A 144179-nucleotide genomic window follows, 5' to 3' on the forward strand; every position below is an offset into this window, starting at 1 on the left:
TCACTCAACTCTTTGTATCATATGATACCTGAATCCTTAGACTCCCGACCAGTTCTGAAAAAAAAACTATGAAAATCTTTTCAATCGCGTCACAATAATCAGAAGATAATGTAAACAAAGAGAAACTGTCACTTGCTCTTATATGGCCATATGAAGAATCAACCGAGAATTTTTTTTATCTGAATGCTGTGTGAGCTCATAAAATAACTGTTGAACTGAAAAAGGATAGAATATCAATAGAAAATAAAAATTGAAGTGAGTATTAATACAAAATAGTGAGAGTATGGCATTTGAAAGAAGCGTGAAATAAATAATAAATGCTTCTACAATTGTTATTCTTTACAAGCAAACAAACTCGAACATTGAAAAAGTTTTTCGTACACACTTAATGTTTTTAAGGAAAAATTCATCACTTCAATCGAAATTACCGATTTATCCGCTATGCTTACGTAAATTGACGTATTCCGCTTTAGCTTTTTACCGAAATTCGACTGTCTGAAATACATATACCGAAAAACTGGTAATTTTGTTCCGAACAGTTTTTACTTTGAACTGATCGATCAGCAGTTAATCTGTTTCTAACGGATCGTTCGGTAAATATTAACGAATCCAATTGTCAACACGCCATATTGATTTTTAGTTTAATTTGATCAAATTGAGTAAAAAGGAGTCGATTTTAAACAAAATTCAATGTCTAGATGCTTCGTTATTCGTGTTATGCGATTATCTTCGAGTTAAATATGGACTGTAAGTATAAGTAGAGCACAATGATGATTATAGTGATTATAATTATGGTGCTTTTCCGCAGGCGCCCTTCTTCGTTCTTAAAAAAAATATGGAAGCACAGGCTCTAGTTTCTAAATATTCGGCTCTTGCATCAGCGACAGGCAATGCTCCTCAAACACTTTGGTTCCATGCAAATGCAAGCCACCCTGCAGATAAAATGTTTCATTTGTTCATAATAAATACAATATTTGCAATCGAAACACTAGCTACAACTGGGGAATGTTTCCGACGAAGTTTGGAATTCATATAAAAATAACATATATTTTCAATTAAATAGTGAAATGCATTCGAAGTTCAATTATTTTGTTTTTGGTTTTCTGAAATTTCAAACATTATAGTCAATTAAATTCAAAATTTATTTCATATTGTACTAAACTGTAGAAATTACTGAACTAATCGGTAGTTTTAGAATCTTCCCGTGCTGGCCAAACAGTACAATATTTACCGAGTCCTCATCACGAATTACTGATCAATATGGTTAAAAATGACAGCTCGAATAAACTTCAGCTTCACTGAACGTTCGTCAATAAATAAATTACTGAGCTGATTGCGGGACGCTCAGCTGTGTAAAAGTCGGTAAAAATATTGCTGAGTTCGGTAAAGGAAATAAAGTGTGTAAACAAATACAAATGCAAGCGGTGCTAAATTTTTTATTGTTTTCTCGTTGCCAGATTTACGATTTTTCTTTCCGCTGATCTCTAAAGCCGTGCGCTGAAATCAAGGGGCACCGAAGTTCAAAAAAAATAATCCTAGAGCCGGCCCTGTAAATTCATTATCTTAAAATCAGCGGTTGTGAAACTTCCTATCTTTCATTTTATCAACAATATTCAGACTCTTCTCGTCTCCACAACACGACACAGGACGTTAACGAGATATTCCTTTGTACACGCAGAGAAATAGAACACATTAGATTCTAATATATTAAGTCTTTAAATCAATTTCCAACAATTGTTTGAATTAAATAAAATTATTTTTGAATTAAAAAATTATGTAGACTTTGGAATTAAACCTAATCAAATATATAGAGTCTTAGCTTTAAATTCATGGGTGTTGATTAAAATTTGTCGTCCTTGAATCAAATGCCAGTGATTATTGATTCTAAAACATTTTCATTGAATCAAACATTGGGACAAGTCGATTTTGTGATATTTAACAGAACTTTTTCTAAGATTTCCTCGTTCGAGAAAGTAATAATTTTCGAAGCAGTTGACGAATTGAAACTATCTGTTTTATTGAAATCGTTATAATTGTACGATACCATAGTGAGTGCTTTGATAGGATAGGTAGGTTATGAATTATTTATGCACATTTGTATTCATTCCAGAGAACGGTTTCACAGCAGAGCTTTTGGAAAATTTTGAAAGGAAGGAAGTAGAGGAGTCAATACCACAACCGTACCTAGCTGAGCGTACAAAGTGCATTAAATATTAAATAAAAAAAATTTCAACAATTTGTCAAAAGTTATTTTCAAATAAAAATTTAATGAATTTAAAAAAAATCCACCATTGAATCTACACACATTCGCACGAAAGCCTGATTTTAGAAACAAAGCTAATTTGCTTTGAATCAAATAAAAATTGTATTTGATTCCAAGTGAAATGAAATTCAGGTGGAAGTGAAATATATTTGAATTCAAAGAACAATATATTTAAATTTAATGTTTTTTTTATTTATTTCTAATAATAATTTGCTTTGATGTAAATATCAAATATATTTGAATCAAAGGAAAATGGAAATAAGCGCTGATTCAAAATATAATATCTTTGAATTCAAAGTGTAATATAATAAAATTTAAAATCAATTTTTCTGCGTGTAGATAACTCGCTGCTAGAAATGTTCACTTAAGAAACTATATTCAATCGAAATCAGTAGACGTAACAAATTTTCACTAACATCGAATTCAACAAGGACATTTCGGATCGAAATTTAACGGTTCCAGTGAGTATTACTTGATATTTAAACTATTTGGTAACTTTTCTAAAAATCGCTACAAATTTATCGCCATTGTTCCTCGTTACCTTTTTGCCTTCTTCGCTACTGTCCAGTAGCTTATCGGATAGTACATCCTGCTGAACCTCAGCATCATTCAGTCGTTCGAATGCCGGATGGTGCGTGATATGAGCGCACATCCATTCGTGCAGATCTTTCACATCCGTTACCGTATAGATTAGACCTCCCTCTCGCAGTACATAGCTGTACTCACTGAGCAGAGCCTGGTTTATGATTCTCCATTTGTGCTTTGCCCTCTTGAAATGAGGGTCCGGGTAAAGGAAAAACATTTTCTCCAACTGTTCCTTTTGAAAGTAGTTGACCAAATATTTCATCGCATTCGTTCGAATGCAGGCAATGTTCTGATACTTTCCTTCGTGCAATTTTCGCAATGCCTGAATACGATCCATAACATAGTCCGAAACCTTGACTCTAATTTCCATTCCAACGGAAAACTTATCGGGATAAAGCTCTCCAAGAGTGACTAGAAAGCCGCCGTATCCGCATCCAATATCAGCGAATTCAACTCGACGATCGCCAATCGTTGGATACTGCTGACTCCAGTCATAGTCTTCCGGACGAACCGGGCTGCATAGGAACACATTAGCATATTCATTCACATTAAATATTCAGGAATAATATACTCACTAATCAAAACTATGATCGGCAATGGGATTCGAATGGGCTCTCTGTCGGTAGAAACGCTTTTGAGGTAACTTTACCGTAACACTACTGGAACCGTCGGTATCCATGTTGAAATCCTTTACAGTAAAAAATGAGCAGAATAACGTATATTTATTGGTATAACTCTTTCGAATGAAACAGTTTTTTGGAATCAACCGTAAAAATGTTTATACTTTTGTTTTTATCTGTCAAAACACGTGGTGGGTGCAGCGTTGCCAAATCCAATTTTCAAAAGTTAGTGCATTTGGACCGATTCCATTAGAGCAAAGTTGTTTTTTTTAATAGTGAGATTTAAGGGGCTATTTAAGATTCTACTTAGAATGTTAGGAGAAGAAATTTTCGTCACTGTCGGAGGATAAATCTGAATGAGTTATTTATTTTATTTAGAAAAATTAACTGCATAAACTGAATGTCAGTACAACGACAACGAAAAAAACTGCATTTGTGTTTTTCGACAATGGCTCATTACCTGGAATTGTAAATTACCCCTTAAAACCTAATGAGTACAGCCATTGTTGAAACAACTGAAGGAGTTTTGTCAGTTACCGTTGAGTGAAAATAAAAAAATAATATGTTAATTTTTTACATTGATGTAAATAGAACGATGTAAACGGTGAAGCCTATAATTTAGTGATAGCGAGGTAAGCCTCTTAAAATTTCCTCGATAATACGATAATATCTGCAAACCTGGCATCTCTGGGAGCTCATATGTTTTCCACACACTGGATGTTTGTTAAAGAAATTAAGGTTATTCATTACACGGAGAAAAAAAGTGAGCTTCATTCAATTGTCTGAGGGGCGCAATGCTCTCGACTTTTTCAAATCATGCTTTTCTGTGATAACATTTGAATATTGAAAAAAACAAAAAATTAGGAAAATGCGACATGTTAAAAAACAAACGAAAACTTAGGTAAATTTTTCAAATTCAAAATAACAGAAATCACAACTTTATCCAAAGTACAACGGAAACAGTTGAAATTTTAACTAAAAAATATTATAACAAACTAAGCTTCTTGAAAGTAAGAACCAGATTACTTTAAAGTTTCAAGCAAGAATACAATATATTTTTACAATTTTCAGTTATGTTTTAAATATCGGCCAGCAAACCAACTGTCAATACCTACTTTGAAGAGGAATTCCAGAGCATTCATTAATCGATAAACGAATTCAGCAATCAAAAAGTAAGTACGCTGGTGTTAAGATACACTCACAAAAATAATCGCATCATAGTTACATTCAATTGCTGCCAACAAGATCGAGGGAGTGGGTTTCCTTGGCTATCAACTGATAGATCCTGAAAAGTTTAGTTAAAACAAAATCACAATACTATGCTGTTTAGCCTTTGAGTGAATCATGATTTAAGTGAAGATTTTTTAATTAATTTCCGAACTACACGTTAAAGACTCACTGTTCTCCTATTTTCGGAATCGAATTTTTCCCACTGGAAATTGATCTAGATTATTTGACGTTTGATTAATTTACGTATATTCTATGTGATGGTTGTATCCATTTTAGGGGATGTTCGTAAAATATTCATTCATCAATTTGACGTTTGAAACTATTTAACGCTATTTTGCAAGTAACTCGAACGTGAATATTTAAAAGAGTGTACATTATCAATTAGTCACACACACAAAATTATCATTGCCGAGTTACAGCGAAATTTGGATGAAATTTTTATTCACCGAAAAATCAGTAATAGATCATCTTCTTTGCTAAATATTCCAGAATTCCACGCTTGACAGCTTTGGTATTGCTTATTACTTTATTAACTGCAAGCAACGTTTTACTGAATCAGTTACAGCAAATCATTTTGCTAAAACAAAATACGAAAATTTGGTGTAGTTCCTCTACAATTCCTTTCCGAACCGGCCGAAAAGTATTACTCCGGTAGGTTTCAAAATTACTCCTTCGCGGCATCGATAATCTTTTCGTGCGAACAGAGTTTTCTATTGATGAGTCCAAGAGAAACAAATCGGGTGAATACAGTGGATGGAAAAGCAATTGGAATCCTAAGTCGTTCATTTAGTCATGATTGCGATGCACCAGAAATAGCAAACAAAAATTTCAAAAAGGCTGCAAAACTCTGTGTGCCGGTGCATTGTATTGTAAAAACAATATGTATCCATGCGAGGCCGTTTCGCAACGATTTCGGTTTTCAATCTTTTCAATATTACACAAGAACACTTGTTTGTGACGATTTTCACTGAAATTCTCATAAACAAAGGCTATGTAATCACTGTGAAAACCGACTTTTGAACCGAAGATGAAGACAGTCGGTGTTGAACAGTCGTTCGCACCGCACGCGTATAGCTCTTGGCTCCTGGAATTTTTTTTTCTGGCTACCTAGAGTTTCATTGATTCAAGGCTTCAGTCTTTTTCAAGGCTACCTGAATCACTAACTAAGTGACTAAGTGATACAAAGAGTGATATTAGAGTGACTAAGTGATACAAAGAGTGATATTAGAGTGACTAAGAAATTAATCAGCCTTTTTTAAGGCTAGCTAGGAGTCTAATCGAAGACTATTTTAGCCTAGTTAATTTAATTTAAAATTTCATTCATTTCAAAAATGCCTGCGTCCAACCGGAAAGGCAACAAGCCTAAGGCTAAAAATAATTCAATACGGAATAAATCACAATCCGTTATTCAACATTTTTCTAATAACATTCACGATCTTATAGAATCTGAATGTAAAAATAAGACAACGGACGGATTTCCCTTCCGTTGATCCTATGCCGTCTAACAATATTTACGAGATTCTTCCTGAATCCGATTGTAGCGACATAGAAGAAAATTCTTCAAAAAATCCCAAAATGGACGCTTGTCGTTCTGGGAAGAAACAACAATCTATGCCACCAGTGACGGTGATGATTTCCGACTTCAAAGCATTCCGTACTAAGCTTTCTACTTTTCTCCCGGAAGTAAAAGTCTCATTTCAAATCGGACGAAGAGGAGAATGTCGAGTCTTGGTGGATGGATTGGAAGATTACGAACGTCTTATTCGATATTTGTCCGAGAAACTTCATAAATTTTATTCATATGATATAAAATCAGACAGACCCTTCAAGGCTGTCTTGAAAGGATTATCAAATGATCAAAGTATTGATGAAATTAAAAATGAACTAAAAGAATTGCTTGGTTTTGCCCCTTCCCAAGTAATACTTATGAAAAAAAGAGCGAATGGTACTTCTAAACCACGCTCTGGAATTTCCCATGAACTTTACCTAATACACTTCAATCGAAGTGATGTAAACAATTTGAAAACTTTAGAAAAAGTACGTTTCATTTCCCACATTAAAATTCATTGGGAACATTATAAACGGCATAATCGTATTGCAAACTTAACGCAATGTCGTCGTTGCCAAGGCTTCGGTCATGGAACCAAAAATTGTCATATGGATATACGGTGTTTGAATTGTGGTAAATCGCATTCGAAAGACGTTTGTCCAATGAATGAAACCACTGATAAATTTTCATGTTCAAATTGCAATGGAAATCATAAATCCAATTATTTGTAATGTCCTGTCAGGGAAAAAATTTTAAACGCTCGTTCGCTTCGACAACAAGTCAAATCAACGACCTTAAATTTACAGAATATACCTGAAAATTCTTCTAAGGCACCTGCCAATTCGTCTTCTAACGAAAACAATTTATTGACAGGTAGATCGACCTCGTCATCATCTTCTTCTAATGTCAGTTATGCTGGTATATTAGGTAGAAATCTATCTCCTATTTCTTCTAATGTAAATAATCAAAACACATCGCCTTGCAGTTCTTCTTCTAACGAAAACAATTTATTAATAGGTAGACCGGCCAAATCATCTTCTTCTAATGGCAGTCTACCTACAAATATTCCTTCAATGCCATTCGCTTCTTTAAATGAAGTCGATTTAGGCGATATAACTGAAAATAAAATGATCTACCTACAAGATCAACTTTTTCAAATGATCATCCAAATGAATTCGACTTCATCACTTTTTGAAGCATTTCAAATCGGATGGAAATTTGCAAATAATATTATAATGAATTTAAAATTTAACAGTGATGTTCAATAATTATTTGAATATTTTAAATTGGAATGCTCGATCTTTGAAATCGAGTGAAGATGAATTTTATAATTTTCTCAAAGTTCACAAAATTCATATTGCCATTGTGACAGAAACTTTTCTTAAACCAAATGTAAAATTGAAAAGTAATCCACATTATGTGGTTCATCGATTTGACAGGTTTACTGGAATGGGTGGTGGAGTTGCCATTTTTGTCCAACGGCAAATTAAACATCGAATTTTACCTTCTTTCAATACTAAAGTTATTGAAAGCTTGGGAATCGAAGTTGAAACCATTCATGGAATTTATTTCATCGCTGGAGCATATTTGCCATTCCAATGCACCGGCGAACAATTAAATTTCTTTAAAGGCGATTTGCAAAAACTTACAAGATATCGATCGAAATTTTTCGTAATAGGGGACTTAAATGCTAAGCATGTCCAGTGGAATTGTAGGCAAAATAACAGTAATGGTAAAATACTTCATAATCAACTCTCAGCTGGTTACTTCACAGTTCTTCATCCCAGTAATCCTACTTGTTTCTCTTCCGTGAAAAACCCGTCTACAATTGATCTGGTTCTAACAGATCAAAGTCACATTTGTAGTGAACCGATTACACATGCTGACTTTGACTCAGATCATCTTCCTGTAACATTCAGACTTTCCAACGAAGCTATAATTAATCCAATTAGTTCTATTTTCAACTATCATAGAGCTAATTGGTTGGATTACAGATCTCACATTGAAAATCATGTGGATCATGAAACTATTTTAGAAAATTCTGCGGACATCGACACAGCAATTGATAATTTGAATCATTATATTATCGAAGCTAGAAATCTTTCAGTTCCCAAAGCTCAAACTAAATTAAATTCTCCTATCATCGATGACAATCTTCAACTGCTCATTCGGTTGAAGAATGTTCGTCGACGACAATATCAACGTTCTCGTGATCCTGCTATGAAAAACATAGTTAAGGATTTACAAAAAGAAATTAAACATAGATTTACTCTTTTGCGAAATGAAAATTTCGCTAAAGAAGTTGAACAAATTAAACCATATTCTAAACCTTTCTGGAAACTTTCCAAGGTTCTTAAGAAACCTCAGAAACCAATTCCTGCTCTCAAGGAAGGAAATCAAATACTTCTTACAAATGGTGAAAAAGCTCAAAAACTAGCTCAGCAGTTCGAGAGTGTCCACAATTTTAATTTAAACGTTGTGAGTCCTATTGAAAATGAAGTCTCACTGAAATATGATCATATTTCAACCCAAGTGTTATCACACGATGACATTATTGAGACGAATTTTGATGAAATTAAATCAATTATTAGGAAACTCAAAAACATGAAGGCTCCTGGTAATGATGGAATTTTTAATATTCTTATTAAAAATCTTCCCGATGTTGCCTTGAGACTCCTGGTTAAAATTTTCAACAAGTGTTTTTCATTAGCTTACTTCCCAAAAAGATGGAAAAACGCTAAAGTAATTCCTATCCTAAAACCTGATAAAAACCCAGCAGAAACATCAAGTTATCGCCCAATTAGCTTACTTTCTTCTATCAGTAAACTTTTTGAAAAAATTATCTTGTTGAGAATGATGTCTCATATAAATGAGAATTCAATTTTTTTACCAGAGCAGTTTGGATTTCGTCATGAACATTCAACTACTCATCAACTTGTCAGAGTAACGAACATGATAAAAGCAAATAAATCTTCTGGGTTATCCACTGGAGTTGCTCTTCTAGACATAGAAAAAGCATTCGACAGTGTTTGGCACAAAGGTTTAATAGCAAAAATGGCTGATTTCCAGTTTCCTATTTATTTGATCAAAATTATTCAAAATTATATAACTGATCGTACTCTTCTGGTTAGCTATCAGAATTGTAAATCTGAATTGCTACCCGTACGAGCCGGTGTTCCGCAGGGTTCGAGTGTAGCTCCAATCTTGTATAATATTTTCACTTCTGATCTTCCAAATCTACCCGTTGGTTGTCAGAAATCGCTATTCTGTGACGACACAAGTCTGTTAGCCACGGGTAGAAATCTAAGAGTGATCTGCAGTCGCCTACAAAGAAGTTTAAATATTTTCAGTGATTATTTGTCAAAATGGAAAATTAAACCAAATGCAGCAAAAACGCAATTAATTATCTTTCCTCACAAGCCAAGAGCTTCGTTTCTTAAACCAAACAATAATCACATTCTCAAATTGAATGGCTTGGAATTGACATGGTCTGATCAAGCTAAATACTTAGGTTTAACGTATGACAAAAAACTCACTTTCAAGGGTCACATTGAAGGAATCCAGGCAAAGTGTAATAAATATATTAAATGTTTATATCCTCTTATAAACAGAAATTCTAAGCTCTGTCTAAAAAACAAATTGTTAATTTATAAACAAATTTTCAGACCAGCCATGCTTTATGCGGTACCAATTTGGTCAAGTTGTTGTTCCACCAGGAAGAAAACGCTTCAAAGGATTCAGAATAAAATTCTGAAAATGATTCTGAAGCGTCCTCCCTGGTTTAGTACAAATGAGTTACACAGACTCACAAATATAGAACCATTAGATGTAATGTCACATAATATTATAAGCAAATTCCGACAAAAATCGATGCAATCTTCAATTGAATCGATTCGCTCTCTGTATTAGTTAGTAAGTTAGTTCCTTTTCCCCATTACACAATACAAGTAGGTTTAGAATTTTCCCTACACAAAAATCTCAGAATTGCGGAAGCAAATGATGTCTTCATGGTAATAACCAAATCATATATATATATAACAGGGCTGAAAAGTCACCACTTGTGGCTGAACACCCAATTTAAATCTTAATAATTTAATTTTAACTCATATTCCAATAAATAGTTATTAAAAAAAAAAAAAAAAAAAAAAAACCGAAGATGAAGTGTCGACGAATTAAGCAAATGTTTCTCTCTCTTCCTCTCTGTGTGTGTGGCTCAAATAAAAGCTACTCTTGCCCCCGATTTTCGGTTCCAGAATTACAATAAAATGTGCGCAAAATTTCACAAAATATGAGCTTACTTTTCTCCAAAATAACGGGTCCAATTTTAACAAACTTAGGCTCAAATGAAACCCACTTTTGTCTGACTTACGGTTCCGGAATAACCGGATGACGAGTGAAAAAAAAACTGCAAGCTTTGCTTTTGTAGAAGAATATGTTAAGATAAGCTGACTTCTCGAGAATAGTACATAAATTTCTCTATTTCACAGATCTTGCAAGTTAACAATCACACAAACTCTCATCGGATACACCGGTCCCTGTAATCCGGTTCCGAAAGTACCGGAAATAGTAGTCAAAAACGGAACCGACTCGCTTTTCTCCGAGATGGTTTAGCCGATTTATTCAAACTTAAATTCAAATGAAAGATCTTACGGACCTGTATAAAGTTGATTTTGGTACAGACATGACTTCCGGTTACGGAATTTCAGAGTGATGACTGTTTAAAATTCCTTGGCGTCACAAAGAGCGGCAATGTAAAATAGAGAAAAATTCTTCTAAAATAATTATTTAGGGGTTTGGCTAAAAGCCGTTTTTTCTTGGACTGTTCCAATATATAAGCCATGGAAGTTGCTGGTCATACGAACCGACTTTGACTTCCCCGAAAAGCGTACCGAAAATGGGAATCAAAATTTCAATATTAGCAGTAATTTTGATCAAAACTGCAGGTTTTTAGAAATCGAGGAAAATGCACAAGCTTTATTAAACATCGAAGAATTCAAACATCAATCTCAAAGAACTTATTATGATAGTTTTTTCAACTGAAATTACTATCGGTTGTTTAAAAATCAACCAAGAAACGGTTCATCTTCAATTTTCAATGAACAGCCTTGCTTGACCATAGAACCGACGACACGACCAGACACTCCCGAAGAAAAATCGGAATAAAAAGTGTTCGTGAGCGATTTACCACGAGTTACCATAAATATAGCGACCCCTTGAAAATGACAAAAACTAACTATTCGAGCAACACTGTTAAGGTTGCTATGAACTAGTTACCAAGGAGCACCAGAATAAATAATCAAACAGTTTGAAATAGTTGTGGAATAATTCCACCGGCTTGAATTTTTGTGTCTTTTCCGGTTATTTAGTGAATTCCGGAGAGCAACTAAATATTGTCGCTGCAGCACTAATCTGCAATTTGCTGAACAGTCCTATACATCAACTGATAGAATCATGTTACTTTATACATATTTCGTTGTCTTGTTTATGAACCACGTTCTTCAACATAAATGAATACATTGTCTTGTCTCCACTATCGAAGCACATAACGATGGAATATTACTTTCTGTATGCGCTTAAAGTTGATAATGTATATTTGGGAATCAATGGGTTTGACACTGAACGTTACAAGGGAGTGAATTTTCGTACAATTATGAATGAATAATATATCGCATGACAGTCTACATACCATTGGGGCACAGTGAACTTCGCTGGAGCAACATATTCAGGCGAGAGAGACGTCGCTTCCGATTTTTATCTGCATGCACAATAATTTGAATAATCATCGATGAAAATTATGATAAAGCTGAGTGCAGGTGAGTGATTGAATTTTATTATTAAATTTAATTTTTCTATTTCCAGTTAACATTCTTTCGCCTACTTCGAAAATGCTTCTGGCCATGGACATGGCCTACAAATAGAGGAGTTTAACAAGTCATTATCCTCCAGTTCCACGGTTACCAAACCTGATCGAGCATGTAGAAGATATACGACTCTCGGGCTCAATGTGGAAGATTATTTTTGATATATAGCCAGAGTGAGAGAACGCGACATTTTGCACGGAGACTAAAGCGGTTTCAAGATGATTACTTCCACTGTTTCCACTGTAAATATATTTACATTTTCTAAATTATACAATGATCTTGTCATATTATACAAACGAAATTCAGAATAAATTGCAGTGAAAAACATTTTCGACTTCTCAAAAACGCTAGTGTTAATAAAAATTCAAGATATTCTTGAATTATTTTCAAAATATACATATTTTTATTTTATGCTTGAATAACTTTTGCTTTTAATTGTAGTGATAAAGACAAACGATGTAATGATAAAGCCAAATGAACTATTTTATGTTAAAACTTACCTTATGTATTTGATTTCTTGAAGAAATCAAAGTCCGTGTGAACTTTGTGTCATTGACAAATGTTTATTTTTGTTATCATAATATACTGACAGCTACACTGACAGTTCAAACAAACTGTCATCAGAGATGCCAGATATTTTCATAGAAAATCTGTATTTCCTAGTATAACAAATCTGTATTTATCTGTATTCACTAATTGTATGAAATTTCTACAATAAAATGATGATGAACGACGACGTTTTCGGCCTTTTATTAGCATTTGGATTTTTGTATCTTGTAAATTTAAACGATTTCTTCCATTTATATTTCGTTTTTTTTTTTATTCGGCCTTCTATGATTCGACCTTCTGAAGTGCTGCCGTTTGAATATGGTGACTTCATAAGTTGAGATGGAATTCCAACGTCCAATATGCAACGTCAAATCAGGTCATACAACTCTCAGTCTGACAATAAAGTTTCATGATTCATGTTTCATGAGTTCAAATTATAATATAAATGTATTTCAGTGTTCAATACTTGGCTCATCATCAAATATTTGCACAAAATATTTCCATTTTAATTTGTGATTTGTCCGTTGATTAATAAACTTTTACCTTGTCATTGCAACCAAATACTAATAAATAGCTCAGACGGAAAAGTTAGCTTTTTTCTTTCTTACTTTTTGTGAAATCTGTATAAATCTGTATTAAGTTTAGAGAATCTGTGTAAAATCTGTGCTATGTACTAAGTCTGTATATGTATGTGAAAATCTGTATAATACAGATAAATCTGTATAAATGGCATCTCTGACTGTCATAGAAACATAGAAAGAGATGCTAGATGATATTCGAGATTATTCAACGATATTGCTCATGTCGTTACACTCTTAAAATAACTCACTACAGATGAAGTTTACTATGGTTTGAAAAAAACATTCAAGTCGATCGTTTGATGTAAATTTTGTTCAAATGAGTTAATAGAAAACAGTGACAGTATGGATAATAATATAAATAAATGAACAAAAGTGTGCAATAGCCGAATAACTATAACCGGAAATTTTAAGCTTAGAATCTGCTGTGGGACTGAAACAACTGTTTCTATTAAATTTTATTGTGATTGGTTTTTGTGTGTACTGGAAACGGATATGAAAAAAAACGAAAAGGAGGCTAGAACGGCATTCTGTGAACTAAGCTTGTGACTAACGTGACGAAAAAATATTGGATCGCTGAAAAAAAAATTATATAAAAGCAAATGTTTAAAAATTTGCATAGTTTCTGAATATTCTGGACCGGGAATACGACATTAATTAATCATTTTCATTCTGATTTTGTCAGAAAAAGACATACGATTTTTTCAATATCATGTTATTTTTATTTTCGTTTGTATGTCCTTTAACTACGAGTAAACTTTTTTCAACGGAAAACGTTGTTTACGATAGTTGCATAAAATAATTTTTTATTTTCCTAATTCGCATTATTTTGAGTTCCAAGTTAGTTGGAATATACCCTTTCCAAACACAGTTGCGCGCTGTAAGTGTACCCATAGACAAATCTTTCAGTACCACCCGACAATACAACTTTCTAGCTGCGAATATGAAATGATTAGAGCCTTCCTCTCTGTGGCAGCGACGAAATTGTTCCAGTTCATTAAAGAAAAGATATAAATTAAATCAAAAATAAGCCAAAATGATTCAAAACTCTTTGAAATAATAAATTTAATACCTGCCACCGGGCCAACTACACTCAGTGGCTTCGTTTTAAGTGAGAATCTATTGTTTTTGTTTACATTCCTTATGTAGTTACCAAGGATACTGGTAACTGTTTTTCAAAATCAATAATTTACCAACTTGTGTTGCCAGTTCCAACATTTTTTCAAGCGATTTCGTTTTGACATTACCAGTTACTGAGGGGTAGTTAAATTTGCGATACAGTTTTGATAGTCGAGTGGCAGGTCGTGTCGTCGATAGAACGCTCTTTAGGGTACAAATGGTGGTAAAAAGGAAAATTTTGACATAATTCAGGGACTTGTTTCACCGAAAATTAAATATTTATATCACTATAGAAGCTTATTTGCAAAAGGTTTGGAAATGAAACTGTACCGTTCATCAGTAAATACATTAAAATTATTAGTACGAAGCGTCACAAGAACGTTCTTGGATTAAATCTTTATTTATGATTCTGCTATGTTCAGCAAAAACACCAGATGATTTTACGTTCTACTCAAGCGACGCCTACTCTGTTTTATATCGAATCGTGTAAGTACACGATTAAAACAGGTTGCATCAACAAACGGGTAAATTTTTCAGCACAAGACGAGACGAGACGATACAAGTCACATACTCTAATACAAAGCACCCACCGACCGACCCCTGTTTCTCAACTAATCTATTTCGTAGAGAAAAATAAAACCCGTCCGTATTTTTTATTCATATATTTAAACAATTTTCCACCAGTTTTCTTTTTGCTTTGACACATTCAATACTAGTTTTTTTTTGTTGTTGTATTTTTACGACTTTTCCATTTTGTTAAAAATTCTTACAAAAAGCTAGCGAGTGAAGAATAATCCGGATTTCCGTTCTGCTCTGGTAATGTGGTATATGGTTGCGTTTATCAGTGAATCAGTTTCCGGTGTTTGTCACTCGTATTGCGGAACATCGAGCTAGACCGAGCAGACGTTCGTACGAGTATGCGTGAGTTTTTTTTTGGAAAGTGTGTATTTGTTTGTGAGTGTGTGTGTGTGTGTAACTGTGCTGGTTTGTTCGGCCGGTCTAAACAATAACATTTGCTTTTTGCGCGCGTGAGTTCGAATAGGATTTTTTGTTTGTTTGTTCTGTAGATGTAGCAGTGTCTGTCTCTTTCATTTCTATCTATTATTTTTTCTTTTGTTCTTGTCAATATTCTACGTGGCCTAGTAATTGAGTTTCACTTTTTTCATCGAGTTTTGGTTGGTTGTTTTATTTGACCTGCCTGCTTGCGGGGCGCTGTTATGAAAAATCCTCGTAACGCGGGACAATGCAAATTTTGTTACATCCATTTCTTAATTTTGTCTTTTTTTTTAATTCTTGTTTAAGTGTTCCATCGTTAATTTCTAAGATACAGAGTGTAACAACATTTAATTATTTTTTTGTCTTAGTTTTTTTTTGCATGTTTTTTTTCTTCTTACCATTTGTGCACGATGGAAGGGGAAAAATTAAGGACATAGGTTCACCGCAAAGGCTGACCACAAAAAACACGAAGGACAAAGGGAGCTTCTTGCTAAAGAATGGCTTTATACATTCGCTTTTTGATTTATTTTTTCTTTCCTATTCAGAGCAACTAGCAGAATGTTCGCAAAAAATCTAGAGAAGGAAGAGGAAACGATTTTTGTTTTTAAACGGGGAGTTTGGCGTTTATTTGTATTTGTATTTATTAGATTTAAACCGACATTTTGGTTGCTTCAAGACACGAATTTACAACTTGTTTGGTTTATCTTTTCTTTTTATCGATAGTGCATGTCATTTGTTGTTGTATTTCTTTTCCTATAACTATTAATGGGCTCTTACTTTAACTTTGAGAGACAAATCAGTTCAAAGTTGGAATAGTATTTTATTCGCTTCCCATTATCGCTACTAGGACAAATGGCCTTTGACTTGTTTCAGTCACATTCGATCAAATGGCGATCGCTAGTTTTTTTTCTCTATTCGTCGTTTGCTCGTTCATTTCGTTGAGGTTCTTGGAAATTCTTGCAGGGATGGCAATGATAATAACACCTATCTCTAATGCTAGGGTGAACAGAGGGGTGTGCAGTTTATCTTTTTTTGTTGTTTTGTTTGCCGTTTATTCCAACCTAGTCTAGGATTTTTTTTAAATGATTGATGAGTAGTGCTTCATTCCTTCCCGGAAAGGAAACGGACTCACCTTTTCACGTTTACGCTGAGGTCTGTCGTGGAAAGTTACGTGTGTTCTAGTTTTTTTGTTTGTTTTTTAGTCAGATGGGTTACGTTACAATTGGGTTTACTGTTTGGATTATTATCCGCCTTTTTAACGGTTTTAGATATCTCGAGAACAAAATAATTTCCGGTGTGTGCGTATTAATTTTCAACTTCCTAGTCTTTGATTACGGCATCACGATACTCCTACTTTTGTTTATCAGTTTTTTTTCGATCTCCAACTTGTCAAAAAGCTACTAAAATACCAGTGGTTGCGTTCACTTCCACCGTTCACCGTAGAACGAACAGTGGGTTAGCTAATTTTTACGGCACATCTCACTACCTTCGTTTTGTAGATTTCTGTCTATTTTGTTTTTGTTTTTTTTTGTACAACATTTTAAATAGCATGTGCGGTTTGCTACTGTGGGATTCGTGCTTAGATATTATTTCTGTTTTTTTTTTCTAGCATCAGGATCTGGTAGCGGTAATACGGACGTAAGGACCTTCCAATCCAATTTTACGCATATTTTACGCGATTCATCTCAAACCATTCCACCGCAACCAAATCCGCTCCTCAATCTGTTACTACTAACGTTTTTTTTAAAACGTAGCTCAGTCCTCTCATTCTCTGATCAGTTCAAATTCCAACTCAATTTCTGTTCCGTTCCGTTCCATTTTCCTCCAGCCACATATTGGCGTCCGCGGCTTTTTTTTTCTACAGGTATCACATTGACTGATAGAACAACAAAATCTAGCCACGCTTTGTATCGTGATGCTGCGTCTCAATGCGACAATATTCGACTAATTGTTTTGTACACATCTACACATTTAACACAACTCTGCTTGCTGCTGCTGCTGCTGCTGTTTATTTAGATTACAACTTAATACGTGGTTTTATGAATTCATTCTGTTTGGTTTCATGTAATTGAATCGTTCGACGACCCTGCCTCGATGTCTTTATTCACTGGAGCTTTTTAGGTCATTCGCCAGCCAAGTCGGTCGGTTCCAATAACTAGTTAATTCTACAACTAGTCGTTTGCCGTGTTCATATGTTGGTCTTGTTCGTCGTTTAATTTAATTTTTTTTTTTGTTTGTTTAAACTATATTTCTATCTAAGAGCAACGGGGATTTTCTTCTTTCCTAATCCAACCAATTACTCGCTACCATTGCTTTCCACACAGAAGCAATCGGAATATAAATGCTAATTTGATAAAAGTATTTAAAATAAAATAAAATCCAACAAAATAAACAATACTTAAAAAGCGCATCTTTTACACACTGTCTCACTTTTAGCGTCTATTTATTTTTGTAATATTTTTTGTATGCTTTGTAAGTAAATGCTTGAAAAATAATATAACCGCTATCTAAGCCGGTACGCGATTCTGTTTATCTGTTTAGCGTAAAAGAGGAAGGAGATTCGTTCGTGGTTCGATTATCTTAAAAGTGAAATCATTGTCATTGTTTGATTTAATATAAAAGATTTTAGATGTGTTGCCGGTCGTCGACGTCGATGGTTCTGTGAATGGTTAGAGACTAATTGTTAGTTTTGGCTGATAGAAAACATTCTACCAAGATGGCACTTTTCGTTGGTTTTTTTTCTGGAGTCTGGAGTGGTTTGAATAGTCTTATGAAGTCTGAAAACGGTATGACGTCTACTACACGTTGACCAACTAGTTTCATGACATGCTCGGTTAACTGAGTTTATTTTATCCGAAAGAACCATCCTGCAACAAAAAAATACATATTTCTGGCAGCACTGACTCCTTTTCACAGATCGTTTGGCCTTTCTCTGTATATGCTGGTTACTAATATAGCAAATGACATTTCCTATTTATTGAGCCAAACCTTGCAGTTACCATGACTAACCCTAGCAACCGTAACAAGTTAGAAACAAGTTTACATTGGAAAAATAAACACCTATTTTTTGGTTTGTCAAACAGTACAGAAAGAATATAAAATTTCAGAACATAAAAAACTGTTGGCCGGAGACTGTGTGTGTTTGAATTCATTCCACTCATCTCGACGAGAATGGAAAGTGTCTGTTTGAGAGCACATTTCTTCTTTACTATGAGGTGCAGTTTCAAAACTTACCCTCTGAGAGAGTGATCAGTTTTTGACTGTGAATATCACTTGTTGTATCTAACGTATCAATCAAATTTTTGCTACATACCATCGGAAATATGATCAATTTATAATAACATTTGCAGTTGTATGACATCATCACAAATAATTCCAAATTAAAGTTTCCTGAAATGTTTGGTAACAACGAGTATCAAAGAAGACGCCTTTTTCGTATCTGGTTAGGTACAAAAGATTAACTCTTGAGACATTCTGTTCATTCTAACTTACGCAGTTGACTGAGCAGGAAGTAAAGCAAGTGCATCATTCCGGTTGGTTCAAGTCCAGAGCTCAGTTCAAGTTCAGAGCTTCAGTTCAGTGTTGTATTAATTGCCCGACGTTCGTAGACTCATGTCGTTTTCGCTTGAGAAAACTTAAACTGACCCAGGGTAGTTTCATCAAACAAACACTTTTCACGAAACTGTGTTGATTTCGCACTTAGCAATGGGGATTTGAGCAAACCTGATACAAAATTCAGGTTCGAAACTGACTCGATTTTCATTTCAACAACGTTGAAACGAGGTTCGAAACTAGCTTCAAACAAACAGTTTGACAGCAGTTAGTGTGAAAACTGGGTTAGGTTTGGCATCAAGCGAAAACGACATCAGTTTCCCTTCAAAGAAAATCGATTACGTCATCCAGCTGCTGGTCGTTTGCATTGGAGCAAAATACCATGGAAAGTGGACAACGATGGGGAGCATTATGCAAAATCAGCCAGTTATCAGTTTCAATGTTTCACTTCTGATTACTCTATTTTACTAAATTATCCCTTCATTCAACCTATCAATTTCCGTCTAGCTTCGAAGAAAAGTTTTATTTGGAATGTTTTCTTCTTCCATGTTATTGATTGTCTTTCAGGATTATAAACTGAATGATATAAATCAACTTTTGCCAACTCCGTTGATATTACAAAGTTAATAACATAGATAACATATATCGGTATATTGAATACATAGTAAAAAAACACTTGATATTAATATTTCAAACAGTAAATTAATATTTTTCTCGGTAGCCGGCTGCCCAGATCAACCAATATAATCAATTAATAATTTTAATAAATAATTGAAATAATAAAGTGGAAATAATAAAGGATCTAGACGCGCGTGAAATCTGTTGACCTTTATTTGGTGATTTAGAATGATTTTATAACAACTGTTTAGAATATGTCAATGCAATGAATCAACTATTTTATCTAAATCCTATTCACTCGCACAGAAACTGCGCAAATGGTTTCTTTTAAAATTAAGCATTCTAGATAACCGTGCATTACCGGCAGTACATCTGATCGGAAAACGGTTTTCATCGTCAACTCAACTGTAACCAATGTAAAGCAAGGCGCATTTAATGAAAAGATGAGCTTCGAACAAAGTGCCCCTCAATCTTCGCTGAACGAAAATGGTTCTTTTTTGACTCCGGCTATTATACCACGACATTTTGAAAGTTAAATTAGACAATATTTTATGTTGCATAAAATCAAATTTCTACGATCTTCGCCTCGTTAAGTTAGCCGATTACCCCTCCGGAGAGTTCACCTTGAATTTCACAAAGAAAGCACCTGTGTCCCTTGAACTTTCTGCTTTACTTCAACGACATCAATTTTTGTCTGATCTCAAAACGTATTATGAAATCTGCAACAGCGAGAACACTGTTTTTCGCCAACGAAAACTATAAAACTTCTCAGAATGGTGCGAAATCAATCGAATCATCAATCATCACGTTTTCGCGGAAGAAACTGCCTATCCTGGGAGTTCTTACTGCTGTCCAATGGATGGATTTCACAGCCGCTAGGGTTGGAACTGGATTCGTTTTGACTTGAAGTGAAAACGACATAAGAATCTTTTCAGGTCGGAGCTCGAACATACGGCAATTAGCTTGAATAAAATTTATTCGTGAAAAAAATGCACGAGAGAAACAGAAAGCCTTCCATCACGAATATTGATAGATGGGGACGAATTCGTATATATATTTTTTAAATACACCTAATTTAAAAAAAACTAAAACTTTCGTTTCCATTATTTCTCTATCATCAATGAACAATTATAAAAAATCTGTGGCGCTACTTACGAGCCACCCTATTGTCATCCTTACGAGAGAGAGAGAGAGAGTAAAACGATAGACACCGAGAGAAAAATAACGAATTAGTCAGTACAAGTTCGGCAACCACGATAATACAGGCGCTTCAGAATAAGAGAAAATAAAAGTACTTCTTTACTAAATCGTCACGAATCTATTTGAACCTATGATCACTGTCTCTTACAAATAATAGAGAGTTTTTCTAGGTAATACAAGTACTGCCAATGTATCTCAAAAAGTGCACTTCTTCAAAGATGACGTTCAAGAAAGAGTTACAGTCAATGCGGTTCGTTACATTGCGATGATTTCCGGCTTTTTATTGCCCAACATAAACGAGCCTAATCTGGTTGACGTGTGGTTTCGGCAAGACGGTGCCACATGCCACACAGCACGCGAAATGATGGGCCAATTAGCGAAATGAATTTGATGCGCAAATTTGACACTATACGACTATTTTCGTGAGTGTACGTCACACATATTACTGGTGAGATATCGGCCGATATGCTCAAAAAAGTTACTCAAAAATTGAACGTCTCGTACGGATCACCGAAAAAGTAGTCGTGGCCAATACTAGCATGAAATAATATTCAAAAAGTTGATGGCAAGGAATGACTCAAATCTGAATCTCCAATGAAGGGTTTACACTATTAACCAATTTTCAGTGTTTATTCATATGAAAACTAGAAACCAAACGCTTAAAAAATCGCCATTCATAAGCAATAGCCAAAATATGAAGACGAGGAGGAACCGTACACAGTGTATATGTACAAGTTCTTTAATAGAGGAGGATACTTGAGTAACAGTACAATGGGGATTCTTCCTCTGTTATGTTCAAGAGATGAAAAGAGTACCATTAAAATTGTTTTTTTCTTCAAATCCACCAAACTAAGAGCATGCCACGAAACCAAAGTCAAAGTCAATCCATCGGAGAACTGTCTTACCGTAATCCAAAAAAGCTAAAGTAAAAACCAATAGAGATTAAAATATAGCCACGTCGTCGGATCGGCTTGTAAAAAACATCGCTGCTTCCGTAAATAGAGTCTCGTTTCAAGTTGTCCCGTGTGTGTGTGTTTTTTTTTCTCTCTTTGTCCACCTTGCAATGATGCCGAGACAGTTCCTAATAATTCCTACAAATCCCTAGTTCTAAGAGTATGAGTTTCGTTTCGATTCTCTGTTATTTTTTAAAAGTACACAAAGTACGATAACTAAAGCCTACCAGAAAGTATTCCACTTTATCACCACATATTTGTTACAAGCTTCCGCTTTTTTTTATATCATAAATTGTTATTATAATAATAGCTTAACAAGTAACCTTACACACGATTCATTTTTACTTACTTGTTCCACTAATTAGAGCATTGTTGTTTATGTTTTTAGCCTTAAAATGTACACAGGTAAATATACAAATATGTTATCCATGCTTTGCTCAAATACACTGAAAAACCAGTTAAAAATATCTCTGAATCTATAATAGAATGTGTTGGTTGTTTTAGTTCTTCTTGTTTTTTTTCCTTCTTTTTTTAACTCGTTTCTTTGACTCGGGATTAAGTAGCAATAATATTTTTCTCTCTAAATCTTGCCGTCATCACGATACCCAAGCATTAAGACAAAAAAGATCAAACACAAAATAAAAACTGTCTCCAATCGAGGAGACCGCAGATGAATATCTAAAGCAATAAATATACATTTACACGGAGGCGCTCTACTTCATTTGGATCGAATTGTATGATTTTTTTTTGCTTTCTTACTTTCTTTCATCTTCCTCAAAAATGCTAGCAGGACGAGAACAATATTTAAAACATCTTCCTATTAATTTAGCGCACAAACACCTTTATCTGATATATCGAAGACGAAGCCATGTTTCGATTGCAAAGTAAACGTAAAAAAAACATTACAACAATTTGCTTTTCTTTTTTTTGCCTAAAACGCCTAGCTAAAAAAAAGAAGAAGGTACGAAAGTTATCTTTTCGGGTGGAAAATATTTCTCCCTTTCACGACGCATGCCACCACTACGGTTTTCGGTTTTTTTTTCGTATCGTTAGCTAAAAGCCAGAAGAAAAAGAAAAGCCCTCAAACCGCTGCCGGGAATCAAACTAAAATGCAATCAACAACTCACTCGCGCACGGTGGCGGCGGCTACTACCGGTGGTCGTTGCTGTGACTACTCATTGCATCAGACCATCACGAACGCTTCCTCGCCGCGGAACAGAAACGGATACTGGTCGATCATCGTCTGCACGATGTCCTCCAGGTAGGGACGCATCGTTTCGAACCGCATCATGTCGGTGAATTCGATCGGTAACAGCGTGGGCCACCAGCAGATGGCCAGATTCTTGCTGTCCATGCTGTTTAGTTTGGAGTTTTCCGAGACCCTGAAACGAATGCGAATCGTTGGTTGGTTGGTAGTGGATGATTAGTTGAGACCGAAGCCGGTAGCTTACCTTACAAAATGTTGAAATATAAAGCTAAGAATAGCAAAGTTACTCGTTGGTAGCCTCCCAAGAAGTGACCGCAGTGCAATCAGTCTACAGCTGCGGTCAGTTTTCACAACATCGATATTATGACTGCTGATGGCCTGCGGTGGCCGTGAACCGGCAATATCTTCCAGCTCTGCCATCATATCGCTGCTGAACAACGGTGGCAGCCGTTTGGAGAAGAAATCCTTCAGAGCTGTCGCCACAGCATTCACCGGAATGTCCAGCTTTTCGATGTCTACGTCGACTTCTGTTGTAGACAATAAGAAAATTAATTACAATTCAAGTGGACTTCAAGCGGGACTCTACCTTCATCGAACTTTTGGTACAGCAGATCAACGTGGGTTCTGTTACCGGGAACTCGATAAATTCCCTCCGAATCCAGACCTTCCAGTTCGATAAATTTAACGCACTTCTCCACGAACAGTGGAACCAGATTTTTATCCGACTGTTTAAAGCTGGCCAGCGATGGTTGCTGTGGAATCGGAGGTGCATTTTTGGCATTCTTTCCGCTCGTTAGTTTGCCCGAGCGCCCTGCCGTCTTCTTCGAACTGGTATCCGAATCCTTCGAATCCTTCGAACTGCTCTTACTACTATCGATTTCTTTGCCGAACCAATTTTTCTGTTTGGTGATCAGCTTTTCCCGGTCACCCATTTTGGGGAGTACGCCAAACTGTGGGTTACAAAAAAAAATATGATGAATTGCACTAAACAACGCAATAAAACTTACAATCGGTGAATTATTATCTCTCGGCGAGGAAACATCGATACTAGATTCGTCCTCTTGTTTGTCCATTCCGATGTTCTTTTCGTTCTTGAGTTTCTGATACATCATTGGCATTCCCAAAGCGGATCCCAGCTGACCTCCTCCGGTTAGGCCAACCATCATCGGTGAACCGCCTCCGGCATCTCCGGTTCCGCCCGATCCTAAACCGCCTCCGCCGCCGCCGCCACCGAACGGACCGAGGGGAATTTTCGGAGGTTGCACCGGAATGGCGATACGTTTCTTACGATGTCGCTTGTGGGTTTGAGGTTTACGGTTGATTTTGGAGTAACCGTCCGTCGAGCGCTTGCGTTCTAGCGAACTAGAATCACTCTCCGAATCCGAATACTCTGGAATGTTAAAGACTATGGGCGCACGGGATATGAGATTAGTATTTATGTTTCGTCGAGTAACCAATTTTTCTTCACTTACTTTGCTCCTTCTCCCTCCGCTGCCGTAGCTTATTCTTCCCAGCCAAATCGATGGCTTGCTGGTTGGCATCTGCTCCGACTATTACCCGCTGCCCGCCGGAAAAGGTGGTAAATAATTGACTCGCTACGTTGTTGACCGCATCACTGAATGCATCGTTAATCTGCTCATACCCAGCCTCATCCTCGTAATCTTCGCTATCATCCTCCGGTGCCGCCAGCGGAGCATTTTCCAACTGCTGCTGCAGTAGTTTCTTGGCTTTCTTCTTCTCCTTTTCCGTCATCGGCGGGGCCGCTTGACCACCACCGCCCATACCCAGCTGTGCCTGATCCGACTGGCCAAGATTCATCCGGGCAATCGCTTCGTTTACGATGGCGAAACTTTTCAGATTTAGCTTCCCCGGCTGTTTCAACGTTTGGCTGGGCCCTTTCGGACGAATTTTCTTCGCGAACGATGTCTGATTTGGCCTTCGACCGGTCGTAAAGGCATGGTGGGCATTCACCTGCTTCCACATGTCTTCGTTCTGTTTGTTGTCCTGCTTCGGAATGAGGAACCCATCGTCAAGCCAACCTGCGAATGAACATTTAATATTTTAAGGTTAGAAAGGGAATCGAGAAACCGAAAATGTTGTTAAACTGATGAACCGAATTAGTTGATGATTGAACTTGTACCGGTAAGTAATATGTAAGATTTTTTTTAAATAACCTGAGTCGTATGTGTTGATCGAGTCCTTGGATCCACTGACATCGGCTGTTTTTTTTGTTTTGTTTGTAAGATGAGGAGAGGTTTGTTTACCACAATGCATGAGAGAAAGAGAAAGAAAGCCCAACCGTGGTTAGTTATTTTGTAGTAAAATTATAATAATTGTTTCGATTTAATATCATTGGCCCAGGGTTAAACGAAAAAAAAACAATAATGCTTTGGTTAACGTTTCGAAGATTTCATGCAAATACAATGTACACATTTTCCTATGAGAATGGTACTAAATTACTGTCCTTTTATAGACATAATAAATTCCATCACAGGAAAAAAACTCTTTTAGGGAATAAAATCGAAGGTATAATTTAACGTTTTATTTATTTAACCATTAACACTACTCTCTCAATTGGCTGTAGTTCCGGTGTGTTCGGAGGATCGAAGTCCTTCGGAATGAAGTTGATCTCATTAGCCTTGTACTAGCCCAAAACTTCATTCGAGTAATGGCATGATGCTAAATCCACCCAGAAAAACGTAGGAATATTGAGTGAAAGTAGACGCTTTTGGAGGTTTTCCTTCATGTATACCTGCCCGGTGATCATCTCGATTGATACAAATGGAGTACTTCATTTTCCATATAAGTAAATTGCTTGCCTAATCATGATTTTTTTGACAAACATCTTCTGACTTCCAACGTCTTCTGGGTCCTCAGACTTATGATGAGCAGTGAAAAACGGGACTCTTGGAAGCCACCGGAAGTCACGTGCGTCTCGTCATCCATAGTAAGACAAGCCGGTTTTGTCAACATCCGGCTGTAGAGCTTCCGTGCACGTGATTTTCCAGACGAATTCTGCCATTCATTGCAACTTTAAATTTTGTACTTGTAAGTTTTGCTCAACTGCAATTTTTTTCGTCACATCTCTTACAGAATGGTTTGGTATACTCTTGAAAGCTTGAACTATCCGCTTGTGATCCGCTTCTCACTATACGGAAGTTTATTTTGGCTGCTTTTTCCTTCCGATCAACAGTTAAATGTTCGTTTTAATCCTGTTTTTACCACATTTTTTATAATGAGTGTATCGAAAATAAGCTATCCACAAATTTTTCTTTCAAATTATGATAAAAAACGATATTTTATTCAAACTGAAAATTGATCCTTTATTGTAGGAGTTTAAACTTGAACATAATGAAAACCGGATGAAATTTAAGTTATTCCTTCACGAATTTTCGAACTTTTCATCGAACGCTCTTCATCAAGTTCCGGACAAGTGCTGCATCGCGAGTCGGGATAGTTCATATATGCTTCTCATATACCAGTACCTTAAACACATTGATATACAAGTGTAATGTGTTATTCCTCGCTCAGAAAATATAATCTCCACCTACAGGTTCGACACTAACATCCGCCCGATTCTCTCGATCCCCGTCCCTGTCCACCATCTTCATTGGAATTAACAAGATCTTTTTTTTTTTTGTCACTAACTTTTTCGTTCCCCTTTCCCTGTTTTTTCACCATCTCGATGGCAACTAATTAGATCTCTGTCGTTTTCAAACATTTTGTTCCCACACCCCTTTTTTACCCCGTTTCCCACAATATTTACTTCTTTTTTTCGTTCTCTTCCGTAACATCACCATCACCGGAAGACCGCTCCAGTCAATGACCAGCATGCGGACCACCCGCCGGGCCTTCGTAGCCTGGGGGTGTTTCCCGCGGACCCTCACGGACCGAAGAATGCGGCCAACATAGAAAATTACCATCGCCATCTGGAATCATCTCATCCTAAATTCAATTCACCGGCCACTACCGATCGCCAGATACTATATTACATAATGATACTACTCTAGTTTTAAGTTAGACGATAATTAAGATTAGTAAATACCCTTGGCATCTTAGAGCTTAAGCAGTGTGCCTTAATATTATATTATATTATTGAATAAAAAAATAAAAAAGTGCTGCATCGCATTTTTTGGACGCTTGAGCCCAAATTTTTTTGAACTCCTTGATGTTCCCAGTTGCCTTACCAGCCTTCTTGAAGACCCTCTTCACGATTGCCCAGTAACGTTCGATTGGTCGAAGCCGAGGGCAATTTGGTGGATTGATATTTTTCTCAACGAAATTTATACCCTTTTCCGCAAGCCAGTTGAGAGTGGTTTTGGCATAGTGAGCCGGCGCTAAATCCGGCCAAAACAGTGGAGGTGTACTATGCTTCTTATATAAAGGCAGCAATCTCTTCTGGAGACACTCAGATCGATAGATTTTTGCCTTTATAGTTCCGGTAGTGTGAAAAATGGTTGACTCCAAACCACAGGAACATATTACTTGCCATACCAGTACCTTTCGACCGAATTTCTCCACTTAAATCGACCTGCCCGCATAGCTTACATCCTCCCCAACGACGACAGTAAAGTATGGTGGACCTGGAAGGGTTTTTGAGTCCTCCTTTACATAAGTCTCATCGTCCATCAAAACGCATGCATCCGAACACTGCAAAAGACGCGAATACAATTTCCGGGCTCTTGTTGCTGCTCGCTTCTTCTGTTCTACACTTTATTTCGAGATAATCTGCTTCTTGTTGGTCTTCAGGTGATTTCGCCTCTTGATACGCTGGATCATTCCGACACTAGTTTCTGCTTTTTTGGCCAAATCACGTATTGACATTGATTTGTTCTTCATGATTAGAGATACCACTTTCTGGTCCAGTTTCGGGTTGGAAAAACCGGGTTTTCTGCCTCTTCTTGGTAGCTCATCCAACGAATAGTGTTTTCTAAACTTATTAATGATGGTTTTACCACTGACATGATGAATTCCAAACCGCTTTGCCAATTTTCGCATAGTAATACCCTTCGCACTTAGGCATGTGTCCAGAACCTTAAGTTTCACTTCCTTTTTAATACGCGACATTTTGAAAACGCGGAATTTCAACCGCACAAACAAGTAAACATACGAAAGCTGAAAGCCAAACGCACAGCATGCTGTGATCTGTTCATAAAAAACCATCACAAATACATGCGTACAACACAAATGTATATGGATAGCTTATTTTCGATACACTCCTTATGTCTATTTCAACCAAAAGGTGTCTCTTGAATACTGAAAAATACTGATTTATTTCGAAACCATGGTAATGAAATAATAATTTTGAGTATCCAAAAGAACAACAACAGAAACATTTTCCGATTTGGCTTTGCAGAAATCTCGAACATTTTTTTTTCGAATAGCACTTATCATATTTTGGACCATCAGCTTGCTAATCTGAGCAAACATTTTGTTCCATCATTTCTTCAAACAGTTTTGTTTGTCACGAGAAGTACAGTTTTCGTCCGCAGCTGCAAATATCTGGCCAGACCATAAGCTTGTTTGTAAATTTATCAGCTGCACACAATCGATTGAACCATTTTCAACGACCTCGCGGTTTTTGAACATGACGTCGTCTGAATTTCGAGGTAGGTGTCTAAAATTAATTTAAAATTTCTTCAAAACAAAATGAAACGTGCAGAAATGATCTGCACTGTAAAAGAAAATATTTCTTCTATTACTCAGCTATCTGAACAATAGTTTAATTGAATTTTTTATATACTTGGAAAGGATGTACAATCACATCTAATCAACGATCTAGAAGTTTTATTTACATCGTGGTGAGTTCATCTCCAAACTGAGTCAAAAAAATCTTACGTAATCTACACTGAAAATCGAGTTTTTTGAGAAGATATCGCTCATTGTCGAGCTCTTCTATGAGTTACTCAAAATTAGGTCATTATCTACTCAAACTTTGACTTGATCGTAACAAATAGGTAATGAACATTGCCAAAATTGCCATGACAACATTTTGGGAAATCTTACATTTACCTAAACATTAAGGTGATGTTACCCAAAAAGACGGAGATGCACTTTAGTTGATTTTGGGTAAGTTTCGACGCAAAATTAGGTAGCGGACGGTAATAATGAATACCAGTAAATACTCGTTTCAATTATAGTCTTCGAGGATCAATGATTGCTAGAGTTACATGTGGCAAAGGTTTCTCGTTGTCTGGAATTTGTAAATGAGTACTGCTGAGAGTTTCACATATTTACACTGTTTGAAGTCTCTCTGCTGCCCGCTTGTTCCACGCTTCAATACTGTTCGACACTACGGGACTCTAAGACTTGAATCACTATTTGCCCTGGAATAACCCTCAAGCGAGTTTCCAAAACTAAATACAGTTGGTTTTTATGATTTCCTCAAATTTAAAAGGATACACTCTCCCTTGAAGCATTTTAGAATAATCTTTCAAATTTGGTCACGATCGAGAAAAAAAGTAGTAGTCGCATTTTTAACTGAAAGTTTCTGGAGCTGATAAAAAGTATTTTTCAAAATTTCTGATAGCCGGGGTCCAAGTTTGCTGCTTTCTTGATGATTTCAGTTGCTCAAATCATAATATTTTTTTTCATGTACCTTGTACCAGACATCAAGCGAAAAGTTTACTGATTGAAGATTTCATCGTAATGATTTCATTTTTTTTTTATTTAAAAGACATCTTTATTCAGGCCTATTTGCGTACAAGCTTTACGTGGCCGATTGAGCCGATTTTTTAAATAAAAAATTCTTTGTATTCGATCTCGTTGTCACCCTTTTTCTAGGGGGAGAGGAGCTTCCATTTCCCTCCTGCGAGGATTGAGGGGCACTTTGTTCGTGGCTCGTCTCGTCGTCCATTGACGCATCGGTGGCATTGTTGATTTCCGTCTTCTTTTTGTTTTCCTTGTTATTCGCAGTCTTGATCTCGTTGCTAGTTACTGTAGAAGCGCCTTGTTGTACATTGGTTGCAGTTGCTGTTTGGTTAGATGGTGAAGGTGATTTTGAAACAGGAGCACTGCACTCACTAGTTTCCGTTGTTGAGCGGTTGTCCTTGTTTTTGTTTGTTTTGTTTGTTTTCGCAGTTTCAGTGCAAGGTTTGCCGTAGTGTGCAGGTTGTTCACAAAACTGACATGTAACCAGTTGTTTCCCGTCTTGATTAAAAATGATGTAAGATGGAATTGCTTTACGTAGTTGCATACGTACCACTCGCACGCCATTCCGGATACCCGGAAAAAAATTCCGCCATACTTCCCTTTCGATGGAAAGAACTTCACCGTACTGCGACATAGTTTCCCGAACATACTCATCGCTGGACTGCGGGGGAAGGTCATGCACGCGTACTTGTATGGCATTGTCCACCATGTGCACAGGAATTTTGTATTTAATGTTGTCACACTCAACGCTGTGCACCTCGTTGTTAACCGAAGCGAATGTAATTGCATCGCCTTCACGTTTAAACATAATGTACACACAGTTAGACGCCTTGTTGAATTGAATCTCAGTTACATTATTAGCGTCTAGATGCATTCGTTCTTTAAGTAAGATTTCAATTTCATTTGCTGCTGGTCTAACTTTGCAACGCTTGAAATCTATACAAATTGAATTTGGCCTTGTTGGCCAAGTTTCAGGCTTTGTTAAATCGTATTTGACCATTTCGTACACTCTATTGTTCACTGCACTGTATTGTCTTTGTTTCTTTTGCTTCGACCGCAAACGATTTTCGACTGCGTTGGCTGAGATGCGAGCACGAACCAGAGATGCCAGATAAAAATTTCAAATGTCTGCAGACAGGGTCTGTAAAGCTAAAAAAAATCTGCAGTCAGCAAGTATGTCTTGCTGGCAGCAATTTCTCTATAAAGTATGACCCGCAAAACTGACTTGGCGAGCAAAAAAAAAAAAAAAGGTCCGTGGAAATTTCAAAAGTCTGTGAATACAGACGAAAGTCTGCGAGAACTTCAAAAGTCTGCAAAAGTCTGCGAGAATTTCAAAAGTCTGCAAAAGTCTGCGAGAATTTCAAAAGTCTGTAAAAGTCTGCACAACAAAAAATGTCTGCAGCACTATACCCCAAATCTGCAGATTTACAGACAAATCTGCAGACCTGGCATCTCTGGCACGAACTGAACCTATTGTTGTAGCAAAGAATTCCCAAGCATCACAAGGTGAAAATTGCAAAACCAAACTGACAGGTGAAAATTTCAAGGCCTTTCAAATTATGAGCCAACAAACGGGCATGTAATGATTTCATTGTTTCATAGTGAAACCGCAAGCCGTATCGGCCAGAAATCGAACCTGTTTCCAAGCATGTTAATCCGTTTAGTACGTAAACATCAAATGTTCCGATAACGTTATTGTATTATGTGACCAATAAACCGTATGCCAATGATTTTTTTGTTTGTTTGTTATTGAATAGAACATCAACCAAATACTTACAGTTAATCTCTTCCAAGCTACTTTGCGACTGGGAAACGGTATTGGCTTTCAACTGCCGTAGGATCGAAGACGGTGTAAGCAGATGATCGGGCGGGGCCGGTTCCGGTGGTGTTGTCGGCGGTGGATATATCTGGAAGCCCTGATTGCTTCCGCCCTTATCGAAATCACTACTGTCCTCGTAATAGTACATGTTGGAATACTGTTGCTGGTGCTGCTTAAGATTATCCAAATCATCCAGCGAGTTGATGGATCGGTTGTCGAACAGCATCTTCTGCTGGTGCGGATGCTGATGCTGACTGCGGTACGTCGTGGAGGAACCGTTAATCAGATAGCTTTCGTATCGTGGCGGCGGTTGCGGTGCTTGCTGGTGATGATGATGCATCGAATGTTCCATGGTTCCCTCGCCGGAATCGATCGTAAGCGGTTCTTCCATGTTGAAGGCTTGTTCGATTTCCGGTTTTTTGTCCCATACTTCCTTCAAAAAGGGAGCAAACGAAGCAAACTTAAACTGGTTGTCTTCATCGGAAGCGGTAGCGAAATGGGCTCGCAATTTGTCCGCTATGGCGTTGCCTTCCGTGATCAACATTTGCGATGTTTCGTTGTTGAAGAATGCATTGACACCGCCCTGCTCCGAGACGGACACGATTTGCATGGGCAAATTTGGAATGTTTAGCGAAAAGGCGCTCAGCGTGGAAAGGGACGCTTTCCGTTTGCTGCAGTACAGCAGAATGAATCCATGGATGAGATCATCCCGGAACGCATTCGCACCGTGGTAGGACGATAAAATCAACTCCACCCGACGCTTGGAGTCCCCCAGGAACATTTCGAAAATGATGTTTCTTTCGCCCGCATTGATGCACGACTGTTCGATCATCATCGAGCTTAGCAGGTTTTCAATCGAGAATGGATCTCCGCAGAAAATACACATAATAATTCGGAGATCCGGGATATCGACCATGTTCATACCGTATTTCAGTTCCTCAAATGGAATCGAATCGATGACACTGTTCAAAGTCGTATCCACGAATCGTGTCTCCTGCCCGGAAGCGTAGAACTCATTCTCGTCGATGAATACGCAATGCAACCGTTCCGCCAGCGATTGCCCATCGCTTTGCAGCTGCTGTAGAGTACTTTCGCTGTTTTTCTCGTCACTCATAAAGACAATGTGTAAATTATTTACACTATCTTTGAAGTCGATGTTGTCGATCAGCAGCCGATCCAGCACCTCGTAGATGTAGGTAAACGTTTGTCTGTTCGAATAGCAACAGATCAGTCCCTTGGATGCCAGATCGAACGAAAATGAATCGTTCTCTCGGTTGATGGTTTCGATGTTCAACCCGTAGACCTGACCATCTACGATGTACTCGCCGTTGTCGTTGCAATGCTGGTGCACCTTGTCAATGAAATCGTTTGCAATGTAGTCCAGCCCGATGACGATCAGATTCAGCTGCAGTTGGCCATCTTTTTGAGCGAAGCGAGGGTTCGGTAGGCTGGAGAAAAAAATGCAATGCAATTTAGATTCAGATAGGAAATAGATCAACTATACTCACTTTTGATTAGCCACCAGAATTCGTTCAATCAGAGCATCCATACAGTTCGGAAATGCCGGGCAATGCTCCCGGATGGGACAATGGACAAAGCCCAAATGTTGAAACAGCATCAATTTCCTGTCCTGATCCAATCGATCCAACAGCTTATACCGCAGGTCCTCCTGCAGTACGTCCGTAATCTCTTTCACATCGTTCTGCGTGATCGTCCCGGACGGTTCGATGTTCTTGAAGTGATAGAACAGATCGGCATGTTCCATCAGCAGCTCCTGGAAGTTATGCTTGGCCGTTTCGATCAATTCCCGCTGGTGGTTGTCGTAGATTTGCTGGCAATCATGCTCCGACAGGGCCTCGAAACATTCGCGTCCCATAAACAGAACACGCACTTCGGCGAGCTGCTTCCCCGGAGTCACGTAACCGGTTTCCTCCAGTAGCTTCTTGAATTGCTTTTTCCATCTGTTTGCGCAAACGAAGGAAGGAATAGGATTCGTTAGGTAGCTGTTCGTTAGGTTTGCATTGTTTCGAAAAAAAAAAAACGAAATTAAACTTATGATTGGAATTCAAAATCACCTCTTTGGCATCCTGTTTTTGTTTTATTGGGTAATAGTTTTTTTGCATGACAGTATTTTGTTTTAAGGTTTCACAACATAATGCAAGCCAAGACAGGGAGTAAATACAAGAGAAAGAGTTCAGTTAGATTCAGATGCAAAACACACGCACACACACAAATACGCACAAACGCATATGCACTATTGGTTTGTTAATTGTTTGTTTACTACACCCCAAAAAAAACCATTGCGTCCGAAAGCTCGAATGTTATGGTTTAACACTTCTAATACCAAGCCTGAAAAAATAGTTGAAACGGTAACTTTGAGCTATCATAGCTCAGTCGTTACTTGACCAATTTCAATAAATTTTACACCCTCGAATTTTGTGAACTTTGTATATTATTTCAAGTATATCATTATTGACGATCGCTTAGGAAAAACTAATGAAAATCTTATTTTTCCCGCTCCAAGTTTTTTTTCAAGCTCGAAATATGCCCTATCAGCATTCATGCGGCACCTGCTGCGCGAATAGGGCATTGAGAACTTCAACTTTACCGAGTCATAACATTGTTGTTAGTCAACCAATTTTCGAAATTTGTTTACCATTGGAAAGGTACTACTTCCAGAAATAGAATGCACTGAAAAAACTGAAAAATAGGGTTGTGTACCCGAAGTTATACTGAAAACTGTAAATAGATGACCTCAGAAAAGGTGAGACTTTTTACAATGATCGTAAATATCTCGAATTTCAAAGTGATGACCTATATATTTTAACACATCATTCGATTGCTAGTGATTCCAGATACAATTTTTGTTCAGCTATCATTCTTGCGCTATCAAAAGATAACCTTAAAAGGTCGATGAATTTAAAAATATATATGAATTTTTAATTTTTTTCAAATGTTTTGTATATAACTCAGAAATTGAAGCGATTACATGTACATTTTTCTGCTCCAAAATATTGGAATCATTACCAGAAACAATGTATTGATGATCAAAGATCTATTCTGTCTAATGTCTAGATAATTTAATTTAGATGCGATTAGTGCATAAAAACATATATATTGTCGCGATGAAAATGAAGTGAAAGTTATTTTTGTGAAAGTAAGTCGATTTCTATGCCGGTACCATTTTAGTTCCCTGGTAACGTAACGAAACATGAGAGAGAAATAAAATCGGCTCATCAAGGCTGCCAAACAAGCGGTAGCTTTCTTGGATTTTATGTGATGTAGTCAAACTTGTAATCGAAAATATCAAAATTTTCTTGGCATCCCGGCCACATCGAGAGTCATTTTGCACATTTGCGAGCATAGAGAGAAATGTAATACGCACAGCGAGCTACGTGGTTTATATATTTTTATTTTTATCATATATTTTTATTTTTACGGCTTTCCTAAACGACATCAGTTATAATCGATAGAATATTAAAATTTATATTTCACAAACATAGAATTATTTCGGAATGTACAGAATGCGAAAATTATTTGAATTTTCCATTTGTAAATTCCACTCGAAAATCTATCATATACTTGTTTTACAATTCAGAAAAAGTAGGATTACGAATTTAGCACAAAAAATCTCACGAAATTAAGTCTTCGTCTCGACTTTTGCCTTTTCAAAATTTACTCTCTGAGAGAGTGATAAGTTTATGATCATGAATATCTCTTGTTGTATCTAACTAATCAACATAATTTTTTGCTGTGAAGGATTTATATAATCTAACCACCAATTGAAGTATTTCAATAGTACACTATTGAAAAAACTATCTCATTTGATTCATGTCAACACCAGCCAATCAGAACGCGTTCTGAGGAAGAGAACAAAATATCTGCTGCTGTACAACAAATCGTTCGAGAAAAACAGTGCATAATATCGTAGTGAGTTCCACAATTTGGTCCTTCTGAAAGGCAGGAATGAATCCCGTACAACATCCGGATAGTTTCTTTCAATGAAATGTAAATCCGAAATGAAATAATCGAAATTAAAATTCTATATGCGGCTATTTTTATAGCTGTTAGGACCGCCCATAAGTGAAAAAGCTATAAACGAAATCACGCAGAAAGAAACCTCTTAACAAAAATTGGATCAGTTTGGATTCTATCGCCATTGCGAGCAGATGTATTATGTGTCGTTTGCAAAGCTAGTTTCGCTTTCGGCTAGAGCGATTACGTCACAGCTGCCAGTCGTTTGCATTGGTGAAAAAACAACGGTGGAGAGCATTATACAGAATCAGCCGTTCTAATGGCTCTAAAAGTTTTCTAAAAAACTATTAGGATTTGTTGTTCGCAAATCCTCAGTTTAGTGCAAATCTAGAACAGTTTGGTTAGAAATGTGCACTTTTCGCTGTGTAAAATTAACAGTAATCGAGATCAAGTGATGCATTCTTTGTTTTTGCGAAAAATGTTCCAGAGTTTAATGTCGTAAAGAATTACGCAATTTGACCCTTCTGAATGTTTGAAACGAATCCCTACAGCATATTGATAGTTTCTTTCAATAAATTATGCAAATCCGAAATGAAATAATGGACATTAAAATTCTGTATGCGGCTATTTTTATAGCCGTTAGGACCGCCCATTAGTGAAAAAGCTACAAATGAAATCACGTAAAAAGAAACCTCTTAACAAAAATTGGATCAGTTTGGATTCTATCGCCACTGCGAGCAGATGTTTTTTGTGTCGTTTGCAAAGCTAGTTTCGCTTCCGACAAGAGCGATTACGTAACAGCTGCCAGTTGTTTGCATTGGTGAAAAACAACGAAAAGTGGACAACGGTGGAGAGCATCACACAAAATCACAATTTTTCTAAAGAACTATTAGGATTTCTTGCTCGCAAATCGAAGGTAAATATCCTCAGTTTAGTGCAAACCTAGAACTGTTTGATTTGATTTGTGCACTTTTCGCTGTGTGAAATTCACAGTTATCGAGATCAAGTGAAGCCTTCTTTGTTTTTGTGAAATATGTGGAAAAGGGAATGCTTGCATAATTCATACAATTGATCAACTAATTGATATTCGGAAGTGTTGAGGAACATGTCAGTTGTTTTCGTATTCAATTTTTTTCGTTTGCCTCAAAATTAACAGATCGGCTGAAAAGTTCGTATCGTTTCTATGAGAGGGCGCCACTAGAATTAAATCCATACCATTTTCAGTTAGTACCAACCTTCAAAAGATACGTGTATAAATTTGACAGCTGTCTGATTATTAGTTTGTGAGATATTGCATTTTGAGTGAAGCTACTTTTGTTATTGTGAAAAAAATGGAAAAAAGGGAATTTCGTGTGTTGATGAAACACTACTTTTTGATGAAAAAAAGAGCCGCCGATACCAAAGAATGGCTTGATGAGTGTTATCCAGACTCTGCACCGGGCGAAGCAACAATTCGTACTGGTCATATGAGCACCGAAGACGATGAACGCAGTGGACGTCCAAAAGAGGCTGTTACCGATGAAAACGTGAAAAAAATCCACAAAATGATTTTCAATGACCGTAAAGTAAAGTTGATCGAGATAGCTGACACCCTGAAGATATCAAAGGAACGTGTTGGACATATTATTCACGAATATTTGGATATGAGAAAGCTTTGTGCAAAATGGGTGCCGCGTGAGCTCACAATCGATCAAAAACAACAACGAATTGATGATTCTGAGCAGTGTTTGGAGCTGTTATATCAAAATAAAACCGATTTTTTTCGTCGATATATAACAATGGACGAAACATGGCTCCATCACTTCACTCCGGAGTCCAATCGACAGTCAGCTGAGTGGACTGCACGCGATGAACCGAACCCAAAGCGTGGAAAGACTCAACAATCGGCCGGTAAGGTTATGGCGTCTGTATTATGGGATTCGCATGGTATTATTTTCATCGACTACCTTGAAAAGGGAAAAACCATCAACAGTGACTATTATATAGCGTTATTAGAGCGATTGAAGGACGAAATTTTAACAAAACGGCCTCATTTGTTTCATCAAGACAATGCACCGTGTCACAAGTCGATGAAAACCATGCTGAAATTGAACGAATTGGGCTTCGAATTGCTCCCTCATCCACCGTATTCTCCAGATTTGGCCCCCAGTGACTTTTTCCTGTTCTCAGACCTCAAGAGAATGCTCGCTGGTAAAAAATTTAGAAGCAATGAAGAGGTAATCGCTGAAACTGAGGCCTATTTTGAGGCAAAGGACAAATCGTACTACAAAAATGGTATCAAAAAGTTGGAAGATCGCTATAATCGCTGTATCGCCTCTGATGGCAATTATATTGAATAATAAAAACGAATTTTGGCAAAAAAATGTGTGTTTCTATTACACGATACGAACTTTTCAGCCGAACTGTTAGATACAGCAGTTTAAAAATAACCCATTTTTTAACTAGTTTTGCTCATAACTTCGGTTCAGAAAACGCTACCTGAATGCGACAGTCATCAAAAAAATTGGTTTTAACAATGTTCCAAAATACCTAATACGAAAAGGGAAACATAAAAATGCTACAGTGAAAAATCTGATTTTTTTAGGAACACCCTAAGTTGCTCTTTAAAAATAGCTGTAACACTAAAACCGTTGGAGATACCACAATGGTGTCTTCGGCAAAGCTGCTCGGTATAAGTTTATCTACAATTTTGCCGAAGGATGCAGTCTTCTATCTCAACACATCCGCAAAATAATTTTTGGATCACCTTTATAATAAGAGCCACCCTAATACCATGTACATCAAAATATGACTTATCTTTCACTGATCATTTGTTTTGAAGACATCATAGCTCTAAAGTTCACAGTTAAGCCACAAATGTGTGCAATGCAATATAACTGGCAAAATTTGAAATTTCCTATCTTCTACCGTTTTTTTTTGAGATTCTGCGGAAAACCTAAAACAAAATCAGAATTTTAGTAGTTACCAATTGCGTTTGGGTTGTGCATAAAAAATTTTTAAATCTTTTGTGCAATACAAAAATATAATTATTTTTAGAGTTCAGGGATATTTACCAGAATTTTTAAGATTGTCAGTGAAATCCAAGTTTCATTTTTTTGTAAATTTTGTTCATAATAAAATTTCAACTAAAATAATAAAAAAATATATGTCATAAAATTTGAATGTCTTGATTCTGACTTTCTCAATAATAAAAATTCTCTGTATTTGTACCAAATTTCTTGAGATTATTTGAACGGATATATAATTTTGTTCATCAATACATTGTTTCTGGTATTGATTCCAATATTTTGGAGTAAAAATATGTACATGTTATCACTTTAATTTTTGAGTTATATACAAATATGTGAAAAAAATTAAAAATTTATAAATTCGTCGATTTTTTCAGGTTTTCTTTTGATTGTGTAAGAATGGTAGTTGGGCAAAAAATTGTAGCTGGTATCGAATGATGTGTAAAAATATATAGGTCATCGCTTTGAAATTCGAGATATTTACGATCATTGTAAAAAGTCTCACCTTTTCTGAAGTCATCTATCTACAGTTTTCATTATAACTTTGGGTAGAGAACCCTATTTTTCGTTTTTTTTAGTGCATTTGATTTCTGGAAGTAGTACCATTCCAATGGAGAACAAATCTCAAAAGTCGGTTGACTAACAACAAATTTATGACTCGGTAAAGTTGAAGTTCTCATTATCCTATTCGCGATGCCGCATTAATGCAGATAGGGCATATTTCGAACTTGAAAAAAACTTGGAACGGGAAAAATCAGATTTTCATAAGTTTTTCCTAAACGATCGTCAATAATGATACACTTAAAATAATCTACAAACTTCACGAAATTCGAGGGTGTAAAATTTATTGAGATTCGTTGGAAAACAGCTGAGCTATGACAGCTCGAAGTTACCGTTCCAACTTTTTCTCAGGCTTGGTATTTGGAGTGTTATTGGACATTATCTACATTATCAACTACCGAAACTACTACGCAGCATTTTTTGAAAAGAATTCATTCGTTCGAAGCCAATTGCACACCAAGCAAAATCAAATCGAGAAAGGGGACTGAAGAGCAATCTCCAATCCTATTCTCGCACGAAAAAAAACCAACTGATCTAAAACCAAAAAAAAAAAACACCACTTACTCTAGCCGCTTCTGTTCCTGCTGCAGTGCGTTCATGTGGTTCTTGAAGACCGTTTCCGCCTCGGCCGTGTCCAGAATATCGAACGGTATTCGATTCTCGTCCTCCATGTCACTCATGTCGCTCAGTTCCGCCCAGCTACCGCCCCGTTCGACGGCATCGAAAAAGTACTGCTCGTACTCGACGTGATTCCGAAAGTAGTTCCGTATCGACTGCCAATCGTTGAACGTGTCCAGTTCCAGGTTAATACTGTTCATGTCCGGTAGAATTTCCTGCAGCACACAGGCGAACGAATCCATGTAGCTCTGCAGTTTCTTCGCTTGGTAATCTTCGCGTAGTTTTTTGATGTGCCGACGAAATATCCTCTGGCCGGCTTCCTGCCCGAACAGTTCGAGAAAATCGTTCCATTCCCGATGGCTGGCAAGCTTTTTCGACGAACTGGTCCAAATCGATCGGTGGTCGGTGATTTGCGTTCGTATCAGACGGGTTACGTACTCGGAGCTGGTATTCAACAGATCCGTGCGCTGTTTGGCTGCCTCCGAGTATGACACAATTTTAGAGCGTTGTTTCGCTTTGTCAATTATCTGAGCGAGAATAATGAACCCCAGATCGACGTTTATGCTCTCGTGGGCCGAAGATTCCACCAGCACAATCTGACCCTTGTATTCCTTTCGACTGCAAAATTTCTCCACCTCTCGGATGTACAACTCGTTGGCGTCATCGTTTTTGGTAGTCACCAGCACGACCGGTTTCTTGTTCTTCAGGATGTTGTTGATGATCTGATTGGTACATTCGATCTGCTTCTCCACCGTTCGGCTCGGCACGACACTGACGTCGAACACACACACGAATCCATCCACCAGAAATCGACCCTCCGGAAGGACAATCTCCTCGTACTCATGTTCGATTCCAAGCTGATTTTTGCAAATGTACTTCAGTTTCTCCTGGGAACTCAGTCGGATCGCCGAGCACCGTTTGCTGTACGGTTCCATTTTGCCCACCTTGAACGGCTGAAATGTGGCATCATCTACGAACTCGGTCTGTTCCACTATACTAAAGTTGTACTCCACTCCTTCTTCCGACGTTTTTCGAACCTCACCCCAGTACAGGAAATGATCGTTGTTGACGACTCGGCCGCTAAAGTCGGACTAAAAATTTTAAGTAGAAAATCAAAACATTAATTTTTTTGTTTTAATACGCAATTTCAAAGCAAAAAACCCTACCTGACTCAGCACCGAGATGTGATCGATCGCGTAGTCATCGGTCTTTGGCCGGACGAAGCGATTGCACAGGCAGGACTTTCCCACGCCCAGTTGGCCCTTGTCTTTTTCAACACCGGAAAGTCCGACGACGGCCACATTGATCTGTTTCATTATCCGTCGCTGAACGGCGAGAACGGATTTTTCAAGCGGATCTAATCCGGCTCAAATTTTTCAGTCCAACTAGATTATTCGGTCAACCGGCGAATCGGTCGGTCACTGGCACAGAGGGTTTTTGAAGTTGTTGCGATAGCTTCTGTTTTTCCTTCTCCTCAATCCACTATGCGATAATCCTGCGTAATGATAAAAGAAAGTGAAAAACCAAAACAAATTGCATCATTATTATCGAGCTCTATCGGAATCGGTATAATAATCTGTGTGAATGTGGGTGGGAACGAAATTGACTAGACTGGGGAGATGTTGTTAATCACAAAAAATAACCTATCATGATTATATTGATGAAATAATGATACTTCTTCACTCGTATACATAAATTATAATGTGAATCATCATAGCGCGGCTGATGCAATTATTTTGTCTCCGCTTTTATTATTCCGAACGCTACTGATGACGAAAGAGGCAATACAAGTTCATTGGATTAAATTGGGATTTTTCTTCCCATGTTTCGCCTTTAAATCATCAGTGCATGGCAGTTCGAATTGAACTGTCATTGTCACTTTGCAGTTCATCTTGAACCCAGAATTGTGTGGATCGAACTTTCCTGTTAGTAAATATTTAGAGACTTTGGTCACTATCTCTGTGCATGCGAATGTATTTATTTATGGCAAAAATGACACCTAAAATTCTCAGCGATTAGATTTAATTATTTGAAACAAACGGGTTTGATGAGTGTGATCGAACGAAAAATTCCCAGCATGAACTTAGCGAAGCACCTATCGCCGATGATAACGCAAAAAAAATAATAATTTGTTGCTAATTAGTTACAGTAGTTTTGAATTTGTTGCTTAATTTTTTTTTCGAATACTTCAGTTAAGTTCATATGAAATTAACGAAGCACTCAATCGCGCGTCAAACCCCCACAATTAGGTTAAAGCCGAGTCAAAATAAACGATATAAAAAAAACGAAGCACTCCTCCTAAATAACCTTAAAAAAAAACAAACCCAGTGGACAGTTTGTGGCTAATTAGTTGCTTAAAAGTTACGGTAATTTTTATTTCGCTGCTCAGTTGTTTTCGAGTACACTGAGGTCTTTTTATGCGCAAACCCAGTGAATAGTTTGTTGCTAATTAGTTGTTTATTAGTTACGGTAATTTTCAATTTGCTGCCCAATTTTTGTTCGAGTACTTCGCAAAGTTCATATGAAATAAACAAAGCACTTCATTCAGTAATAGCCGTTCAACCGAGAAGGTTGTGTATAGAAGCGTACAGTTTAATAACGCTGGTTAGTTTACACGCGTTAAATACGACAACGGTTGAACTACAGGTAGAGACCTGTTGGCAGCAGCCGTTAAAACGTAAAATCGTGCTGCATAAGAGAGCCCTAGTGCTGGGCCAAGCTGGTGAAGGAAACAACAAAGGGCGTTTCCCAAGCTCTACCCAGGCCACAATACACAGCCACAAGTGCTGAGCAAGAGAGTGCAAAGGCACATCTAAGAAGGAGAGTGCAAAGGCACATAGAAGCAGGAGAGTGCAAAGGCACACCGGTGCGAAGGCACTTCGGTGCAGAAGCATATCGGTGCGGAGCACAAGGAAGAAGGAGACAAGACAACTCGGTCTTTCCACTGCCATACAACACGCAGGTATACACCGGTGACCTGCGCTGGTTGCAGCTGGCGAAGACAAAAGTAAATCGGAAATCGAGTGGTGCTGGATGTCAGGTAGCAGTAGCATCACATCCAACAATCAGCATCCAACAAGAACATCTAGAGCAACGAGGATCTACACGGCAGTGCAACGGAGATAGACAACAATTTCAAGGTAGAAGTTTTTTCTTTTCCTTTTGATTTAGTACTGTGTAGTGTTGGTTTCATTTTTTACTTTAAAGTTTGATTAAAAATTTTAATGTGATGGATGAATCCATGGACGTAAATCCTAGCATGAATCCTATACCCCCACGAACGAAAAAATATCAGGAGAGCTCTTCTGGGCCTTGGATAGTCTTTTTTAGACGTATATCAAAGCCATTAAACATTTACCAAATTTCTAAAGGTTTGACATCACGATTCTCTTCAATCAAAGAGATCATAAAAGTAAATAACGATAAAATTCGTGTTGTGGTAAATAATTTGAAACACGCGAATGATATTGTCTCTTCGGAACATTTCATTAAAGAGTATAAAGTTTACATACCCTCCAAAGATGTCGAAATTGACGGTGTTGTTACCGAAGCGAGTCTTTCGGTAGATGATTTACTCAAGCATGGTGTTGGTCGTTTCAAGAACTCTATGCTTGAGGGTGTGAAAATACTGGAGTGCAAACAACTGTACTCAGTAGTTTATGAAGAGGGAAAAAAAGTTTATCGCCCATCAGACTCGTTTCGAGTGACATTTGCCGGATCTGCGTTGCCGTCCCATGTCTATGTCGATAAAATTCGCCTCCCTGTTCGGCTTTTTGTTCCAAATGTAATGAATTGTACGAACTGCAAAAAATTCGGACACACAGCTACTTACTGTAGCAATAAACCAAAATGTATTAAGTGTGAAGGACCTCATAAAGATAATGATTGCAACAAGGAAATTGAAAAATGTATTTATTGTGGGGAAAGTCCTCATGAGGATATTTCAGTATGCACTGCATTTAAAGTGCACAAAGACAAAATTAAGCTTTCTTTAAAAGCACGGTCTAAGCGCACATATGCAGAAATGCTTAAAACGGTCATTGATGTCCCCCCTTTGGAAACCGAAAACGGGTTTTCAAATCTAGAGGAAACAGAGGACTCTGACTCTGACGAAAATAGTGAAGGTAATTCGTTTATCACTACCCAAGGGTCAGTTAAGAGAAAGAAGTCTTCTTCCAAATTACCAAAAAAGACACCTAAAATTTCATCTTCAAAAAAAGATCCCCGTGTTAAACAAAAAAAGTCAAAACCAAAGACTGTGCCTCCTGGTTTGTCAAATTCACAAACCAATCCAGGATCTAGCACAGAAAAAGGTAATAATCCTGTGGGCTCCATTTCACAGCCACCAACAGGATTACTGAAATTTTCGGAAATTGTTGAATGGATTTTCTCAGCATTCAATATATCTGAACCCTTAAAGACCCTCATAATGGCATTCCTTCCAATAGCTAGAAATTTTTTTAAGCAGTTATCAGCTCAATGGCCAATTGTCTCAGGTTTTGTATCTTTTGATGGATAATTTATCACCCGCCGCAAATGATACAATCACTGTCCTGCAGTGGAATTGTCGAAGCATCATGCCAAAACTTGATTCATTTAAAATTTTATTGCATAGTCAAAAATGTGATGTATTTGCTTTATGCGAAACATGGCTTACTTCAAACATAGCTTTAAATTTTAATGATTTTAACATTATACGTCTCGATAGAGACTCTCCGTATGGTGGAGTGCTTTTGGGAATTAAGAAATGCTGTTCCTTTTATAGATTAAACATCCCTTCAACTTCTAGTATAGAAGTTGTTGCTTGCCAAATAAACATTAAAGGCAAAGATATTTGCATAGCTTCGGTTTATATTCCTCCAAAAGCACAAGTTGGACAGCGACAGCTTAATGAAATGGTTGAAGCCCTTCCAGCTCCACGATTGATTCTGGGGGATTTAAATTCGCACGGAATGATGTGGGGTTCCGTTTACAATGATAGCAGATCATCTTTAATACAAAACATTTGTGACAATTTTAGCATGACGGTATTAAATATGGGTAGCATGACACGGATCCCAAGACCTCCTGCACGCCCAAGTGCATTAGATCTATCTCTTTGCTCAACATCAATTCGACTAGATTGCACCTGGAAAATATTGCCTGATCTACACGGTAGCGATCATTTACCAATCATCATCTCAATTAGCTGTAACAAATGTATTGCTAATTCAGCTAGTATTCCATATGATTTGACAAAAAATATCGACTGGATTAAATACCAAAGTAGAATCTCTAGTATTTTGAATTCAATGGAAGAGCTCCCTCCACTTGAAGAATATGACTTCCTCGTTTGTTCGATTCTGGAGGCCGCAGAACAATCCCAAACTAAACGCTTTCCTGGGCCAACGACTAACAGAAGGCCTCCCAACCACTGGTGGGACAAAGAGTGCTCAGAGGCTAAACTCGCAAAACAAAATGCTTGCAAGACGTTTCTAAAACGGGGAGGAGGAACTCCTCAGAATTTTGAAAAACTTATGGTTTTAGAAACCAAGTACAAGAGCATACTTCGAGCCAAAAAATGTAGCTATTGGAGACATTTTGTCGAAGGTTTGTCAAGAGAAACCTCAATGAGCACTCTTTGGAATACGGCCAGACGAATGAGGAATCGTAACGTGGGCAATGAGAGTGATGAATACTCGAACCGATGGATATTTGACTTTGCTAGGAAAGTTTGCCCAGATTCTGTTCCTACGCAGAGCATTATACGGGAATCTCCTCCAAATAATGGTTTTATTAATAACCCATTTTCAATGATGGAATTTTCTATAGCACTCTTGTCTTGTAACAATAACGCCCCTGGGTTGGACAGAATTAAATTCAACTTGGTGAAGAATCTGCCCGACCTCGCAAAAAGACGTTTGTTGGAATTGTTCAACAAGTTTCTTGAGCAAAATATTGTTCCACCTGACTGGAGACAAGTGAAAGTTATCGCCATTCAAAAGCCGGGGAAACCAGCTTCCAATCACAACTCATATAGACCCATTGCGATGTTGTCCTGCATCAGAAAATTGTTCGAAAAAATTATTCTACGACGTCTCGACACTTGGGTGGAGACGAACGGTTTGTTGTCAGATACTCAGTTTGGCTTCCGTAGAAATAAAGGGACGAATGATTGCCTTGCATTACTTTCGTCTGACATCCAAATTGCCTTCGCTCAAAAGCAACAAATGGCATCTGTATTTTTAGACATTAAAGGAGCATTTGATTCAGTTTCCATTGATGTTCTTTCAGACAAGCTCCACCAACATGGACTTCCAGCGGTTATAAATAATTATTTGCACAACCTTTTGTCAGAGAAGTGCATGTATTTTTCACATGGCGATTTGGCAACATTCAGAATTAGCTACATGGGTCTCCCGCAAGGCTCATGCCTCAGTCCGCTCCTCTATAATTTTTACGTGAATGACATTGACAGCTGTCTAGTAACCCCATGTACACTAAGACAATTGGCAGATGATGGCGTGGTTTCAGTTACTGGGCCCAAAGCTATTGATCTGCATAAACCATTGCAAGATACCTTAGATAACTTGTCCGTTTGGGCTGTTCATCTTGGTATCGAATTCTCTGCGGAGAAAACAGAGTTAGTCGTCTTTTCAAGAAAGCATGATCCCGCGCAGCTTCAGCTCCATATGATGGGAAGAATGATCCAACAGGTTTTAACTTTTAAATACCTCGGGGTGTGGTTCGATTCCAAATGCACGTGGGGAGGACACATTAGGTATCTGATAACGAAATGCCAACAAAGAGTAAATTTTCTTCGAACAATAACAGGATCTTGGTGGGGTTCTCATCCGCAAGATCTAAAAAAATTGTATCAAACAACGATACTTTCAGTGATGGAATATGGATGCGTTTGTTTTCGTTCCGCTGCAAACTCTCATATTATCAAACTTGAGCGAATTCAGTACCGTTGTTTGCGAATTGCCTTAGGCTGCATGCATTCGACACATACAATGAGTCTTGAAGTTCTGGCGGGAGTTCTTCCATTAAAAGATCGATTTTGGGAGCTTTCATCACGCCTGCTAATAAGATGTGAGGTGCTGAATCCCATGGTAATTAATAATTTCGAACGACTAGTCGAGCTTCGATCTCAAACAAAATTCATGACAGTATATTTTAACCATATGTCACAGGAAATCAACCCTTCAAGATATATTCCTATCCGTGTCAGCCTCCTAAATGTCCCTGACTCAACTTTATTTTTCGATACATCCATGCAGCGCGAAGTGCGTGGAATCCCGGATCATCTAAGTTCGACGGAAATCCCAAAAATATTTTCAAGTAAGTTCAGGCATATTGACTCTGAGAAAATGTTTTACACGGACGGATCGCGAATTGAAGAAGCGACAGGGTTTGGTATGTTCAACAATAATGTTTCGGCCTCATTTAGGCTTCAAGAACCTGCATCTGTTTATATAGCAGAGCTAGCAGCAGTTCATTATAGTTTGAGTGTAATCGTCACATTATCTCCAAACCATTATTTCCTCTTCACAGATAGTCTGAGTGCAATTGAAGCCATTCGCTCAATCGCTGCTGGCAAAAATGAACCGTTTTTCCTGGGCAAAATAAAACAGTGCCTGAACGACTTATTGAACAATAATTATCTAATCACTATAGTCTGGGTCCCGGCTCATTGCTCCATTCCTGGCAATGAAAGAGCCGATATTTTAGCCAAACGTGGTGCTATTGAGGGTGAAATTTATGAGCGACCGATTGCTTTCAACGAATTCTATAGCCCGTCTCGCCAAAGAACACTTGCCAGCTGGCAAGCATCTTGGGATAGAGATGATCTGGGTCGGTGGATGCACTCAATTATTCCGAAAATATCGACAAAGGCATGGTTCAGGGGACTGGATGTGAGTAGGGATTTCATTCGTGTGATGTCCAGACTCATGTCCAATCACTACACGTTAGATGCACATCTCCTTCGAATTGGGCTCTCCGAGACTAATCATTGTGCTTGCGGAGAAGGTTATTGGGATATTGATCATGTCGTTTGGACATGCGTGGAGTATCGTGATGCCAGATCTCAACTAATAAATTCTTTGCGTACCCAAGGTAGACTATCCAATATCCCAGTTCGAGACATTCTTGCTTGTCGTGACCTTTCATACATGAAACTTATTTATCATTTCATAAAGAAAATTGGAGTTTCAATTTAATAAAGGCCCCTTTTAAGACTTAGTTCTGATCCCAGCTGCGTCCATGAGTTCAACCAATAGCTAAATTAGAATAAAAATTATGTAATGATATAAACAAACTCGAAACAGTTTATGAAATTATCAACAAAATGTCTGAAAATAACAGCTTATTTTATAATTTATAGAAGTTAATCGTTTGGTTCAAATAATATTTCCGAGTAGATTTCATAATTAATGACGAGTTACCTAAGATGATATTTAAGCTATAAGAGAATATGTTTTAATAAATTCAAAACGTTGTGACTATGTTAGAATTAAATTAGGATAAGAATATTATGTAAAAGTGATGCTACGGCGAAGAAAAACTTATGTAAACTGCCTTAAGAAATAAACGTATTTATGGAAAAACAAAAAAAACAAAGCACTTCTTTTGAATAAGCTTGAAAATAAATCGAAACCCGGTGGATATAACTTGAAGAGAGGTACTCAAAAAAGGCGGGTGGGTAATGTCACCGACATAACTGGATGACGTGAGTACGAGTAAAACTGGTATGTTTCAATGACACTTCCGAATATCGATAATCGTTCGTATTAGTCGAATGTGTGAATGTTGCAACTTTTACTGCTTCCCTTCCAGAGTTGCAACGGTTCACCTATACCAGTGATTCCCAAACTGGTCCCTACAATCCACCAGCTGGCACTAGTTTATTTTTAGTGGACAGTAAACTCAAAATGGTCAATAGGTCGCAAGTAGTGGGCTTCTTCATGTTAAACAAAGTTTGAAAAAGGATGGAAGTAAATAACATGCTTATATAGACATGTAGAATATTTATCAAGAAATTATTGGTAGATCATGTCCAGGATCAATCAGGAATCAGGATTGGATTGGATCAGGGACCCTTTTAGTTGCAAATACGACGTGAACAGTGAATCGATGAATTCTTGTGAAATTTATAAAAAAAAAATTACGACTACTTTGCGAGCGAGTAGCTTGGATTTTCGAGATACACGAGCAAAAATTTGGACTAATTGCTACTCTTGATTCGATACCACTTTACCAACCGAGAATCAAACATTGAAGGTGACATAGCGCACTCTAAGTACGTAAGCCAGCTTGCAATTGCAACGCGAACAATTTAATTAACACGAATACTTTTGAGCTTGCCATGCTACATGCAAAATAATGAAATACGAAACCGGATGACACAAATTATCAAAAAATAACTAGCCCTTTCTCTCTATTTTACATTTAAAATTAAAGTTAACTGCTCAAAAGCTAAATATTAAACCATCATTCAAAATTTTTAATTTTTCAACTTGGTAAGCAGTACAAAGAATAATATGTTCAAAATGGGCATTCGATCAAAAAAGTTCGGGAATGATAGAAAATAAAGACTTATATTCATGAATTTTGTTCTAGAACTCTGGAACTGAAATCATTTTCAGAATCCAATTTATGTACGATTCAGACGGTCCGCCTTCTTTCGTCTCCGTCACCGAAAGATCAGTTTCCGGCAAGATTAGTTCAATACTTTCTTCACTGGAACGTTCACACGTTCCGTCCGTCAACACGTTCCGTAATGCATGTAATTAATGTTGACGGTGACGGAGGTTGACTGTGACGGAGGTAGACGGATCGTCTGAATCGTACATTAAAGGCTCCGAATTTGGTTCTAGAACTTAAGGGTTGAGGCCAGTAGGTCGCGTAATACCACGTGGTTCGCTGTGCGTATCACATTTCTCTCCATGCTCTCTCGCGAATGTGCAAAATGACTCTCGCTGTGGCCGGGTGGCCAAGAAAGTTTTGATATTTTCGGTTACAAGTTTGACTACATCACATAAAATCCAAGAAAGCTGCCGCTTGTTTGGCAGCCTTTTTGAGCCGATTTTATTTTCGTTACGTTACCAGGGAACTAAAATGGCGCCGCCATAGAAATCGAGTTACCTTCACAAAAATAACTTTCACTTCATTTTCATCGCGACAACATATATGTTTTTATGCCATAATCGCATCTAAATTAAATTATCTAGACATTGTCAAGATAGATTTTTGATCCATGCTTTTGAAGGCGAGATATTCAATGAACAAGTTGAAAGTTTCCGTTTTCAGCTATGCAATTCTTCCTTCAGAAAAAAAAGACTTTCCCGACCGCTAAAGTCAATGAATCATTCTGAAATTTTCACAGAATAATCTAAACTAATTTTCTAAGAGATTGTCAGTTGGGTTTTTTGATATTCGTCACCGTTTCTGAGAAAATCAGATTTGAAGCGTGAAAATAGCCCTTTAAAACGCTCTACAACACACTGGCCTCAGCCCTTAATTCTGAACTTGAACTTCGAATTTAAATAACTGAACTGAATTCAGTTCCGAATTCTAGTCCCACAATCAAAATACCGAATTTAGTTCAAACATGCAACAGGTCTGAATGTTGAACTTGAATTCTGGAAATGAATTCTGAAACAGAATTTAAGAATTGAATTCTGAACTTGAATTCAGAAATTAAACTATAAAGCTTAATTCAGGAATTGAATTTTCGGAATTCAGATAAAATATTTAGTTCCCGAATCCATACCTCAAATTCATATCCTGAAATTTGTTCCAGAATTCTGAAATTGAAATTTTATGTCGGAGTTCTGGATTCCGAGTTCCTTAAATTACAGAAATAAATACAGTTCAAAAATCTAGTCGAGAAATCAGTTCCAAAAATTTAGTTACATATTCCAAAATTGGGATTCAGTTCCAGAGTTTCTGTTTTAAATTCGGGAACTGAATTCTGAAACTGACTACTTAGCCTGAAATTGAGTTCAGAATTAAGATTCAGAATCCAAAAACTCCGTTCTCGAATCCAGATCCAGTATTCAGATGCTAAAAGCGATTACTGATGATCTGTTGTTACTGCTGCTAGTTGAGAAGGTAACTGCTCAAAGGTGAATGAGAACGCGACCGTTCTTTGCATAAATATCTGTTTAATAATCTTACTTTTGTGTATTACTGTTACTTGTTTATTTGTCAACATCGGACCATTGGATGACCCCATCACCGAATCGAATTCAGCATTCGTTAGATGGAACAACTATTGAAGATCTTGAATGTGGAAACAAGATGATAATCGCTATAATGATCACAGTTTTCCAGCTTGTGAAATATTTAGTATGAGAGTGCGAAATATTTGGTATCGCCTTCTGCATTAGTAGCAGAATAAGAGGGTGAGAATTGGTTTATATGCAGTCACTCATTTGAAACGAAAAAAAATATTAAAAATCATTCAAATAGGTCAAGTATTTTGACTTGACGTCATATTGCTGAAGTGTATCTAAACCTTTTATTATGGTTGCCAGAATTGCCTTCCATTTATCCAGTACTTTAGTCACTTGTTTTGATCAATACCATCTGTAACATTCCTTACATTATTCATAGATTAGCATTTTTCATCTCATCCTTAAACAATTCGATTTATAAAGCAAAATACGTTTTATGAATAAGAGTAACTGTTTAGGTATAACAAATTTTTCTATTCTCATTATCAGTGTTTTATTTAGGAGCGTCCAGAGGAAATATATTCAGATGTGTACAATATCATGCCATGTCTCAAGAGTGTAATTGGCTGCTTCCGGAGACTAAATATCTGAATACGATTGGTAAGAAATAGAACATTGTTTGAATCTATTTGATGCAAACATTCCATTAAGACGGGGCTGGTTGATGAACTGGTGAACACGGAACCCGACCTGCTTTGTATACGAAATGGGTTACCAGATCCTTCAAAAACGAGTTATAAATAAAAACGTGGTGAGCGACATTTCAGTTCTCCATAATGGAAAACTACTAGACGAAAAAAAAACCTTCATTCTTCTACTTTCCAATGCCGTTGTTCGGTTCTCCCTCTTTTGTTCGCTTCCAGTGTAACGGGAGAACAAAATATGTCAAGTTCCTTTGCGCAACCCTGTACCACTTACTACTTAAAACTAGAATCTTTGTTCGATTACCAATTATTCAACTAAATGATTTCTTCTTCCAATAAATGAGCTTCTATTATTGCATCTTTCAACGATAGGAAGTTCTGTTCCAGAATTCCATTCCAGAGCTGAGATTTAAAATTTAGTAGTTCTGCAACTAAAATTAGAAGCTGAATTCTGCAATAAATGAGTTCTAGTTCAGCTCTATAATTTTGATTGTTGAGCCTGGATTCTGTAACTGAATTCTGAACTTGAGTTCTGGAGCTGAGCTCTGGAACTGAATCTAGTTTCTGTATTCTGAACTAGAAATCTAAACCAAGATTCTGGACCTGGATTCTGGAACTGAATTTCAAAGCTTAACCTTAGACTCAATTCTAGAGATGTGTTCTGAACCATGACTCTGAACCATGGTTCTGATAGAGAATTCTAGAGCTGAATTCGGAACTTGAATTTAGGACCCGGATTCTAGAACAGAATTTCGGACCTAGATTCATCAGTTGAATTCTGGCCATGCATTCTGTAGCTTGAATAGTAACCTGGATTTTTGACCTGAGTTTAGGACCCGGAATCAGGAACTTGATTTTTTTTGTTTCAATTATAGAGGTTTTAACATTAATGTCATTCGCCTCTTCGGGCCAGCAAAACTTTCTGGGTTGGGAATCGAACCCAGGTGGACTGTGTGAAAGTCATCGACTTACCCATCACGCTATAACCGTCCCAGATTCGGGAATATAATTCCGGAGCTGGATTCTAAAACTAAATTCTGAGCCTGGATTCTGTAACAGAATTCTGAACCTGGATGCTTAAATTAATTTCTGTATTGGAGTACGAGGTGTGGATTTAGCAATTAAATTTTGGAACTAAATTCTGAACTTGGATACTGTAGATAAATTCAAAAATTGAATTCAGGACCTGGATTCTCGTACTGAACTCCGGACCTGGATTCTAAAACCGGATTCTAGTCTAGGATTATGTAACTGAACTCTAAACTAGAGTTCAGTAACTGAATTTGGAACTGGAATTCTAATCCAGGATTATGGAACTGAATTCTTTAATTGTTCTAAACTCAATTCTAAACCGGAATTCTAGACATGGATTCTGCAACTGAGTTCTGAACCCGGATTCGGGAAATAAATTCCGTAGTTGGATTCTAAAATTAAATTATGAATTCTTAACCTGGCTTCAAGAACTGAATTCTAGAATGTTTTACACTCGATCCTCAACATCCTGGATTCTGGAAAGGAATTTGAAAATTGAATTCCTGATCTGAGTTCTAGAAATTAACTCAAAAATTGAATTCCGGACCTGAATTCTGAAATTGAACTTCGGATCTGGATTCTGCTCTTGGATTCTGCATCAGAGCTCTGAACCTGATTTCTGCAACTGAATTCGGAACTAGAATTCCAAGCATGGATTCCGGAAACGAGTTCTTGAGTATTTTAAACTCAATTCTAAACCACAACTCCAGACATGGATTCTGCAACTGAGCTCTGAACCTGGATTCAGGATATGAATGTCGGAGCTGAATTCTTAAATTGAATTATGGATTCTTAGCCTGGATTCAAGAATTGAATTCTGAATGAATTTTTAAACTCGATTCTTAATCATAATTTTAGACATGGACTCTGAAACTAAATTCAGAATCTGAATTCTGGAAATGAACTCAAAAATTAAATTTAAGTTCATTTCTAGAGTTCTGAAACTAAACCTCGGATCTGGATTTTGTATCAGAACTGTGAACCTGAATTCTGCAACAGAATTCGGAACTTGAATTCCAAGTATGGATTTCGGAAATTAATTCTTCAATTTTTCAAACTCAATTCTAAGCCAGAATTCCAGACATGGATTCTGGAACAGAATTCAGAACCTGGATACTAAAAATTTATTTCGGAGTCGGATTCTAAATTTTATCCTTGTCTTAGATTCTGTAGCTGAACTCTGCAACTGAATTCGGAACGTAAATTCCTAACCTGGATTTTGAAATTAAATTTTGGAACTGAATTCTGAACCTAGATTCGGAAAATGAATTGAAGAATTGAATTCGGGGTCTGAATTCTTATCATGGATTCTAAACTAAATTTTGAATCTGGATTCTGCATATAAATTCGGAACTTAAATTCTAAGCCTGGATTCAAGAACGGAATTCTAGAATATTTTTAAACTCGATTTTTAACCACAATTTTAAACATGGACTCTGAAACTAAATTCAAAATCTTAATCCTGAACTCCGAAACTAAACTTCGAATCTGGATTCTGTATCAGAATTCTGAACCTGAATTCTGCAACTGAATTCGGAACTTGATTTCCAAGCACGGTAACGAGTTCTTCAGTATTTAAAACTCAATTTTAAACCTCTTTTCTAGACATGGATTTTGGAAGTGAATTCAGAACCTGGATACTAAAAATTAATTCCGGAGTTGGATTCTAAAATTCGACTCTTGTCTTGCATTCTGTAGCTGAATTCTGCAACTGAATGCGGTATGTAAATTCCAAGCCTAAATTCTGGAATTGAATTTTGGAACTGAATTCCTGAAACCTCGATTCGGGAAATGAATTCAAGAATTGAATTCGGGTCTTGGATTTAGGACTTCGTTTCGAGAATAAAATTCCGGATCTGGATACGAACACTGAATTCTGATCCTGGATTCTGTAACTGAATTCTGAGACTGGATTCTGCATCTGAATTCGTAACTAGAATTTTTTAAACTCAATTTTTTACCAGAATCCTAGACATGGATTCTTGAACTGAATTCAAAATAAGCATTCTGGATATAAATTAAAAAATTTTATTCAGGACTTGGATTCGAGAACCGAACTCCGGTCCAGGAACTCTACTCTGAATTTGGATTCTGTAACTGGATTCGGAGCTTCCACTCTCAGTCTGCATTCTGGAACTGAATTTTTGAATTTTTTTGAACTCAATTTTTAACCAGAATCCTTGACATGGATTCTGGAAGTGAATGTAGAATTAGGATTTTGGAAATTAATGTGGAACCTGAATTTAGGACCCGGATTCTATAACTAAATTGCAGTCCTGCAGTATTGAACTGAGTTCTGATCCTGGAATCCGTAACTGAATTCGGAACCTAAATTTAAGACCTGGATCGAACTCCGGACGTGGATTCAAAAACGGATTTTTGGTCCTGAATTCTGAACCTGGATTCTAGAAATGAACTTGAATTCTAAGCCTGGATTCTGGAGCTAAATTCTGAGGCTTGATTCCACGAATGGAGGCGGATTCTAAAACTGAATTCTGATCCAGGAAGCGGGGATCGAAATTTAAATCCTAATTCGGGACCAAAATTTTGAGTCTGGATTCTGGAACTAAATTCTGAACCTCAAATCTAGAACCAAATTTTGTATCTGGATTCTGGAATTGAACCAGAATTCCGAAACTGAATGTTGGAAATTAGTTCTAGAACTGAAACCGAATTCTGGACCTGCAGGTTGAAACTGATTTCAGAACTTGAATTTCGGTGCTGAGTTCGATTAAACTGAATTCTGAACTAAGGTTCCGGAACTGAATCTGCAAGAAGCTTCACACTAACCGTCTATCGTTTTAAACAGAGAACCACTGCAGAAATTCTTGGTTGCAAATTAATCCTCCTAGATTCTACATAATTCGGTGCACTGTCAGGTTCGATCGTTTTCCAGCTACTAAAAAAAACAGTTCTTTTCTCTCAATTCCCATACAATTTGAAACCGGGAGATGTTGTCGACAAAATCAGTTCAATGTTCTCGAAAATAGGTTTGGTTATTGCTTTGTACAAGGATGGATTGCAAAGGTGTCGTAGTATACTACTTTCGAGTAGTCCTATTTCCGAAAAATACTACTTTCGACTCACAACGTATTCGCTTGAAGGAAGCATTGAAGAAAAACCCGTCAGAATATCAAACCAAAAGTCACGAGATGGTAATTTTCCATCACGACAACGGATGTCCACATGTTGTGGTTTCTATCGAAAACCATTTTGGATAGTCTAAATTTGGTGCCATCCGACTACCATCTCAACTCGACTACCGAGATCAAATGATGATAAAACTTTATTGGCGCGGAATTGTTAAATTGCCAGGAAGATGCAAAAAAAGGTAATTTCCAACGGATCCATTTTTCACGACAAAAGCCACAAATTCGAGTATGGTAAAAACCCACTGAAAAAAAAAACGACGAAAACCTTTCAGCTGCTCGCAGGTCACACTGCAAATAAATGGTTGCTGGTGTTGATGACGATGGTGGTTGGTGGCTGTTTCGCTTGACTTATTAAAAGCAATTTCACTTCTCAACAGGTAGCGAGTGCTCTGTGCTCTGTGGGAGAATCAACTCCCCATCCTCTGACATGGTGAAATATGATATGAACTCGTTTTAGGACTAGATTTTTCTACATGCTGTTGGAACTCTCACTTTTGCTGCCTTTCGTCGGGGTTGGTAGGTATAGAACTAACAATGACCCTGAAGGTGGCAAAGTTTATTCAAAGGGAGAAGTGGAGAAGTGGAGGTGCAAAGCACACACACACCCACATAGTGACAGTGCACAGAACATGTATGTAGGTAGTCCCAACAGTGGCCCGGCACAACAGCCAACAGTAGTTAGTGGACACGACGGGGTTGAAAGAAGAAGCTGAGCGTACGTTTAAAGAAAACGAGTAAAAAGGGCCCAATCTTTTTGAATGAGCCACACTGTTGCCTGATGGCATTTATGGGGATACACAAAGTGGGAGTGAAAATTAGTCTTTTGTGGGGAGTTAAAAATAGCTAAATGGGATCAAAAAAGGTCAGGTCCAAACAAAGGGGAAGCTAGCTTCGGTGGTCGTGAGCTAGCTTTCGTGCACTCGGAAAGACCGTTCCGAAAATGGGGCCCAGGCCGTAAGTTAGTTTCGGTTCTCGAGGTCAGAAAAGCAGGTTTGTCGGGATCAAATTGTTCGTAATTAAGAGAAACTTTCACGTTAAGGCCATTAAATTTGGAATCATGTGGGATTATTTACGGGTTGGGTAAGGCGAAAAAAAAACACCTGAAAGAATTTGGATGTTCAGTCAGTTGTTTCTCTGTGCATAATCATTCCATTCGGCAGACGGTTATCAATCTTTCCCGCGGCAACGGTGTGTACCACGGATCGAAATATCCTCCCCCAATGGAATCCCGGCATCGAATCGTGGCACCTATTGAATACTAATATTTTCATTATCCCCGCCCAACCAAACCAAAGCCAACAGTAGCGGGTCGGTCGTTCGGTCGCGGACGGTTCTTCCCGTCTACATTTTCAGCATTTCGATCCTAGACGCGACGGTGACGCGGTGACAGTGGTGTTAAATTGCCATAAAAGCAGTTCCACGGCAGATGGTACCATCCAATATCAGTGCCTGGGTTCGCATTCCTTTACACCGGGCGTGGAATCGGGATCAGGACGAAACTGCGAATTGGGTAGAAGAAGCGAGTGAAGCGAACAAAAAAAAAAGAACTTTAATTCATTCGTCGCTACCAGTGCCAGCCACTAAGATTAGCTGAGCGGACTCAACACGACTCGACTCGGACTGGACTGTGAAAAGCAAGGCAAACTACTGAAGGCAAACTTAGGACAAACGACTAATTAATTCTGTACTCAATTGGGCCACGGAACCGATGAATAGATATGTTTATTCTGTAGTCTGCGATTCTATCAATTTATGTTGGCAATTTGTTTGTTTCATTCGCTAAGCTTTGGAAGGATGTAACCACTTAAGAAGTTAACTTCTCTGGTGAAGATTAGATTTTTACTCTACATCACTGTCAACGAAAAACATGTCAAGAAGGACGGTAAATAATCGAAACAACGAGAGAATTAACCAAAAAAAAAAACAAAATTAAAAATTTACCATATGAGAACACGTTTCAGAAGGCAACCTGATTAGGAAGCGCGAAACACGTACATCATACTTTGCACGCACCGGTTCAAGTTCATACTATATCGCTGCCTGCTGCTAGCCTCATGTCACAAACCTCGCAATTTTGACTATTCCAAGCATTCTTTTCCTCACTCTTTTTTCTCTACTCATGGCGTTAAAGCAGGTTGAACTTTATCCAGATCCAACTTCCGGTTCCGGAATTACAGAGTCAAAGTAAAATCCTAGCATTACATTCCTTTTGTGGAATTTGGCCTTTCTGTTTCAACAGACTTCGCAGCCGATTCTTAGCTTACAGAATCATTGGATGGCTAGAACAACGATCTTACGGACACTAAGAATCCTTCCAGGCCGGGATTCAAACATACGACAACTAGCTTGTGATATGTATGAGTAATTGAAATATTATGTACACAATTTTCTCAGAAATGGATTTTGTACCAATCCGGAATCCGGTGCCGGAGTTGAAAGGTGGTGAATGAGGAAATTCTCAGTTTCAAGGGAGTGTTCTCATAAGAGGAAATGTAAATTGGAGCCAATTCTTTGAAACATGCCTTCAAATTTCTTTGCTTCCGCCGTTTTTTTTTTTCAAAATTAAAAGCTTTATTGCGAAAAAGTGCTTACAGATGTATTATTCAAAGAATTGTCCGTCGCTAGCGACAACTTTCTCCCATCTTTCCGGTAATTTTCGGATCCCGGCTCGAAAAAAGAAGTCCTCTTTTGACACTATCCATGAAGCAATCCATTTTTCCAACTCTTCGAAGGATTGAAAATGTGGAAATCAGAAGGGGCGACAGCTGGGGAATACGGCGAGTGGGGCAAGGCTTCCCATTTCAGCGTTTCCAGTTACTTTTTGACCACGTGAGGCCGAGCACTGTCGTGTTGGAGGATGACTTTGTCATGTCGCTCTTGATATTGTGGCCGCTTTTCTTTTAGCGCGCGACTCATTTGCGTTCGGTAGCGATCGCCTGTGATGGTTTCACCCGGTTTTAAGAGCTCGTAGTAAATCACACCGAGCTGATTCCACCAAATACAAATCATAACCATGGCGCTGTGGATATTCGGTTTTGCCTTCGACGAAGTAGCATACCCGGGCTTTCCCCATGATTTTCTGCGTTTAGAATTATCGTATCGAACCCACTTTTCATCACCGGTTACGATTCGATGTAAAAACCCCTTACGATATTGTCTTTGAAGCAGTTGCTCACATACAAATAGACGGCGCTCGATGTCCCTCGGTTTCAACTCGTACGGCACCCAGTTTCCTTCTTTCTGAATCATACCCAGGGCCTTGAGACGTTTTGAAATGGCTTGCTGATTCACTCCCAACGATTCGGCAAGCTCTTCTTGGGTTTGGCACGAATCTTCATCAAGCAATGCTTCTAGTTGTTCATCTTTGAAGGTTTTTTCTTTTCCATCACCATGTTTGTCTTCGACATCGAAAATTTTAAAACGTTGTAACCACTCCCGACATGTTCTTTTACTCAGAGCAGCATCACCGTAAGTTTCTGGGAGCATTTGATGCGCTTCAGCTGCAATTTTTTTTCGAATTGTAACAGAAAAGTAAAACTTCCCGCAAATGGCGAGAATTGGGCACATAAACAGACATTTTCGAGCGTGAACGAAACAAGAACGAAAACAAGAACAACTGTCACTGAAACGACGATGACAATTCGTTAGGCACTGTACACACTCACTTCAAAGGCATTATCATCTATGTATTTTAACCACCCTCAGCCGGTACAGCCACTTATTGGAAAACGGCGGAAGCAAAGTTGTACACCTGGTACAGCTCAAGGTAGTCGCTTAGGATCGTTTATGTTTTTACTCTATCTTAACGAACTTTGCAAGCCTAATAGCATCGTGAAAACTCTAGACACCGTTTAGTCTGACACCGTCTAGTCTAATCACCTACAACTGAAAATAACGAAATCTTATGCGGGCTTTCGAGGGAATGTTCGGACTTATGCTTTTCTCGTGCGAATTTTCAAAGTTTTGCGATTTATTATACAAATTTTCAAAGATTATGAGGTTTTTAGTGTGAATTTTTTAAGCTATACGATTTTCTCAATATTTTTTATGCCAGATGTCGTCGAAATTTTGTGTAATCTAGAAAAAGAATAAATTAAATAAAACGACTGGAGCTTAGATTTTCTTTGTATTGATGAGATTGGAGTTTAGAAATGAAATCGAAATCATATTTTTTTTAATGTCTAATGTCTTAGAAATGCGTAAAACCTGAAGATCCGGTATTGCCCTATTTTCTTTTGTTTATTTATTTTTTGAAAAAAATCGACTATGATTCATGAACAATTTTTAAACATTTTTTTTTAGATTACACCATATCTCGCCAATTTCCGCATTTCTTAGATGCCTAGTATCGTAAAAAAGGTGCAATATCTTTTCTGTCGTCTCGGGCCTTAACGAGTGACGTACGACTACAAGGCCGTAGAATTCGCAGGCTTCTAGGCAAACTGCCAAAGACGTGTCGACTTAGGAGAGCTCGGGCTAATGCCAAGGTCTCCACTATACTGGAAGCAGGTAAAACAGCAATAATAACTATTGGTTTTAGGTTTGAAGACTATACTGGAAAAATGCAAGTCTTTATTTTGTGTGCATGGGTTGAAACTGCTGACATTCTGGGTAAAACTAGTTTAGAGTGTAATGTTAACATGATTTTGCCATTTTGTCACAAGTGTCAAGGCCCTTACACTAGTTGAATCGCGAAACCGTGAGGGCGATTTAAGTGGAATATGAATTTGTCGATTAGCAACGTGGCCAAGAAAGTCAATTCTTCCATTTGGTGTGTTCTTCATGTCATCAAGGAAAGAAAAAGTACTTGGTGTGGCAAGCGATCTGTGAGTGCGTCAGATTCAACAAGCCATACATAACGAGCGGCACCATCAGAATATAGAGAAGAATGTCTCCAGATGCACATTCCTCCGGTTCCACAAAAGTGACACTCTGCTTTGGCCGGTTTGGTATCGTGGCATTAAGCGAACTCGGTGATGGAGTGGTACGTAACCAACGATGATATTTTTTGGGCCAAAAGAGGCAAATCCATCAAACTGTTAACAATTTTGTCCAGTAGAAAAATTCTGGGTGATTATGAAGAGCAAGCTTCGAAAAGAAAAAAAAACATAGGATTATTTTCAGAACAACCGAAACCGTGACTGCGACATTGATTGCTTGAACATTAATTTGAGAGGTGCACACAATTCTATAGTTCATGTTGTACACGTTTCGAACGGGGGGTGGTAGAGGTTATTTTGTTTTTTATTTTGCGATTTTATTATGTTTTGTGTCAAACAATAATAAAGTTTTATACCCATTAATAGAATCACATTTATCATGCACTTGAATTACCAGGTGTTTTTGAACAGATTCATCTACGGTGTTAACATTTAAGCTCGTCTAAGATAATTAAACGCTCACTAGTTCCAATCTCATGCCTCCTCATGTGTTTTGGCTTGACGTTCTATTGCTGGATGACATTCAAACCCTTCAATGTGGTTTTTAAAATTGATTTTAATTTATCCACACTTTTCGTCAACTTGTTATCATAAAAACCGTCTGTAACATTCTTCCCATACACGCATATCAGTCCCATATCCCATAAACTTCCAGAAATTGAAATACAAGCATCCTTGAAATCAATATTCATAGATTATCATATTTAAAAAAAATACGTATCAAACAAAAAAAAACGTTTGATGACTGAGAGGAACTGCTTCGGTATAAATAATATTTCTATTCTTATTGTAAGTGTTTTATGTAGGACCGTCTATAGGAATAATATTTATATGTTGTAATTGAACATTGACTAAATACGCGACGATTGATTGCCATTTGCAAGTGATCGAAAGTCTTTCTGTAATGTTTGAGTACATTTGATGCAAACTTTTCATTTAGGCGGGACTGATCGATGGAACGGTGACCTCGGAACACGAATTGCTTTGCATATGAAATGAGATAAGAATGCTATTGAGTCTTGGAGTAAAGTTATTGTCATGTATAAACAAAACACATGGCTTATATTTTTTCTAAATTTTTCATTTCTTTCCTAAGAGGTACAAAACCCGCAAATAACCTTTTTTTGTGTAAACCGCAGTGAGGCTTGAGTATGTCAAACATACCCGCAAATGTCTACAGAGTTTAAACACAATAGTAGGTATGGAATAAAATTTATCATGCTTCCAAACTACTAGGTGTTTGATTTTCTGACACATTGACCCAAGTGATTTAAATTTGTTCAAAAACAACACATTCCCAATTACAGCGCATTGTGGGTCCTGCTTATCGACCCAAATCGACTAGTTTAGGATGGATGTTGCGATTGAGTGCAATCCCCAAACTCGAATCAGTTCGAAATGGTAACCAATCACATGCATAAGACGGTTAACTTGAAACCATCTAACGACTAATTGTCTGTTTTAAGCTTGTTTATGTTTCGTCTTCAACTCATCAGTGCATCACACGGAACACCTCGCGATCGTGAAACAACCAAAATATTAGTTGTTTTTCTGAATTTAATTGGTTAAAATTTGGTACAACTAATCGATCGTTGAAGTCAACGACCATACCATGTTGAAAATCGATCGTTGTTTTTTTCTAAACTGTCATTTTTGTTTTTCGATCAACAGAAACGATGGTTGAAATAACAAAATTTTTGGTTGAAAAAAGATGCTGTCAGTTAGTCAAGACACACAGCTTTAAATTTCAATAAAGATTTTAGTTACAACAACCGACCTTGTTTTTGATTTAACAGTTATGTGAGTTGAAAAACAAATCGGTTTCAGTTGTTTTAGATATTACGATTTAAACTTAAGCAAAATTATTGATTTTGAATGAGAATAAAATGTTCCTTATTGATATACGTTCTGATTTTTAAATGAAAATTCGGTATGTTAAGATATATAAAAAAATATGTAATATTTAATATAAATAATATACTGTCTTTTAGTAGTGCTGGTGTTAACGAAACTTTCTAATTGTGACCACTATATTACTTACGAACAAAAAGTCGAACCGAATGCACTGATTTTTTATTTTTTGAGCCATTGCAACTTACAGTTTCAACAGATTATATGAATGAATATTAAACATTTTCAATTTAATCACTTTGTTCATACAATTTTTGTACATGACTTGAAGATAACATGATGCATCATGACATTAAACAGCATTAAAAACAACATATTTTATAACTACTTGAATATGTGCAAATCAAATAGCAAATTGGTTGAATCAACTAATTATTAGTTAAAACAACAACTGCAAAAATCAAAAATTGCGAGATCGTAATTTTTTGATTGGAGGGTTTTCCGTGCAGCAGATTATATTTAACTGCTGACGCAAACCCACGGATCAATATAATCTGATGAGCAGACGTAAAGTTAATGCTATTTGAAAACCACTTTTCTATTACACACGAAGTGTAACGTCTAAACTGACGTCTCGGACGAAACAAGTTTCGGCCTGCTGTGCGCCTAGCATAAATTCGGGAGTAAAACTTTTTCCTTTTCAAATTACCTGTTTCTGCATTATTTTCAGAGGCATCTCGTGACAAAATTTACTAGTTATGCACTGCTAATGTGGTATAATATCAGATGTAACAGTCCATTGTAAGTGGAAAGTGTTTTCCAATAAAATGAAATAATGATACACTTCCGGATGGGAGTTCTTATTAAACTTATTTCGTATCATCGATACAAAAGAAGAATTTAGCGCTCTGCACGTCGATAAAATCTTTCAATAACTTCATTAATAAAATCGCTTCGATGTTGCAACTGAGACAGCAATTTGTTTTCAACTGTCATAAGCATAAGCCACTGAAACCTCTCGTGGAGTTGTGCATACAAGTTCTCACAGAGTTGTGCATACAAGTTCTGACAAGATGCCAAATCAGGCCAGAATAGCAGGAGAGCGTCATGGCTGCGTAGGTCACGTTTGCTTCTTTAGGTATTCTTCGCGGTATACACTGAGGTCTTTTTTATGCGTTTTTTTAGGCGGCTTTTTTATACGGATTTCCGAAGTTACGCGGATTTTCGAAGATACAGCTGCATATTGCCTGCCAAACGAAATATTTTTTTGGGAAATTTGACCTTTTTCTTCGGAAGATGCCAAATCAGGCCAGACTTCCAGCACACAATACCTTGCCGATGCTTGAAAGTATGCACGAAAGTTGGAGACATTTTTATTTTTCTAGTTTCCCGGTGAACGACCGTAACTAGGTTAAAACCGGGTATAAATAAACGATATAATAATAATAATATTTTTCTAGTCACAGTACGTATCGAAAGATCTGGCCTATCCTGCAATATTTGCTTCACCTTCCCGTTTTTCTGGTGATTCCTGAGATCCGTTTTTGTTCCGCTCCCAGCCTTCTTGGCTGTTGTCAAACGTTTTTAGCTCTTGCTCTTCTTTCGACGCCATTTTCGATCTAGAAGCTTGTAGCATCATCAGTCTGTGAAATATTTCACACGTTGATGAAGTATTTCCTGAACTATACGTATTTAGGGGTGTCCAGATTTTGTGGCGAACAAACCTTAACCGTTATACAAGTCACTTTTGTAATGAAGCGCCAAATTGTAAGCTTTCATTTGGACTCGTAGTTAGAATATAGTCTAAAATCTAGAACAAATCACGTCTTAACAAAGTCTGTAGTAGCACATGACGAACATTGATTTAAGCCCTGTTTAAACCATTCCCTTCCATAAAACCAGCTGATGGTAGCGGATCATATTTTCACGCTTCTTCAACCAGAAACAACGCTTACTCACTCATATCACTAAGAGAAAAAAGAAAGAAAAGATAGACTGTAATCTATCCATGTGAAAACGTACGCATTTATTCCCTAATTCCCCTGCCTACGATCCATCTTCGCAGCATCAGTGACGTATTGATTCGAGTGCTCTCTCACTCTTTACCCGCTAAATGAACCGGTTCGTTCCACCGGTAATGTATGGTTTCGTAGGGAATCGATCCGATGATAATCGTATATCACCTGTCATATCAGCAACTACGAACTGGTCCGCGTAGTTAAAGTGAAAATAATACCTTCCGAAGGACTTGAATACTTCAATTCATCACCAGCAAAGTGGATCGCTATAATTTTGCAACCCAACGATTTGGATCTTAATCACAGGTCTGAATGGTGGCACAACAATGTTTAAAGTTACACATCCAGACGGGTATAGAAAAGTTTCCAGAAACAACAACAACAACAACAACAAGTCGAACTATCTTTGACTACTGCAGCTGCCGCAGATCTGCGGGGGGAAAGCAATCCAAAACATCCAAAATAAATAGCAATTTTCGTGAAAGTTTTACCCTTACACTGGGTGCCACTTCTAGCGGGGGCTTTATCTTTCGTCCACATAAAATATTTGCATCCTGACCGTGGTAGTTTGGTTACTGCTGCTGCTGCTTTATTTTGCTGCTCGTTAAAGTGCAAGGAATCGACAGAAGGTATCGCACTGATGTCACTAGGAGAGAAACAAAAAAAAAATAAAATAAAAAGTTCATAAAAGCCGGACGAAACATAGAAACAACACTTTTATTGAGCACAATTTGCGCTGCCCTGGAACGCTAACTTCTCAACCAACCGTTGGAAAAATCTTGCCGAAGTGCTATCCCCGGTTTTTTTATCGTCGAAAAAAAAATTCCCATCTGCTGCTGCTCGACTCCAGAACTGAAATCGGCAAATGGCAAATCGACTAGAAGGTAGTGGAAAGTGGCAGCGGAATTTTCATTGTCGGTTTCTGTGGTAGACGACTCTAGCTAGAGTAGCGATGGGGATGCGGCAAATTGCATTTATGGCACTGGATGTCGCTATTTACGCCCATTCTTTACTGCCATTCTGCATAGTTGTGCTACGTACTGTGCTGGATGTTCAGCCAGGTTCAGCCGGGGGTTCGACATACGCGCCCCGGCATAGTCGATATAAGGACAGGAGACATCCTCCTCCTAGACTAGGTAGACATCAACATCGCCGAAGAAACTGTGTGACAGGATCGGGATCGGAAAACGTCTCCATCATATTCTGTCATCGGTTACAGTGACTTATTTCCATATATAAATACACTCCATTGTGTGAGAAGAGAGGCAGCAGGCTGACAACCGCAGGAAAACGTTTTTGGAATACTTAACCGCGCGATTATTAGGCGGCTCATGTCATGTGTTGACACATGATCATATATTTTAATAAACTTATCTAGTTGAATTTCACACAAAGAAGCAACATCCATTTTGTTTTATTGTTGTTCAAAGTCCAGCGACGACGACCCGAGACGGTGAAGCTTTTCAACTTCCGTTTTCAATTCCTCTGAAACGAAACTTCTATCGAATGTCAGTTTCCGCACATATTGCAGCCAGCCAGTGTGGACGTCTTGTCTTTTGATAGCATCCTTTGTTCGATTCTTTTATATAGTCAAGTGGATTCAACAAAGGCGAATGCACAGAAAAGAGTCTCTCTTGCTATTATCACAATGGCAGACAAGAAGAAAAAATAAAATAAAACGGGTCGTTACATCATAAACTGCTTGAAATTTGATTGGGTTGCAGTTCTCAATTTAGATACGTCTATTGCCATAGAAAATACAATTTTATTTACTCCAAAACAAATTTCGTCAAAACGTATCGTGTCTCTGAGCTTCGAATGATGAGTTTATTTGATTTCATTTTAGAAATAAATTGCATTCGATGCGGAATCCTGTCAAAAATTATGATACGAATCGAAAAGATTGAACTAGTAGCGCTCGAAACAGACAATTAGTCATTATGTGGTTTCAAGTCGCCATACACCTTTTGGCTGGTCCTTTTTCGAACTGATTTGATGCCATTAGAATGAGTCCCAAACTGATACATTCCTTATTGACTCTGATGCAATACGAATCGCATCAGCCAAATCATCCTGAAAATGCAAATCTAGTAATTTAAATCTTTTTAATGTTAGTTTCAATTAAATTGATCACCTCCTGTTAAGCTTCTGTTTTCTGAGACAGTGCCTTTTCTTGTTGTCGGGTCGTCAAATGGTGAGATAACTAAGTCCTCACAAGTCCCTATCTCATGCCTCCCCGAGCGTCTATGATGACATTTGGTCAATAGAACGGCGTCGACTGGGTGCTATCGCCTTCTGCGTTAGTAGCAGAATGAGAGGGTGCGAAATGGCTTGTAGGTAGAAGCCCATCCCAAAGTGCAATGTTTATCATAGTATATTACAACATATAATTCTGTTGTTTATTACATCATGTATTATTATTATTTTTATTATTATTATTATTATTAGAAGAGCGTAACTTACACTGCGACATTAACTGTTATATTGTATAATAGCATATTGTTTCATATATTATCGTCTTACACTATTTTATGTGGTTATATACTATGTTGTATGGTATTATACTGCATTGCTTAATATCATATTATATTGTATTATATTATATTATATTATATTATATTATATTATATTATATTATATTGTATTATATTATATTATAGGGTTTATTATGAGTAGTACTACGTACCTATGCGCAAAATATAAATTTGTTTCCCTTATAAGTTATCATTTTTAAAGTAACATTTAACTAAATATCAAGGTCGTCACAAGATGAGCTTGGTCCTCACTGGTTCCTGTTTCATGCCTACACGTGTGTCTGTGGTGACAATTGGTCGATGGAATGCGTTGATGGCAGAATGAGAGGATGAGAAATGACATATAAATTCAAGTAATAGAATATCATAGCATATCGCAACATATCTTTTTATTCATTGTATTATTTAGTATATATTTCATTGTACTATATTATATTATTTTTCATTATTATTTTCATTGTAGTTATCACTATTGTTATTATTATTAATTCGTCATCGATAATAATAACATATATTATTTATAGATGTGGATATTAGTATTGTTATTAGAAGAGAAATATTCTACTTCCTGCAGTATTGCGAAGATAGAAGAGCATAAATAACACTCTACATCAACTGTTATTTTATATATTGTTTTATAATATATTATATTATATTGTATGACATTGTATTATATTATAGTATATTATGTTACATTATATTATTTTGTAATCTATCATCTATCATTTTATGTTATATTAATTTCATTACACTATTTTTCATTGTATTTATCAATATAAAACATTTATCACGTAAAGGGGAGGGAGCATCAGGGCATCGGACGAATTGATGACTGGACGAGGGATTGTGGATAGCCAGCCCAAGTCACTTGAAGGAAACTTGTTTCCTTCTGAAGGTTTGAAATGAGTCTGACGCGCCCTTCTCAAACAAACCATCAGGCGGGTTCAAGCATGTATAGCGATATGCTTCATCCATGCACTGGATATTATGGTTGGAAGAGCATCTTTTATTCCCGCGGAATACGAGTAAGTGACTCTACTTACGTATCCGCCCAACCCTTTTTGTTCGCTTTTCGGTAACAGCTATAGTAAAAAGGTGAATGGATGAGTCATATCGGGGCTACTGTAAGTCTACCCGCATCCACTGGCAAGTCCTTGAACTGATGGTGGCTTCACTTCACATCACATCACATCACACAGTGCCTTTTCTTGTTGTCGGATTTTATTCTGAATGTATTTCTTTTCCTCCTCATCATTCTGCTTCGTTTCTTTTCTTGTTCAACTTCGCTTCGTAGGTCTGTCGTGCAAATTCTGCTTTTTTCATGTTCTAACCTGTTTGAAATTATAACTCTGGGTTTTATAACACATGATTGCTCTAACTATATATCTGAGACTCAACATGGTTTCATGCCGAATCGTTCGACGTCGACAAATTTAGTATCCTATACTCCCTTTATCATACGTTCATAACAATCACGACTACAAGTAGATTCTATCTGCACCGATTTCTCCGTCGCGTTCGATAAGATTAATCATCACATAACAATCTCAAAGTTAAATAGACTAGCATTTAACGAATCATTTCTGAATTGGTTTCACTCATATCTTACTAGTTGCGAAATGATAGTGGAAATAGGAGACTGTACAACCTTACCATTCGCCGTTATCTCTGGAGTTCCTCAAGGAAGTCACCTTGGACCGTTTATATTTTTACTTTATCTCAACGATCTAAATTTTTCGATCAAGTGCATGAAACTATCGTTCGCCGATGACTTCAAATTATTTCATGTAATCAAATCCACAGCTGACGCAGAGTTCCTCAAGGAAGTCACCTTGGACCGTTTATATTTTTACTTTATCTCAACGATCTAAATTTTTCGATCAAGTGCATGAAACTGAAGAGCAGTTGAATAATTTGACTAACTGGTGTAATATCAACAGAATGGTTTTGAACGCCTCCAAATGCTTCGTCATTTCTTTTAGTCGCAAACAGTCTATAGTCAATTTCGACTAAAATATTGCTCAAATTGTTCTGGAACGTACATAGTCTGTAAAGCACCTTGGTTTTCTCCTGTACTCCAAGTTAAATTTCAAGGAACACATTGAGTTTACTATCTCCAAAGTCTCCAAGTTGCTAGGATTCATTTTCCACGTGACTATATCGAGGATATTATATTGTGCCTTAGTTCGCTCTACGCTCGAATATGCCTCGGTTGTCTGATCACCGTACTATCAAAACGATATCCAACGCATTGAAGCAATTCAACGAAAATTTGTTCGATTTGCTCTGCGTCGGCTTCCTTGGAGTCCGTCGCGATGTCAGCAAGGCTACTTTTGTGGCAGATCTTCTCCAATCAAGAATAGACTGCTCCGAGCTCTTACAGCTTTTACAAATCGATATCCATCGCAAATAACGAGCCTTTTGTCAGCATGGGCCGAACATTCAACCACTGTTCCAATTCATTCGACTTTAATCTATCACGGAACGTTGTCAAGAAATTATTCCTGGGGTTACAGTCTCATTAGTTTTAGTTTTAGTTAGTTTAGAAATGCTATGTTAAAGTGAAATGTATCATTTGGATGATTGTAATCTGTTGATGCAAAAGATGAGGAGGTTTTATGCCTGTTGGAGAGCAAGTTTGACAGAAACTAACTCCACCGGGGTTTTCCCTGCTCCAAATAAACAAATAATTCCAATATATCTTTGAGTGCGAAAATTTTCTATTCAATTTTCGCATTAGAATGAGAAAATGCAAACACATATATCGAAAAGTTTTTGTAATTTCTGGCAACAGCTCTGCTGAAATAGCAATCTGTAGAACTCGAGATCGGAGAGCATTCAATCGAAGTTTTGTCCACTGAACGCAAAAACATTTGCTAGAGTTGCCTCCTCGTAAACTTTGGTTTTATCAAGGTGAAATTTTTTGGGGTTTCATAAAACCCACAAGTCCACTGAACGCAAAAACATTTGCTAGAGTCTCCTTCTCGTAAATTTTTGTTTTATCAAGGTGAAATTTGTTGGGGTTTCATAAAACCCACAAGTTTCACAAATTTCCAAAGAACTTTTTTTTTGAACAAATGATTTACAAATGTGAAATAATGTTTTTGAAATTTGCGTGAAATCCGCGCCATCGCATCAAAATCTGAGCAGAAACCGCGCGAAAACCGCAAAATCCACGCGAACGTAACAACCCAGCATATTGCGAAATTAGTTCTACAATCAATATCTAACATGTTTTCTGGAATTTAGTTGAATTCCAGCTCCAGAACACAATTCCAGAATTCAGGTTCAGCATCTAGGGTTCTGTTCTAAATTCCAATTTATCATCGAACGACCATGTTGAGGTTATAGCCGCGTATAAATGAACGATATAAAAATTCCAATTCCAGAATCCAGGTCCAGAATTTGATCCCGCAATGCAGTGTTCGAATCCAGGTTCCGAATTCAATTCGGAAACTTAGGCTCAGAAATCTGTTCCAGAACTCAGGTTCAAATCCAGTTCCAGAACCAGCCAGGTCTAGCAATCAGGTGCAGAATCCAGATCCAGAACACTATTCCAAAATGCAGTCCCAAAATACAGTTCCTAAATCCAGTTCGAGAACTCAGTTTCAAAATCCAGGTTCAGAATTCAGGTTCAGAACTCAGTTCCTTAATTCATATTCAGAATCTATGTTCCGATCACAACTCTAAAATTTAGTTCCAAAGTTCAGATCTAGAACCTAGATTAAAAGTTTCGTTCCACAATTAAGTTTCAGAATTCAGTTCCAGTTCTAAAACTTAGTTCCAGTATTCAAGTCCAGAACTTAGATTCAGAATTCAGTTCCAGAATTCTGTTCCGAAATACAGTTCCTAAATCTAGATCTTGAATTTAGTTCCAAAATTTAACGGTAGAGTTCAGGTCCTGAATCCAGGTTAAGAATTCAGTTCCGAAAGATAGTATCACAATTCAGCTGTTTTTCGAAGGAGGGCGAATGTTAGTTTCGCAGCAAACGGAAAAAAACACCGATGAGTGTTTCGAATTAGGTTTCAATTAGAGCTGTGCGCCGCCGCGCCACGCCGCCGCCGCCGATAATTTCGACACGCCGCCAATTTAAGAAAAAGATGATCAGCATCACATTTTAATCCTGCCGCCGATAATATTACATCAGCCGAAAAAATGATTTTATCAATGTGGAAAATTGTTTACAGTTTTCATGGAAATTCATTGAAAATTACAGTACAGTTACTTTCCTCCTACTTATACTGAAAATCAGTACTACCGATGTCAACCGAAGCCAATGTCATTTGATTCAAAGCCTATTTTCTGTCTTTATTTAAAAGGTTTTGAGCTATTGGCACATTATTGGTCGCGACATCTGAAAATGAAAAATGGAACCAAGAAAAGGAGGGTTCTTCCGAAAAAAATAAATAATGTTAGGTTTTTTCCGATTAACATTTTTACCCGTTTTTATAAGAAATCGTTACAAATGTGAAGTAAATAAAATTTGAATTTGTTAATTTGATATTATTTTTGATATCTGAATGAATTTGAGCGCCAAATCGATTTTATGTTAATTACATACGTACGAAAAAGATATACTTATTTTTTGAGTTGATAAAACGATTTTTATACATGATAATTATCAACTATGTAAAAAGCGATTTGAAAAATAGTTCCGAATAAAACTTCATATTTCTTGCTCATAATAAAAAAACCCTTTGTTTATGAATGAAATATTTATTTAAACAATAGTCAACCATCTCCAAATATCGCACTTATATTCATCTCAATTTCTCCTCTAATTCGATGCATTCGAAAACATTTACCATCTCCATTCACTACGTTGGCTTTAATGGATCACATAAACATTAGGATCGTTGATTGTAGGTCGACAAAACAATAAAATAGAGAAATTGTCCTGTGTGAATCAATATTAAAATTTTTAATATGTTTATAATTGATTACGCCGAATCGCGCCGCCTCCGCCGCCGATGTTTTCAGGAAATAGCGTCACGCCGATTCGCCGCCGCCGCTGGTCAGAAAGACATTTCAGCCGCCGATGTTGACAATTTTGATCGGCGCACAGCTCTAGTTTCAAGTCCTATTTGGAAATTTTTGCATATTCTCAAAACTATTTTTGATAAGTCGATGAATTGTTGGTTTATCTTCAAAAGGTATGCAATTTGTCCGCTTTCCTGAATAAATCAATGTAAAAATATTTCCGTCCTAATTTGATTTGTGTACTTCTATGTATCCTGTGTGAATAATGAAGTCACGCCCTCGTGCATTTTCTTGTGAAATTAGCTGGTTTTCGAGTTTAAGACAAATCTGCGGGTAATTTTATCATCTTATTTAATTTTTCCAGTAGTGAAAAGCTCGGAAATCATCTAAAATTACCCTCATCATTCACTCAACCAGTTCTATAATGTAAGTACAGAGCTTGGTTCCAGAATTCAGGTTTAGAATATAGTTCTGAAATTCACTTCCAGGACTCAAATTCAAAATTCAGGTTCAAATTACAGGTCCAGACTTCTCAGCATTCAGTTCCAAAATTTAGTTCCAGAGTTCAGATCCAGAATCCAGGATTAGAACTCAATTCCAAAATACAGACTCAGAATTCCAGGTCCAAAATTCTGTTCTAAAATCCAGTTCCAGAATCTCATTTCAGTATTCAGGTGCAGAAATCTATTTCAAAATGCCATTTCATATACATTCTTGCTCTAAAATGCAGTTCCAGAATCCAGGCTCGGAATTCAGTTGTAAAATTTTTATCAACAAATCAGCTCTGTAACAATGAATGAACTAAACTGAGCCGAAGGTTGAAAAAGGCGGAAACATAACCATAACATAACCGAACTTACGATAAAACAATTTATCTTCTTTCTTTGGGATCGATTTATTGGTTCTAAAAAGTACCGAATTTTTTGATTTCCTCGACATTTAACATATTCCTTACGGGCAAAGAATCAATAGAATATTGATGTAAATAATTGCTTCGCGGTATCAAATAGACACTAGCAAACTGTGAATAGTGCCTACCAGTTTAATACTTATGTTGATTGCGTTGAAAGCCTTGTTTAAATGCTAAAGTCACTACACATTTCTACCAATAAAGGCGGAGTTAACGCGAATAAAAACACCGAATTTTTCTTGACTATTTATTCCTTATCCGATTTCCTTATTTCAATGGAATGTCAAAAAATGACGAAATCGTTAAAAATTTATTTGGTTAGAAAATAACCACTTTATGCTCAGAAGCACATATTTCTATAAATTTTCAGGCAACTAAATATTTTTCTTTTATTTAAAAGATATTTTTATTCAGGCCTTCTAGCGTATAAGCTTTACGTGGCCGATTGAACCGATTTTCTAATTACATTTTTGTATATTGGATCTCGTTGACATCCTTTTTCTAGTGAAAGAGGAGCTTCCATTTGCATCAAGCGAGGATTGAGGGGCACTTTGTTCCTGGTTCGTCTCATCATCCATTGCCACATTGGTGGTAGTGTTGTTGCCAAACGAATTATTGTAAGTGGTTTCCGTTTTTTTTTCTCGCTGTTGTTCGCAGTCTTGTGCTTATTGCTGGTTACCGCAGATACGTTTAGTTGGACATTGATTGCAGTTGGTAGTTGGTTTGAGGATGAAAGTGTTTTTGAAATAGGAGAAGCAGCTCAAATTGAACTGTCACTGTCATCTAGAAGTTCGTACCATTGGACCAAACAATTAAACTTCTTCAGTGCTTAGTAATGTTGATATCATTTCACTCGAATGCGTAGGACCAGTTAAATATTGCAGAATTTTATTCATTTGTTCATTCGACAAACCATTTGTTTTTTTTGCACGTGTTGCTTTTCATGTTCAAATACTTATAAGGCGTTTTTTAAGCTTATGAATAAATTTTTGAATATTAGAGATTTAAGATTCCAAAAGTTTAAAAAACGAAACTATTAATTACTCTGTACAAATAAATTTCCTAAACTTTTTTTCCAATTCCTAACGATGCATTGCGTTTAGGTGATAGAGCAAACTTTAGTTTGTCTCTGTGGATTAAAAATGTCCTGAAGAATTGACATTTTTAACTACGATCATTTGGCGGTAATGCTATTAATTTGAACTCTTCGAATTAAATATAAAATATTCTAGTACAATGGGTGCTGGATTTCCTTTTGACATTACCCATCCTCTTTTGCCTTAGTTTGAAGTTTAATAAATATTTCTTTAAGAATGATACCTTAATCAAACCTTTGAGAATCTGTCTCGTAAAACATTTCAATAATAAAAATTGCACATTACAGAACGAGCTGGTTTTTATAACATCAACGAATGCAACATGTCGGCACCGTTACCAAGCTCAAGCCTGACCGTGCATCGTAGAAGAGCTCGTGCTATTTCTTGGCTCCCCCAGGATTTTTGAAACATGGCTCCATCAGCATTTCTGCCGGGTATTAACATTAAGATGGAAGATCGATATGCATCCTTACGGCCAACAGCGCGCATTCCGCTCTACCCTGCAGCAGTAGCAGCAGGCTTCATCACTTATTTATGGACCACAATAACCGTCAAGGATAATGGCCTTTTAGTCTCCAACTTTGCCGAAAGCGCGCGCTCCCCAGTCCCGTCGTTACTACGACAGCAAAAAGGACGAGCAGCTTCTTTCAGTGCTTTCGGTGTTCGGCCAAAAATTCGTTCCCTTCTTGCACAGACTTCGGACCGGCGGGACCGGGATCCTTGATGACAGTGCCAACCAGACGCTGTCTCTCACTCACTCACTCACTCACACTCGCATGCATTGGCGAGGCTCCATTCCAATTTCGTTCCGGAGTTCGCTTTGCTGCGGGAGAACAAGAACAAGCGAAATCCCGAACGAATACCTATCTGATGATGATGATGATGATGCTGCTGCTGATTCGAGGAAAACCCATCCACTTCGAATCGATGGAGATATGTACTCAACCGAGCCATATACCGAGTTGTAATAGTTTTTATCTGATCGATTTTTTTTTCGTTTTGCTCATTCATTTTGAGTGCGGGAGCGCCGGCAAAGGTAGTCTCAGCTGATGGAAATTTTCTCTCGAGGGAGCTTCGAGCTTGTTTTTTTTTTGGTGGAGTCACCAGAAAAGGTGTGATTGAAATGGAAAAATAATGTGAGTGTGTATTTACCGGTTACTGCACTTCGGCAGCTTAACGCAACAACCTCCGGGCTACGGCGGTGTTTGTTCATTGGTTGTGCTGATAATTTTGATTGAAAAATGTCACCCCGAATCGTGATATGCGATCTTCACTCGGCAGTACATTAGATTCTATTAGCTTTATTTGCAGAACAAAAATTCATTCCGAGCTGTCTTTATGCTGCTATTTTGGAGTGAAATACGACGCCAACCAACATTTTTTGTCAAATAAAAATTATTAGAAAAAGATTGACAGTTATTTAAATTAGTACAACGGGAAAATAATTCATTAATAAATAAACTAAAACCTTACATTTTTTTTCGTCATCAATTTCTGAACCCTGTTCTCAAGAATTCGAAACAAAGCATAGGGAATTAGAAATGTGTCAGACAACGAAGACAAATTGAAGTTCTTTATTTGTCGATAATCTTCTCCGTAAATTGCTGATCTGGTAGACAATCTGCAGTTGAAGTCGAAATCAAAATTTACGTTCATTTTTTCTTATTTAGTTTTTATTGAAAATTCCAGATTGAGCAAAGAATCTACACTCATGGAGCAGAACTTTCTTGTCTCAAAACAACTAACGGTCGTATTCGTAGACAATAAATCAAAGTTAGTGTTTGATGATAAATTTGTTCGACACTAGCTGATCTAACAAAGAAGATTTTAATAACAATAAATTGTGATAATAATCAAATCAAACTACTAAGTTGGTTTCCGCAAATTCCTAAACTATGCAGGAAATATGCAATTGTAAAAGGTCGAAAAGCTTTGTTTTCCATACCAAGCAAAAAAAAACATTACGTGAACTGCTGAGTTTGCAACGTCACGTCCCATATAAACTGCCAGCCACTGATAATTCGAAGACGAAACGTAGAAAAATGAAAAAAAAAATAGTTTATGTTGATTAAAGAGTCTACAGAAACCGTTTTTTTTTTCGTAAATGACTGATCTGTAACAAAATATTCAGTGGATGTTGAAAAATTCGCTAATAAGTTACTAATTAGTTGATTAATTAAAATAATTTCGAATTTTGTAATATGAGCATTTAACGCAAAATCTCCTCACACATTTCAGACCATGTAATAGGAATATTCAAGACTAAATCTTTCTCACACCCCAGACCACACGTACTTGACAAAATCCCGTAAAAACACCATTCCACGAAAACCTAGAAACCTACATAAAACAAATACATTACCTACATGAAGGCAACTAAAATATCAACACTTGCACTTCACGCTGACCCAAAGAAAGGAACGACGTAGACATAAATTTCGACTGCAGAAACAAGGAAGCATCAAGTTTCAAATTGTTGTATCATCGCCGAACACACAAAATAAACATGACCTACTGTGTCACTTCCCTTTCTTGACACCCCTCATGTCCACAATTGAATACCAACCAGCATGACCTAGAATAACAGTAACTGAAGAACGCACACTAACTCAAACCGACAGTCACGAGAATAACTCAACATGCTATCGCCCGCTCCTCTCCGTATCACACCCGCTCACTCTCATAAAGAAGCTTATTTCCTCTCATACTCACAAAGTATACAATGGCCGACTCGATACAACTAGTCCCATTGGTTAAACCCGACTTACACTGCGCGTTCTAACTCCTCCCCCTAGATTCTCATCAATTGTAAAAATAGAGAAAACTAATTAGCTAGACTAGGCGAGGATAGGATATAAATTAAGGAACTAATAAAATGAAGAGGCATTCAGTCTTAATCACAATTCAATCCGTAATCTATTATTTGTAAAATTTGTTGCTCATTTTTTTAGTACTTCACTAAGTTCTTATGAAGCTAACGAATCACCCCTTCTTAATAAACTTGAAAACGAAATCAGTTTGTTTTCAAAGTTATTTAGAAGGTGTACTTGGTTCATTCCATATAAACTTTGCAAAATAAAATAAAAATTGAGCAACAAGTTTAAAACTACCGTAACTAATTAGCAACAAACTATTCACTAGATTTCGATTCGTTTTCAAGCTTATTTTGGAGGTGTACTTCGTTAATTTCTTAGAAACTTTGCGAAGTACTCAGAAAAATAAAAATAAAATGAACAACAAATTTAAAACTACCGTAACTAATTAGCAACTTATTAGCAACAAACTATCCACTAGGTTTCGATTTGTTTTCAAGCTTATATAGGAGGTGTACTTCGTTAAATTCAAATAAACTTTGCGAAGTACTCAGAAAAAAATAGCAACAAATTTAAAACTATCGTAACTAATTAACAACTTATTAGCCACATACTATCCATTGGTTTTCGATTTGTTTTCAAGCTTATTTGGAAGGCGTACAAATTCAAAATTACCGTAACTAATTAGTGACAAATTGCTAACCTATTTGCGTTATTATCGGCGAGAAGTCGAGGCATCTCACCTAAGTCCATGTTCATCCAAAAAACTTGTTCGAAAACTGATGGTCTAGCAGTTATCGTCGAAAAACTTCGATTTTCAAAGCTACTCTGTTTTTTCAACATATTTATTAATTTATTAATTTTTGTATTTAACGTTTCGTCTTCGACTTTTCAGTGCATTAGCAATTTATATTGAATTGCTAACGCCAGTTAACGGTTTAAAATAAAACCGCCGTTTATGTTCAAAAAAATAAAGTTAATGCTGTTGGCAGAGTACTTTTTGCACCAAGAGGTCATAACTCTATTGAGCTGACGCAAGAACGAAAGTTAGCTTTCTGGACGCTAACAAACGATAGTTCTATTGAGGATTTGGGTTTTTTGGTCCAAGTTTAGATGTTGCAACTGAACCTTGCCTGCACCACATTACTGTATATGGACCCGTAATATTCTGAGTTCAGGTACAGGTCCAATTTCAGTTTCTGGGATCATGATCTGGCACCTTTATATCCAGAATCTAGTTCAGTAATATGTTAGGTCAAAGTATGAGACCAGGACTAGGACCTAGCCGGTTTATATAGTAAGTAGTGAGTCCAGTTTCATGTACCTGAATTTAAGGTAAGAAACTTGATTCTGAAACTTGTTTCTGGTACTGAATTTTGAAACTTTTTCTGGACCAAAATTGTGATACTGAAATCTAAACTAGGACTCAGGATTTAATTTGAATTATTATACTGGATACTGGAGCTGAATTCGGGAAATGGAACTGAATCCTGGACGTGGATTTTGGATGTGAATTCTGGAACCGAGTTCTAGAGCTGGATTCTTGAACTGAATTCCGGCTCTGGGTTCTAAATCTGCATTTCCGTTCAGATTTCCGAATCCGAATCCAGGACCATAATTCAGTTTCATTTCTAGAATGCAGGACCTGGATTTATATCTGAAACTGAATTTTTATTAATTTTACTTGAAAAGGGGTACGGACCAATTTTTGTTGTCTTAATTCTAGAGATGTTTTTTGGATTAATTGGTTTCTAGTTAAAACATTTATTTTGCTTTATCGGCCAACGTTTTGAAGGTTTATCCCTCATCTTCAGAAACAGCGTTCGACGTTCGCCATTGGTTTCAATTCATACGGTACCCAGTTGCCTGAGTTCCTAAGTTGATTGTCAAGTTCTGTAAAGATACTTAACCGAATTCGCAATGGATTTTGAATGCAAAAATTCTTGGTTTTTCTGAAGATGAAGAAATATACTTCGAAACGTTGGCCGATAACACAGTAAAAATGTTTTGACAAGAAATTAATTGACATATATTGTCTTGTTTGAATTTAAAACAACACAACGTGGTCGAATCTCAGTTTTAATACCAGAATCTAGGACCAAACTCCAGACCCAGAATTATACACCTAATTTTGGAAATCAGGAATTAAGTCTTGATCAAATTTCTCGGTTTAATTCTGAATTTCAGTTCCAGAATTTCGACCTAGAAGTCAGTTTCAAAATTTAAAATTCCAGAATTGAGCTTCAGAATAAAATTCAAATTCAATAATTCAGTTTTAGTTCCAGTATTCTTGACATGAATTCTAGAATTTGATTCGAAAACTGACTTCCGGGAATTAATTCTGGAAATCGGATTTTTGGCACAGAATTCGGGAACTTAATTCTGGTCCTGGATTATGAAACTAAGTACTGGATTTGGATTTTGGAACTGGATCCTGAATCCAAATTCTTGAGCTGGAATTTTGGAACTAAATTCTGGTCCTTGATTTTTGGCTGAATCTAAATTATAGTGGTTATTTGAGAGATTAAACATGTCTTCCTGGCTTATGCTAATCGCACTAACAATTTTTATTTGTTTTCAGGTCTCGTCGACTCATCAGTGCATTAGCAGTTTATATTCAATTTGGAATAAAACAAATTTGCTTTGTTGCTTAGTTCAATCCAAATTGCATTTTTTAATTCATTTAATTCTGCATAATTATTCATTTTAAATTCAATCACAGTAACTTATTTAGGGCGCATGAAGCGACTACGAACTTTAGAGATTACTCCAGCCATTGGGGTCTGTGCAGATTTCTCCTCAACCGATTTAGCTGCTTTTGTCCAGGATTTTCGACAGTTTCCCACAGTTGTAGCTTGTTGTTTATATTGGCAGTGTTCTCTTCACGAGAGCTCAATACTACTGGATAGGTCGCAACTGCAGGCAGTTAGGTGGGTTTGCTTCATTCGATGCAAAACATCGACTCCAATCGTTTTATATCATTGGCGTAGTGACAAGATGCCAAATCAGCCCGGAATAGCGAGGGAACGTTAGTGCTGCGTAGGAATGGGATCAATCAATTCTTTAGACATTCTTCAGGATGTATTTCCTTGTTTACTGTTCCAGTAGTAATGAAGCTTTGGATTACTTGACCACAGTTGCATATTGCGTGACAAACCAAATTTTTTTTTACGAAACTTGGCTTGCTGAGTTTCGTTAGCAGATCAATATAAACTGCTAATGTACTGCTGAGTTCAAGACGAAATGTAAAAACAAACTAAAACAGTTCAAAAACGGGACTTTGGGTGTTCCAAAGTGTCTAGTAAAAGGGCATACTGAGTTTTAAAAGCGCTAACGAACGAAGCAAAAATCGTTACATTTCAACGATACTAACAGTAAAAATAAGCAAACACAATCATAAACATTCCAAAGTCATCTGGCAGATCAACTTCGAACAACAATATTCATGTGTTAGGAACTTCGGAGAAAGCTTGATCGCATACAGATTTTGTTTCTCGGTTTTACATTTAAACAAAACCTCAAATTTGCAACATGTAACTGAATTTTAATCGCTTTCAAGCTTTCCAAGCGCTTGAATGCACCGCCAATCATCATGACAGCAGAATCTTTATCATTCGCCTCCAACAGCCCCGGACCGACCGATCGACCCACGCGTGCTTCAGCATTATTAATTGTACGACCTCAAGCCTGCTCCCGCCCTCGTCGGGCCGAGCCGCCCCCCTTGGTGCAGGTTAGAAGACCTCGAGTAGATAACGGTGTGAATGCAGTGGACGACAAAAGCGAGAGAACCGAGCAACAAAAACGACACAAGGTCATCGCAAAATTATATGCAACTTTATGAACCGTGCAATAATTATTCAATTCGCATCGTCTTATATACGTTTTTGTGTCATTTTTCTCTTTTTCTTTTCTTTCTTTTTTTTCTGGAGCAGAGCCAGACTAGACTAGAAAACACAACATTCCAGAGCTTCTACCGATGATGCGATGCACCCGCACTTATGAAATCACCACCCACGCAATCCACCACCACCGTTGGCTGCCGTTGTTACAACTGTGTAGAGAGCAGCGTTCTAGAATGGTTGCGATGTGAACTCCTGCGTGCAACGACTGTTGATCGCTGGACCGTTGGATGGGAAGATGGGAAGGAAGGTTCGAGTGATTGCCTCATTATTCTTCATTCACCTTCCCTCCCCACTCGCAACAAGTATGCCCAAGTATTTGAACGCGAGGAACCACCACGTGACTTCACGTGTATGTGCTTGGAATCCAATCGTGTCCCAATTGTAATTTCGAATCTAGCTAACGTCGCGACAGGTGCTTATTAACATTACGGCATCGGGGCTTTGTGTGGTACCGCACCACCACCAGCAGACCAGATCGGATCGCATCGGACGGTGTCACTAAAACCAGCGGATAAATATTGGTTTTATCTTTCCACTAGGTTCGGTTTTTGTACTGTGAAGCACACGTTGTTTTTGAATTTGATGGGCTAATTAGAAAATTTGCCACCAGAGCAAATTCCTTGCTAACTTTAATATTTTTTTCCTGTTTCATTACGTTGCGTTTTGACGATGGTTTGAACCGATTGCACACTGATCTTATTATAATTTTACTGCTGATTAACTAAGAAGAGTGGTTTGAAAAATAGTATTCAGGATATGAAAACATTCAATTTTCATCCCCATCTTCACCGTTCACAGAAAAAATGGAATAAAAGAAAATGGTAAAAATCCACTTACTTAACGGAAGGACGATGACTCGTCACATACTTCAAATGTATCACAGAGTTCACATCGTAACGAAAGAAATGAGAGTGAGGAATACTCGAACCGATGAATATTTGATTTTGCGAGGAAAGTTTATCCAGATTCTGTTCCTACGCATAGCATTATTAGGGAGTCTTCTCCAAATAATGGTTCCATTGATAGCCTCTTTTCAATGATGGAATTTTCCATAGCACTCATGTCTTGTAACAATAACGCTCCTGGGTTGAACAGCATGAAATTCAACTTGGTGAAGAATCTGCCCGACCTAGCAAAAAGACGTTTGTTGGAATTGTTCAACAAGTTCCTTGAGCAAAATATTGTTCCACCTGACTGGAGGCAAGTGAAAGTTATCACCATTCAAAGCCGGGGAAACCAACTTCCAATCACAACTCATATAGAACCATTGAAATGTTGTTCTGCGCCAGAAATTGTTCGAAAAAATTCTGACGTTTCGTTTGTCGTCAGATACTCAGTTTGGCTTCCGTAGAAATAAAGGGACGAATGATTGCATTGCATTACTTTCGTCTGGCATCCAAATTGCCTTCGCTCAAAAACAACAAATGGCATCTGTATTTTTAGACATTAAAGGAGCATTTGATTCAGTTTCCATTGATGTTCTTTCAGACAAGCTCCATCAACGTGGACTTCCACCGGTTATAAATAATTAATTGCCCAACCTTTTGTCCGAGAAGTGCATGTATTTTTCACTTTACGATTTGGCAACATTCCGAATTAGTTATATGGGTCTACCGCAAGGCTCATGCCTCAGTCCGCTCCTCTATAATTTTTACGTGAATGAAATTGACAGCTGTCTAGTAATCCCATGTACACTAAAACAATTGGCAGATGATGGCGTAGTTTCAGTTACTGAACATAAAGCTGTTGATCTGCAAAAACCATTGCAAGATACCTTAGATAACTTGTCCATTTGGGCTGTTCATCTGGGTATCGAATTCTCTGCGGAGAAAACAGAGCTGGTCGTCTTTTCAAGAAAGCATAATCCCGCGCAGCTTCATCTTCATATGATGGGAATAATTATCGCGCAAGTTTTGACATTCAAATACCTCGGGGTGTGGTTTGATTCCAAATGCACGTGGGAAGGACACATTAGGTATCTGATAACGAAATGCCAACAATGAGTATTTACTCTTTCTTCGAACAATAACAGGATCTTGGTGGGGTGCTCATCCGGAAGATCTAATAAAATTGTATCAGACAACGATACTTCCAGTGATAAAACATGGATGCGTTTGAAAGTGTGATTGATTCGAACGTAAACGGTAGTACGAATTTGGCATACTTCCGAACGTATCTTCTTTCGATTTCCGCATTAAAATGGGGGAACGCAATCAAGTATATCCACAAGTTTTTGTAATTCCTAGTAACAACTCTGCTGAAATACCACTCGAGATCGGAGAGTGTATAATATAAATTTTGTCCAAGGAAGAAAACATTTGCCAGAACCGCCTTCTCGAAAATGTTGGTTTTATCAAGGTGAAAAATAGGCCAGCTCGACCAATTGCTGAAACGTTCGCCCATCCTCAATCTTTTGGGATTTCATAAAACTCACAAGCTTCAAAAATTTGCAGAGAACTTTTTTTTCGAACAAAGGATTCACAATTGTGAAATGATGTTACTTAAAATTCGCGCGAAATCCGCGCCATCGCATCAAAATCTGAGCGACCGTAACAACCCTGGAAATATAGATATCAATATTTAGGTATGTTTCAAGAATCCGTTAAAAATTTCAAGTCGAAAATTATATGTCCGGATGAGTCTCACATTTTTTGTCGGGTTAAGGGACGGGTTTCGCAAAATCATTTATTTTCTTCTCAGTATTTTTTGTAGTAAAACATTTAAAGAATATTTTGTGAAATTTTCAAGCCTATCGGAACAAAACTAAGCAAGTAATGGACCTTGAACATATCTCTTTAATGCGCGTTTCAAAGTTGCATCCGAAAAAACCTAAAATTCAACCCTAAACACTATAGAAACTACGTGAACGAACAGAAGAAAGAATCAGGATTACCGACTTCAATGGGACTCGACGACATTAAAACATCTACCACGATTGAAATTTGCGATTTCTTTCGCAAACATTTTAGTAGTGTTTTCGCTGAAGAACATCTTACTGATCAAGGAATATCTCTTGCGGCGAATAATGTCCCTCTCCGTTCTCCAACTGGATGTCATTCTATTATCTCAACTGCTACTGTGAGCTCAACATTTGCCAAGTTAAAACGTTCATCTAGTGCTGGATCCGATGGAATCCCATCTGTGGTAATAAAAAACTGCTCTGGCAGCCTATTAGCTCCACTATCCATTATATTCAACTGCTCCTTACTTCCATAACTTTTCCTGAAATTTGGAAGAAATCATCCGTGTTTCCGAAGATTCCAAAAAAAGGAAACGAGTGTGCAGTATCCAACTACCGCGGAATAGCAGCTTTGTGCGCCGTATCTAAGCTGTTTGAAAGTATAGCTCTGGATAACACATAATTGCTCTAATGTCGATCGACGTCTACAAATTTAGTATCCTATACTTCCTTTATCATACGTTCATTACAATCACGACTACAAGTAGATTCTATCTACACCGATTTCTCCGTCGCGTTCGACAAGATTAATCATCACATAACAATCTCAAAGTTAAATAGACTAGAACTTAACGGGTCATTTCTGAATTTGCTTTACTCATATCTTACTGGTCGCGAAATGATAGTGAAAATAGGAGACTGCACAACCCTACCGTTCGCTGTTACCTCTGGAGTTCCTCAAGGAAGTCACCTTGGACCGTTTATATTTTTACTTTATCTCAACGATCTAAATTTTACGATCAAGTGCATGAAACTATCGTTCGCCGATGACTTCAAATTATTTTCATGTCATCAAATCCACAGCTAACGCAGAGTTCCTACAAGAGCAGTTGAATAATTTGACTAATTGGTGCAATATCAACAGAATAGTTTTGAACGCCTCCAAATGCTCCGTCATCTCTTTTAGTCGCAAACAGTCCGTAGTCAGTTTCGACTATAATATTTCACAAATTGTTTTGGAACTGGACTCCTGAACTCTAACTGGAAATTGTTTTGGAACTGGACTCCTGGACTTTAAGTTAAATTTAAAGGAGCACATATCTCCAAAGCCTTTAAGATGCTAGGAATCCTTTTTTCGCATTGGTAAAGAATTCTATTATGTACATTTCTTGAAAGCATCTATCGTGCCTTAGTTCGCTCTACGCTCGAATACGCCTCGGTTGTCTGGTCACCGTACTACCAAAACGATATCCAATGCATTGAAGTAATCCAACGAAAATTTGTTCGATTTGCTCTGCGTCGGCTTCTTTGGAGAAACTATTCTTTTCTTAGCATCCCCTATGCTAGAACTAATTATCGGTATAACGAGCCTTTTGCCAGCATGTGCCGAATATTCAACAACTGCTCCAATTCATTCGACTTTAATCTATCATGAAACGTTGTCAAAAAATTATTCCTGGGTTACTATCTAATTAGTTTTAGTTTTAGTTAGTTTAGAAATACTATGTTTAAGTGAAATGTATCATTTGGATGATTGTAATCTGTTGATACAAAAGATGAGGAGGTTTTATGCCTGTTGGAGAGCAAGTTTGACAGAAACTAACTCCACCGGGGGTTTCCCTGCTCCAAATAAACAAATAAACAAAAAATAATTATGATCTAATTGTGCTCTCTATCCACCGGCTGACAGAGAATCGACATCATAAAAGATAATGAACGGACTAAGCACAGCAGCACCTTTCATTTGGAAAACATCCACGTTATGAATTTTGTTTACGTTTCATCTTAGACTCATCAGTGCATAGCTGTTCAAAAAATGCTTCAGGTGTACAACTTTGCTTCCGCCGTTTTCCGATAGGTGGCTGTACCGGCTGAGGCTGGTCAAAATACATAGATGATAATGCCTTCAAAGTGAGTGTGTACAGTGCCTAACGAATTGTCATCGCCGTTTCAGTGACAGTTGTTCTTGTTTTCGTATTATTCACGCTCGAAAATGTCTATTTATGTGCCCAATTCTCGCCATTTGCGGGAAGTTTTACTTTTCTGTTACAATTCGAAAAAAATGCAGCTGAAGCGCATCGAATGCTCTCAGAAACTTAGGGTGATGCTTCTCTGAGTAAAAGAACGTGTCGGTGTGATTTCAACGTTTTAAAAATGGAGATTTCGATGTCGAAGACAAACATGGTGATGGAAGAGAAAAACCTTCAAAGATGATCAACTAGAAGCATTGCTTGATGAAGATTCGTGCCAAACCCATCACAGTAGATCGCTACCGAACGCAACTGATGCGCCTTAGTCGCGCGCTAGAGTAAAGCGGCCACAATATCAAGAGCGACATGACAAAGTCATCCTTCAACACGTCAATGCTCGGCCTCACGTCGCAAAAGTGGTCAAAAAGTGCCTGGAAACGCTAAAATGGGAAGTCTTGTCCCACCCGCCGTATTCCCCAGATATCGCCCCTTCTGACCTCTACCTATTCCGTTCGATGGCACACGGCCATCGAGGTTGGAGTAAAGTCGTTTTGTAGTTTGTTTAAAAAAGGAAAAAAACGAGTTTCGTGTTTTGATAAAACATTGTTTTTTAATGGGTAAAAACACCGTGCAAGCGAAACAATGGATTGAAAAATGTTATCCGGACTCTTGTCCATCAAAAGGAACGATTTGTCGGTGGTTCGCCGAGTTTAAAGTGGTCCTACCGACACAAATGACGCGGAACGCTCGGGTAGACCTGTGGAAGCCGTTACACCGGAAAATGTGAGTGAAGTGACAAAAATTATAATGGAAGATCGTAAAGTTTAAGCTCCGTGAGATTGCTGAGATGACGCAGATATCATATGGAAGTGTATTTACTATTCTTCATGAAAAATTGAGCATGTAAAAGGTTTTTTTCCAAGTGGGTGCCGCGATTGCTTTCGATGGAACAAAATGCACCCTGCCACAAGTCGATGAAAACAATGGCGAAATTGAACGAATTGGATTTTGATCTACTTCCCTACCCCCCATACTCGCCAGATTTAGCCCCCAGTGGCTACTGGCTCTTTGCTGATCTTTAAAAAATGCTCCAGGGAAAAAGATTTGGCTCAAATGAGGAGGTCATCGCTGAAACTGAAGCTTATTTTGAAGCGAAAGATAATTTTTTTCATAAAATTGGAAAAACGTGATACGGTGCGAGAAGGGCAAGTGTTAAACCAGCCCAAGACATCGATTGAAGTCGAAAAATTTGGTAAGAAAGCTATGGTCTGGTAAGCAATTTGTAGCTGCGGTAAGATTTCGAAACCCTTCGACACCTGAAGCAGTGGTGCGAAATATACATCAAGGAATGTTTACAAAAACAACTTGTACCCATGATTCGAAGCCACAAGCATCCTGTTGTCTTCTGGCCAGATCTTGCTTCTTGTCACTACTTGAAATCAACGGTAGAATGGTATACTACCAAAAATGTCACTTTCGTCCCAAAAGACATGAATCCACCAAATTGCCCACAACATCGACCAATTGAGGAATTTTGGGCATTAACAAAGGCACATATTAGGAAACATGTCTCGGCAGCCGAAACCATTCAACAGTTCGAAAAAGATTGGAAAAAAGTGTCAAAACTTGTCGCCAAGAAGTCTGTACGGAATTTAATGAGGAACATTCGCAAGAAGGTGCGCCAGCTAGTCTACAATGGCTAAGTAGCAAATGTTGAGAATAATATTCTGTTGTTGTAGTCTAATATTATCAAGCAAAGTCAAAGCAAAGTCCTGGCATTACATTCCTTTTGTGGAATTTGGCCTTTCTGTTTCAACAGACTGCGCAGCCGATTCTTAGTGTACAGAATCATTGCATGGCTAGTACTATGGATCCCACTGACACTAAGAATCCTTCCAGGTCGGGGCTCGAACATACGACAGCAGAAACCGCGCTGAATTCGCGAAATCCGATAAAACCGCGAAATCCGCGCGACCGTAACAACCCTGTAATTCATATTGGACATCCTCATATTTAAAAACATAACGCCTGAATTTATGTTGCGAAGACCATCGTTGTAGAAGCGACACGCCTTACGTTATACCTATCATTGTAAGGTGCGTTACGCTTAAATTTCAGCGAAATAGATCCGAGAACTTTTAACCATGGTGTATTATCATAACATGAAAATGCACTCTTTTCCCCAAATGATGACTCGTTTTGCTCATTTATAGAATCGGAATTTTGCCTGTGCAGAAATACTGTATTTTAAAAATGATTATCATAAAAACTGAACAAAATAATTAAATCATTTTTGTGAAATTCATAAGACTATGAATATCAAAAGCAAGAGTCTTGAAGATGTTTATTATTTACATTTAAAATCCTTATGTCCAAAAGGTAATAATCGTTCTTATGACTTACGAAGATCATTTTATCTGAGTGTATGACAAATCATCGATGATCCATGGAGTAATTTTATTTTTATTATCTATTCTCTACATCAACAGTCGGAATAATCGCGTAGAGTTGTGCTTTCTAGTATTTTTTAACAGACTCACACACTCAAGGAAACTCTATTTGCCAAATTTGATTAACCGAGCGAAATGGTTCGGTAATATCATTATCTTTTCAGCATGAGAAAAGGTAAAATTGAGTATCGATACTTTTCCGTCAGCCCTAAAAAAATACAACAAAATGCAACACTACCATTAATCATGCCGTTCGAACCTTCAAGAGTTTAATGAGATTTACACTCTCTAAAAAAAGGCAATTTTCAGATTGCCAAGTTACAGATTTTTTTTTTCGTTCTTTCTTCATTTCATTCCACAGTGCCATATCAATTTCGCACACCGCAATCGTTTCGTTCAAAACCCCCGAATGGCAGTTCGAAACGATTATTCTCGGGGACCGTGTGAAATAAGGGATGGGACAGTACAATAATAATAAAAGGAGGATGGATAAAAGGGAGAAAACTTACCCTTTTGGAAAATGTTGCCCCGTGCGCGCGTTACTATGAATGTGTGTGTGTGTTTATGTTTGTTGATGTGCGCTCAAGCCAACGACTGCTGTGTGCGGTGATGTCTCTGCTTGTGTAGTTTTTGATAAAAGCTGCTGCTGCTGCCTTCACTGTTGTACAAATACGGTTGACTGGCTTTCGGTGGCTGCCAGCAGGCTCTCGCTATTTTGCTTCTCCCACCACCCACACACCGTTTCGTTGCTTGCGCCTTCCTGTTGCGCCTTACTGCCTCCGATGACGTTGTTGTTTTTGGTGTTGCTGCTGCTGCTTCCTGTGCCGGCGAATTTACTGCTATCCTGGCCGTCCCTGTGTGCCAACAGGAGAAAGTTGGCCACAGCGCAAAAACGCGCACCCCTCTCACTGACGGTGGACCATACACCATGCAGCGCAGTGCGCTACTGATGTATAGAGGGTTTTTTTTTTCTTTTCTGTTGTTGTTCTGGGGTGTCGTCTTTGAAAAGGATTTTCTTCGGTTTTTCCACTAATGCAACCAACAACAATAACGACAACAACACTTTGACTTGGTACACTTCTTTTTTCCTGCTGCTACTGCTTCTCTTTCTTTCTTCGGCTTCTGCTGTCGGTCGCTTGCAAAAAGCTTTCAATCACTGCACATGCACGCCTCCGCGCGGCGGGGGTGCGTTCACTCACTTGGATGAACTTTTGCTTCTGCTCTTTTCACAATATTATTTTGCCATTTTTCATCGTCGTCGCGTCGCGCCGTGTCGTCCGTTTTACAAATTTACTGTTTATTCTTCCCCCTTTTTCAACTTAGGACCATAGCGCAGCAGCAGCACTTGTTTTCCGCCGGTCGATTTTGCATACTGGATACTTGGACGTTTGCTTAGCTCTACCTACCAACCTTACCGTTCGGCGGAAAATTCTACACTCTCCCGCCCGGGGACGACGACTGGTTGAGGTGCAGCAGGTTGAGAGAATGAATCTAAGGAAAAACACAGGGGAAACAAAGTTGACATCAATCAATTAATTGGATTTCCAGCTGCTTTTGCTCTGCGAACCCTCCCCCGCGCCCCTCCCCCACTCCTCAGAGGTCGGCGGTGATTGTGTGTGCAATTTGAGTGCTACCCGGCAGAACTTGGACTTCTGTTTGCGAGGAGGACGAGGTCATCGTCCGTTGTTCAGTGCCCCCATTTTCACTTATGCTGTCGGCACAGAATAAGCACCATCAACATCGGACTGATAATGGAACGAGGCTCTATCGATGGCTGCGGGCTTCGTTGCGCGTAATAGGAAACGACGCACTGGTTTTTTTGTTTGTTTTTTTTTTTCGGTTTTTTGTCATTATCCAATTTTTTTGCCAAACACCACACTCATTTTTAGTTATGTGGTATCAATCATTGGTTTCAGCAGACGCACCCAGCAATGTGGGGTTCGGGGTCAGTGAGAATCGAGCCGTTTCGGTAGGGGGTTCGATTCAAATTAAATCCGTAATGCTCATGGCAACGGTTCATATGCAACGAGAACCGAATAAGGGGGAGGGGACCGAAACGTGATGTCATCTACAAGTAATCAAATGTAGAAATCTACTGATCAGAGGGTTGTTTTCAGATTGACCTTTGAAAAACAACATACTCTTGCTGGAAGCGAAAGCCACCATCAAGCTTGCAATTGCCCTTCATTGCAAAGATCAAGACTTTTGCTTTAGGTCCCCGGTCTTATTCAGTCAGGTTGAACCTGGAAGAATTCAATTGATCGGAAAAGCAACGCTCTGATTGGCCATTCAACACAAAGGAAACAAAAACAGGCGAAGGTATTCAACTCAATGAATAAGCAACAACTCGCCCTCGGGTTTTTGCTCCTTCTAGTCCTTGGCCGCTTCGAGTCTACGAGTCTTTCACCTGCAGCAGCAAACAACGAGGTGTGACATATTTTTTCTTTGCCCGCCTTCCAGAAGGGTGTTCGAGTGCTACTTATGCACTTAACCACAAGCTTCCATACATCGTGCCGACTAATTACGAACCAGTTGGGTACGTTGAACACGGTCAGACAATTTTGCACTGTGGTGGGTCTGCACGGAAACTACAAAACGAAAATCATCCACCACCGATAGACCAATACTCCAAACAGTGAACGACAGGACGACAACAGGCAAAGAAAACCCCTCAACAATATTTTCGAGAAGAACAACAGCAACAGAAAAGAAGCAGACAATGATGTGGCTTGTGAACCAACTGACCCTCAACAATTATTAATGTCGGTAATGAGAACATTTTTCCGGGTAGATGTAGATTTCACTATCATAGCTTATCTTGATGTTTTTTGCAGTCGTAGCGATACGCCATACTTTCTTGATATTTCATGGATGTAATCTAGAAATGGTACAGAGTTTCGCAAAAGAACCTGACACATTTTGTTATCCGGTCACACTGGAACCCAACCAGGGCACAGCGGTTCAGAAGCGCAATTTCACGCTCCTAATCGATAACTGATAGGAACGTGGTTTTTGAGGTACAGTATCTTCAGCAAAGTTGCTTAGAATGATAGACCCCATCTTTTGTAAATTTTATTTGTGTGATTAATCCCCCTAAAAGTGAGATAAACATATTATTTTAGTTCATGGCCAACATAGGGGCTAAGTTACTTCGACAAAGCTGTGCAGAAAGTTGTTTCAAACAAATCTGCTGAAAGTACTATTCCCATAACTTGAGTGTAACTCATGATATAATGTATTTTCTAAGAAGGGTGTCCTAAAACCAGTTTTCGTAAGAAAACACATATATTTTGAATTTGTATGAGTTTTGCATGTTGTACAAAGTTTTTCATCATTAAAAACTACACTACTTTCTCAAACATACTATGCTGCTATCATTTCAGTTTAATGGAATAGAGCCATTTTTCATGCTTTTTTTACAAAATTTCAACTTGTCTATCATCAAAATGCGCAGAAGATGCAGATGTGACTACTTACATATAAAACTACTTCAACAGAGCTTTCATACCGTGGTTGAATTAGTCGTCTGCGATCGTCTGCAGGCGAGATATGTTCTTTTCAAATATCCTTGTCCTTGACATTTGCATTGATAAGGTTCACTTCATGTTAGATCAGCTTTCAGTGTATGTTCATTACTATGGTACTTGCCACAAAATCAATCACAATCGACTTATTGAAAGAACATTTCAACGACAACATTATTTTGAGAAATGGACCGGTGAATTGGCCTCCGCTTTCGTGAGATATGACGCCACTCGATTATTTTTAGAGGCTTCAGAAACCAACATTCAACGTGTCATTGTTGAAATACGCCCTCAAATGCTTGAAAAAGTGATCAAAAATAAGAGCTCCAGAATGACCTTTGTGAAAAATAGTCGTAGCGGCCATAATCCCGAAATCATATTTAAATGTTAAATTCCAAGAAATTAACTACCAAATAGGAAAAAAAATCGGCCATTTCATAATTTGGCATGTTTTATTTAAATTTCAAATCAACAAGCTCTTAAAAAAACCCTTCAAATAAAAGCGCGGTAAGCGTACTATGTCGCAACAGTGTAATTGGCTGCTTCCGAAGACTGAATATTTGGATACGATTGGTAAGACAGGAAATTGTATGCAAACTGTAGTATTGGTAAGATCGGAAAATGTTAACTGTCAATACAAAACTGAAAAACATAATCTAAATACGCGTCGATTTATTTGCCAATTGCATGGGATCGAGTCTTTCCGTAATGTTTGCATCCATTTGAAGCAAACATTGCATTGAGGAGGGGCTGCTCGGTGGACTAGTGATCTCGGAACACGATATGCTCTGTATACGAAATGGGTCATCGGAATTCGATTGAGTTAACACCTCCCTGAGTCCTGGACTAAAGTTATTTGCATGTAGAACCAAACACATAGAAATGCAAAGAGTTAAAATCACACATATATTTTTTAGGATTGTTTCAAATTAAATGAATTTCGCTCTACGGAAAATAATCAGAAATGAAAGAAAATTTGCGAAATGTTAAAAAAACATGTTTTAATTCATAATTTGTTTTAAAGTGGTGTAATGATACCTTTCTCATATTAAACATATTTTTATGAATATTTCTTCGGATTCTTCAAAAAACTTTACCTTGATTATTGTTAAATTTATTTTTCGTGCACTTGTTAGTTTTGTTATACTAGTTACTTTTGTAGTTTTTATTATATTTGTAAGTTTTTTGATTTTTTATATTTTTGTTGTTGCTATTTGAGCATTCTTTTCTATTTTTACTAGATTGTATTTGTACTTATTTGTTTGATACTATCGGTATTTTCTATTTATGCATTTTTGACTACCTTTGCTGTTTTTGATACTCTAGTTATTTTTGTTATTGTAGGTATTTTTGAAATTGTTGGTGTTTTTGCCGTTTTCGCGGTTTTATTTTATTTATTTTTTTCTATTTCTGCTATTTGTGCATTTTTTCTACTTTTAATAGATTTTTATACTTGTGAAATTAGTGCTATTATTGGTAATTTTGCTATTTCTATTATTTTGACTGTTTTTGCCACTTTTGTTATTGTGGGTATTTTTGAAATTGTTGTTATATTTGCTGCTTTCGCTGTTTTATTATTTTTCGTATATTTGCTGTTTTCGCTATTTTTATTTCATTTATTTTCGCTATTTATGTTTTTTTCTATATTATATTTATACTCGTGGTATTTTTGTATTTAAGCAGTTTTTGATATTGATGGTATATTTGCTGTGTTCGATATTTTTATATCATTTACTTTTGTTATTTCTGCTATTTACGCATTTTTTTCATTTAAAATTTTGGCTAGTTTATAGTACTTTTTTCTTGCCATTTTTGCTAATTTTGCTATTTTTACTATCTTTGACATGTTTGCTATTATCTTTAAATTATATTTGTAGTTATGATGCTTGTGGTATTCTTGATTTTATTGGTATTTTTGCTATTTCTGCTGTTTACACTACTTATGTTATTTTTTGTTTTTTTTTCTGTTTTTTTGTCATTGCTAATTTTGTTATCATTGTTATTTCTGCTATTAATGGTAATTTTGTTGTTTTTGCTATTTCTTTTTGCTATTAGTGCATTTTTTATTTTTGCTAGATTATATTTGTACTTGTGGTATTTTTTATATTACTGGTAATTTTGCTTTTTCTACTTTTTTGACTGTTTTTGCTACATTTGTTGTTTCTGTTTATTTTTTGTTTTTTTTTGAAAATATTTTGGTTATTTTTGCTATTATTTTTATTGCAAGTTTTGGAATTTTTTATATTTTAGTTGTTTTTGTTATTTTAGGTATTTTTGATATTGATATATTTTCTGTTTTCGCTATTTTTTCATTTATTTTTATTTCCTGTATTTCTGCATTTTTTTCCCATTTTTGCTAGTTCGTAATATCTGTGGTATTTTTTGTCATTTTGGCTAATTTTGCTATTTTTACTATTTTGTATGTTTGCTATTTTCTCTAGATTATATTTGTATTTATGGTGCTTGAGGTATTTTCAAATTTATTGGTATTTTTTCAGAAATTTTGATTATTTTTGCTGTCTAAAATGCCGAAGGAATTTCTTGTGGTTGGCAATTTAATTCGTAAGGCACAAGTCAGTTGTCATATGTTCGAGCCCCGATCTGGAAGGATTCTCAGTGTCAGTGGGATCGTAGTACTAGCCTTGCAATGATTCTGTACGCTATGAATCGGCTGCGAAATCTGTTGAAACAGGAAGGTCAAATTCCACAAAAGAAATGTAATGCCAAGTACTTAAAAACTAAGACATTTTTTTTCAATTGTTACATTGCCTTATTAGGGTCAGCTTTTTAGGATATTATCTTCGAATGAGATAGAAAATAGTCTGTGATTCAACTATATTCAACTAAGAAAGAGTCCGTTTTGACAGTGTCTGCTAAGCGATTAATGTTGAACCGTTAGATGATGTTAGCAGTTCAACATAAACTGCTAACCTCTGATAAGTCGAAGACGAAACGGAAAATAGAATCCGTTTCAAGTTTGCTATATTCTTGACGCGAATACGTCTTATTCTAAAATTTAAATCAAGTGGGAAAGTGATGAAATTTTGATCGCGATAATCTCGAGTTTTTCCCAAAATACAATTATTCTTCCTCCGTGCCATCAGAAATAAGATCAGCAATTTATGTTGGAATTTTCTTTTTTCGTATCAAGTAGGAAAACTCATACCCGCTTGCTTGCCTTTCTCGCACACGGATGATGGTTTTGAACTTGTTCGACATGGAAGAAGTCAACGATACGGTTCTTTTAAGAACCTAAAATCAGATCCCAAAGATCTATTGTCGGTATTTCCTTCCATTTGAATGCTAGTGTCAGTAATACTGTTGATCCGAGCTCCGATCCGGAATTTAGAAAGATTTTAGATCCGAGCTCCGATCCGGAATTTTAGATCCGAGCTCCGATCCGGAATTTTGGAAGCGTCTTGTAACGCATCAGAAGAATTTTCTTACCAGGTAAAGCAGGAAACCTAAATAAATAAAAGATAAAGCACCGATCGAGTAGGCCAGACATTCTGGCGCAGATAACGTTTTGAGCGTAGGGAAAGGACCGATCGAATAGGCCAGCCATTCCGGCGCAGATAACGTTTTGAGCATAGGTTATATCAGCAAGAGGTGCAATAAAAGTTGGATTCATTCCTTCTCATTTTATCATACGCGATTAGTAGAATTTGTTATTAGATATGTAAGCTGAAAACTTGTATAAAAACCCAAGAAAATTGAATAAAGTCAAGCATTCCTTGGAAGAGTGTTCTCGTAGTCACTACTTCGAAAATCCCTTCTTGGCAATCTGACGATAGTTCTTCAGTTTTGAAGATTTCTAACGTTCGTTGCAATAATCAATTGATTTGCGCACGGAGTTCAGGAATTATTCATCCTCGTTGATCCTCTCGCTCAGATAGTTCTAGAACGTGTTTTTTCCAAGCTTCCGTTCTATACTCACTCCTTAGTGGAGTTTGTACGAAGGCAGCGGGTTTAACCGTTCAAAGAAGTTTCTACCGTGACTTGACAGACTTCCAATTTGCTTCAAGTTAAAAGTGTCCCATCTTAACTCAGTAGGGTCGTTTCCTTCGCACGACCGAGTTCAAGATTGGATACAAAATTTACACGTCTTTTGAACCAGAACTCAATTCCTGGATCCAATTTAAAAATTTACTTCCAAAATTCAGTTTCAGAATTTATTTCTAGAATTCACAACCTGAATGCTGAAGAGAAATATACCAGCGATTCAATTGAACAGAGCTACCATTGTAATGTCCATACAGTTCCTTGTTCAGCACGAGGGTCATGAAGTGTCATGTCATCGAATTATAAAGAGGATTAAGTTCGAACAGATCTCTCGCAATTAGAAAAAGAATTTGCTCCGACGAATAGGAAATATCGATTGTGATGCTCATGCGCTCAGTCAAAAACGCATTCCTGCTTACGTGGTCTCCAGTCGGGACTCGAATTTTGTAAGTAGATCGTTTTTTTCATGCTTTTTCGGGTACAAGCTTTACGTGGCCGATTGGCTGAAATATTTTTGTTACATAGAAGATTTTTTGCTATTGGATCTCGTTGTCATCCTTTTTCTAGGGGAAGAGGAGGTTTCAGTGCCATGTAGCGAGGATCAAGGGTCATTTCTAAGACGATCGTTGGTAACCTACGAAAAACAACTGGGCACTTGTCAATATTTCCGATTTTCTCAAATTATTTGATTATTTTTTTAATAGAATATTAGTTTCAAACTAATCGATTGAATTTTATTCAATTATCTGGGTCATTAATCGATTAATAAATTGAAATGGAGCAACAGTCCAATTGAAAGTCCTAGTGAAAATTTTCATATTTCCCAATATTAAAGCATATCTTGGGTTTCTGTGTTGTTCTTCTACCTCCAATCATTGCCCAGAACAAATATTATTCGTTCTACACATCAATGTTTGCTCAATTTACGAGTTATGGAATGAATTCATAATCGAATACCGCAATCAGAAAAGTTAAATACAACGAAAGTCCATTTAAATTTGGAATTCATTATGTTAAATTAATATTAATTAACCCTCATTCAAGCATCGAACTGAATGCAAAACGAAAAACGGTAAAGTCTGGTTACTACATTCCGATGTGGAGCTTTCGTTCCAATAGTTTTGAAGCCGAATCAGCGGTGAACGATACAATTGTTCCCTACAGGACGATAAACTTATGGGCAAAATCGTGATACAAAATCTAGGCTACTGTTTTCTGTTAAATTGGGTTTTTATAATTCGATTTATGCACTGTTGTAAAATGATTCCGTCATTATTTTTAATAACCAATGTTATTCAATTTTTTTTTTGCTTTTAAATTGAGGTTAGGGACGCGCAATCCATATCAAATAAACCAGGCTACGATGCCCACTTGAACAACTTAAAAAATGACAGGATCCGATGCCATCACCGAAATTCTAGTTTTCTGGTAATGTAAGCAGAAAAAATTCATTGCTGCAATCAATTTAGTAACAAAAAACACTAGTATTTTCTATACAAATTGATCAGAAATTTTGCCACTTGAACAGAATTTTTTTTCATTCGAATGATAAGCAGATTTTCAATTCCTTTAAGTTAAAACCGGCAAAGGGTTTTCTAGAGAGTCCACCATAATTCGACATAAAAATTTCCAAAGCAAGTATGGTTAAACGTCGCAATTTTGTTATCTCACTAAAATATTAAAAAATAAAATCCCATTCCTATTAAAAATTATTGTCCAATCAATCAAACGAGCATTACTCTGAAAACGGCTAATTCTACCGTTCTCCCGCAAACCGGACGGCTGATTCGAAGCGGAAAAAAACTGTTGGAAAATCAATAAACAAGACCCTGCTACTGCTGCTGCGGCTTCGCGAAACACACCACCAAGCCCAACAACCATGGCATGGCAGGCATCGTTTTTTCCACTGACAATTTCATGGGAAAGACCGGGATTACGCCTCGGTTGGAGTTGGTGTTGGTCCGCTGTTGGTTGCGGCCTTGAAACACTACCTATTTGCTTACACAAGAAGGACTCGGAATCCGAATCCGAATTCGGTAGCCCCAGTGTAAGTCAAGGACCATTCCGAATGACAAGAATTTTCAGCTTATTCAGTTTTTGATCTATGACGATAGGATTTATGTCTGGATTGCACTTGTGCCGAAATCAGAAACTACCGAAGGCTCACACAAATTGGTTTTCCAGAATGGTCAGCTCTAGGGCGCAGGCTACTGCTGAAACTGAAACGTTGTTTGTCGGGAACGGAGTGCAGGGCGGGTGTTGTCTCTTCCCCGTTCCCAAAACCACAGGAAATTTTTAGCACTTCAATTGCAGATCCGCCCTCGTAGCAGCCGTAGTTAGAAAACACTTCTCCACCTGATCCCAGTAATGAAGAGGATTACAGACAAGCACTGCACACACAAATTTTCCGCAATCTGAAACACTTTGTACTCTTCTGACAGACGGACTGGAGAATATCATGTTTTTCACGTTTTAAGCAAAATGGAACCTTGGCACGGAATTAACATCGCACAGACGAACCCTGCCAACTAAATCACCGCAATTTAGCAGATGCTGATTTTAGACCGATACTAGCTAACACACCTCACTTTTTTCTGCACGAATCGACGGGTTTTCTGCACTATTTTCCAGCTTGTTGTTTGCAAAGACTCCGATTGCGAACAAAATTTTTCACTATCTCTTGTTCACTTCACTCTGGCTAACACGAGAACACCATCGCATTGCACTGACACAGCAAGGCAACGGCGCGACACAAACACAAGCGTAGAGCGCTGCACTCTCATCTCTTGCTGATTACATTTGGGTAAAGTCAAACACACAGTAAAACAACAAGATGATTGAAATGTTGGTATAGATAACATTGTGAATGTTTTAATTTTTAGTTTCCGAAAATAAAAACTTTGACGTGGCGGCTTGGATTGTTATTGTTAGGTCTTAATCTCATATTGGTAATAAGTGTAAAGTTCAATACGTCGTCTTTCTATTTTACCAAAATTCCGAAACATATCTGAAGATGCGATTGAAATCCGATTGAATTTCATAATTTTAGTCACTATAGTCGATATAACCGCCATTCTTAATAAATTTACGTTTATCGCATATTTTGCTATCTAATCTCTTCTGTTTTGCTTTCATATACAGAAGGTTTAATCGACGACACGACCAGGCACTTCGAAGAAAAATTGGCAATGAAATTGTCCGTTAACGATTCACCACCAGTTACCGCAAATATAGCGACCCCTTGATAATGATAAGAATAATCTTCTTGAGCAACACTGTTTATGTTGCTACGAACTAGTTACCAAGGAGGTCCAGAGTAAATAAACAAACAATTTAAAAACGCAAGATATGCGAAAGGTGCACATTTTGTACAGATTTTGTTCAATGTAGCAGAAAATATGGATCTGTTAGTGCGTCAAGCATGGAACCAGTTACTTCTACTATGAAATCCAAAGAAGGTATCAAATCTATCCGTTTTACGCAATTGAATTACTAACCAGTCAGCATGTCGAAGTGTCGAATGACATTTCAGAAATTATCTACATTATGTACAGATATGGCTTCGATTATAGGGCTATTCGCAACGAGATGATGACCTAAGCAGTTCAATTTCAACTGCTCTGCGTTGACAAGTCTAACACGAAACGTAAAAAAATATTTGAAATCGCCCGAATATTGCGTAGAAGCAGAGTGACGACATTTCATCCGTAATGTTAACTGCAATTTAAAATATTTAATCCGAAATATAGTCTGTTTCGTTAGCTTCACACTATATTTGACAGGACGTTTTCTCGTTTGGAACATAGCTGTCATTTCACATAAACAGCTGTCGTCACTCTGGTTTTAGGTAATTAACGAAGATAATTTGTTCATTGGTTCCAACATGGGACCATAAACTAATGAAGTTAATAATTTAAACATTTCCAAAAAGTGGATCAAATGTGGAACTTTGTCTGAAGAAAAATATATGTTTAGCTCGATTACAGCCGATTTGATAAAACGACAAGTCCTCCTTTGATCGTAATGGAAAACATGTGTAATATTTTCATTCAACGACCCCACTGACACGACCTGCCACTCGACTATTAAAACTGTATCGCAAATTTAACTACCCCTCAGTAACTGGTAATGTCAAAACGAAATCGCTTGAAAAAATGTTGGAACTGGCAACACAAGTTGGTAAATTATTGATTTTGAAAAACAGTTACCAGTAGCCTTGGTAACTACATAAGAAATGTAAACAAAAACAAGAGTTTGTAGTTGGCCCGCTGGCAGGTATTAAATTTATTATTTCAGAGAGTTTTGAGTCATTTTAGCTTATTTTTTTTTATTTTCATCTTTTCTTAATGAACTGGAACAATTTCGTCGCTGCCAAAGAGAGGAAGGCTTTCATCATTTCATATTCATAGCTAGAAAGTTGTATTGTCGGGTGGTAGTGAATGATTTGCCTATGGCAGTCACGTACCCAGAGGGGGGGCCCGAGGGGCCCTGGCCCCTCCCGAAATCAAAACCATATAAGAATTTAGAATGTCTCAGAAATGTGTTACAGAAATAACAAGACAGTAAACGTAATGAAATGTAATACAATATCAGTTCCAGTGGAAAAGTTTAAAGTGTATGTTAAAAACAGCCGTAAAAGGCACACCGAGAATTAGGTACATAAGGAATCTTCAGTAACATTATTTTTTAATCTTTGGGCCCCTCCCGAAATGAAATCCTCGGTACGGGCCTGGCCTATGGGTACATTTACAGCGCGCAACTGTGTTTGGAACTCAAAATAATGCGAATTAGGAACATAAAAAAATTGTTTTATGCAACTATCGTAAACAATGTTTTTAATTGAAAAAAGTTTACTCGTAGAAAAAGGACATACAAACGAATAACATGATATTGAAAGAATCGGTTGTCTTTTTCTGACAAAATCAAAATGAAAATAATTATTTAAAAGCAAAAGTTATTAAAGCATGAAATAAAAATACATATATTTTGAAAATAATTCAAGAATATCTTAATTTTTTTTTACCACTAGCGTTTTTGAGAAGTCGAAAGTGTTTCTCACTGCAATTTATTGTTAATTTCGTTTGGTATTCCGTGGACATGTCTTACGATCGTTTTTCAGAAATGAAGTGAACAATCAACTAAATTATGTATATCCAAACTATTTATCTACCATCTGGTTTAAATTTACATATTACTGTTCATAGGAAACGAATAGAAAGATACTGGATCTCCTTAGCGACTGAAACACCCAGCAACGCAACAACGTCTTCCCATTATCGAAAATGTTTTCCTGACCTATCAAAACTAATCATTGCATGCACTGTAATTCTCTATGACTAACAAAATACATATTTAAAAATGAAAGAAAAATAACATGGTAACTATCACATAGCAACTAGTTAACAAACTAGTAGATTACGCTACAAAAAGAATTATGAATATTCGGACTTCTGTGTATAATATCACAAGATCATTGTATAATTTAGAAAATGTAAATATATTTTCTACATAGATACGGTAATTACGGTATACGATCAAAACCTACGTAGTAATTATTAATTGTATATAATAACAAAAACAGTAAACCGCTTTAGTTTCCGTGCAAAATGTCGCATTTCCTCACTCTGGCTGGTTTGGTAACCGTGGAACTGCAGGATAATGACTTATTAAACTGCTCTATTTGTTTGCCCATGTCCAGAAGCATTTTCGAAGTCGGCGAAAGAATGTTAACTGCAAATAGAAAATTTTTATTTAATAATAAAATTTAAGCACTCACCTGTACTCAGCTTCATCATAATTTGCATCGATAATGATTAAAATTATTTAGTTGCTCTCTGGAATTCACTTAATAACCGGAAAAGACACAAAAATAAAATCGGTGGAATTATTCCACAACAATTTTAAACTGTTTGTTTATTTATTCTGGTGCTCCTTGGTAACTAGTTCATAGCAACCTAAACAGTGTTGCTCGAAAAGTTAGTTTTTGTCATTTTCAAGGGGTCGCTATATTTATGGTAACTGGTGGTAAATTGCTCACGAACACTTTTTATTCCGATTTTTCTTCGGAGTGTCTGGTCGTGTCGTCGATTCTTCTGTAAAACACTCACAAAACAATACTACAAATGGTTTGAGTGGCCAATGTAAATCAATTTATATACACTGTTGTATTGCGATAGTAATGTTAAAATCAATGATGAAGCAACGTATTCTAATATTATAACTTAACTTAACAACCTTTTCGGTTATATTTTAAAAAGCGGGTCAGACCCTGAAGAAAATATTCAAAAAGATTCCCTGCACTCTTGCTTGCACATGACACATTCAGTTGTGTAAAGGTAGGTAGGAATATAGCTGGATTCGGAAAATCAAATCAAGTGCTTGGCAATTATCTATGCAAAAAATATTTTCTGATAATGCATGGTATGTCCATTATATTCGATTTCGTCAGTAAGTTTTACTCTAAGCTTGGCATATACGAAAAGAAGTGATTTATGGAATTATAAAAGTGAATGAAAAATTAGGGAGTTATATTGCGAATTTTCTACTTTATACTTTTTTATATAACGAATTTTATTACACTACTGCGAGAAAATTATTTGCATTTGACACTTCCCTCAGGACACTCAGCATACGAAAACCAGTGACGCCTCATTTGCAGATTTATCTCTCAATTTAGATTTCTAATTAACGCTGCAAATATTTATCGACCCGTTTATTTATTGTACTTATATTACTGTGGAAATATTGCTACATTTATTCGAAACGCACATCAAAACGATAGAATGTATAGCGACCCTCAGAGCAAATTCAGCAGCTAGAAGTTCTATATGGAAGATCTATAATAGAGCAGAAACTAGAACAAACGTATCCCCAGCAAGCTGTTCTAGTTTTATTTATTCGACCAGTTCTTCTGTCAAATTTAAAACTGGTCTACGATGCCGTTCTATTTTCTGTATATTTGAAACACGAATAAAACACTGCTGAGGCTGCCAATTTTTCTTGTTATAAAATTCAGATTTAAATTTTGTAACTGACATAAATTATGCATCTAGAACTAGAACACTACTGAACATGCCCTTACACGTGACAATATTATTGTCATTCCAAAGTATTGTTAATATCCTCAATCCAATTGGCCTGATAACTTGAGTCCGAGTTTTTCGAAAAATTCAAGCGTTTGGCGCTTTAAATATTGCTAATGAATATTAAAATATAGAGAGAAGAGATTATTGCATATATTTAAGTTTCTCTCTGGAGAGAACCTATTGTTGGATTGATGAGCAGTTTTGATTTTTTTGACAATATTTTCGTCAATCCAATGAAGTTTCCATTACACGATCAAAAGTATTATCAATACTCCTTGTATTGACAATAATATTGTCTCGTGTAAGGGCCGCTTATCGTTACCTCTAGATTATGTATGAATTCCTAATGAACGTCACATTGTTCTCCACACTTGAAAAATCATAGTAGAAGTTGAAGAAAAAGTTTTTACTCTAAAGTGGTAAAGTTGATCTTAATATATTGTGCGAAAACTAACGTTTATTTAGAATGGAGCATTAAACTTGGTTTTCAAATGCCTGGAAATAACAGATGAAGTATCCAAAATAAATGGTACTCGATCGCTATACATTTTAGTACTCGAGAAATCAACACTACACTGGTTTCTGTTTTAAAAAATCTTGATCCGAATAAGCCTAACCTTACCCAATTTCACACATTTCTGAAGATTTTCCATGTTTAATCGTAGTTTACACTAAAAAAAATTGTAGTAATCACTTTGAAATCGATTTTCTTCTACTCCGAGTGTACTTTTATTGCTGATATCTATTTGTACTGTTAAATAAACGATTAAAATGTTGCAAATAACTACTGCCGATATGCATTTTTTCAAAAGAATCCTCCTTTTCTTGCTTTCATTTTTCATTGGCTGGTGTCACTACCGGTAATTCAGTTTCGCGGCAATGTGCCAATTGAATAGTAGTTGTAGTTCGATTCAATAGCGAAACACATCACATCCAAAGGAAAAACACACTTAAGCTAAGTTACTAACTAATCTTACATCTTAGTGAATTTCCACATGAAATCTTAAAACAAACCGCTTTGGTTATGTATTGAAATGAAAAACATTATGAATTGAAGTGTTATTCACACCTGAATCAATCGTGCAAATTTTTATCAGTGTAGCTTTTAGACAGCGTGTAGAATTTTTCAGAAAATGTTTGAATCTGGAAACCCTGCTCCGTTCGCGATTGTCCGATCAGCTCACGTAACGGTACTATTCTTTTGTGTGAGTATCTCTGCTTAGTGCTTCGATCGTCCGATCAACTAACGGTACTTTTCGTTTGTGTGAGTATCACAAGTGTATTTCGCCGCCACGCAATCTTTAAGGACTATTCACACATATCCGGTCCGGTTCAGTGCCGGCACGACACCGTGCTCGGATACTGATATTATTTCATTCGTTTTCTATGCGCGCATTCACACCTATCCGGCACCGTGCCGTTTCAGTGCAGCTCGCCGTCAGTGTAGCGTCCGTCCGACAAACTAAAATTCGTCGTCACCGAAATTTTTCATTTTCACTGAAGTCGGTATGTCATTGTATTGGCTGTGCCGGAACGGAAACAGCAAGGAAACGGAACGGAAGGGTTCCGATAAAAAAAGAACACTGACGGCTCACTGAAGGCACTTTCACTGAACCGTCACGGAACTGAAATGTGTGAATAGTCCTTTATTCAGTTTAGTTCCGGTCGAACAACATCCGTTCAATTAGTTTTTCGTTATAATATGAAGGGGAAAAAGCTTGCTTTTACCCCCAAATTTATGCTAGGTGCACATAACCATTTTAAATTAAGTTTACGTTTCGTCTTCGACTCATCAGTGCGTCAGCAGATTATGCTGACGCAAACCCCCGGATCAACATAATCCGCTGAGCAGACGTAAAGTTAATGCTATTTGCAAGACACTTTTTTATTACACAAGCAGTGTAACGTCTAAACTGACGTCTCGAACGAAACAAGTTTCGGCTTACTGGCCGTACAGATTGTGATAATATGAAGGGGAAAAAGCTTGCTTTTACCCCCAAATTTATGCTAGGTGCACATAACCATTTTAAATTAAGTTTACGTTTCGTCTTCGACTCATCAGTGCGTCAGCAGATTATGCTGACGCAAACCCCCGGATCAACATAATCCGCTGAGCAGACGTAAAGCTAATGCTATTTGCAAGACACTTTTTTATTACACAAGCAGTGTAACGTCTAAACTGACGTCTCGAACGAAACAAGTTTCGGCTTACTGGCCGTACAGATTGTGATAATATGAAGGGGAAAAAGTCTTGCAAATAGCATTAACTTTACGTCTGCTCAGCGGATTATGTTGATCCGGGGGTTTGCGTCAGCATAATCTGCTGACGCACTGATGAGTCGAAGACGAAACGTAAACTTAATTTAAAATGGTTATGTGCGCCTAGCATAAATTTGGGGGTAAAAGCAAGCTTTTTTCCCTTCATATTATCACAATCTGTGCGGCCAGTAAGCCGAAACTTGTTTCGTTCGAGACGTCAGTTTAGACGTTACACTGCTTGTGTAATAAAAAAGTGTCTTGCAAATAGCATTAACTTTACGTCTGCTCAGCGGATTATGTTGATCCGGGGGTTTGCGTCAGCATAATCTGCTGACGCACTGATGAGTCGAAGACGAAACGTAAACTTAATTTAGTTTTTCGTGTTATTTGGTGCGTCGTCTAGTATCCGTTGTTGAACGAAAAATCAATTTGTTATAGTGAAGAATTTAAAAAGAATCGTGTAAGACGATGACGAATAATTTTGAAAATACGGTTCCGCGTCTCGTCGGGGTTCGTGACGATCCCGGTTTGACTTGCGTAATTTCTCCGATTTTCCGCGTGGAATTGCTGGCGAAAAAAACGTGGCTTGCACGGTGTTGGCCATAGAAAGGAATGTGCGTTTTTTTTGTCGATTTAGTGTGAAAATTTGTAGTGAATTACAGCTGATGGAGGTGTAAATATCTGATGAAAAAAATGTTTTTTTTCGTTGTGTGAAAATTTGAAAAATCTCTTGGTGAAGCCGTAAGGTTTGTGATCGAAGCAACTATAGTTGCATTCATATGTGAAAGTCAGGGTGTAATTCATGAGGTTGTTAAAGGAAGCGATGAAGTGTAAGCAATTTCATGCGAAATGAAAAATTTTTAATATGAGGTGATCAGTATTTGCTAATTGGAAGCAGCAGTAAAACTACGCAACGGAATATGGCAGGTTAGATACTTTATAAACAAACGATTTCCTACCACAGTTAAATCTAATTAAATATACAAACTATATCATCCAGTTCATAGTTATACCACAAACGAATTTCCAGACATGACAGTCACGATTTGTTTTTGGCGCACATCTACGGTCCTCCGTGAAACTGGCACCAATGGTGATAAATTGGTTGCACTGCTGAGCTCCCATCATACATTCATAATGCTAATGTCAAACCGTGAGAACCCTTTCGATTCGGTAGCTCATTTGTATATATTGAGATTTTATGGCACACTTTGGTTGAAATGATAACAATGCAATTAATCTCGCGCTCCACCAACCGGTGAGTGCGGTCATTTCAGAAGGTACCGAGAACGAACCACATTTTTCAAAAATATTTATAAGCACATACATGTCTTTATTATTTATCTGGTTATACTCCTATCGCATAAGTTCCAATGGCCCGTAAATCAGCTAATTCCACTGCTGAAATGTTGTGCAAAGAGAGAGTGCAACATTACTGAATTATTAGTCCAAAGAAAGGTGATAAAAACCTTAAAAAAACTAACCCCAATGCCTGTACTGAAAGTTAAATCTTTACAAACAGTTCCTCCATTATATGAAAAGTACTTACTTATGGCGTTTTCGTTTTTAATTTGCACTACACCGGTGCAGTGCTACACTGAGGCATGAATAAACGAACAAAAATGACGAAAACATAAACAGTAACCATTGACTACAATAAACGATTCCATTGCGCAGGGCTACACCAAACTTTTGATGAGTGCTACACCAGTGGTATCGGTGCAGAAAAAGTGTAGCACTGGTGTAGTGCAATTGGTAAAAACGAACGGTTTCAGTGCAGCTTTCGCTACACCAGTGTAGTGCAATTTAAAAACGAAAACGACATTAATATTAAGCAGTTTTGTGGCAGCGTATATGCGGTCGTGCTCGGATATCCATTCCTCTGCAATCCGGAATGATATTTTCTGTTTCCTTCCCATCTTGTCGCTTGCTGCATCTGTCATTTTTTCATTCTTTGTTTCGCTATCAGAGATGCCAGTTTTACAGATATTCTGTGAAGAGTGCTTATAAATTTAGGTCTGCTGATTTTTGTTGATTTTCAGGAATTTAGAGGATATTCCATAGTTTTTGAAGACATCTCTTTGGTTTCACAATATTTGGAATTTTCTTTAGACTCTTGATTAGAGTTAGGGAAATTTATGAAGCTTATGCCTTTAATTGAGCGATTTCGAGTGCACTGAATTTCCGAGGTCCGACTGTAGTTGTTTGGAAATTGCATTTGGCATCTCTGTAACAGAATCTACCCTTTATTTCGGTAGTAACATGTGATTAGGGCATATCGCACGATAGACCCCTGCGAATGTTACAAAATATAATGCTCATTGCTCGGTTCTACAACCACCATTTACACAATAATCGATATAATCTCGTAGATAGAAGCCCAATCTACGAAATTGTGCGCAATATACTTGAATTTCATGTTTAAAACTTGAGTAATGAGCATTATTTTTCGTAACTTTCAAAAGGGCATATCGCACGATATGCCCTAATCACATGTTAGTACCGATTTATTGTTTTTTATTTCACATCGAAACCCTCGCTTTGTTTACTTTAACTAATTTCTTACTGTTTCATTAAATATTTTATATCGCATCCGTATGTTTAGCAATTTTTCGTGCAGTAAATAATAAACTAATTAACTAGTTCCTGAATATGTCATTGGTGTTGTTAATATAAATTCAAATTCCGTTCATCATTGATCGTACGACATTTGGGGGTTGGTTTTTAGAAGTAACCTAATATTACGAATGGTCACTCGTCCATTGGAAGATGAGCAGAATATTGCTATTTATTATAATATTTTCAAGTTTTAAATAGTCTTACTTTTTAGGCTCCCTGATCTCGTATGTGGGTTTGCTTCGGTATCGTGAAACGTCCCTGTAAGTGATTTCGTAACATTTGTAATATGTACTACAGTAGTATTGCTATGAGCATACAAAATGGTTTTTCAAAATTAAATGATTATTACTATATAAATAAATTTTGAGATCCGATTGTTTGTCTCCTGTCAGGAGATATATTTGTCGTATTTGTCTTTGTTCAACGTAAACAAATGTGCTAATGCGCTCTGAGCACAGAAAAAGGCTAATCCTTGAATGACCACTACCTAAATCAAACAATAAGTCGAAACCGGTTTACGATTGGCACGTAAGTAAATACAATTCGCTTCGGTGCTCTTGATACAATGTTGCAACTCACGCTGAGTTGGAGCTTTGCGTCTACTTAACGGTTTACGTTGCTCTGCTAAGTCATATAGTTGTTCAATGTGAATAAATTTATGTTCAAATGAGTCTTATAGAATCATTGATTGCTTCAGAATTTCATCCGTAATCGACTTTCGGTTCAGGAGACAAAGAAAGATGGGAGTTTAAAATTACTCATTTACAATGAGTTTTAAATATTCAACACCTCTTCTTAATCCACCTGGTGGTGTGATAATGCTCTTTTCTTGCCATTTACATATTCTCAATGAAATATTAATACAATTATATCGTCTGAACAAAAAGTATTCGCCATGAGCTTTGCGGACTTATCAAAAATTCTGATAGTAAATTTCATACACGATCAAGATTTTTGAAAATGGTTACGGAATCTCCGGGAAAATTTAGCGTATTGAAAAACACTGTGATTATGACGGCTACCTCACCTATACGATTACGTCTTCCGAACTGGAGATGTTTGTCATAAATCTTCCGAACTGGATAAATTACATGATAACAGCTTTCAAACGAATCTAAGATTGTTGAAATCCAATCAGTGATCCCCGAGAAAATTGAGTGAAGAGAGAAGTCTGAGACATTTTCCGATCTCGTCGAGCTGAATCGAATAGTATAGAAGACTAGAGGGACTTCAATGAAAAGTCAATTTCTGAAGAGTTCTGCTAATTCAGTAGAAAAAAAAGTAGCATCAATTTTTCATATTGAAGATAGTGATCCGCTAGGTACATCTTCAAATTTCTATGAATTCGGTGATCGCAAAAATTCATCAAATTTCAACCATCAAAATTAACAAAATTATTAAACAATATGAAATTGCCAATCACCTTCAAATGGCTTTCATTCCAAGAATTAAGAAAATTCAAGCCAAACTATTTTAATAGTGGAAATTTTTTCCAAATTCTAATGTTTCGGATATATGTGAAATTCCTATTGAACTGTAGACTTTATAATTTTAAATACTCCGAAACTAAATTCCTTGTATTTTCAGCGATTAGCAATGTTTATAGTTGTGGGAGATAAAATTGTTTTAGATTTTAATATCTCCAAAAATGCTCTTAAACTTTTAAAATACGTGAAATTTATAAAATCGTCAAAATTTGGACATTTTCGAAAAATTGAAGCTCTTGGAACCTATTCAAACCGGTTAAGCTTAAAAAATCAAGAAAAAAAATTGAAACTTCAAAGTTTTCTGAAATGATTTGAATCTCAAGAATAGACAAATTTCCACAAATCTCAAATTTCATTCATGTTTCTCAAAAATTTCTGAATTTCGTTTCATTTATTTATTTACCTTTATGGGTATGAGAGACAAAAACGAAATTCAGAAATTTTTCCCACTAGGCCAAAGGAATGGGAAAAATTTCTGAGTTTCGTTTAGTTTCTCTAATGCTAATGTTAACGCTAATTTCTGAATTCTTGTTGTCCATAAATTTATGAAAACTCTGGAATTACAATTTTTGGCTTTCTCCACAAAAAGGATATAAAATTACTTATAAAACAATCGTTCGATTACAACAATCTTGGGCTCGTTTGAAAACTTCTTTCGATTCGTTTTTTTCCCATAAATACGTTTATTTCATGGGCAATATAGATAAGTTTTTCTTCGCCGTAGCATCCACAATACATAGTACTTTAAACCTAATACATTTAAAATATCACATTAGTATGTCGGTATTAATTAGTTATAAACACTATTTTTATCATGCGATTTGCTATTATAAATTACATTAAAAATTAACATTATTTTTTTGCATGATCTCATAACTATTTTGTTTGAGGGAATAATAGTTGAATAAACGAAGAAAGCATTGAGATACACTTTTGTGTATCATACGTATCAAATTTGAAATTGTTGGATCTACCTAAAATTATTTTGAAATTAGCTCAATGAAAATTATCGGGAAAAGAAAGGCATTTTTCACAACACTTGGTGGACGGAAGTGCGGTTTTACATTTTTCGTATAAAAAGGTTATACAATAACTGTGAAAGATGATTCTCGAACCGAGGCCCGGAAGGCCGAGTGTCATGCCATATACCGTTCGAAGCAGTTCGTCGAGATCGGAAAATGTCTGTGTTTATGTATCAATTCCGCATTCACTTTTCTCCGAGATGGCATAGCCGGTTTTAATAAATTTAGATTTAAATGAAAAGTTTTGTGGTTTCATACAAAAATGTTGAATTTTTTTCAGATCCGACTTACGGTTCCGGAATTATAGGGTGATTGGTGCAAAAAACAAATAAAAATATGTGCGCAAGCTTTTCTCGGAGATGTCACGAGAACCGATTTTCACCGACTGAGACTCAAGTAAAACGATTTTAGGTCAAATATGTTACCATTAAATTTCATCTGGATCCGACTTCCGGCACCAAAATTATAGAGTGATGTGTTTCTAAAATTAAATTTTATTTTACTGGCCAAAATAACGTTTTTCAAGAGCCAATGTAAAGTATTTTGAAGAACCCCATAGTAATATTTAATAAATATTATGGTAATTTGGACAGAAGATTTTTCTATTCTATTGAGATAATGTTATTTAAGGGCTGAAGCTAGTGTGTAAGTTATTTTTGTGGAGGTAAGTCGATTCTATGTCGGCGTCATTTTAGTTCCCTGGTACCGTAACGAAACATGAAAGAGAAATAAAATCGGCTCAAAAAGGTTGCCAAACAAGTGGCAGCTTTCTTGGATTTTATGTGATGTAGTCAAACTTGTAACCGAAAACATTAAAACTTTCTTGGCTACCCGGCCACATCGAGCGTAATTTTACACATTTGCGAGAGAGCATGGAGAGAAATAGAATACGCACGTGGTTTTACGCGACCTAGTGGCCTCAGCCCTTAATCCTTTGACTCAATTCAGATAGTACCCCGCGAGATTATTATTTCGAGGCCGATCAAAAAAATTACATGAATTTAAACCGACGAACTTATATTTTCTAGATTTAGGCTTTTTCGAGAAGTGGCTCAAATGAACAAGTAGAGTTTTAAAAGAATCATAACTTTTGAACCATTGATCCTATCTCGGAAAATTTGAATTTGGTTATCGAAAACGCTGTTTTACGGGTTTCATAGTTTGTGGATAGGGCTATGTTTTTTATAATTTCTTCTAAAAGCTAAAACTTTTTCACATAACATACAAAAAATTTAAGATTTAGAAATTAAAAATCATATATATCAAGTCGAATTTTGTTCGGATAACGCTAGACGCTAATTTTTTGATATGTTGTGCAGAAAGGTCTAAATTAAAATCTATATATATAAAAATGCAGAGATCATTCTTTGTAATCGCATCACGTAAGAACGGATGGACGGATTGAGATGCTTCTTTTTTTGTTTGATCAGTTTTTACCCCCACCGGGTTCGTACATCAAAAAAATTAGGAAAACTTACCGGAAAAGTGGGAAAAACCAATAAAGTTATTTTGTATGGACAATGGAATTTTCCACTGAAAAAGTCGCCAATGATTGCTAGATGATCGATAGGTGTTTGGCGCATAACGAGTTGCATAAGTGATTGGCCGTCGAAGAAAGGAATACTAGATCGTTGAAAGAATCTTTTGGCGCGCAACGAGTAGTTTTGTGTAAATTCATGTGGTTCGTCATTTCGAGCCACGTGCTTAATTGGGTATCAACATTATTGATTGCCAAATGATTCAATGATGGAACGCATATGAGTGTTCTAGCTATACCGTAAACATGATCAAAAGTTCTGATACTGTTTACCAGAAGATGCATTGTGTGCAATGTAATCAGTTATAGTTGTTTATTGTTGGCCATCGTAGGCGTGAGTTGCACAAATCACCTTATAAATAGAACGATTTTTGTATGAATTAATGATAAGATGCTGCTGTTTAAATAATGAGATCAATCATAGAGGTTTGCTTTGAATTTAGCATGCTGAAGTTCGTTCGCGTCGGGTAAATTCTGGTGGATTGAAAACCATTAGTTGTGAGATTTTATGCATTGACTTGAACGATAAGCTGCATACTGGTACAATCACTCCTCATCTTCACTCCTCTATAACAGAAGAACTGCACATTATTTTCATACAAAACTTTCTGATATAGATTCTCAGTGCCGAACTCCACCATTCATTAATTGTAGGTGGGGTACTAAACAAAATTATGTGGTGTTGACTAATGAGATGACTATTGATAAAACTATTAAACAAATGCAGTGTTCATGTAAAAGTTAATGGATACAATATTTAAAAGAGAGGTAACTTGAACTTTCGAATGTCCAAGAATTACTCATTTTATCATTCGATTTTTTAACAATATCAAACTAACCATAGTACTCAAGGAGGAGTAAGGATTTGAAGATAAAGTGCGGAAAATTCGACGTAACAAGGTTCATTTAAGTAAGAAGAAGATTTCTCGCATCTAAACTTTTACCGTCTACCAGAGGAGTCGAACTTAGCGATGCGAAACATCCGAGTCTCTGACATGTTAAAAATTTACTAAATAGTTACTGACTGACCAGAAGTCATACATTAAAAGTAAAAATAAAGTTTTATCGCTAAATTGTTAATGGAAATTTTTTCCTGTGATTCTCACGCTACGAACATTCATCAAACACGATTAAATAATATCACCAGACTAGCGAGAAGTGACGAAAAACAAGGCAGCTTTTGTAAATTTGTTATAATCAATTTAAAGTAGTCATCTCAGTTTTTTTTGCTTCACTTTTTATTCCATATGTCGAAACCATAGTCTGAGAGAGATCAACAATCGCTATTCGATGCACTGACTCAAAAAATGATTCGCGGTGCATTCGCTTTATTTTTGCGTAACAAAAGCTTTTAACATATTGACAATTTTTTTTATTAATTCATTGCAGCCAAGTAATCAGTAAAATAATGAAAAGATACATTAACAGCATAACGTTTGACAATTCTACTGTCCGAAAACATAAATTAAAAAAAAAACGGGCGAGACGAAGTTCGATGGGTCAGCTAGTAATCGATAAAAACATGAAGCACCTATATAAAAAAAAACATAACAACCATCTGTAAAACAATCAGCGGTTACGAATTTTAATAACGATCGAATATTTTTCGATAGAGAACAATTGTTTAAAATATTACAAATTTCCGAGACATCGCGTATAGTTTTTTTCATGAAACTGCTGTATACTTAGTTGTGGATACTTTTGATGTTTTTTCTCGATTGACGAGTATCTACAGAATTGCCTTTGTGACAATCTGGCATCACTCCTAAGAGCACACAATTTACTTCCCGTCGCCCGTTGGGTACTGATATATGAGATTTTTGTTGAGTTCGCTTGTTGAGGCTGATGTTTCAAACCAATGATTTATGGTCATTTGATGGGAAAAAAATGACTCCCAATTTTATGCTAGGTTATGCACATACCCGTTTTGATGTTCATAAAAAGTTAACGAAGCGCCCCTTTCCTAAAAAAACTTGAAAACAAATCGAGACCCAATGAATAATTTGTTTCTAGTTAGTTGTTAATTAGTTGTTGCTTTTCTCATATAGAAAGATTATGCAATCACTGTGAAAACCGACTTTTGAACCTAGGCCCGGAGAATGTCATAAACCATTCGACTCAGTTCGTCGAGTACGCAAAATGTCTGTGTGTATGTGTGTGTAACGTTTTTTTGCACTAACTTTTCTCGGAGATGACTGGACCGATTTTCACAAACTTAGATTCAAATGAAAGGTATTGTGGTCCCATACGTAATTCCTGAATTTCATCCGGATCCGACTTCCGGATCCGGAAATATAGTGTTTGAATGATCCGGAAAGTGTGTTAAAAATTTTATATCATCACTGAAAAGGGCGAAAAACCGTTTCTAAAGTTTTCTAAATCGACCTCAAATCTTCTTCGGAGGGTCAAGTGTCATATACCATTCGACTCAGTTCATCGAGCTGAGCAATCTCTCTCTCTCTCTCTCTCTCTCTCTCTCTCTCTCTCTCTCTCTCTGTGTGTGTGTGTGTGTGTGTGGCAAATAATCTCACTAGGTTTTCTCGGAGATGGCTGAACCGATTTTGAAAACTTTGATTCAAATGACAGGTCTCGTGGTCCCATACGGAATTCCTGAATTTCACCCGCATCCGGCTTCCGGTTCCGGAGTTATAGGGTAAAGTGAGTTCAATATTGTACACCGTCACTTAAATCGGCGAAACAAAAAACGCAAAAAATTTACACAAATCGATAGTCATTATCAGTAGGCAACTAAACAAACCGATTCCGGCTATCCTGGTTCCCGGTATCCGGTTCCGGAAATACCGGAAATAGTGGTCATGTACATATATACCAAAATGGATCTCACTCACTTTTCTCAGCGATGGTTTGACCGATTTCCACAAACTTAGATTCAAATGAAAGGTCTTCCGGTCCCATACGGAATTCCTGAATTTCATCCGGATCTGACTTCCGGTTTCGGAGTTATAGGGTAAAGTGTGTTCGATATTGTACACCGTCACTTAAAATATTTTCGGATGCAACAAACATTTAAATCGTAATTTAGAGTGCGTACTAGTAGAGTTTGTGTGTCATATTAGTTAGTGGCTGTACGAACCGACTTTGATTATACCGGTTCTCGGCTTCCGGTGCCGGAAGTGCATATAATAGTGAACCCATTTCGTTTTCTTAAGGATGACTTACGCAATCAAAGCACTGTTTTATTCTGTATGTTATGCACAAACAATCACTCGGTTTCTTTCAAAAATCGAAGAGAAAATTTTTGAATAGAATACCACAATATTATATGTACATGAGAAAGGCATCATTACACCACTAGGTGGATTAAAAACAGGTTTTTTTACGAGTGTTTCGCTAAGTTCGTTTGAAGACAACAAATTTCATTCAAAATAGGCTCAACAATCTTGGACTCGTTTGAAAGTTACTATTGGGCCATTGATCAAGTTTGAAGAATGGCTGTGACTTCTGGTTCCGGAGATATAATGGTATAAGTGACGTAACCGACAAAGCGCGGTTTTTCTCCTCTCCAATTGTCTCGCGATGGCCGAACCGATTTCAACAAGCTTAGGCTCGTTTGGAAAATATTATTAATTCATTAAACACGTTTGGAGTTCGAATGGCTGTCACTTACGGTTTCGGCGATATAATGGCATAAGTGACGCAAACGTCAAACTCATAAAATCTGGCATAGATTAATCAATATCAATAATTTTCGGCTTGTACGAGACTAAAATTGGGCTGAGGATCGATTTCAAAGATCATATGGCTGACATTTCAAGTTTCAAAGATATAATCGTAATCGACATTTTTTTCTATCCGTATAGTTGTTTTAGACAGTGACCTATGATCACGTTCAAATGTTTTATTGTTGATACGCTTGGTCTAAGAAATGTGGGCGAATGTGTGACATAAACGGTGAAGCATACTTTTGTAAACTACAAGAATCAATCTGAATAATTTGTTGCTAGTTAGTTGTTAATAAGTTTCAGTGGTTTTGAATTTGTTACTCAATTATTTCTGACGTGAATACGTGTTACTTTGATATGGGGCGCCTTTCCAAAATTCTCCCTATTGGAGAATGAGTTGAATTTTATCGTGAATATCTCGAGTTGTACTAAACGCAACAACAAAATTCTTTCTCCATACCATTAGAATTGCGATCAGCAGTTTGTGAATTAATTTTTAATATAAAAAAATAATTTTCTCAAAACAATTTTTGAATTTTCGTATAGTTATTCATTGTTTCTGCTCGGGCACTCCAGTGAAGGGGAAATGGGAAAATTCGAGCAGTTAAGGGGTACTGCCATGGACATGCGCATTGTCCGGCTGGTGTGGCATCTGAAATGCTACGGTGTCAAGAGTTCTGTGACGCAGTACTCTTGCCACATGATTGGATGTCAGTGCCACCTGGAACAAGGCCAAAGCAAATGCAAGGTAGATTGAAATGCTACCGAATATGACGAAATGAAACCGTCACGTTAAAACTGAAATTACAGTTTATGCAATGTATATAAAGAGATGTTTGCGGTCTTTCAACCTGATCGAAAATTGTAAACTACAACATTTTTTTATGTTCATTCTGAAGACGTTAGATAATTAGCTCTTATTATTTAGCTTTCATTTGTTATTTTAAAATACATTAATTCTTCACGAAACGTAGATTTTAATCATTAGTTTTGTACTTATTTTCAACTCTTCAATTTCCATCATTGGAACTGTCGAACTGTTGTTCGGTGTTCGAAGTAACTTGCCTTGTCAGTTCAAATTTGCTCCTAGACCACCGGGCTATGATTGCAATGAGCAACGACAGGAAAATCCTAATCCCGTCACGTTGTAAGTGCCAGTATAATTAGCTGCCGGCATTATTTGATTCGCAAAAGAAATGGTTCGAGTCAGTGGTGGACCGCCGAGCTTCGGGAAGTTTTCCATCCTCTCCGAGAAAGAACAATCACAAAACGACCATAATGTTACTAATCATATCGACATGTTTCGCTGAAATTATCTGCTCGTCAACTCGTTGCCATTAAACCGAACTTTCCGAAGGCGGAAGACCAACCCAACCATACCCAACCATACCCAACCAATATGACGATGACGATGATGATGTGTCGACGTTAATCTGTAGGATTTCCAGCAACTGGCGGCGCCGCACACATGCAGTCGGGGTGGATTGTGGCGGAAGAGGTGGTGCCGGTGGTGGTGAGTTTCATGAGATAACGCCCGAACCTATTAGTGATCCGTGCCATTCGACGACATGTGACTTTCCCTTCGGTATATACGAACGTACGTATGAACGTGCAATTGAATTCTGAACACGTTCCTAATTTGGTGGCCCAGGAAGCTGGGAAAACTGTGCGCTCATCTACGCAGACAGATGCCACCACTAATGGGCGTTAGAAGGTGTCATTCTGGGTCCGCTTGCCTGCCGCCTGCCGGCTGTCGGGAAAAAGGCAAAACGAATGTGAGCTAATGTTATTTTACTCGAGCGTTTCTCCGGCAGCTATGTGTTATGTGGGAATTCCGGATAATTATGAATTTATGTCACTAATTTCTCAACAGTTTATGTTACTTAGCTCGGTTCGCTGGGAGGAGGTGTGTTGGTAAATCGTAAAAGAATCCGTCATTCAATGGGATGGTTCAAGTTATCAAGTTTTTCCATGGTTTATCTTCGCTGTTTGGGGTTGTGAGTAGCGTAATCTTCTACAAACTAATTTCATACTGGAAGTACAAATTAATTCGGTCCGTTTTTTAGGGCCAAAAAAATGCATTTATTTAAAGATAAAAATAACTTTAAAATTAATCTTAAAGTATTATCCATCGCTAGTTACTACTTTTTCTCACTTCTCTGTCAATTTCCGAATTCGAAAAAAATGTCTCATCTTTTGAGGTGACCCAAGTTTCGAAGCAAATTTTCGATTTACAACCAGTAATCAGAGGGAGCAATGTCAGAAGAATTCGGCGGGTGTGGCAAAATGTCCCACTTGAGCTATTCCGAATAATTTTTCACGACTTTTGCGACATGAGGCCGATCGTTGTCCCGCAGGAGAATAACTTTATTATATCTTTGCTTGTAATCCGGCCGTTTTTCTCGTAATGCACGGCACAAACGCATCAGTTACTGCTTGTTGAGTCACTTCCAGTGATTCTGCAAAATCTTCTTGCGTTTGATCGCAGATCTTCATCGACAAATGCCTCCAACTGTTTGTCTTCGAATTTTTCCGATTGTTCAGAGCGAGGCCTGTCTTCAGAGCTGAAATTTCCATTCTTGAAACGTCGAAACCATTCCCTGTAAAACTTTTAAACATTGCAACTTTGAGATATTGAAACTTTAAACTACTGACACTTTTAAGCTTGAAACTTTGCAATTTTGAAACCATAAAATTTTGGAAATTTCAAAAATTTTAGCACTTTGGGGCTTTGGAACTTGTTACTTGGAAAATTCGAAAATGGAGGAGCTTGTCAACATTTAAACATTGCAACTATGAAATTTTAAAGTATTGAAAATTTGATGAAACTATGAAAATTTGAAACATTGCCAATTTGGAACTTTGAAAGATTATAAGCTTGAAACTTTAAAATATTGATAATTTGCCAATCTGATTGATGCTTTGGAGCTTCAGAATTTGGAACTTATTAATTTTCAAACATTGCAATTTGAAACTTTGAAGTATTTAATATTTGAAACTTGAAAATTTGGAAACTTTGCAACATTCAAATTGTTTTATTTTTTTACTTTGAGACTTTGAAAATGAAAATTTGAATCTTGGAATTTTCAACTTTGAAACAATAAAACTTTGAGCCATGGAAAAATTTAAACATTGCAACATTAACATATTGAAACATCGAAACATTGAATCATTGAAGCTTGAAACATGGAAATGATGAAGTATCGGAACATTGAAATATCGCATCCTAAAAAACACTGAAACGTCGAAACATTGAAACATTTAAGTAATATTGAAACACCGAATCATTAAAAACATAGAAAATTTAAAACGTCGAAACATTTGAACTTCGAAACATTGAATCATTAAAGATCGCAACATTGAAACATCGAATCATTAAAAACATTGAAATGTCGAATCATTGAAACATCGAAACTTTGAAACATCGAAACATTGAATCATCGAAACATTGAAACACCGAAATATTAGATCATAAAAACATTGAACAATTGTAACATTGAAACATCGAAATATTGAATCACTAAAAACATTGAAACATCGAACCATTGAATCGTTAAAACTTTGAAGGATTGAAACATGGAAATGAAGAATCAACGAACTAAAAACATCGAAATATTGAATCATTAGAAACAGAGAAAAAGCGAATCATTAAAAACATTGAAACGTCGAATCATTGAATATCGAAACTTTGAAACATCGAAACATTAAATCATCGAAGCATCGAAACATTGAAACATCGAATCATTAAAAACATGGAAACGTCGAAACATGGAAACATTGAATCATTAAAAACATTGAAACATAGAATCGCCAAAACATCGAAACATCGAAACATTGAATCGTAGAAACATTGAAATATCGAACCATTAAAAACATTGAAGCATTGAATCATTGGAATATGGAAACATGGTATCATTGAAATATCGAACCATTAAAAACGTTGAAACATCGAAATATTGAATCATGAAACATAAAAACATCAGATCATCAAAAACATTTAAACGTCGAAACATTTAAAACATTGAAACATCGAATTGTTAAAAACGTTGAAACATCGAAAAATTTAATCATTGAAACATTTAAATATTGAAACATGGAAATGACGAATCAACGAATCAAAAACATTGAAACATCGACACATCGAAATATTGAATCTTCAAAAATATTGAGACATCGAAAACATCGAAACATCGTCGAATCATTGAAGCATCAAAATTTCAAACATCGAAACGTTGAAACATCGAAACATTGAAGCAACGAAACATTGAATCATTGTAACATTGAAACATCGAAACATCGAATCATTAAAAACATTGAAACATCAAATTATTAAAAACGTTGAAACATAGAAACATTGAACCATTAAAATATTGAAATATTGAAACATGGAAATGACGAATCAACGAATCAAAAACATTGAGACATCGACACATCGAAATATTGAATCGTTAAAAATATTAAGACTTCGAATCGATTAAAACATTGAAACATCGAACATCGAATCCTTGAAACATATTAAAATTGAAACATCGAAACGTCGAATCATCAAACACATCGAAACATTGAATCATCGAAACATCGAATCATTACAAACATTGAACCATTCAATCATCGAAACATTGAAATATTAAATCGTTGAAACATTGAAACATCGAAACGTCGAATCATAAAAAGTATTGAAACATTGAATCGTTGAAAAATTGAAACATTGCAACATTGAATCTTTGTAACCTTGTAATGCAACTTTGAAATTTTGAAACATTCGAACTATTAATTTTTTTAAATTTTTAACTTTCTAAATTTGTTGAATTTCCAACCTTCCAAACTTTCTGAGTTTTATAGTTTGAAACATTGAAAATTCGAAACTATTCAGCAGCTTCATAACTTTATACTTTGAAACTTCGAAACTTTCCAACTTCTAGACATTGCAACTTTGAGACTTTGAAGTATTGAAAATTTGAAATTTTTGGCTTTGTGAAGTTTTGAAACTTTGGAATTTTGAATATTTGAAAGTTTAAATGCTTGAAACTTTAAAAAAATGAACCTTTGATACTTTGGAGCTTTGGAACTTGATCCGTTTGAAACTTCGAAAACAGTGAAATTGTTAAATTTTTTATTTTAAAACGTTTGACTTTGAAATTTTATTTGAGCTTTAGACAGAATTTGAGCTTTGGACAGAAAAAAAACAGGTTTCCGAGTAGCACAAGATCTTTGATTGAAACATCGAAACGTCGAATCATCAAAAACATTCAAACATTGAACCCTTGACTTATCGAAACAGTGAAATATTCAATCGTTGGAACACTGAATCATCGAAGTAATGAGACATGGAGACATTAAAAACATTTAAACATTAAAACATTGATTCGTTGAAACATTGAAACATCGAAACATTGCAGCATTGAATCTTTGTAACCTTGTAATGCAACTGAAATTTTGAAACATTCGAACTATTAATTTTTTTAAATTTTTAACTTTCTAAATTTGTTGAATTTCCAACCTTCCAAACTTTCTGAGTTTTATAGTTTGAAACATTGAAAATTCGAAACTATTCAGCAGCTTCATAACTTTATACTTTGAAACTTCGAAACTTTCCAACTTCTAGACATTGCAACTTTGAGACTTTGAAGTATTGAAAATTTGAAATTTTTGGCTTTGTGAAGTTTTGAAACTTTGGAATTTTGAATATTTGAAAGTTTAAATGCTTGAAACTTTAAAAAAATGAACCTTTGATACTTTGGAGCTTTGGAACTTGATCCGTTTGAAACTTCGAAAACAGTGAAATTGTTAAATTTTTTATTTTAAAACGTTTGACTTTGAAATTTTATTTGAGCTTTAGACAGAATTTGAGCTTTGGACAGAAAAAAAACAGGTTTCCGAGTAGCACAAGATCTTTGATTGAAACATCGAAACGTCGAATCATCAAAAACATTCAAACATTGAACCCTTGACTTATCGAAACAGTGAAATATTCAATCGTTGGAACACTGAATCATCGAAGTAATGAGACATGGAGACATTAAAAACATTTAAACATTAAAACATTGATTCGTTGAAACATTGAAACATCGAAACATTGCAGCATTGAATCTTTGTAACCTTGTAATGCAACTGAAATTTTGAAACATTCGAACTATCCAATCTACTAAATTTCCTTCTTCGTAAATTTCTGACTCTTACTTTCTAGTTTTCTAGGTTTCTAACTTTCAAACTTTAAATTTGTTAAACTTTCAACCTTTCAAACTTCCTAACTTTCGAATATTTCAAACTCTGTAAGTTTAAAAACTTTTCAACTTTTAAACGTTGCATTTTGAAACCTTAATTAAAGTATTTAAAAAATTGAAACTTTGATATTTTGAAGCTTCGAAACTATTCAACCTTCAAACATTGCAACTTTGAGACTTTGCATATTTGAAACTTTTAACTTTGTGAAGCTTTGAAACTTTGGAATTTTGATTATTTGAATCTTTGAAAGATTAAAAGCTTGAAATTTAAAACATAAATTAGAATTTTAATAGCATTTGAACTCGATACGTAGAAACTTCGAAAACAGTGAAAACGTTAAACTTTTTATTCGAAACGTTTTACTTTAAAATTTTGAATATTTGAGCAGTGGGTGAAAGAACAGGTTTCCGAGTTACACAAGATCTTCGATTCCCCATACATAGAAACCATAGGTACCTTAAAAAACGTACTCTCACATATAGTAAAGCTGTATAGTTTTGATCTGATCTGTCGACCTGTATAGTATAGTGTCACTACAATGGAGATATTCGTAAAATATATCAATTCACCTAACTCAACCAGATTGAGAAATATTGGGCAATAGTCTAATAGAAATTGCAGAAAAGCGGTGGAAAGGTGATTCGAGATGCGATTGATACGAAACAAAATGCCCAACAGAGCGGTGAAATTATGATGAGTGATATTTGAAGAAAAATTCGAGATTCCGTTAATTCCTTGAACTGATGGTGGCGTCACTTCACATCACATTATTTACGGTACTTCCGGAAGCAGAAATTTTACGTCTGTTTAGTGGTTTATACCGAACTGCCAGGGTGGCATCCCAGTACAACAGAAACTGTTATACTCTGACGAATCTAAGACGAAACGAAAAGCTAACAAGAATTGAAGTTTCTGAATTACAATCCCACCGAGTACATTAACTGGCAGTGACAAATTGCTTGAGCTTTCCTTTTGTGAGGCCACATCAGCTGTAAAATTAAATTCCTGATTCTTCACAATTAAAGCAAACGCCTCTTCCAGTCAGCCAGCGCGAGCGGGGTAGGTACTATCGAACCTCCCCACCCCAGGAACTATCAGCAAACACACATATCACAGGAATGCAAAATTGACATCATAAATCAAAACCGCATAATAATCCCGCAGCGCCACCATCAATTCGTTGTCGTCGTTGTCGTCGTCGTCGGTGGCGTCATCGTCACTGTCGTTTGGCGGCGCACATCAAAAGCCCTTCGGGAACGGGAAACCTATTTCTGATCAAATGATTCCCATTCGTCCATCAAACATGGGTTTGAGTGGATAAGTGTGTGTGTGAATACCCGTGCGTAAAAGATACCCCGTAACCGAGCCCTTTCAACCGAAAGGACAATATGTTCACATTGCTTATGCTGTTCATTTCACCACCCCCGCACACATTCAGGCACCGTACGTCGTGTTTTACGGTAGCACCAAGTTCGCCAGTAAAACCTCCTGGCCACAAATCGCTTTCCTCCTTCCGCCCACCGCGCACCGAATCGCGATCATCGGTGGTGGTTTTGATGGATGATTGGCTTCGGAGTGCCGGAGTGGTGCGGTTTTGGTGTTTGACGGTGATGATAAATATTTGCGGGTTAATTTGAATATATATCGTAGGTACTTTCGCTACTTCCAGATTCGTTTGCGTGCCACAGGACTAATAAAGTTATGTGATATCTGTTTTACATTATTCTATGGCAGCCTCACGGAGGATGCCGTGAAAACTTTGAGCCTAACTCTAACAATTTTGCATTTCGATCCGACCTCCAATTCCGTGATTGTGAATTTTAAACTGTCACTTGAAACGACGGTACAAAAACCTAAAAACTCTTCTACATTGGACTCGAAACTGGTGGTTAAATGAACATAATTTCATTAAGCCAATTCCCAGTTTCCGGTTATTGTTCGACTATGACGTAATATTTAGGAAACATGACGGACAAACACAATTTGATTGTTTCCCAAAAATATCCAGGAAAATACGTATATTCACTGAAATTAATAATTCATAGTCTAAATTTTTTTGACCTGTAGATTGCCATTTTTCCTAACCATAATTAGTGAGGGACGAAATTTTCATGTAGTGCAAATTTTTCAAACATGTGGAAGGAAAGGTAAAGGTTTTATAATCGTTCTTTAATTTATTATTTCCTACACTTATCAGACTGTAATTTCGGAACAGGAAATCGTATGTGAATAAAATTTAATAGCATTCTCTGAAAATTCAGGACTTTTAATTGGAAACTAAGATCATGGGAATATGTCTAGCAGTCGGGTGCGCTTTTTAATTTTTTTTGCACAATTTACCCCGTTACTCCGGAATCGGCAGCCGAATCCTAGTTAAATTCAATAGCAGTCTATGAGACTGGAGGGCTTATCATTTGACTAAAACTGGATTATGCTTTCTTGGAGGAAATCGAGTACACGTTTTTTTTATTATTTTTTCCTAATATTTCACCCCGTCACTCCGGAACCAGATGTTCACTCCAGATAGAATTCAATAGCAGGTTTTGGAATCACTAATCTTTTTATTTGGATCTTGGTTTGTGAAAACCGGTCCAGTAATATCCGAGAGAATCGAGTGTATATTTTTTCTTACATACACAAACCGGAAGTTTTAACATTTAGCTGAAATTCGGTGAGACACTTGTCATCTTATCGATTTTGTATATCACCGGACGTCGTCATTTTTCGTGCAACTGAAAAATAAATACGAATTGGATGAAAGAAAAAGAAATTTGAAACACATGAAACGCTAAGTGAAATCAAAATGTTCTTTATATATACTTTTGAAAATTTGTTTATTTCCAGGTAGGAGTACTAGAAACAAATGTTTTTATCTGTGATATTTCTTCTCGGGATTTGCTTGTTTTATTTTAAATTGAAGCGAGCATTAATAAAATTCACTCTTTCTTCAAACTTGGCTTTTGTGATAAGCATTTCATGCAATAATAAAGCAACATCCTTTCTATGCTCGATTACCACAATGAGCACTCTTTGGAACACGGCCAGACGAATGAGGAATCGTAACGTGGGCAATGAGAGTGAGGAATACTCGAACCGATGGATATTTGACTTTGCTAGGAAAGTTTGCCCAGATTCTGTTCCTACGCAGAGCATTATTCCGGAATCTCCTCCAAATAATGGTTTTCTTAATAGCCCCTTTTCAATGACGGAATTTTCTATAGCACTCTTGTCTTGTAACAATAACGCTCCTGAGTTAGACAGAATTGAATTCAACTTGGTGAAGAATCTACCCGACCTAGCAAAAAGACGTTTTTTGGAATTGTTTAACAAGTTTCTTGAGCAAAATATTGTTCCACCTGACTGGAGGCAAGTGAAAGTTATCGCCATTCAAAAGCCGGGTAAACCAGCTTCCAATCACAACTCAATGAAACACAATGTTGTCCTGCATCAGAAAATAGTTCGAAAAAATTATTCTACGACGTCTCGACACTTGGGTCGAGGCTTGTTGTCAGATACTCAGTTTGGTTTCCCGTAGAAATAAAGGGACGAATGATTACCTTGCATTGCTTACGTCTGACATACAAATTGCTTTCGCTCAAAAACAACAAATGGCATCTGTATTTTTGGACATAAAAGGAGCATTTGATTCAGTTTCAATTGATTTTTTTTTTCAGATAAGCTCCACCAACATGGACTTCCAGCGGTTATAAATAATTATTTGCACAACATTTTGTCACAGAAACGCATGCACTTTTCAAAGGGCGACTTGGCTACATTCAGAATTAACTACATGGGTCTCCCGCAAGGCTCATGCCTCAGTCCGCTTCTCTATAATTTTTACGTGAACGACATTGATAGCTGTCTAGTAATCCCCTGCACACTAAGCCAATTGGCAGATGATGGCGTGGTTTCAGTTACTGGACCCAAAGCAAGATACCTTAGATAACTTGGGCTGTTCATCTGGGTATCAAATTCTCTGGGGAGAAAACAGAGATTGTTATCTTTTCAAGAAAGTTTGATCCCGCGCAGCTTCAGCTCCATATGATGGGAACTTTTAAATACCTCGGGGTGTGGTTCGATTCCAAATGCACGTGGGGAGGACACATTAGGTATCTGATAACGAAATGCCAACAAAGAGTAAATTTTTTTCGAACAATAACAGGATATTGGTGGGGTGCTCATCCGGAAGATCTAATAAAATTGTATCAGACAACGATACTTTCAGTGATGGAATATGGATGCGTTTGCTTTCGTTCCGCTTCAAACTCTCATATTATCAAACTTGAGCGAATCCAGTATCGATGTTTGCGAATTACCTTAGGCTGCATGCATTCGACACATACAATGAGTCTTGAAGTTCTGGCGGGAGTTCTTCCATTGAGAGATCGCTTTTGGGAGCTTTCATCGTGACTGCTAATAAAATGTGAGGTACTGAATCCGCTGGTTATTAGTAACTTCGAAAAATTAGTCGAACTTCAATTTCAAACAAGATTTATGACAGTATATTATAACCATATGTCACAGGAAATCAACCCTTCAAGATATATTCCTATCCGTGACAGCCTCCTAAATGTCCCTAACTGAACTTTATTTTTCGACACATCCATGCAGCGCGAAGTGCGTGGAATCCCGGAACACCTACGCTCGATGGAAATTCCAAAAATATTTTCAAGTAAGTTCAGGCATATTGAGTCTGCGAAAATGTTTTTCACGGACGGATCACGAATTGAAGAGGCTACTGGGTTTGGTATATTCAACAATAATGTTTCGGTCTCATTTAGGCTTCAAGAACCTGCATCTGTTTATATAGCAGAGTTAGCAGCAGTTCATTATAGCTTGAGTGTAATTGTTACATTATCTCCAAACCATTATTTTCTTTTTACAGATAGTCTGAGTGCAATTGAAGCCATTCGCTCAAACATGACTGGCAAGAATGAACCGTTTTTCTTGGGCAAAACAAAACAGTACCTGAACGACATATTGAACAATAATTATCTAATCACTATAGTCTGGGTCCCGGCTCATTGCACCATTCCTGGCAATGAAAGAGCCGATATTTTAGCCAAGTTGTGGTGCTATTGAGGGTGATATTTATGAACGACCGATTGCTTTCAACGAATTCTATAGCGCATCTCGCCAAAGAACGCTTGCCAGCTGGCAAGCTTCTTGGGATAAAGATGATCTGGGTCGGTGGATACACTCAATTATTCCGAAAATATCGACAAAGGCATGGTTCAGAGGACTGGATTTGAGTAGGGATTTCATTCGTATGATGTCCAGACTCGTCCAATCACTACACGTTAGACGCACATCTCCTTCGAATTGGGCTCTCCGAGACTAATCATTGTGCTTCTGGCGAAGGTTATCGGGATACTGATCATGTCGTTTGGACATGCGTGGAGTATCGTGATGTCAGATCTCAACTAATAAATTCCTTGCGTACCCAAGGTAGACTATCCAATGTCCCAGTTCGAGACATTCTTGCTTGTCGTGACCTTCCATACATGAAACTTCTTTATCATTTCATAAAGACAATTGGAGTTTAAATTTAATAAATGACCCTTTTAAGACTTAGTTCTGATTCCAGCTGCGTCCATGAGTTCAACCAATTGCTAAATTAGAATAGAAATTATGTAATAATACAAACAAGCTCGAAATAGTTTATGAAATTATCACCAAAATGTCTGAAAATAACAGCTCATTTTATAATTTAAAGAGGTTAATCGTTTGGTTCTAATAATAATATAGATTTCATACTTAATGACGAATTATCTAATATGATATTTAAGTAATGAGTTTTAATAATCGTTGTGACTATTTTAGAATTATATTAGGATTATATTTTATGTAAAAGTGATGCTACGGCGAAGAAAAACTTATGTAAACTGCCTTAAGAAATAAACGTATTTATGAAAAAAATATGATACAATAATAAAACCAATCTTGTACGTTCGGTAGAAACCGACGTAACCAAAACCCTTAGATGGTTAAAAAGGCATTTTGCTTTTTTTTTTTGTATGCGTTAGTAACAATGAATATTTCCTATTTATAACCGAGATAACCGAAAATACTTCAATTGTCATCTAGCGGGTCTATTCAAATGTTCTTTTATGATATGAACTATCTGTTTAAAGCTTGAAGTAAAAGAATATTGAAAAAAACCTATTCAAAACGCGGGGAATGTTTATCTCACGAACCGGGGAAAGACCCGGAAAATCGGTAATCGACTTGACACCCTGCATTTGTAAGGGAGCACAAAGAATCAACTTTAATTTGGCAAGATTTAGCATCGTGCTACTACGTTAGAAAGGGTGTAGCAAATTGTCCGGTAGAACTAAAAAAGAATGCCCTTCGGCACAGTAGAGCTAAGGCAATGTGTCTTTTAAATATATTAACGAAAGAAAAATTGAATACGATTTGGATTACAACAAAATAAACAACAATGAGAAAATCGGTTCTGCATAGAAAATTTCTTTCGTTTCGTCTTCGAATCATCAGTGCTTAACAATTCATGTTGTACTGTTATGCCACCTAGCAGTTCAACAGACAACGTGCATCGTACGTACATAATTTTATGGGAAGAGTAAACAGTAAAGTGAGCAGGGCTTTCGGAATGGGAGACGAAGTTAGATGAAACAATTTTTGTTTTTATTTTATTACTCATTAGTAGGTTTTTCATTTCCTGAAATTTTTCAGACAATCCGATAATCAATTCAATTTTGGTAAGTTAATATGTCAATGTCATGTCAGCAAATGAAATCCTGCTGCAACACATTAAATGGGAAATAGAATCAATTTATCTAGACATCAAATCACCGTGAAGAAATCCTAGATGACTTCACACTTTAAAAAAAAAGTTACTAAATCCCACATTCATACCTACCACTGACAAGTCGCTCACTCGGGTCCGGGTCACATTGTTGGATAACACCCTCTTGAGAAACAGAAAGAGAGAGAGAGAGAGAGAGTGAGAGAGATTCACGTTGCCCGACATGAACTACGGGGGAAGGACGATGACGAAGCATTCTTTGTGTTCCCGTTCCCGGGAATCACTTGAATCACTCTACAATGGCCTCAGACCAGACTCTGGCTTCGTTTATGTGATTGAAGTGGCTGTAAAACTGCTTGTAATAAAATTCTCCAAATTCCATAAGTCCATATAATTTTCTGGTTAGTCAACAGAGTACAAATCGTCAGCCGGGCCATCGTCTTCTCAACTCTCTGGAAGGAAGTACGTCCGCAAAAAAGGGACCCTTCCGTTCGGTTGGTCGGTCGGTCGGTCGGGTTTCATCCCCGACATGGGAGAATTCACCGGCTTCCAGCTGAACCGTGGCATATGTGTGTGCCGACGGTCACAGTCTCCGTGTGTGATGCTGAGGTTTCCCTTTTCTTGATAAGATTGCAGGTTTCAAAACAGATGCTCCTTTCAAGAGAAAGAACCCTTGTGTAAGCAGCAACTTAAACGCTATCATCCTATTCATAAAGTTAACATTATAAAGGCTTAATAGAAAAACCATTTCTAAGTCACCGCGTTCCGGTCGTCGTCGTCGCGACCGGAGTTTCCGGAAGGACCTCCCCGTTCCCCCGTGCCGTGTCCAAAAGTGGTGACATAAATCGTTACGCACCTTTTTTTCTCGCAGAGACCAGACAATCCAAACAAAATCCTGGAGGCCATGTCGTTCCGGGTGGTTCCACTAGTCAAGAGTGAGAGAGAGAGAAACAGAGAGAAAAAAATCATCCTTCCTTGTATCCTGCGGGCCATAAAAGAGGTTTACCTTAATAATATTATCGTTTCAGATTCCACTTCCACTTTCCTGTGGGGCTTTCTTTCTGTGGTGGATGGTGGCGGCCGATGGTGATGGTGATCCAAGGATGCCTTGAGACTGGAGATTTTTATTATCTCGGAAGTATCACCCCTCGGAGTCAGTTTTTTTTTTGGTGTGTGCTCGTCTTGTAGTCGAGAAGAAGGGAATGAAGCTACAAAAATAATAATATCAACACTCACTTGAACTGCGAACACAATCTCATACGTGCAATTACTCCCGAAGAATGTTCTCCGGGCGGAGTGGGCATAGCATGGATGGCCCCCACCGAAGTGGCTTATTTTCTGTTGGGATTTTTATCGTGAATTGTTGGAATGTGTTGTAGCACAGACTTTCGAGGTGGATTACATGAATGTTTATGATTGTAATATGTTATTTTATTGTGTTTTAATAGATATCATGACTCTTTGAGCCGGTGGGATTGTCATTGGAATCCATTTTCTCGTCTGGTTCCTAAAGAGCACTTCTCCTGTAGCGAGCGGACATTCGCCTAAATTGGATTTATTTCTGTTTTTTTGCTCGGTAGAAATCAACTGAGTAGGCCGCCTTTGGACTGTGACCACATTTGCCACGTGCAACCCATGGCAGTCGTAAATCTCCGGTAGCTTGAGGTGCCTTAAAAAAATCTAAATCCTTTCCTTTTTTTTGGCTTGAGTACTGACAGTTGCTCCCGTGTTTCGCTAGGCGAATCTAACTGAAGGGTATAGGAATTCAATAAATCTTCCGAGAATATAAATCAAACCCCGGAGTAATGGTATTATTCGTTATGATTTATGGCCGATGGTTACACGAGGCAGTGCATTTTTAGCGATTTGCGAAATTTGATTTCAGCAGTGAATAAACTTTTTCCGATGATGATAAACCATCCGATGTGAGATTTACCGCCATAGAAAGCAAACTAACTTGAATGCGTAAATAAAAACGAAACATTTAACGATAGCGAATTGCGAAGTACGGTGGCTAAAAGTGCCTAAGCTTACAAAACAAAATTAGGTACAGTTTTTGAAACTTTTCTGATTGAATTTGGGAGACATATTTTTTGGTTGTTTTGCTGTTAAACTAAGACTGAATTTGAACATTTAGAAAGTTTTGTTCGCAGATAAATCGTTTTGTCAAAAAAATTAATTTTCTTGTCGTTTCGTCTTAGATTCATCGGTGTCTTAGCAGTTCAATTTGCACTAACATTGCCACTTAGTCGTTCAACCTAAAACGCTAAACAGACACAAAGTTTACTCTACATAGGTAGCCCTAACTGCACTAGTCCTTCCGATAGCTTCAACGAAAACGAGCAATGACTTTCTGATTATGCGAAGTAGTTTATTGGTATCGCTTCGTCTTCGATTCATCAGTGCATTAGCTTTTAGAAGAAAAAAACCTTCCCAATCTAGCTAGTGCTGTGATAATGCCTATCTTTTGTCATTTAAATAGTATCATTTATACGATTAGGGCTTGTTCGTGAGAAAATCTGAAGTCCACTAAATACGTATATCTCCGGAAATACTTCATAACCGCTTGAAATATTTCACAGACTGATGAACGTAACGTAACTTAACGGTTCATTGTGTAAAATCAATTTTTGGTGCTACTATAAGCTTTTAGATCGAAGATGGTGTCGAAAATAGAGCAAGTGAACTTCTGAAATTTGCTTCAAAAATTGCACAACTTCGAAAATCCATGTTAAAAAAATTGCGTGTGCAAGTCTGCGTAAAAACTGTGTAGCTTCGGAAATCCGCGTAGAAAAAAACAGCGTAACCTCGGAAACCCGCGTCAAAAAACTGCGTAACTTCGGAAAATACTCGTTAAAAACCGCTTTACTTCGAAAACTCGCCTGATAAAACTGCATAATTTTAGTAAAACACAATAGAAGAACCGCGTAACTTAGGAAATCCTCTAAAAAAAACACGTAACTTCGGAGATTCTCGTAAAAAACCGCGTAGCTTCGGAAAATCCTCGTTAAAATACCGCTTTATTTCGGAGACTCGCGTGATAAAACTGCATAATTTCGAAAATCTACATTAAAAAGCTGCGTAACTTCGGAAATCTGACCAAAAAAAAAAAAACGCTAAACGTAGCTTTGGAAATCCGTGTAACACAAGCGTTACTTTGTAAATCCGTTTTAAAAGAACCCGAATAACTTCGGAAATTCATGAAAAATTGCGTAACTTTGGAAAACCTCGTAGGAAACAGAGTAACTTCGAAAATCTGCGTAAAAAAAAGTAAAATTTCGGAAAACTGCATAAAAACCGAATAACTTCGGAGATCCACGTAAAAAAAAACTAAGTAACTTTGGAAATCCGTCTAAAAAACCTACGGAAATCCTCGCGAGAAAACGTGTAACTTCGGAAATCTGCGTGAATAAAACTGCGTAATTTCGGGAATCCGCGTAAAAAGAATTGAGTGATTTCGTCAATCCGCCTTAAAAAAACTGCGTAACTTCGGAAATACGCATAAAAAGCTGTTTAACTTCGGAGATCCGCCTAAAAACTTCGTAGCTTCGGAAAAAACACGTAAAAAACTGCGTAACTTAACAAACCGGCTTAAAAAATCTTGTAACCCGTGTAAAACCTGCAAAACTAAAAAACTGATTAACTTCGGAAACCCACGTAAAAAACTGTATAACTTCGGGAATCCGCGTAAAAAACTGCCCAAAAAATGAGTAAATACGGAAATCTAGGTAAAAAAAAAGCCGCATAACTTGGGAAATCCGCATGAAAAAACTGAATAACTTCGAAAATCCGAGTAAAAAAGCGTCATTTCTGGAATGTGTTTAAAAAAACCGCAATACTTAAAAAATATGCGTTAAAAAACGCGTAACTTCGGATTTCCACGTAAAAACTGCATGAATGATCCGAGTAACTTCGGAAATCTGCGTAAAAAATTGCGTAACTTAGGGAATCGGAAATTCGGAAATACGCATAAAAAGCTGTATAACTTCGGAGATCCGCCTAAAAACTTCGTAGCTTCGGAAAAAACACGTAAAAAACTGCGTAACTTAACAAACCGGCTTAAAAAATCTTGTAACCCGTGTAAAACCTGCAAAACTAAAAAACTGAGTAACTTCGGAAACCCACGTAAAAAACTGTATAACTTCGGGAATCCGCGTAAAAAACTGCCCAAAAAATGAGTAAATACGGAAATCTAGGTAAAAAAAAGCCGCATAACTTGGGAAATCCGCATGAAAAAACTGAATAACTTCGAAAATCCGAGTAAAAAAGCGTCATTTCTGGAATGTGTTTAAAAAAACCGCAATACTTAAAAAATATGCGTTAAAAAACGCGTAACTTCGGATTTCCACGTAAAAACTGCATGAAGGATCCGAGTAACTTCGGAAATCTGCGTAAAAAATTGCGTAACTTCAGAACTCCGCGTTGAAAAAACCGCGTGACTTCAGAAATTCGTGTAAAAAACTGCACAACTTCAATAATCCGCATTAAAAAACTGTGTAACTTCGAAAATAAACCGCGTAACTCCGGAAACTCGCGTGAAAACCCGCATAATATTCAGAAATCCGTATAAAAACCCCGCATAACTTGGGAAATCCTCATGAAAAAACTACGTAACTTCGTAAATCCGCGTAAAAAACTGAGTAACTTCGAAAATCCGCGTAAAAAGCGCTATTTCTGAAATGTGTGTAAAACCGCATTACTTCAAAAATATGCGTAAAAAACGCGTAACTTCGGAAACCCACGTAAAAACAACTGTGTAACTTCGGAAATCCGCGTAAAAAAGTGTTACTTTGGAAATCCGTCTAAAAACCTACAGAAATCCTCGTGAAAAAAATGCATAAATTCGGATTTCCGCGTAAAAAACTGCGTATTTTCGGAGATCCGCGTAAAAAAACGCGTCATTTCGAAAGTCTGCGTGAATGAGCCGAGTAATTTTGGAAATCTGTCCAAACACCCGCGTAACGTCGGAAATCCGCGTAAAAAACTGCGTAACTTCGGGAATTCGCTTAAAAAAATCGCATAACTTCAGAACTCCGTGTTAAAAAACTGCGTAACTTCTGAAACCTTCGGGCCTACTTCGGAAATTCGCGTTAAAAAACTGCGCAACTTCGGAAATCCGCATGAAAAACTGAGTAACTTCTGAAATCCGCATTACAAAACCGCATAACTTCGAAATCCGCGTTGAAAAACAACATAACTTCAGAATTCCGCGGTTAAAAACTGCCACTTGAGCCAATTAATAATCAGAAATTCAGTAATCCGCATTAAAAAACTGTGTAACTTCGGAAATCCGTGTAGAAATAAACCGCGTAATATCGGAAATCTGCGTAACTTCAGAAAAAGAACTAAGTAACTTCGGAAATCCGTGTAGAAAAAAAAACGCGTAACTTCAGAAAAAGAATTAATTAACTTCGGAAATCTACGTAAAAAACTGCGTAACTCCGGAAATCCGCGTAAAAAAGCGTTACCACGGAAATCCGTGTAAAAACCAGCATAACTTCGTAAATCTACATAGAAAAAGCGTTACTTCGGAAATCCCGCAAAACTTCAGAAATCCACGTAAAAAAAACTGCGTCACTTCGAAAATCCTCGTAAAAATCGCATTACTTCGAAAAACCTCGTAAAAAACGAATAACTACGGACATCCGCGTAAAAAACTAAGTAACTTTTGAAATCCGTCTAAAAACCTACGGAAATCCTCGTGAAAAAACGCGAAACTTCGGAAATCCGTGTAGAAAAAAAACCGCGTAACTTCGGAAAAAAAACTAAGTAACTTCGGAAATCTACGTAAAAACTGCGTAACTCCGGAAATCCGCGTAGAAAAGCGTTACCACGGAAATCCGTGTATAAATAAACTGCTTAATCTCGGGAAGCCGCGTAAAAGAATTGAGTAACTTCGGATTTTCGCACAAATAAACAGCGTAACTATGCGTATAAAACCGTATAACTTCGGAGATGCGCCTAAAATCATCGTAGCCTCTGTATAATTTCGAAAATTCGCGTAAAAAAAACGCGTAACTTCGGAGATCCGCGTGAAAAAACCGCATAACTTCGCAAATCAGCGTGACTTCGAAAATACGCATAAAAAATCGTGTAACTTCGAAAATTCACGTTAAAAAAACTGCGGTACCTCGGAAATCCGCGTAAAGAGCTGCATAGCTTCGAAAATCCACGTAAAAAAGCATTACATCGGAAATCCGTGTAAAGAAAACCCGCATTACTTCAGAAATCCGTGTAAAAAAACTACGTAACTTCGGAAATACGCGTTAAAAAGCCGCATAACTTCGAGAATCCACGTAAGAAGCATGACTTCGGAAATTCGTTTGAAAAAAATAACCGCATAACTTCGGAGATCCACGGACAAAAAACTGCATAGCTTCGTAAATCAGCGTATCTTCGGAAATCCGTGTAAAAAACCCGCATAACTTCGGAAGTCCAGGTGAAAAAGCTGCGTAATTCGTAAATCCGCGTAAAAAAGCGTTACTTCTAAAGTCCATGTAAAAAACCCGCATGACTTTGAAAATACGCATAAAAACCCGCGTAACTTCGAAAATCCACGCAAAAAAACGCGTAACCTCGGTAATCCGCGTAGAGCTGCATAGCTTCGAAAATCCACGTAAAAAAGCTTTACTTCTGAAATCCGTGTGAAGAAAACCCACAGAACTTCGGAAATCCACGGAAAAAATGAGTAACTTCGTAAATCCCCTTAAAAAAGCGTTACTTCTGGAATCCATGTAAAAAACCCGCATGACTTCGAAAATCCACGTAAAAAAGCATCACTTCGTAAATCCACGTGAAAAACTGAGTAACTTCGGAAATCCGCTTAAAAAAACTGCGTAATTTCGGAAATTCGCATGACTTCGAAAATATTCATAAATACCGCGTAACTTCGGAAATCCACGTAAAAAAAACTGCGGTACCTCGGAAATTCGCGTAAAAAAGTCGCATAACTTCGAAAATTCACGTAAAAAAGCATTGCGTTACTTTTGAAATCCGTGTAAAAAAAGCCGCATTTCTTCGAAAATACACTAAGGTCTGTTTTTATGCGGTTTTTATGCGAATTTTCAGAGTTATGCGGTTTTTTATGCGAATTTTCAGAGTTATGCGGTTTTTTATGCGAATTTTCAGAGTTATGCGGTTTTTTTTTATTCGAATTTTCAGAGTTATGCGGTTTTTTTTAATGCGGTACGTAAATTCGCATAAAAAAAGACTTCAGTGTACACGTAAAAAACCGAGTAACTTCGGAAAACCACGTTAAAAAACTGCAGCACTTCGGAAATCCGCGTAAAAAAGCAGCATAGCTTCGGAAATCCACATAAAAAACTTTTAAAAATCCGCGTAAAAAAGGCGTTGCTCCGTAAATCCGTGTAAAAAAACTCGCATAACTTCGGAAATCCACGTAAAAAATGCATAAGTTCGGAAACCCGCGTATAAAACTATGTAACTTCGTAAATCCGAGTAAAAACACTGAGTAATTTCGGAAATGCTCATAAAAAACCGATTGATAAAACTACGTAACTTCGGAAAACCGTAAAAAAACCGTGCATTTAATGGTTGATTTGCTTTTTTTCATAGTAGACTATTTGCAATGTACTGGAAGCGTAGTGAAACAGGAAAAATTTACAAAAAATAGCTTTCGGTGCATCAAAACTTGCCCAAAAAGTAGAAGCAACTTCGTAGCACGCTTAAACCTCAACCCTCTCAACACAAGCACAGTATGAGTGACATACCCATAAATAAACAGCAATTTTCCAAAAGTCAAATCGCCCCGAAGCAACGACGAATCATACATATCCACTGCGAATCGGACATCACATCTGCAGTCGTAATCAATATTCATATTTGTGAACCAAAAAAAACGGAAGGAGGAAAGAATCCGAAGGCCCCCGAAGGGACAAAAACCACAACCCCCGACCGTAGCCACCAAAATCGACACACAGAACCATAAATTTCAATTTTCAGATTCAATCTTTTCCGCATCATCGACCGGGAAGAAAACCGCTCCGGCGCGGGGGGGAGGGGGGCGATCCTCGGAGGCATCGAAGTGGAGAATGCATCCACTCTCGATTACGTATGGAAATCTGATAACAAATTTGAATGGGAAGGAAATTTGACAGTTCCCGTCCGAAAAATCACCACAGCAGCTGGACAAACAATCAAACCCTTCAAAACCCGTCGGAAAAGGGGGACCCACCTCCGGATTGAGAATTGAGATTGAAGACTGCTGCTGGACTGGGCTGAGCTGACCGCTGGTTGGTGAAATGATTGCACTAACCGGGGATGATCCTCATAATCTTCCGGGATATTCAATTGCAAAGTTTTCTCAAGAGTCTCGAGAGATAGAGAGAGAGAGAGAGAGTCCCTACTCGACCGTGTTTTTGGAGGAAATGTACAGCATTTCGATGATGGTGCCGGGTGTGATAAGCATTTATTATTTGTTCATTTTGACTTCTTGAATGATTTCTATTTTCCCTTGACCGGTACGGCCCAGATTGAATGCCTACTTCTATCCGAATCCGACTGAGAGTCTCTTGAGATTGATAATGATTGCTTTGTATCGGTTAAGGATGTGGAGAGGGAGAGAGAAGTGAATCCTTCTTGGCATGGAATATTTTCCGAAACTCTGTGATTGAATTAGAAAAGTTCTACGAGCTACTCGGACGCACTTTCGTTTTTCAGCAAAATGTTTATGTTGAACTGCTGAGTGGCGTGGTAGTTCACCGTGAACTGCCATACACTGATAAGTTGAAGACGAAATGTAGAGTAAGATTCGTTTATCTAGGAAATGTAAGCAAACAAAGTTTTTAAATTAGAAAGAAAAACACTCTTTCAGTCAGAGATCATCGTCGCCTGGACATCGACCCTTCCCGGCCCGCCTGTGTTGCGTATTATGCATAACAAGATTTGACACTGCGAACCCCAGCTCCATATATCATCCTTTTTTATATTTTGGGCCAACTCAATTCCTTTGGAGCTACGAAGCTCCCGTAGATTTGGTTACGCTAAAACTATCCCTTTTTCGGATGGCATTTTTTTTTTGCATGTGCCGTCAAGCTGTCCGACTATGTTTTTTTTTCTACACGAACACAAAAAAGGGTTCAATTTTGCACGTACAGCTGCTGTTGCTACTGCTAGCTCCCAATCAACTGCGGCTGTGGCCGACTAGAGAACTTTCCTAACGAATCCAAAAGAATAGTGTTTGTTACCCGATGTATGGTTTTTTTTGCAGGCAACCCCCAGCCGCCACGTTCTGATCATCGTTTCGGTTTCGGAGTTTTTGTTCTCTGCTGGGAATTGCAATCGAATATATTTATCCCCACTTTGCGTGTGGAATAAATGTTATCAGGGACAAAAAAAAACCTTTTTTTGCATGTTCGGTGCTACACAAATAATTTTATCATTTTTATACGTCTGAATTGGAGCTTTGTGGACATCATCAGCTTGAATTCTGGCCGGAGATAAATGAAACGGACATCTCAATGAAAGTCGTGGGGAAAATTTTTATTTGTGTTTGCCAAGCAGAGTGTTTTTTTTAAGCCAACCTTCGAATAGACTACTGGAGGCATCCAGAAAAGGTTGAGTCATTTATTGTCTGGACACCAGGAAAACTCAAAATGAAGGTCATTAATTGCACTTTTAAAGCAAAATACTGAGAAAATTCCAATTTAGTTTTGATGAAATCTCGAACTTTTCTTCGAATATCTCTCATCCCAGCGGTTCAACCATTTCTTCATCTCTGATGCATCTTGGGTCACCATTTGTTTGACAATCGACAACATTTTTCAAATGGATGATAGTGTTGGTTGTTTGTCCTTTTCTAAGAAATTCATCCCGTTAACGAAACGATAACAGTTTTGCACCTTTCCGCGGTAGTGGCTGCTTGCCAAATCAGGCCACAACTGGAACATACAGAAGAACTCACTTTTTCAGACTTTTTCAGACACTGTACTATTGTAGAAAAGCATCGTTATCATGATCTTGTAATAACACTAACAAGTAGGTACAAATTGAGTAGAAGAATTAGAAATTTACATTTTTTTCACCTGAAAAATATAAATTTTAATGTGGCAACCCTGCACGCTATACTAAATTGAACAAAGCACGCAGCGAACGGAGCAAAGCCGCACGTACCGTCGTGTACTAGTTTTGCATCGTCATTTTGAATGACGATTTGAATGTTTTGACACTCATCGCCCCTTTAATTTCGGAAACGGACGGCGGATCAGGATAAAATTGCACAATATATTTAAAGACAATGAGAGCTTCAATTTGAATCACGATTCGTGAAAATCGGCTTAGCCGTTGCTGAGAAATCGAAGTGAGTTCCGTTTTTTTGTGATTTTCTTCACTATTATCGGTGCTTTCGGAAGCGAAAACCGGGGACTTGTAGTCCCAAAGTAGTTTTATATATTCACTAACTAACAAGATCTGCCAACTAGATGAATTTAGCAGTAAGTTTTATAAAAATGTTCACCTCGTTTCACCATCGCTTGTGAAAAAATACTCATGGGTTGAAAATTTTGGGAGCGGGTCATATCGCCGAAAGTCGTTTCGCCGAATAGGTCATTTCGCCGAAAGTCGTTTCGCCGAAAGGGTCATTTCGCCGAAAGGGTCATATCTCATGCATGTTATGTCTTCTGTATAACTGATGTGGCGCAGCCACATAACCGAAGCCCTTTCGGCGAAATGGCTTTCGGCGAAATGACTTTCGGCGAAACGGCTTTCGGCGAAATGACCCTGATCCAAAATTTTCACTAATCGCACTGTAATACCGGAACCGGAAGTGAAATCTGAATCAACTTTTCGGGGACTTTTTAAGGAATTTTGAAATCTTTTACTTGCTTCTTAGTTTGTAAAAATCGGTTAAGAAATTTCCGAGAAAATTAAGTGCGCATTTTTTCATAAATTTTCACATTTTTCCTTGTAATTCCGGAACCGGAAGTCGGATCCAAATAAAATTCAAGAAAATTGTATGAGACCATAAAACCTTTCATTTGAATCTAAGTTTGTGAAAATCGATAACAGTTTTGCATCCTTCCGCGATAGTGGCTGCTTGCCAAATCAGACCACAACTGGAACATACAGAAGAACTCGCTATTTCAGGCACTTGAGTCCATTTTTTTTTAAGAATCCATAGTCTCTAGTTTGTAACGGGAACCTGTTTTGCCTTTCTCTATAGAAAGGTACTAGAATTGCTGGAAAAACCGACTTTTGAATGGAGTCTCGGAGACCCATAGTGTAATATACCATTCGACTCAGTTCGACGAGATCGGAAAATGTCTCTCTCTCTCTCTCTCTCTCTCTCTCTCTCTCTCTCTCTCTCTCTCTCTCTCTCTCTCTCTCTCTCTCTCTCTCTCTCTCTCTCTCTCTCTCTCTCTCTCTCTCTCTCTCTCTCTCTCTCTCTCTCTCTCTCTCTCTCTCTCTGTGTGTGTGTGTGTGTGTGTGTGTGTGTGTGTCTGTGTGTGTGTGTGTGTGTGTGTGTGTGTGTGTGTGTGTGTGTGTGTGTGTGTGTGTGTGTGTGTGTGTGTGTGTGTGTGTGTGTGTGTGTGTGTGTGTGTGTGTGTGTGTGTGTGTGTGTGTGTGTCTGTGTGTGTGTGTGTGTGTGTGTGTGTGTGTGTGTGTGTGTGTGTGTGTGTGTGTGTGTGTGTGTGTGTGTGTGTGTGTGTGTGTGTGTGTGTGTGTGTGTGTGTGTGTACTTTTCGAAGATATTTTTACCGTTCAATTTTCTCAGAGATGGCTTAACCGATTTTTACTAACTTAGGCTCGTTTGAAAGCTACTGTCGGGCCATTGATCAAGTTCGAAGATCAAATGGCTGTGACTTTTGGTTCCGGAGATATGATGGTATAAATGACGTAACTAACAAAACGCTTTGTTTTTTATATCGCACAAGTTTCTCGGAGATGGCTTAACCGATTTTAATACGCTTAGACTCGTTTGAAGGCTACTATTGGGCCATTGATCAATTGATCTGACTACACTCTGAAACTCATACTCCGTTCCAAATGTTACCACCAGTTCTATGCAGAAAAAAATTTCTTGCATAGGGGGCATATTTGATAGTTTAACGCTGTTTCCAATGTGAATTTCCTTATTGGCACAGACGAATAGCAAGTATCGATAATTTATACAAACAAATTGTTTCAAGTGTCTAAAAACTACTAATTAAAATCATGAATTTGTCAATCACTTCCTGGTCATCGTGTATCAATATTGGTAATGGATGGTGTAGTGTTTCATCTCTAGAGTTTGGCCCGGGTTGGTGGCTCAATGCATAGTGTGCTGGTTCTACAAGTCAGTTGCCGTATGTTCGAACCACGACCTGGAAAGATTTTTAGTGTCAGTAGGATCGCAGCACCAGCCATGCAATGGTTCTGTAAGCTATGAATCGGCTGCAAAGTCTGTAGAAACAGTAAATCAAAATCCACAAATAGAATGTAATATCATGGCTTTTACGATGGTTTAATCTTTCAGTCCGATGTATGTTTCCATCATCATCTCAAATGTTGCTCTGCGAATCAATTCTGAACAGGAAACATAATTCTCTCCGAGACTCTCAGGAACTCGAAAGCGTCCCATAGATACTTGGTTGTAGCACATCATTCTATCCATCGTTGCTTCGTCCAGTCGCTTCGATTCAAATCTGATCTTGGTAGTATGGATCAAGCGGAAGGACAACTAAGAAGGGTTCTTGTTTTGAGTTGCGGGCGGCAAACTGTCCAAGTTATTTGGAGACGTAGGATGGACATCACAGGACCATGGCTGCCAGGTAAAATAAGTAAAATTACCATTCGTCGTAACGCCCCACTAGTGGGTATTACTAGATTTCAAGTGGGCCATAATATTAATTTTAAGCTGCCAACGAAATATTTATTTTGGGTAACTGTCCGCTTATACTAGGAAATTTCACCAGGAGCACGAGGCCCAAATTCGACACTAACATTTGCCGAATAGTAAAAACTCGAATCTGTAATGTCAGAAACATATCCCGATTTACGTGAATAAGCAATAAAGCTGACAAGCTTCTTTCAATAATTCTTTAACGCTGAACAGTGTTGAATGTTGTGTATCAAAATGCGACAATTCCGCTGAACATTTACAAAAACAAATGCCGCAGATTTAGTGCTCATGGCACACTCAAAAAAATGTTCTCGTTGTCGTTTTTCTGTGAGCGCAAGTTGAAAACTAACATTCATAAGAATCACAGCAGGCGTCTTATGAGAACTTACGGTTGGCAACAACCGGACGACAAAACGTACGTGAAGATGGGTCATAGGCAACTTATCGGCAGCTAGATTTATGAAGCCGAGGCCCAACTTCACAATATAAATAAATTCGTTTTAGTTCATAAGTTCGTTCAAAGTTTCGGATCTAGCAAGCTGTTCGTGGCTGCGGTCAAATATTCAAATTTTCAATACAAATGAGTCTATGAACTTCAAATTCTACAAGGAAATGTCTGGAAAGCGCGTTCTATCAGTTATCAAAGCACACAACTGTTTGGCAAAGGTTTAGTGATATTTTGCTAGCTGCCACACCCTTGAGTGGTACAGGAACAAGGTGGATCACGAAAACAAAAATCTGCGCATTCAATATTGAGCAATTATTAAGTGGAGTCATAAAAAACTGAAAAAGTGACTCGTATTTTACCTGGCAATGCAATTACCATACTTTATAATTTGATTACATCAAATTAGAGATAGAGTTGATTTTTAGAAATAGAGTTGATTTTTTACGTCCAGAAACTCAGATATTTAATAGATTTCTACATTCAAAGACAGAAATGTTTCTCCTTTTGCTAAGTGATCTACACAAAGAACATGCGCAATTATTTTGTATTGAATATTTTGTTTTGTGCGCTGATTTACGATGTTATGCGATTTTTCGTTCATTCAATTCTTTATGCGGTGCAAATCATTAAAACAAAATTCGTCGTCCACGACTTTAACTATTTCAATACCACGTGAAATGCGTCGATCATGCACACTTTTAGATTTATAAGCCGAGATACATTTGCTGCCAATAAGTTGTTTTGAAAATGGCCGTGCATCGAATTTCACAGAGCGGTAGTAACTAAAAGATGGAACACTTTAATTCGCTATTCTTAATAATAAAACAAAACGATAATAAAAGAAAGTTGCTATTCAAAATTGGAGCTAAAACGGGCATAGGTAAGTGGCGACACGTCGCGGTCAAAGTCAATCTTGAAAAAACCATCATGAAATGTCGAAATCTGACATTACTTCGTAGAAAAATTTCTGAAGAAATCGACTTTCTGGACTGTTTAAAGTGACAGCTTTTCATGAAAAAACTGATTTGTTGTTTGAACGTCTTTTCACTTCGAACCACAATTTAGGAACTATTCTCATCTCAGATCGTTTTTTTAGATATAACACATCCTTTTTAGTGATTTCTGAAGATTGAAAATCATTAAACTTTGACCGCCATGTGGCACCACTTATCCATGTTCGATTTAGTTCGAATTTTGCATTGTGATGTTGTCTTGAAATGCTCAGTCTTTTAACAATTATCGTTTCAGAAAGCTAGAGATGAAGGTTATTTGAAAAAAGAAAAACTATCTGGAACTGGGCGGCGGACATTTCCGATTTCGGAGATATAACCGTTGAAGTGACGTTATTTAAAAGATATTTTATTCAGGCCTATTTGCGTACAAGCTTTACGTGGCCGATTTAGCTGAGTTTTTAGATAATTTTTTTTTTGTAAAGGATCTCGTTGTCACCCTTTTTCTAGGGGGAGAGGAGCTTTCCTTCTGCGAGGATTGAGGGACAGTTTGTTCGCGGTTCGTCTCGTCATTCATCGCCGCATCGGTGGTATTGTTGTTGATTTCGTTGCTAGTTGCTGTAGATGCGTCTTGTTGTACATTGTTTGCAGTTGCTGGTTGGTTGGATGGTAAGTTGTTAACTGCAGCTGGTGTACTTTGTTCTATAGAGGATACTGACGGTTTCGTTGAAGGGGATGCTTCATTGTTGTTGGCGACTGTCACAGGTGTACTGGGGTTGCTTGGGGTTGGTTTGAAGGAAGCACCGTTGTCCTTTGGTGTAGTTGTCTCCTTGTCCAATTTATCACATGGCTTACCGTAGTGAACAGCTTTTTGGCAATATTGACATGTGGCCATCTGATTGTCATAGGTAACAAGTGATTTGCACGGGATTCTTGTATCCTGATCGAATGTCAGATAAGAAGGTATAGGCCTCTTCAAGCGCCTCACTTTTCTCGGATGCTACTAGTATGATTTGGACAATCTAAAACCTAGTTTGAAAGTGACTAATTCTTTGGTCATTGAACAAGTTCCAAAAACAAGTGGCCTCAGATTACCAACTTTTAATGGTATTAATGGCATAACCGACAAACTGCACTGTATTCTATCCGTTCAATTTTCACATACTTCGCCAATCGTAGACTCGTTTGACTATAGTAGTCAAAGGCCATTAATCAAGTTCGGAAGGTGAACCATTCCGGTGCCGGAGATATAATCGTAGAAGTGACATAACCGACAAATGTGGCATTCTTTTGTATTCGCTGAATTTTCTCGCTTCACTGTTTCGATTTTTACCATATTTTGCTTGTTTGAAAGCTAAAAGCATTTATCATGTACAAATTCTTACATTTCTTGAGATAGAATCTAGTTAGTGGCATAACCGACATACCGCAATCTCTTTTATACGTTGAATTTGCCTGAGCCGATTTAGGTAATCGTAGACTCGTTTGAAAACTATCATAGGATCATTTGATAAGTTCATCAGGAAGTCAAACAGATCGGTTCAAGTGGCACTTTTCGCTGTATGTTTGGAGTTTTGTGCCACTTCTGGTTTCCGCGATATAATCCTAAAAGAGACGTATCTGTCAAAGCGCATTTTTTTCTACTCGCACAAACTACCAGATTTCAAATAAATATGCTCCGACAAATTTGGTCTGAGACAATATTCAAAAAATGTGATATTGTCTCTGATCACTTTCAAATGGTCCTGGTATTCCAGCGAAATGACCGTATAAGTGTCGTAACCGACAAAGCGCATTTTGCATT

At 37.3% G+C, this 144179-nt stretch overlaps 2 protein-coding genes across 5 annotated transcripts; both read right to left on the minus strand.

The window, feature by feature from the left end:
* Positions 1-2729: 2729 nt before the first annotated feature.
* On the minus strand, positions 2730-3665 carry LOC131425446 (tRNA (guanine-N(7)-)-methyltransferase). Its single transcript, XM_058587391.1, has 2 exons — positions 3424-3665; positions 2730-3363 (listed from the first exon to the last, which is right to left on the minus strand). Exons 1-2 carry the CDS (start codon positions 3525-3527, stop codon positions 2748-2750), a joined length of 720 nt encoding a protein of 239 aa, XP_058443374.1. The 5' UTR covers positions 3528-3665; the 3' UTR covers positions 2730-2747.
* An 11336-nt stretch (positions 3666-15001) lies between these two features.
* On the minus strand, positions 15002-98184 carry LOC131426180 (rho GTPase-activating protein 190). 4 transcript variants are annotated; one of them, XR_009229063.1, is made up of 13 exons: positions 98037-98184; positions 88437-89418; positions 40679-41007; positions 39459-40603; positions 32859-33311; positions 31309-32798; positions 25055-25099; positions 24353-24919; positions 23888-24285; positions 23467-23830; positions 23125-23407; positions 22801-23055; positions 15002-22726 (listed from the first exon to the last, which is right to left on the minus strand). XR_009229063.1 is itself a non-coding variant. In XM_058588694.1 (12 exons), the coding sequence occupies exons 3-12, from the start codon at positions 40826-40828 to the stop codon at positions 22857-22859; spliced, it is 5094 nt and encodes a 1697-aa protein (XP_058444677.1). In that variant the 5' UTR covers positions 40829-41007; positions 88437-89418; positions 98037-98184; the 3' UTR covers positions 15002-22856. The 4 variants fall into 4 exon arrangements, 3 of the variants coding, with proteins under 3 accessions (XP_058444677.1, XP_058444678.1, XP_058444679.1); XM_058588694.1 differs by having other exon boundaries at positions 15002-23055; XM_058588695.1 differs by having other exon boundaries at positions 15002-23055; positions 98042-98162.
* Between the last annotated feature and the right edge of the window lie 45995 nt (positions 98185-144179).

Source organism: Malaya genurostris, chromosome 1 (assembly GCF_030247185.1).
Source record: "Malaya genurostris strain Urasoe2022 chromosome 1, Malgen_1.1, whole genome shotgun sequence".
In the NCBI taxonomy this organism is placed as follows: domain Eukaryota; kingdom Metazoa; phylum Arthropoda; class Insecta; order Diptera; family Culicidae; genus Malaya; species Malaya genurostris.

What these genes read in the sequence shown, in the direction of transcription:
- LOC131425446 (XM_058587391.1), bottom strand. Translation starts at nt 3,527, where the DNA reads ATGGATACCGACGGTTCCAGTAGTGTTACGGTAAAGTTACCTCAAAAG. An exon ending in GCCGATCATAGTTTTGATTA is followed by an intron (nt 3,364 to 3,423) that starts GTGAGTATATTA and finishes GTTCCTATGCAG; the next exon opens with CCCGGTTCGTCCGGAAGACT.
- LOC131426180 (XM_058588694.1), bottom strand. Translation starts at nt 40,828, where the DNA reads ATGAAACAGATCAATGTGGCCGTCGTCGGACTTTCCGGTGTTGAAAAA. An exon ending in GCGGAGGGAGAAGGAGCAAA is followed by an intron (nt 24,286 to 24,352) that starts GTAAGTGAAGAA and finishes GTGCGCCCATAG; the next exon opens with TCTTTAACATTCCAGAGTAT. An exon ending in GAGATAATAATTCACCGATT is followed by an intron (nt 23,831 to 23,887) that starts GTAAGTTTTATT and finishes TGTAACCCACAG; the next exon opens with TTTGGCGTACTCCCCAAAAT.